The sequence below is a fragment of the Glandiceps talaboti genome, chromosome 5, assembly GCF_964340395.1.
Source record: "Glandiceps talaboti chromosome 5, keGlaTala1.1, whole genome shotgun sequence".
Taxonomy (NCBI): domain Eukaryota; kingdom Metazoa; phylum Hemichordata; class Enteropneusta; family Spengelidae; genus Glandiceps; species Glandiceps talaboti.
This window is the reverse complement of record NC_135553.1, coordinates 19,345,350-19,489,528: the sequence shown is the minus strand read 5'-3', so window position 1 is coordinate 19,489,528 and position 144,179 is coordinate 19,345,350. Positions and strand designations below refer to the sequence as shown.

The 144,179-nt window shown below is 36.8% G+C and overlaps 2 protein-coding genes across 2 annotated transcripts; both read left to right on the top strand.

Moving 5' to 3' along the window:
* Nucleotides 1-39,662: 39,662 nt before the first annotated feature.
* On the top strand, nt 39,663-48,101 carry LOC144435894 (serine protease 33-like). The gene is made up of 9 exons (XM_078124534.1): nt 39,663-39,818; nt 41,672-41,840; nt 42,498-42,760; nt 43,147-43,307; nt 43,968-44,145; nt 45,356-45,475; nt 46,336-46,581; nt 47,279-47,597; nt 47,967-48,101. Exons 1-9 carry the CDS (start codon nt 39,749-39,751, stop codon nt 47,971-47,973), a joined length of 1,533 nt encoding a protein of 510 aa, XP_077980660.1. The 5' UTR covers nt 39,663-39,748; the 3' UTR covers nt 47,974-48,101.
* A 6,454-nt stretch (nt 48,102-54,555) lies between these two features.
* Nucleotides 54,556-138,950, top strand: LOC144435455 (uncharacterized). Its single transcript, XM_078124049.1, has 70 exons — nt 54,556-54,692; nt 58,266-58,382; nt 59,430-59,783; nt 60,179-60,292; nt 61,075-61,188; nt 62,834-62,947; nt 63,121-63,234; nt 63,656-63,769; nt 64,105-64,215; nt 64,799-64,912; nt 65,207-65,320; nt 65,475-65,588; nt 66,850-66,963; nt 67,199-67,312; nt 67,926-68,039; nt 68,313-68,426; nt 69,291-69,404; nt 69,827-69,940; nt 70,511-70,624; nt 71,002-71,115; nt 72,495-72,608; nt 73,344-73,457; nt 75,289-75,408; nt 75,966-76,079; nt 76,639-76,770; nt 77,271-77,469; nt 79,318-79,377; nt 79,502-79,572; nt 81,221-81,331; nt 85,708-85,833; nt 86,415-86,774; nt 88,527-88,640; nt 89,515-89,628; nt 90,172-90,285; nt 90,893-91,006; nt 91,761-91,874; nt 92,439-92,552; nt 94,420-94,533; nt 95,122-95,235; nt 95,601-95,714; nt 98,320-98,433; nt 99,006-99,122; nt 101,347-101,460; nt 103,844-103,957; nt 105,369-105,482; nt 118,967-119,080; nt 121,468-121,581; nt 122,139-122,252; nt 122,766-122,876; nt 123,259-123,369; nt 125,066-125,179; nt 125,484-125,597; nt 125,753-125,866; nt 127,179-127,292; nt 127,611-127,724; nt 128,502-128,615; nt 128,880-128,993; nt 129,308-129,421; nt 129,604-129,717; nt 130,449-130,562; nt 131,052-131,165; nt 132,190-132,303; nt 132,565-132,678; nt 133,392-133,505; nt 133,957-134,070; nt 134,325-134,438; nt 135,426-135,542; nt 137,331-137,462; nt 137,932-138,130; nt 138,887-138,950. The coding sequence occupies exons 1-70, from the start codon at nt 54,617-54,619 to the stop codon at nt 138,948-138,950; spliced, it is 8,502 nt and encodes a 2,833-aa protein (XP_077980175.1). The 5' UTR covers nt 54,556-54,616.
* Nucleotides 138,951-144,179: the final 5,229 nt, after the last annotated feature.

Genomic DNA, 144,179 nt, shown 5'->3' with positions numbered 1-144,179 from the left:
TTTCTCAAGTTTCCTGGGCTTTCCTTAGTCTCTGAATGTCATCGCTACACCTTCTATTTCTTCACCTTTCTATTCCTTTTATTATTCATTTGTTTGGTAAAATAACGTGTTTAATCTTTCTAAACCATCTTCTCGAGAAAAAACATCTTGTGTCCGAACGACGCATGACACACTTTTTGAAAAATCGACAACGAGAGCAATTTGAGTTAACCCTCGTCATCTACTTGAAGCATACATTAGGTTTTCAAATTTAAACTTCATTTATCACATTACAAAACAAGACATTATAGCTACGTATGTATACAAACAAATAATTGTTCCCTTATTTCAGCTATACAGGGGGAATAATGTATGACATTTCTATTTTGAATTGAATGATAAAATATTGAATTGATGATCGATAACAAACGAGATTCATAATATTCTGAAGTTTTGGTATGCAAGTCGCTCATTACCATATCTCTAGTGACGTAACACTAAAATCTGTATTCAACAGCCTGTGGCTCTACATTATCCACCGAAGACGGCAAACTGGCCACGCCTAGATGGATTCCCGCTCAGGCTAACGGTGATTGTGATACACGAGTTGTCATCACAGCAACTGACGCCAAGATACGGGTTAATTTCAATGAAGTTGTCGTGCCCGTGGACAGTAACAGCTGCACTGTTACATACAGCCAGGTGACCCTTTACGATGGCATTATTGGCGGACCTCAAGGCACGATCATTGGTCAATACTGTCTGGAGACCCTCCCAGAATTCATCTCAACAGAAACAAACCTCGTACTCATAGAATATAGAGAAATCAACCCTCCTATCGGCACGGTTCAGGGATTCGTTGGGTCATATATAGTCGGTAAGTGTTTGTCAGTCTTGTTGTTAACAAGGTGTTACTCTGATATCTACGTAATCATTATGGAAGTGAAAGCATTAAAAAAATAATTGAGTGTGGATACATTAAAGGCAGAAACAATAGATACAGACATACTTGCTCTTGGTGACGTCAGCATAGATAACATTGGGCACCAATCCCAGAATTCCCTACTTCAGTGTACTTAGGTCAGGTCATAGCTAATGTGAATAATTGTATTTCTCTTTAGAGAAGTAACGAGGTGTTGAGTGGTGGACGTGACTTAATGATCAACAGGATATCAACTAACTAAAGCAGCTAGGACAAAATCGGTATCGCTTTTGTTCCCCTTTAAGAAACTTTCGAAATGGTTAGCGCATGATTCAGAAATCACAACGCTATACATTTTCCAATAAATTCCTATTCCTATCTTTCAGATTATCGCGACACTCAAAATTTCACAAGTGCACCTGGTGTTGTGACGTCACCAGCCTGGCCGTCGGACTACACACCCAATCGAGAGTACTTCTACTACATCGTGGCGGGAGAAAACCAATTCATACGTCTGAATTTCACCACTTTTAGTTTGGAACCAGACACACAAGGTTGTATACACGACTATGATATCCTCTCCATCTATGACGGTCAAGGTCCATTGTCACCGTTGATTGGTGTGTATTGTGGAAGTCAAATTGATGACGTCATTTACTCATCTGGCAGATATTTGCATATGAGATTCCTGTCAGATGGTACGAATGAATATCCTGGTTTTAGAGCTGAGTTTGATTTTGTTGAAGGTAAGATCTTGTGGTTAACATTAAATCAACAAGCGTGGCATCATAATACTAAAATTATGTTAACAAAATCCATTTCATCATTTCACATACTAATGACTTGATGAGTGGTTTTCTGAATAGGCCTTTCCAAAATATGCCATGTTGGCGCTCTACTTCCTGTCTGTGTGTACCTTGGGGTATACATGGTATGAGTAACTTGATCATACCAGCACTGCTGATTTCCTCGATGTCTGAGCAATACACAAAAACATCCCAGATTTACACTTCTACAGAATAACAAGGGATAAAGCTCTTAAGAAACGATACTATGAGGTGATGATACCCTCAATTTGAGCAAGGGTGCTAGTATTTTCAATTTCCTGTTTGCAGTCTGAAATGGCCTAGAGAGGAATGCCAAACTTAGTCATTAATTTGTAGTCAGTGGCGCCAAAAGTATCTCCATTTGCATATCTAATATCTTACAGTAAATATAGTTTCCACAACACTCGGATATTTCTTCAGCAAAATCTTTGTTAATACTTCGTGTGGAGCTATTCGTCGTGTGATACTAATCCTTAAGGTTCACATTCCAATATCCTCAGAACAGTTTTTATACAAATTGACATTTGATGGAACGTTATTTTTAGACCCTAGAATTTGCAGTTTGGATGAATTCCAATGTCGTGGTGTTAACAGTGGTTGTATAGATGAGAATCTGAGATGTGATGGTATTCCTCAGTGTCCACTCTCAGATGACGAGTCGGATTGCGGTAAGTACAGAATGATTATGCTAAAACTTGGGACAGACAGACAGACAGACAGACAGACAGACAGACAGACAGACAGACAGACAGACAGGCAGGCAGGCAGGCAGGCAGGCAGACAGACAGACAGACAGACAGACAGACAGACAGACAGACAGACAGACAGACAGACAGTTACACACACACCTACACACAGTACAGAGATGGAGACAGTAACAAAATGGAAGGAAAAAGGAATGGATAACAGAGAGATAGATAAACGTGAAGAAACAGAAAGCGAGGATGTAAGAAAGAGACTGAGATATACAAGGAGAATTCGACGGAGTGTTTATTTCTACGTTCTTGGAAAGTCGTTCTGTTATGTTATCATGGTTGTAGGAATAGAGATCATTATTCATGTCACATTTATATCTCACTGTTTATGACAGATACTAGCCTCATCTTCTTTGAACCTGTGTATAATGCAACTGTTCGATATGCAAGTGAGGTAGGCAGAGTCTTCGTCAACACAACTCGTGAGGAATGTGCAGATCTTTGTCTGAATGAAACCAGTTTTGTCTGTTTTGGATTCAACTACAATTCTAATGGTAGAACCTGTATACTCAGCAGTGCTACCCAATCTCCGATATCTGCTATACCTGATGACACTGGCTTAGAACACTGGGAACTGGTTGCCCTCTCAGGTATGTTATATTACCTTGTAATTCTCTTGCGTACCTCTTACAACATTCTCCAAATGAAATCAATATTTAGTGGGTTTTTGTTCAAGGCGCATAATCTTCTAGTCTAGTCATTGTAGATACAAGGGTCGGAAGATGATAATCTTGGAAGAATTGAGTAACGGTATATTATTAGTATTCCGAGTACCCCAAAACAAGCCTATACCTAAAATGCGTGCTGTACATATATATATCCATCATGATAGAATGATCAAGTCGTCATCCCGACCAAAGAACATGAAGAGGAGTAAGGCCTGTCAAGCCTTGGCTGAAGTGAGAACATTTGCTTCAATATAAAATCTAAATAATTTGCAATTTAACAAGACTTGTAACATTTGGTGCGTCAACGCTTCAATGTTGTCCGCATCTTCTAACAGTGCACTGAGAGAAAGGTTATTTCTATTTTGTTCCGTCATTGGCAGGTTGTGGAACAACAATAACATCTGAGTCTGGTTATTTTGCAACTTCTCGATGGCTGCCGTCAACAACGAGCGGCTGGTGTACGTTTGGACTATCACAAAGTAATGTCGATGCTACCATTACCGTGGATTTTGAAGTGGTTTCATCTTCTGCTGACACAACAACGTGTGATGATGATACCGAGAGGATTGTAATTCGTGACGGTCTTCTTGACACTTCCCCAATAATTGAGGTCTACTGTTTGGACACCCTTCCAGAAAGTGTTAAATCCCTGAGTAACGAACTGAGAATAGAATATGGTGAACCAAGTGACTCTGGAGAAGCAAACATTGGATTTCTGGCTCGCTTCTCGGCATGTAAGGATAGTCCTTCTTTTAAAATGCATGTTTGAATCTCTCTCTCTTGATCCTGTCCATTTAAATATTTAATGCGTCTGTTTGAATACTTCATTACGTTACCATGGTCGTCATCAAATCTCGGGAACCCTAAAACGAATACATGGACAATGTGAATTGTATAGAATACCTTCAGATTCAAAACAGAAGATTGGTGTCTTTACCAAATCTACAATGTAATACAGGAAGGCAGGCAGGCAGGCACACGTACTTACGTACGTACGTACGTACGTCGTACGTACGTACATACATACATACATACATACATACATACATACATACATACATACATACATACATACAACATACCTACATACATACATACATACATACATACATACATACATACATACATACATACATACATACATACATACATGCATACATACATACATACACACACACACACACATACATACATACATACATACATACATACATACATACATACATACATACATACATACATACGTACATACGTACGTACGTACATACGTACGTACGTACATACGTACGTACGTACGTACGTACAAGTCATATGTTTCAGTCAAAAACATTACAGAACAGCTAAAACAAAAGCTGCACAGAGGTGTCTAGACGTGCCTCTCACAATTTGAGTGTTCACATTTCTTTGATTTCTAGGTGAATGACATTCTCTCTGCTTTTATTACAGCCATACCTGTCATTACCAATCTGACGTCATCACCTGGTATAATATCATCACCAGGCTACCCATTCACCTACCCAGCAGACAGTGATTACACCTACAGTCTTGAAGCACCACTAGGTTTCATTGTAACATTACAGTTTTCAGAGTTTGATCTTGAAGATGATAATATTCAGTGCTCTAATGATTACGATACACTATCTATCTATGACGGTGACAGTGACACCTCATCACTGATTGGTCTTTATTGTGGTGACAACAGTCCAGGTGTGGTCACTAGTTCTGGTAGATATCTTCTGCTCAAATTCAAATCTAATGAAGTCAACAGCGGCAATGGATTTTACGCCAACTACACGTTTGTTGAAGGTATGGTAATTATTTTGAATACATGCTCTTTTTTCAAAATGTCAATTATTTCTTACCTTCCTCTGTTCCTGAAATCGTCCTTCCTGTTGGAAGTTTGATACGTCTTGGCTCTCATCAAAGTGTGTTATGATTGCAATGTTGACATCGATATTTTGATATGAATCCGTAATCAATGTATTTATTAGTCTATTTTGTTTTTCTTGATCTTATAGCCACACGACACAAATGTTGCATTCAGTGAGTCTATTGTATTCATGGGTCTTTATTTCTGAGTACAGTTATCAAAATGTATTCACCAACACAAACCGTCTTCATGTTGCTTCTAGATACTCTCTCCGGCCCAAGATGTCAAGATGGGTATTTCCAATGTGCTAATGGTCTGTGTATCCCAGAAGCCCTTCGTTGTGATGGAGATCCAAACTGTCCATTGCGAGAAGATGAACTTCTTTGCGGTATGTAAATTTCAAGTAGCATTATTGCATGTGATGTGTGTGTGTCGTTTGTTTCTTTTGCTCGTCACTCTTTCAATACAGAAACATGGAATGAATCGATTGGTGAACTTTTAGTCGAACGCAGACATCAAATGAACCCTGCAAAGGACATTTTACGCACTCTTCACCCAGTGTTTCATACCAAGAAAAACATTGGCGCCAGAATGTCTGCATGGACTTGCAATACATTGAAATTGTTTATTTCATTTAGACTATAAAATGTAGTTTCTTTCTGGTTTCTGCGTGGTTGTATCAAACAGAAAACCTGCACGGTATTGTGAAATTCACTGTACAATAAGACTTCAGTAAGTGAGAGCTACTTTCCCACGTACAGCTACTGATTACCACAAACTAGGAAATATAGCACCTCTCTGATAATAATCACCAGTGTTACATGCATTTCTTTACAGACACCAATTTGAACCTTTTCAAGCCAACCTACCAAGCTCAACTAAGCAGTGAAAGCGCTATTGGTCGTATGATCTTCAACAGTACCAGTAATATAGTGTGTGGGGATAGATGTCTACAAGAAACTGATTTCCTATGTCTATCATTTGACTTTGATAATGCTAACAGTATCTGTATGCTGAGTAATAGTACACAGTATCCTGTACCTATTGTAGCTACTAGCGACAACATTGAACACTGGGATATCATTGAATTTCCAGGTAAGGTTTGCTTTCTGTGAGCTTTTTGTTACTTTATTTTCCCCATACTGCAGGTAATTATCGAATTCTTTCAGGAAATCTGATGTGAAAGTTGATGAAGTAGAAGATCATATTGTGTGAAAATATTTGAATGTAATACTGTAACATATTCTAGACAAGTGAAATTGTTTAAGAAATTATTTACAATTCTGAATGCAATCTAAATCACCACTTTCACTAACTCTTGGCAGATTTGTACCTTTCGCCTAATAACGCTCACAGGAGACTATCCTGGAGAGATTGACGTGTTGAGTCGTGATTCTGTTGACTGCAATGTTCTTGGTATCTTCCATTTTGTCAAAATACCAAGACATACATAACTGTACTGCTGGAGACTAAATAACTACTGACTCCAAATACTAGCTGAATCAGACAGGCTGCATAAATTGTGATAATCACTGTAGTATGCTGCCCTCATACATTTTGATATTGGCTCGGTCAAAGCGAAAAGTGTTGTTTTTTTGTCAGGTGTTCAGGAACTTTGTAAATGCAATATGTAAGTACAGGTGATGTGTTAATGTTGTCGATGTTTGAGTATAACCTTTCAAGTTACTTATGATATTATTACGTCAACAGCTTGTGAATCCACTTTGACTGAAGAAGAAGGTAAGATATCGTCACCAAGATGGATCCTTAACCAACCAGACGGTGATTGCGAAACTCGGATTTTGCTGTCTGCGGAAGACGCAAAAGTAGTTCTCCAGTTTAGTGAAGTCGTTGTACCCGACGGTTCCAATGACTGTAGTAATACGTATAGTCCAATTACTATCTATGATAGTAAAACTGGTGGTCGACAGGATCCAATAATTGCTACTTACTGTTTAGAGACTTTACCTGAAAGTCTAGATACGGGAACCAATACTGTGCTGGTAGCTTACGAAGAAATCGGCAAACCTAGTGATGTTGTCCAGGGATTCGTTGGATCGTATGCAACTGGTAGGTAAAGTTGTTTGTTCAAGGATTTGTTAGATCACACATACAGTGGATTTCAAAATATCGTTCAACTGCTCTGTTTGACACAACCACACAGAAATCAATAAGAAACTAAACCTGCTACACTTTAAGATAACAAGATATAAATTTATTGCTACATTTTGTCTAAATGAAACACACGTCAACCATTTAAATCGAACGTACTGCAACAAGATGCAGACACGCGGGCCCCAATGTTTTGACGTCTGCATTTCATGTCTGATTAATGGTGGCAGTCGGTTCATTTCATTTAGACAAAATGTTGCAAGAAACTGTATTCATTTAATCTTGCTGTAGCATGTGTAGTTTGAAACTTTTTAGCATCTGCATGGTTGTATTAAACAAAGAAGCTGTACGGTATTTTGACATTCACTGTAACAGGTAGATATTAAATCTGTTCATAAAAGGAAATGAGATAATATATTGTTTCTATTACTACCTGAATGTAAAGTTGTGTCGGCCGCAGATGACCCCCCCCCCCCCAACAAAAAAAGCTACAATTTCTATACATGAGTTAAACTTTGATTATATACATCCATTTTTGAGCGATTGGATGTGTTATTTCCCCACACCCAAAGTGTCATTCATTGTGAATAAGGATACTAACTAACAGAACTGTTAGGATCCAGAACCTTGTTCGCTACAGCAAAACATATAATTACTGATTTAGTAAATAATAATCAACGATACATGTGGTATTTGAAACTTTTTTTGAATATTAAAGGTGATGAATCTCAAAATTTCAAATTTCAAAGCTATAGGTGACAAACTTCATTATCTAAGCTTCTGTTTTTGTTTTCAGAATATCGCGACACTCAAAATTTCACAAGTGCACCTGGTGTTGTGACGTCACCAGCCTGGCCGTCGGACTACACACCCAATCGAGAGTACTTCTACTACTTCGTGGCGGGAGAAAACCAATTCGTACGTCTGAATTTCACCACTTTTAGTTTGGAACCAGACACACAAGGTTGTATACACGACTATGATATCCTCTCCATCTATGACGGTCAAGGTCCATTGTCACCGTTGATTGGTGTATATTGTGGAAGTCAAATTGATGACGTCATTTACTCATCTGGTAGATATTTGCATATGAGATTCCTGTCAGATGATACTGAAGAATTTCCCGGTTTCAGAGCTGAATACGAATTTGTAGAAGGTGAGCTTTTGAGAATTGTTTTCAGTCATATTATTCCCAGTACATAGAATGGCGTGTTTGCATTGTTTCATATTTTTTACCTCTTCACAATGTTTGTGACAAGTTTATTTTCTGAGTACATCAACCTGCTCACATTATTTTTAATAGTGCATTTGATATTTTTGTAATCATTTTCAGATCCACGGGTTTGTGGTGAAGACGAATTTCAGTGCTCTGGTGGCAATAACGATGTCTGTTTGCCAGACTCACAGCGATGTGATGGTTTCCCACAGTGTCCTTCATTAGATGATGAAACTCAATGCGGTGAGTATACGTCACCTCATGTTTACTTCCAAGGGACAGAAACATCAGAATTTTATTGATTTGACATGTTTTACATAACTGTTTGTTCCTTGATGCGTCCTATGTTTTCTTTTATTTATAGTTTAAATGACTTGTTTATGTTTTGTGACTTATTGTTATCACTTTTTTAGATTGTCGTATCAATATCAAACGATATGTATAACTTGCTGTGTCGCAACAACATGGCCAACTTTGGTTTGCCTTCATTTGATAGCACAAGACTACTTTGACGTCAACACTACATAGACACACACAAAGTAACACATGTTCATATATAATTGAATGATGCTGATTGGCTGTAAGTTTTAGGGTATGATATAAATTTATGATAGCTTACAACCCTATCAATAACTTGTATAAATTGTAACATGTATTATTATCTTAAGACGTATACATAGTGCAAGGGGAATGTATGCCAGCGACATATACTAGCCGATGTATATTTTTCTGGTCAAAATTCAGATTTTTTTCCAAGCTTCTGATTTACGTTATTGTACTGTTTGCATAACAATTATATCTTTTTTTTCATTCTGAGTAACAATTAAAGTTAGGAAACAATATCCACCTCGGAGGTTTCGGCTTGACTCGCCTTGTAACTTTGAATTTGTCTTTCGTTTCGGGTTTAAAGCCTAAAACTCCAGACATATTACTAAATTTTGCCTATACCACTTATTATTAGCATCCTTGATATCCACATATACGATCCATACATACATACATACGATCCATACATACATACATACATACATACATACATACATACATACATACATACATACATACATACATACATACAGTGGTAATGGGACAATGAGTAACTCGAACTATATATCATTATATTCCAGACACCAATCTAGTTTTCTTCAAGCCAGTTTATAACTCCAGACTTCGCTACGAAACAGAGATTGACCGAGTCTTGGATAACATAAGCAGAGAAGACTGTGCAAACCTTTGTTTAAATGAAACCACTTTTGTCTGCTATGGTTTCAATTATAATCCAACACGTAATACTTGTGCAATCAGTAGTGCCACACAGTCTCCAATAGAGGTAATACCTGACGTAACTGGAACTGAACACTGGGAGCTGATTGTTTTTCCAGGTATGCTTGTAAACCACACTATTGACACTCATCTCAACCTTCACTTTTGTAAATTGGTATTTGTCCATAATAGGGGGTATAGTCATAAATATTTGGTAATGTTTTTGTACTATCGATCATGCCCACTCTAGGGTCTGTTATTCTATGTGAACTATCACAGCTCTGTAAATTTCATTAAAAAGTATTGTTAATACATATATGGCGGAAATAATTACATATTTATGGTTAACCTCACCAATACATTGCTTCCATGTTCAAAAGTTAACCTCAGTATTCATTGGATGGCCAATAAACATATAAAAAGCATGGCCTATGGTTAATCTCAACAATTAATTCCTTTCATGGTCAAAGTTAACCTCAGAAATGCATTGGGGATGGTATTAAAAATAAACACAGGAAAGCATCTATCATTCAAAGTAGCCCCTCACTAGTGCAATTAATTTTAATTATTCTGGGAGCAGGCAAGTCGTTGGAAGTGGGTTTCACACATGGCATGCGACTGACGTTCTTTTCTCGTACAATAACCTTTGAACTACATGTATCAAATTTCTTTTTTCATTGTGAATTACTCATATTTACCTTTTTTTATTCGTACTATTTAGAATGTGGTTCTTTGCTGACAACAGAGAATGGTGTCTTCTCCTCTCCTCGTTGGATTCAATCTCCATCCACTGGCTGGTGTGCCCTCGTCATATCACAAGAAGAGGAAGATGCTGCTATTACAGTCGAGTTTAAATTTCGTACTGCCTCCTCTGAGTCAGACGATACTCAAACATGTGAAGATAATGATGAAAAAATCATTATTCGCGATGGAATATTTGATACGTCGCCAATAATTGGTGCATACTGCTTTGACACGTTGCCAGCAAGGGTTAAATCTCAAAGTAACGAGATACGAATAGAGTATGGCGAGCAGACAGGATCAGATGATGCAGACATTGGTTATCTAGCAAGTTACTACACATGTAAGTTACTTACTTAAAGAAAAACAGACGTATAAAAACATTCATAATACCTAACTTATTACAACATTGTCGAATATATAGCATGATATACATCTATTCACTATATGTCCATACAAAAAGTGCATGCACCCTTCGATTCGGCCAATATATGATCTACTGCTATCATGACTCCATCAAACAGTGAGCGTTACATAACTCTTTCGTCCTCAATGCCTCTCCTCTCAGCACAGCTGACGTGTTATGAAAATACCAACCAATATAGTAGGGTATACATACGCCAATACTTAACTTATAAACGTGGGTTTGGACGTTCTGGTAATCGACTGTTGTATCAGCAAAACTCGCAGAATTTGTTACAAGACTTTCAAAGCCAAACACAATCAATCAATCAATCAATCAACCAACCAACCAACCAACCAAATCAATCAATCAATCAATCAGATCAAGTCATTTAAGAAGTGGCAGTATCCAATACTAAGTAAAGTTCAGAGGCACTGTCACAGTACAAATGCTTATACATATTGAAATCTCTGTTGAAAAGATATATGTGTGAAAGTTCTTCCTAAAAGAACAAGATGTGGGTTTTAGACGTATTTCCAGTGGCAAAGTGTACGTTCCAGAGGCGCAGCTCAGTTGATTTCGCGTCACCTTTACATGTGTTAAACAGTTTAGTATTTACTTTCCCTATAGAGCAGAAACATGTACTTACCAATTATAATATTGACACATCAACCATTTCAAATATTGTTGTTGTTCTATTTCAGCGATTCCTGTCGTTGACACAGTTACGGCGCTGTCCGGTAATATATCATCTCCAGGCTACCCATACACCTACCCAGTAGACAGTGATTACACCTATAGTCTTGAAGCACCACTAGGTTTCATTGTAACAATACAGTTTTCAGAGTTTGATCTTGAAGGTGATGATACCGAGTGCTCTAATGATTACGATACACTATCTATCTATGATGGTGACAGTGACACCTCATCACTGATTGGTGTTTATTGTGGTGATAACAGTCCAGATGTGGTCACTAGTTCTGGTAGATATCTTTTACTCAATTTCAAATCTAATGACGTCAATAGTGGCAATGGATTCTATGCTAATTATACATTTGAAGGTAAGCATCACAAAAAGGAAAGTAAGTGTCTTATGAAATATTTATCACAAGTATTGACTGCACTCACTCTCAGCTCAATGACTTTGCTGAAGCGACACCATTTCAGTTACATTAACTTGGACGAGGTGACTGTACCGTGGTTTCAGAAAATGCATCTGTAATTCCCTAATATATGAACAGACATAATGTCAACCTCAATGAGTACGCCAGGTTCCACCTGTCATGTTGAGCAGTTCCATGTTGAGCAGTTCATTTTTATGAAGGCAGATCATAAAAGGTTTTACAGCTATACTACAGTAACATTGTCCAAGCTAATGTAAAATAATGACAATTCAGTGAAGCCAGTGAGTGGCAATCTACTAATTGATTCAAAGTTGGTAAATCTGATAAGATAGTGATAACGGTAGGAAATAGGAAAAACATTCGAAGGAAACAATAATTATGATGGCAATATTGAACACTTTATTTGAAATATAGAGAAAATAAGAAAGTAATATTAATTAGAAATCTGGAAAATCGTGAGAAAAAAATAATTATTCGTTCTGTTATCTGTGAATGGACAATATTGTGTACAGTCGTAAACGTAATTTACCCAAGCCATACAGGCATACCCGCGTACGAAGGTACGGTTCTCAATGCTCTATAATTTTATTTTCAAAACAACCACTTATCCATATAATTTCAGCCGCCGATCCTAGATGTGCCGATGACCGCTATCAATGTAGTACGGGTCTTTGTGTACAAGAAAGACTTCGTTGTGATGGTGATCCTAACTGCCTATTCCAAGAAGACGAGACACTTTGTGGTATGTGTACACCAATAATATAATGAGAATACTCTAACTTTACTAATGCGATCATGAATTTTGTCGTTTAGGCCTCATCTCTCTCTCTCTCTCTCTCTCTCTCTCTCTCTCTCTCTCTCTCTCTCTCTCTCTCTCTCTCTCTCTCTCTCTCTCTCTCTCTCTCTCTCTCTCTCTCTCTCTCTCTCTCTCTCTCTCTCTCTCTTAAACTCTTAAACTCTGTCTCCTTCGAAACGATGGTATATATAAAAGATGCAGTTTATCAATGACTCTGTACATTTGCCTTTTTTCCAGATACCAACTTGTATTTATACGAACCAACTTACCAAGCTCGGCTGAGAAGTAGTTATGACGTCGGTAAAATGATCATGAATACTACCAATGTAGTATGTGGTGATAGATGTCTACAAGAAACTGATTTCGTATGTCTATCATTTGACTTTGATAATGCTAACAGTATCTGTATGCTGAGTAATAGTACACAGTATCCTGTCCCACTCATATCAACTGAAGACAACGTTGAACATTGGGATATCATTGAAATGCCAGGTAAGAGACAGTTCTAGTCACGTAATTCATTATTAGTGTACCCATGTGTATTATTACATATATGTGCTATAGAGGGGAAGCCTGGGAGAGATTTTGCCATCAAAAGTAATTTTTGAGACTACAGTGACCATCGACCCCATTCATAATTCACTTTAACCCCAACCCACTACAGAAACTCCTACTACACATATTCACGCTATAGAAACACTGTTTGTTATCGAAATTTATGAACGTCAAGATATATCAGTACTGTTCAACAATTTAAGATAGTGACATTCATCTCCGAAAGCGGTACGTTGATATCATTTGTATCAAACCCATTCAAACTTCAATGGGTTTTTTTCTAGTACATGTGTAGTTTTTCAGAGCAAACAGATGAGAGGACAAAAACCACACATGCTCAGAAAAGAAAGGTTGATAGCACCACCAAATGCTTTATTGTGACCACGTCATTATATTCATCCCGGCAACAAGTAGATCATTTTAAAGAAATAGCGTGGATCATCATCACATTTTACATACAGTACCTGTCTCATTCTTATTTTGCCCAACTTGACTTTGTTCATTTTAAACATATATTTAACCTGATATCGAGAGAAAAAATTAGTTGGAAAGGTGACTCAAAATGTAATATACACATAATTACGTAAAACAAACAGTACAAATTATTTGAACTTCGTTGATAAAATGATGTTATGACGCACATTTTTATATACTTTTTCATATCAAAAGCATGTGGGTCAGTTCTTGAGAACGAAAAGGGCGTACTCTCATCGCCTAGATGGATAGTGGGCCAACCAGATGGCAACTGCAATATACGGATTTCCAACCCCGCCGCTGATGCCAAGGTACGCCTGGATTTCACCGAAGTAGTCGTTCAGACAAGTGCAGACGACTGTACCAACTCGTTCAGCAAGATCACACTGTATGAAGGCATAGCACTAATTGGTGAATACTGCTTAGAAACACTCCCTGAATCCATAACAACTTCAACCAACTTTTTGTTGATAGTCTATGAGGAGATCAACAAACCTGCAGATGTTGTCCAAGGATTCTTTGGGTCGTACTTTATTGGTGAGTTGATATATAGTATTAGTTATGTCATATATTACAATAGAAGAACAAGAGGAACTGACTTTTCGTGTTAAAAGGACATTGTAAATTCTATTCAAACTATTTGTACGAGCCATTGGCACTGCATACACTCAGCCATTATACCATCCACATTAAAGTTGCACTAGCCGTAACAGGAGTATTATTTTTTTCAATCAGACAACTAACACTATGTTCACTGACAATTGTTAAAATACCAATAATTAGACAATTGTACATGCTAATTAGAGGTCCATTTTATCTAGATGAGTAGTACATCAGCAGTTTGAAATCATAATCGCATTAATTGGGCTACTGAATTTTGATGCGCACCTAATGAATCAATGTGATTGGATTCTTTGTATCATATTGTATATACAAATACATTTACCCAAATGTGATTTTAATACTGCTCAGGGTGTATGCTAATTATGAGTAGGTCATTATGTCCGACAAAATAGATAGTGCATAGCTCGTGCAGCTTTAATATTTGAATATCTACAGGTTACTAATGTTATAACACTATTATAAGTATAATAATAATATTATCATTGTTTCTTTCCTCCACCGTGTTTTCAGAATACAGAGACACCCAAAGTTATAGCACTGCACCCGGTGTTGTGACGTCACCTTCATGGCCATCACTTTACCCACCTAATCGAGAGTACTTCTACTCTTTTACGGCTCAAGAAAACCAATTTGTACGTCTTAATTTCACCACCTTCAACATAGAACCAGACAATAATGGTTGTTTCCATGACTACGATACACTGTCTATCTATGATGGTCAAGATCTATCATCCCCTCTGATTGGTCTCTATTGTACAAATATTATCGATGACGTCATTTACTCATCTGGTAGATATTTGTATATGAGATTCAAATCAGATGATAGTATAGAGTACCAGGGTTTCAGGACCGAATTCGACTTTGTTGATGGTAGGTGTTCTTATGTTTTCAACAGCTTTAGATGCTTTTATGTTCCGTGTTTTCAATTCTTTGCTTTCAGATTATGAAAATCAGGAGAAAAAATGGCAATTTAGAATGTTTGACTCATATTTCAAGGCCTGCAAATACAGTGACGTATACACGGCTTGTCGTGACGTAGAACGAAGAGGATATATAATCCATATTTTCTGTTCAAAGACAACAGCTTGGCTTGAGAATGGTATAGACATGATTACTAGTGTAACTGTAGAGAATAATTGTGTTATTGTATTCAATATTTCCCCGTGAAAGGAATATTTTTAAAAACTTTTTTGGCATTTTTATTGTTTACAACATAGACCCTAGATTCTGTACAGATGATCAATATCAGTGTCGTGATGGCGGAAGTGACGGGTGTATCCAAGATTCTTTGCGGTGTGACGGTATCCCACAATGCACATCGGAAGATGATGAATCCGGATGTGGTAAGTGTATTTGGCTTACGTTTACATAAAGCACTAGTACAGTGGGTCATGTTGTTGGCCAATGTGATGAAGTCGAAACTTTCAGATACAAATTTTACTTTTATACAACATCTCACCCACATATTATTATACCTTAACTTTCACTTATCAATTATGTTTAACATGATGTTAGTCGTTTTCATTTTCACTATACTTTCAGACTAGCTGAACTTTTCTCGACACTTCCTTCCATATTTGATGAATAATATTGATTATTTTCACAGATACCAACTTGGTTTTCTTCAAACCAATTTATAACGCCAGACTTCGTAATGAAACAGAGATAGACCGAATAGTTCCCGTTGCGACCAGGGAAGAATGTGCCTCCCTTTGTCTAAGTGAAACAAGTTTCGTCTGCTATGGTTTCAACTATGACCCCAAGGTCAACAACTGCAGTATTAGTCGTGCTACAGGATCACCTCTACCCTATGTACCTGATGAAAATGGAATTGAACTCTGGGAACTGGCTCTATTCCCAGGTAGGTTGCTCTCACCAACAACCAATATCAACCACTGGAAAAATGGAACTCGCTGACAATGCTGTATACGGTGATATTGAGTGATTTTTCACATTTAACATTTATATAATTTCTATAAAAGCGCTTTTTCTATTTTTCAAAATGTTCAAAAGAGCTGTACAATATGATAAAATAGGCAAAAAAGGCATACGAAGTCAAATTAAAAAAATACATGGTTAAATTTGCTGTGTTTAAAACAATTTCTAGAAAGAGCTTAGAACAACATAAATCACAGGGGAAAATCAATTGATTGAAAGAGTCTGTAATAAAATAATACACTAGAAGCCGGAGAACGATCAAGGACATAACGAACGACAGCTTTGAAACTTTGTTTCATTTATTTGAAATTATGGTGTCGGTAAGTGCATACATACATTGAAGCGAGAAATGTTGTAATTTCCACCAAGCTATGTTTAAACAACTCAACGGTATGGCGTTCGATTTGGGCTGTAATTAATAACTTCAATTTGTTGTAGTTAAAAGGGTGCCATCCCAATAAATAAATCTGTTTTCATAACCTCTGAGTTCTGAAGGATCATTTAATGATTTCCCATCACATAAATTTTGTGCGGTTGCCACGAAACACCAACTTGAAACTCTATTTCACCTGCGTTGTCATACTGGCCTCATGGGACTTTAATACCGTACCTATAGTTTATTATAATTAGATGCACACTCAATATTCATGACTCATAAGTGCTCATTTTCTTTGAATATTCAGTGCATATGTAATGCGTATGCATGCCTATTAAGTCTCATTAGTCAACTGTGAGTCAGTGTGAGAACGAAAGACCGAGGTGAAAGAAAATTGCAATTATGTGTTTCTTGGCAATCGCGCGAAAATTATGTGAGGTGAAATCATGAAATTACTCTTCAGACCCCAAAGTTTATGAAAATACATCGTAGTGTTCCCCTTTAATAACTTTGCTGTAGTTAATAACTACGAAAAGTTACGCTTGTGTTTACGTCAATCAATACTTCAGTTATTTTATTTTTTTAGACTGCGAAACTGTTGTGACAGAAGAACGTGGTGTGGTATCATCTCCACGTTGGATACAACCTACTACAAGTGGTTGGTGTGCATTGCTCTTCTCACAAACTGCAGAAGACGCGACCATTTTTGTCAACTTCGATTTCACTTTATCTTCTGGCGATACTGACTCGTGTGAGGATAATTTTGAACGTATCCTAGTCAAGGATGGCTTAGATGACCTATCTCCACTCATTGGTGCCTACTGTCTAGATACATTGCCACAACGAATCCAGTCTCAAAGTAATCAGTTGAGAATCGAATATGGTGAATCTGATGACATGGATATTGGATTTCTAGCCAGTTATTACGTCTGTAAGTGAGAGATAGTTTACAATTCAGCAGCGTTGTGGGTGTCTTGTTTTTACTGGTGATGCGGCGTGTCGAGTAAATACTGGTTGTGTTGTGTTGTGTTGTGTTGTGTTGTGTTGTGTTGTGTTGTGTGGTGTGGAATTGTGTGGTGTGCAGTGGTGTAAATGTGTTGTGTTGTGTTGTGCTGTATTGTATTGTGTTGTTATGTTGTGTTTTGTTTTGCTGTTTTGTGTTGCGTTGTGTTGTGTTGTGCTGTATTGCGTTGTGTTGCGCTGTGTTGTGCTAAGCTGTGTTGTGTTGTTGTGTTGTGTTGTGTTGTGTTGCTTTGTGCTGTGTTATGCTGTGTTGTGTTGTGTTATGCTGTGTTGTGTTGTGTTGTGCTGTGCTGTGTTGTGTTGTGTTGTGCTGTGTTGTGTTGAGCTGCACTGTGCTGTGTTGTGTTGTGTTATGTTGTGTTGTGTTGTGTTATGCTGTGTTATGTTGTGTTGTGTTGTGTTGTGCTGTGCTGTGTTGTATTGTGTTATGTTGTGTTGTGCTGTGTTGTGTTGTGTTGTGTTGTGTTGTGTTGTATTGTGCTGTGTTGTGTTGTGTTCTGCTTTGCTGTGCTGTGTTGTGTTGTGCTGTGCTGTGTTGTGTTGCACTGCGCTGTGTTGTGTTGTGTTATGCTGTGTTGTGTTGTGTTATGTTGTGTTGTGCTGCGCTGTGTTGTGTTGTGCTGTGCTGTGTTGTATTGTATTGTGCTGTGCTGTGCTGTGCTGTGTTGTGTTGTGTTGTGTTGTGTTGTGTTGTGTTGTGATGTGTTGTGTTGTGTTGTGTTGTGTTGTGTTGTGTTATGCTTAGTCTTGCTGCTAGACGTTCGGGCTTTCTTTCGATACTGTAAGCGAACGAATTTCGCAGAGTTCCATCCTCGATAACGATGTTCGGGCGTGTGTCGTATTCTATCGGAAGAACATCCGAGGTCTAGCAGATAGACTATGTTATGCTGTGCTGCGCTGTACTGTTTCTAAGTCAAATTGTCAGTCGTCAGATGGTTTCTTCGGTTGTTTTGTGTGTAATAATTTTGCTGTGACGTGTATAACATTCCAAGTTGTGTTAGTTTAGTTGCGTTAAACCATGGTGCTGTGTAGTACACTGTTTATTTTATATTGTATATGTGCTTCATCGTTATCATTTGGCTGTGTCATGTTATTTGTCGTGTTGGTTTCAGATTTGTGTCATTCTGTTTATCGTGCTCCGTCGACATAGTTACACAGTATGATATGTGTATAGCGTTTATATTACTTTCGTGTTCCTCTTGCAGCAATTCCCGTTACAACTACCCTGACGTCATCACCTGGTAACATCTCATCTCCAGGCTACCCATACACCTACCCAGCAGACAGTGATTACACCTATAGTCTTGAAGCACCACTAGGTTTCATTGTAAGATTACAGTTTTCAGAGTTTGATCTTGAAGATGATGACACCGAGTGTTCTAATGATTACGATACACTATCTATCTATGATGGTGACAGTGACACCTCATCACTGATTGGTGTTTATTGTGGTGACAACAGTCCAGGTGTGGTCTCTAGTTCTGGTAGAAATCTTCTGCTCAAATTCAAATCCAATGCCGTCAATAGTGGTAATGGATTCTATGCCAACTACACATTTGCAGGTAAGCATCATACAAGGAAATTAAATATATATTATGAAAATATTGCATCACTAGTCAAAATTATTGACAATGGTGTGAAAGAAAGAAAACGTTTTTCTCGCACTTGACATATGACTTTTGTTTTAGCTGAAGAATGATACTTCACATTGTCATTAAACGTCATCAAATCTTTTAAAACATTTACTGCAGGGAATGTTTATTGTATGTACACATTTTAAGCTAGATATTTGATGCTCAACGCATCGATTTTTAATTGAGACGTCATCGTTAACTGCGTGTAAACAACCCATATTATCTGAGAAAGGCTGTTAGTCAGAAGAACTTTGTGTCACATATCAATAAATTAGTCTAGTCCGACGTTCATTTTCTCTTGTAAGTGTATTTAAGCATCGCTACTGTGAAATGTAAAGAATTTACCAGGGTCATAGTTTAGATTCGTCGTTTTAGTCTTTCAGACAAGATTATGTGTTGCATGATCGTACAGATCCAATTTTCTGAATACTTTTATTTGGAAACAACCACTAACTAATACATGATCTATATCATTTTTAGCCGATGATCCTAGATGTGCTGATGACCGCTATCAATGTAGTACGGGTCTTTGTGTCCAAGAAAGACTTCGTTGTGATGGTGATCCCAACTGCCTGTTCCAGGAAGACGAGACACTGTGTGGTATGTATACACTAAATTATATATATCGCAGAACGTCAAACTAGCGTTCGTAGATAGATAGATAGATAGATGGATGGATGGATGGATGGATGGATGGATGGATGGATGGATGGATGGATGGATGGATGGATGGATGGATGGATGGATGGATGGATGGATGGATGGATGGATAGATAGATAGATAGATAGATAGATAGATAGATAGATAGATAGATAGATAGATAGATAGATAGATAGATAGATAGATAGATAGATAGATAGATGGATGGATGGATAAGCCCTCCCCTCCTATATACTTTTATTCTCTATCCCAACCTTACATAAACAACCTTTTATAAGCGACTGTGTGATTGATTTCAACATGTTTTCCATCTTCTCAGATACCAACTTATATTTGTACGAACCAGCTTATCAAGCTGGACTGAGAAGCAGCGATGACGTCGGTAAAATGATCATGAATACTACCAATGTAGTATGTGGTGATAGATGTCTACAAGAAACTGATTTCCTGTGTCTATCATTTGACTTTGACAATGCTAACAGTATCTGTATGCTGAGTAATAGTACACAGTATCCTGTCCCACTCCTATCAACTGAAGACAACGTTGAACATTGGGATATCATTAAAATGCCAGGTAAGACATAGTTGTAGTAAGGTATCTAGACTGGTACCAGCTCATTGGGAGATTTTTAAAGTGTTATATGCTGCAAATGGTTTGAGTTCATTAAGTTGTTCATTGTATTTTTGTAACTAAAACTGTCCTGAAGTGTATTTTTCCTAGTTACTAGTAATCTCCCAAGGGCTCTACGCGTTCACCCCACTGCGCAGTCACTCACTCAGGTCATTATTTCACACACTAGAACACAAATGAAAAAAGCCCAGATTCTTGGAGAATTTAGCAAGTCTATCACGTATCTTATTGTAACTTTGGTGTGCTGTAGAAGAGAAACTTGACAAGGATTGATTCGTCAAATGCCCTTTATAATTTCTTTAGATTACCGTGACTATCGACCACATTTACAAAACCCATACACGTTAAGGTAGGATCCTCACAGAAATCTCTACTACAAATAATAAATGAATATACTTGTAGTGGAATTAATGCAAATACCACCATTACTATAAAGTTTCAACGAAAAATGTTGACATTCATTACAGAGAGTGCAGTACATTTGTATATCTACCATTTCAATACAAGATAACGTTGAGACATACAAAATATTCTAACAACATTTTTTCTGAATACATGTGTAGTTTTGCAAGGTAAAGAATGGACAAAACATTTAACCACGCATGCCAAGAAAGCAAAAGTTAATATCTGTCAACTATCATTTACTCCATGTACTAAATATTTTGACCCGAGTTTAAGCGTCATCAGGTTTTATCTTGGAAACGTATGAAGTTCTGACCCTACATATATAGCTTACAAAACAAACCTGTTGCAATATACAAAACATTTTACATAATTGCTTGCCTTGCCTTGGTCTTATCATTCCTAACGTTTATCATTTCAAAATATCTAATAAACCTAATAAACCCAATGCCAATTAGAGCAAATACTTAGATGTTATTCCCAAATATTTGTTCTAAGGAAAATACGAGTAACCCAAGGGGTCTTTGTCATTTCGAATCGAAGACGAGTATTTTCCGGCTGAATGAAGAGAAATATTGGCGAATAATGTAATTATACCAGCGCCGGTAATATCAAAGAAAAATCGGGGAAAGTGATGGTAATTTTGAACGTATTGACTCATATTTCGAACACAGCAGAACCAGTGACGTAGACACGGGTTGTTGTGACGTAGAACGACCAGAGTATTTATTCCATATTTTTGGTTAAACTTGGCTCATGCATGGTATATGTTTTTTTTTTTTAGAAAGGCTGTTACAAAATATAACATACACGTATTTACATATAATCAACACTTGAATATATCTATCAATTAATTTATTTCGTGAGGAAGTGTTCTTTCAGTTACAACTGGAATTTTGTCTTATCAACAGCATGCGATTCAACTCTTGAGAACGAAAAGGGCGTACTCTCATCGCCAAGATGGATAGTGGGCCAACCAGATGGCAACTGCGATATACGGATTTCCAACTCCGCCGCTGATGCCAAGGTACGCCTGGATTTCACCGAAGTAGTCGTTCAGACAAGTGCAGACGACTGTACCAACTCGTTCAGCAAGATCACTCTGTATGAAGGTGTAGGATATGACCAACTAATCGGTGAATACTGCTTAGAAACACTCCCTGAGTCCATAACAACATTAACTAACCGTTTGTTGATAGTGTATGAGGAGATCAACAAACCTGCTGATGTTATCCAAGGATTTTTTGGATCGTACTTTATTGGTGAGTTGATATAGTATTATTTATATCATGTATTTACAAAGAGGCAAGTTGGCGTTGAAATAAAGTTTTAAACCCATCTACTATTCAATACGTATTATCTGATGAGGATCAATTATCAGTGGCATTGCAAAGATAGGTTAGATCACTCTGCTGCATTCTATTCAAATCGTGTTAGAGTCACCGTCTGCGCCTGTATTTATTCAGACACTACAAAACATCTACATGATAATAAACATGTTTAATATAATTCATTGTGTTATATATTTTGCCATATGTTGAATGGGTAAGATTGTCTAGCACCAGGCGAGTTCTCATTTTGATATTCAATATGAACGTATCAACCCAATTTTGTATGAACCCAATTTTGAAGTGTACACATGGATAAATATGCATCACAACTAATTAAAAAAAAATTTAAAACAGTAATAAATACAGACTACTACTTTTTAAAATTAACACTAAGTATCACAATTTGATTTATTTTAAATAACTTAACTTCTCATTTCTTTCCTCCAATGCCTTTCAGAATACAGAGACACTCAAAGTTATAGCACTGCACCAGGAGTCGTGACGTCACCTTCATGGCCATCGATTTACCCTCCTAATCGAGAGTACTTCTACTCATTTACGGCTCAAGAAAACCAATTTGTACGTCTTAACTTCACCACCTTCAACATAGAACCAGACAATAATGGATGTTTCCATGACTACGATACATTGTCTATCTATGATGGTCAAGATCTATCATCACCTCTGATTGGTCTCTATTGTACAAATATTATCGATGACGTCATTTACTCATCTGGTAGATATTTGTATATGAGATTCAAATCAGATGATAGTATAGAGTATCAGGGTTTTAGAGCCGAATTCGACTTTGTTGATGGTAAGTTGTGTCTGATAATATTGATTATTTACCAATATATCAATCAATCAATAAAACAATCATGAATGTAAAACGACAGAATCTAGTACATAGTAATGTTCGAAGGCTCTGAACAAGTAACTTAGCAAAGGTGTCTAAATACCCTTGCAAAAAAGAGGAGTTTTAATGTCTTTCCCGAATATATATCACAAGAGGGAGCTCAGTAATGACGAAGTTCAACTGGTGAACTGTTCCAAATTAGTGGGACAGTACGTCAAAATGCGCGTTCATCGTACGACTTAAGGTGGGATGTGCAGTAGGCATTTGTCAGGCTGTCGCGAAGTACAACAGACTTAGCACATATTGGAACCCGTATGTGTAACTAGGCACAGTATCGTTAATTGCCTTGTACGTGATTAGGAGTACTTTATAAATAACTATTTAAAAAGTAATTGGGTATTTTTATAGTCAAATAATACAACTTGCAGAATCGAAGTTACTATTTGACATTTCATGTTAATGTATTAATTTTAAATTAATTTAATTTATCTGTTAGACCCCAAGAAATGTGCAGATGATGAGTTCGAGTGTGGTGGTTCTGCAAGTATCTGTATACCTGATTCGTCACGGTGTGATGGCATTTTTGACTGTCAGCTGGAAGATGACGAGTCTGATTGTGGTAGGTCAAAGTTCAATATTCAGTAGCCATAGCAATAACAGATATAATCTAATATCATCTCTCTGAGCATTCTTCATTATTTCTGTATGCTAATTTATTTTTAAAAATGCCAGTGTTGATAGTGCATTGCACATCGTTTTGGTCTTCACAAGTTGCCCTGAGTGTCTAGCCTTGATCAACAAAATAGACTGTGAGAACGGTTCTCACATCATACTGCGCATTCTTATTTGTAACGTGCATGACTTTTGAATTTTATTTTTTTAGATACAAATTTATTGTTCTTCAAACCAACCTATGGGGCGAGAGTGAAAAACGCGGACGACATCAATCGGGTTGTTGAGAACACATCACGACAAGAGTGTGCCACTCTCTGTCTAGATGAGACCAGTTCCGTTTGCTATGGGTTCAACTACGATCCAAACAATAACATCTGCACGATTAGTAACTCTACTGAAGCACAGATACCCTATGTACCAGATGATACTGGCAGTGAACACTGGGTTGTAGCAGCCTTTCCGGGTACGTTTGTTCATTCAGTCTCCACCAAGTGTTCAGCTACTCAGAAACCAATAAGAAACTGTACATGCTACACTTTAAGATGGCAATATTACATGAATAGTTTCTTGAAACATTTTGTCTAAATGAAACAAAAGTAAATGTGCAACCATACATACATCAAATGCAGACTTCAAAGCATTGAAGTGTGTCTGCTTCTAGTAGCAGTAGGTTTAAAAGGTTTTATTTCATTTAGACAAGAGGTAGCAAGAAATTCCTATCTTGCCATCTCAAAAGTGTAGAATGTACAGTTTGGTTTTTGCATGATTGTATCAAATAAGCTGAGCCTGTGAACACTAACATGAAACGGGATGCAACAGTAATGGCTTTGGAAAGGTTTGGGGGGTTTGCGTTTGTGGTAAAAAAATGTCAAAAATGTGAACTCACTGGACAGATTCTTTCAGCTAATGGACATTGACAAATGTAGGGTAAACCCCTTGTACAAATTATAAATTCATTCCTCGCATAGTATAATATACAAATGTAGGTAAATCAGTTGTCTTCAATATTTAACATTTCAAAGAGTACATTTGGATTGTATTAATATTCTATAACTTGTATCACATGCTAGTTATCGCTTATTGACCAATAAGTGGACAGTGAATAACTTCCTACTTCACCACTCAGGCTAGACAACGAACACTCCATCATGCTTTCAATAACCTCGATATTTACAGATTGTGGCTCTCAGGTGACAGTGGAGCGAGGTGTCATAGCTTCTCCTCGATGGATACAGTCTGGTACAACTGGCTGGTGTTCTCTCATATTCTCGGCAGATGCTAATGATGCAACCGTAATCGTGGATTTTGATTACATTCTCCCTCCTGAGGGCGCGTCAACCTGTGATGATAACGTAGAAAGAATCATTATCAAGGATGGTGCAGCTGACACATCGCCCATCGTTGGTGCATATTGCTTAGACACACTGCCCTCTAGAGTCGTATCACAAAGTAACCAGCTGCGGATAGAATATGGAGACCCAAGCCAGGACCCGACCAGTGGATATTTGGCTAGCTACTTTGTTTGTAAGTATAAATGACGTCATTTTAATACCGATGCAACGACTATACTGTTTTAAGTTGAATTAAAATTGACTGGATACATGTCTGAAATTTCAGTCGTTTAATGATGCGATAGGTGTGTTGGAAAAGAAGGCGTGAAATAACAGTACTAGGCCTCTGTGAACTCAAAAATATATTTACGGAAAAAATGTTTTCGTTTATTCTGTCTCGTCGGTTTGCTGTACTTACCAAAACAAATAGTGAATATTGCTTAACTACGTATACTTTTCAACTATAGCTAGCAAACATATCGGTAGCTAATTAAGTACAGAAAAGTAATTGAATCTTGAACTAGTTTTGCACCTTAGCGGGTTTCTTCAAGAAGTTTGAAAACTAACAAATATTGGACATTTTGAAAACATTAGAAAATTTACAGAAGGGACAATGAAAATGATAACATTTGACAACGTGTACGTTCATACTTGTACTAGTATAGCACGTATGGCAAGATTTCAGTTCGCATCATATTGACACATGCAGTATATTTTTTTCCAGCCACTCCTGTTGTGACCATTTTAACCGAATCACCTAGCAACGTGACGTCACCAGGATACCCTTCTTTTTATCCACCCGACGTTGTGTATTCGTACAGTTTCCAAGCACCTGAAAGATTTGCGGTCAGAATTGAATTCCTGTCCTTCGATCTAGAAAATGACGACGACCAGTGTTCGAACGATTATGATGTAGTGTCAATCTACGATGGTCTAACTGAGACGTCGGCTCTCATTGGTCGTTACTGTGGCAACAACAATCCAGGGGTCGTGTATAGTTCAGGACGATATCTTTTGATAAATTTCAAATCAAATCAATTCAATAGTGGTACTGGATATTATATTACGTACAGGTTTGAAGAAGGTTAGTGAATTCACAACCACAGAACGTAATTACTGTTCAACTGCATTTCACTGATATTGTTCTCTTATATCGATTTCCAATTACTATATGTGCTATTTTTGCTTTCAATAGCACACACGGTTGTCTTTGTATTTAAGGTCATTATGCTAGAAGTAGTCTGAGATTGCATTACGATTCACTATCTGATGATGAATCGGAAGCTAGCTCTGGTTGAATGTATATTGTTAAATATATTTACAAATACAAAAAAGTGCAAAACAATCACAACCCTTAACAATCGTACGTTTACCTAAGCAGCCCACAAATTGTCCTTTGTTTGGCGTAGTTTTACTCCGAAACAATCACACCACTGATGGTCGACTCGACCTTTAAGTTACTACAGTGTCTTTTTTTACTGTTTTTTTTAACCCCGGTGTACAGATGACCCAGTCTTTCTTAACTCCGTGATTCTTTACTATTTTTTTTTTAGAACCTCGATGTGGAGATACATATTTCCAGTGCAGTACAGGTTTTTGTATCCCAGAAGTTCTTCGTTGCGATGGTGATACCAATTGTCGCAATTTCGGGGATGAGACGTATTGTGGTAAGTAACTTATTGTTGTGACATACTGTTTGGTTCCGGTTACCCGACCCTCCTAATTTTTTTTCACTGCTGACCCTAAGCTTTTTTCACGTATTCAATAAAATAAATGATAAAATCGCGAAACTTGTGAAGTCTCGCGAGAAATAGTGAATGTGGAAACTGACATCAACTTAAAGACAATATCAAACTTTTCTTCCAATCTGTAATGGTTGTGCATCTGATGGAAAGAAACCAATAACACAGAGACCATATGGAAAACAACGGAAAACATAACTACCTGAACTAGACACTCACACATGAAAAAAATCAAAAACAATCTACCTACCTACCCCACTTATTGTAAAATTGAGCGTAATCGGAACCATAAAATCTTTTTAAGCCTCAAGATGATGAGTTGCGTTAATTTGCACTGAGATATCGATTTATTGCCGTGAGAATAGTTTAACTTTAGTTGTTGTGATTAGCTGTGGTTTGTTATAAACCATTTCAGTTAATTAAAAAGAGTGTAAGCTTAAATAACATTAATGGTGAAAATTGATAGATTCACTGATACATCATTTATATGATGAATTACTGTGACACTACTGGACATCTCTTTTCAACGTCATTGTATTTATCTCCTTCTTTTCGTTAGCAACCGACCTCAACTTCTTTGAACCTGCTTACCAAGCGAGACTTCGTGACACAAACTCCATCGGGCGAATGTTAGGCAACACGACAAGAACAGACTGTGGCATCGCCTGTCTCCAAGAAACAAATTTCCTCTGTTTATCGTTTGACTTTAACAGTGATACCGCGGAATGTATGCTAAGTAACAGTGCCGAATACCCTGTGAAGATTATACGAACTGAAGACAATGTTGAACATTGGGATATTGTCGAATTTCCAGGTAAAAATCCAACAGTTATATCGAATGTTATGCTACATAGCTTGTAAGAATCAAACATTGTTGTACCGCTCATCATTCTAGTACTACCTGCAGTTTTGTAATCGGAGTTATCTGTTAAAGATTGAGGATAGGTGACATACTATGAATTGTGTAAAAGTTTCCCGCTAGCTCAGTGATGTAGAATCTTGTCTGGTAGATATACCTTCGTAAAAAAACAAGTAATAAATCAAGAATTTTGTATTGTACTTTACTTCTGAAATTTAGATCACGTTTTCCATTACATGTGACAGACACCTAATAAATTCGAAGCTTTCAAACCTCAAGAACAGGCAATCTGACGGTAGCCATCATAGAAAGACAATAATACTTAAAGTGTACTGGCAAACAAAATCGGAATAAATTTAGCAACGTTATTTTTTATTATTTCTTTTTCATTTTTCTTTTTCTTTTTTTTTCCTTTTTTGACAACTTTATTTTGGTTAGAAACACAATTAAAGTCTTGTTAGTATAATGTCACTCCTGTTACTTGTTATTTTCGATACAGCGTGTGACTCAACTTTGAGCGGCGAAGACGGCCGAGTAGCGTCACCAAGGTGGGTTTTAGGACAACAGGATGGCAACTGTGACATCACAGTATCATCAAACGAGGTGGACGCCAATATACGTATAAACTTTGGTGAAGTAGTTGTACCCGTTGTAACAGATGACTGCAGTAACAGTTACAGCCAGATCACCATTTATGATGCTTCGAGGAGCGGAACTCCGGTTATAGCACAATATTGTCTCGAGACGTTACCAGCATCCTTGAATACTGGCACTAACCAGGCAATCATATCTTATGTTGAAATCAACAAGCCGGCAACTGTTGTCCAAGGTTTCGTTTGGTCATATACTGTTGGTAAGTTGAGTCTTCTAGTAAACGCATAATCCCCGATGTGCCTGTTACATGTGTTTTGTAATGAACATCAAAGACAGTAGTCATTCCTTGACCACACCAGAACAATTGTCAAACATTCCATTTAGTGCATGTATATATGTGTGCATTGACGTTGCGACCCAGATTTGATAACTTTGTCACACTTTATACAATACCACTATATAGTAACTTTCATTTCACCGACCATAATATTTTAATGATTTCTGTGGTGAACAAACTTTTTCTTGAAAGTAAGGTCTAAGATTTTACAAACTTTAGAATATTATGTCAACCATTACACTGACCGTTTGTACACTGGTTATATCTTCTGTCGAAAAGAAGCCCTAAAATATATATTTACACTTTTACATGCGTCGAGATTGCATTATTTACTCAATAATTGTGACTTACTAACGACATATACTTGTATGTACATGTAAAAAGGTTAATCTCATTCCACTTATTTTCGTGTGTGTTTTTATTCAGAGTATACAAATACCCAAAACTACACGAGTGCACCTGGTGTTGCCACGTCACCTTTCTGGCCACTCAACTACGAACCAAATCGACGCTACACTTACGAGTTTATTGCCGGAGAAACCCAATTTGTTCGACTCACCTTTTCCACTTTTAATTTGGAACCGGACAACCCTGGATGTATTCATAACTACGATACTTTAACTATCTATGACGGTCGACTTCCCATCTCACCAGTAATCGGTGTCTACTGTGGAAGTGACATTGATGACGTCATTTATTCGTCAGACATATACCTCAACATGGTGTTCCAATCAGATGGTGCCATCAACTATCCTGGTTTTGAGGCCAACTACGAATTTGTTGATGGTGAGTTAGTGTACAGGATCAATCCTTATAGAGAATCAATGCCAGTTTTGCTATCTGCTTGCTTTTTGTTTGTTTGTTTGTTTGTATGTATGTATGTATACATGTATGTATGTATGTATGTATGTATGTATGTATGTATGTATGTATGACGGTATGTATGTATGTATGTATGTATGTATGTATGTATGTATGTATGTGTGCGTGCATGCATGCATGCATGCTTGTTTGTTTTGTTTGTTTGTTTGTTTGTTTGTTTGTTTGTTTGTAGAATACACCGTTTCACTTACACAGTTTTTGGTAGAACATTGGCATTTCCGATACTACTGAAACATTTGTATATCACTCTCACGCACTCATAATAAAATTCATCTTGATCTATATTAACATGATAACAAGGCTGTGAAATGTCTTCTTTTCCCCCCAGATCCTAGATTGTGTACGGAAGATGAATTCCAATGCCGTGATGACGGAGGATGTATTTCCGAGACTCTACGATGTGACGGCTACATACAATGTCCATCAGGAGATGATGAGTACCAATGCAGTAAGTATTTGTAAACAGTGAAATGTCATATCAAATGATGCTTCGATTGATTTATCACATTGCACGCAATACGTACCCATACACATGTAGCACACAATTATTATAGCAAATATACATATAGCAAACAATTTGTACCATATAAATATACCATACAATACGATAAAATACACATATGCCACATAATTCGTACAAATACATATACACATATATCACGCAATACCAATGCACACGTACCACACACGACTTGTTCCAATATACATATATCACACAAGACCTACCCATACACGTGTACCAAACAATATGTATACATTTGTACCAAAAAACATTTACCGCACAGTGTGTACCAATTCAATTGTACCGCACAAGACGTACCAATACACATGTACCGCACAATACCTAGCAATACACACGTAGCACTTACAATGCGTACAATACACATTTACCACACAACGCCTACCAATACACCTGTACTGCACAATCCCTAACAATACGCACAAGTACGTAACACTCAATGCGTACCAATACACATTTACCACACAACGCCTACCAATACACAATATGTAACAATACAAGGCAATCTACAGATATCTTAATATTTACAAGATTCGTGATGATATTTCGATATTATATATAGGCATGTCATTCAAAATCAATTTGCGATGCATGGAACATTGATATACACTCTATTCAAATTTGATTGCTCAAACTATCAAGTACGCTTTGCACTTGTCATATGCACCGTGAGTGAGTGAGTGAGTGAGTGAGTGAGTGAGTGAGTGAGTGAGTGAGTGAGTGAGTGAGTGAGTGAGTGAGTGAGTGTGTGAGTGAGTGAGTGAGTGAGTGAGTGAGTGAGTGAGTGAGTCAATGAAATCATACTGACACACTATTCACTTCCCATTGACGTACAAAATTACATATCTGGATATATTGATTCGCTCTCAAAAAAAAGAGATAGGGTTACACTAATATTAAATCGATGAGACAAGTCTTCGAATAGTCCTGTAGCTAGTCAGAATTTCCAACTGTGCTTTAACAGCAGCCATGATATGATATCTATCTTGATTTTTGTATATTACAGATTCCAATCTTGTCTTCTTCAAACCTGTCTATGGTGCAACTTTCCGATTCCAAGCAGACATAGATAGAGTTGTCGGCAACACAACCAGACAAGAGTGTGCCGAGTTATGTCTGAGCGAAGAAGCGTTTGTTTGCTACGGTTTCAATTACATTCCTGCTGGACGTGCAGGTGGTACTTGTACGATCAGTCAGGCCTCATCAACTCCCATAGCAATGATCCCAGATGACACAGGATTGGAAATTTGGCAACTGAGTACATTCCCTGGTAAGAATACCTTGGAAGTAGAGAACATATTAGATTTGTACATTAAGTTCAGAGAGCTAAATTCTTCCTCCAGAAATGCACACATGTCAAGTGTGCATTTTATGATTTATAGGACAGGCAATAGGGCGAACAATATATAGTAAACTTCAGAAGATACAACTTCGTCAGAAATATTGATAACACCTTATGCAATCTTCAAACTCTTTTGTACTATGCTGACAATTACGGATACATGTAGGCTGTGTATTGCTCAGATTTCTCTTCAGTTATTTGTCTTATATCATGAGAATTCCCAAGGTTAGGAGTACAGCCGAAAAAAACACTACCGCCATAATTATGTCTTGATAAGTTGATTTTTTGAAGATGTAACAATCATAGGCTACTTTGAATGAACGAAATGATAAGAAGCTCGGAGAAAATTGTTCAACTCAAACAACTACTGTTGTGTTGTGTTGTGTTGTGTTGTGTTGTGTTGTGTTGTCCATTACAGCACGACTACTTTAAAAGTAGTCATTGCCTAAATGTGCATGGTATGTCTGCTAGCTGTTCGTCCTCTTCCAACGCCACTAGTGTTTTACTAACAATTCAAATTGTTACGTCAATATTGTTTCTACAGTGTGTACTACTTGGTTTGGTATGCTGAGCTTGGTTGTTATATTCCAACCTGTTCGTTATAACATGGTTTAACATACAGTATATTTTACTTGCAGTGTCAACTCTGTCTCGTTCATAAATATTGCTTACCAACAACAGCAATATTATATTTTGAACATCTCTCTCTCTCTCTCTCTCTCTCTCTCTCTCTCTCTCTCTCTCTCTCTCTCTCTCTCTCTCTCTCTCTCTCTCTCTCTCTCTCTCTCTCTCTCTCTCTCTCTCTCTCTCTCTCTCTCTCTCTCTCTCTTTCTCTAAATTATTGGTTATACTTACGTGTGACATTTCTTACCTTACAGACTGCGGTTCACTATTGACAGCAGAACGCGGTGTCATAGCATCACCTCGGTGGATACAATCTGAATCGGATGGTTGGTGTACGTTGAGATTATCTCAAACAGCCGAAGATGCAATTCTAACAATGAACTTCCAGTACGTTCTGAGTGATAGCGGTGGGGCAAACTGTCGAGATAATTACGAACGAGTTATATTACGTGATGGTGTTAACCCTAATTCCCCCATCATCGACGTGTATTGCTTCGACACCCTACCTAGCAGTGTCCAGTCATCAGTAAACGGACTACAACTAGAATATGGAGAAAACAACAAACCCACCGATGTTGTTATTGGATTTTTAGCCAGATATTACGTTTGTAAGTTAGCACATTTCAAAGTTTATTTGATTTAATAGCACATTTCAAAGTGTATTTGATTTTACGATTATCATAGACCGAATTGTTGTTGTTGTTGTTGTTGTTGTTGTTGTTGTTGTTGTTGTTGTTGTTGTTGATGATGATGATGATGATGATGATGATGATGATGATGATGATGATGATGATGATGATGATGATGTTGACGAAGTACGACGACAACGATGAAGGTTTTGATCTTTCCGAAGTCGTAACTGCTGTGTTGTAAAACCAAGAAGATTAAGGGAGATCTGTTGATGAATGGTTTAATATGTTGTTAGTTTGTTCATGATTCGTTCATATATATGTTAAACGATAATCCGATACTCGCACATCATCTGCAAAAAAAATGTATACCGTTAAAAAACTGAGCATCCCCTCACTCACAGCTCCTCAGGCTAAAGTTTATGAAATTTGTTTGATGATGGGTGTATATTACAGTCTGCTGAGACAGTTCCCTCGATAACTCACTTATATAAATGCATGCATAGTGATGTAGCGCGGCGGCTGAAACGCTGATAATCGGAGTAAACTGAAATGTGTATACTATCAAGTCGATATAGAGTTACTAGTAGTATACTATCTCATTGATTGTGTGTTTTGCCTTACAGCATATGTGTCAGACACTGTAATTACAAACGGACCGGGTGTCATCACGTCACCAAACTGGCCAAGCAATTATCCTGCAGATCGTCTCTACACCTGGACGTTTGAGGGCGCCGCAGATCAAGTCATTCAGTTGAACTTCACAGATTTCTTTTTGGAGGAAGATGGTAACCTTTGTTCAAATGACTGGGATTTCGTGAGACTATACGACGGACCATCAGACCAATCTCCCCTTGTTGGAACGTACTGTGGTGCTAATGGCCCTGGCGTTGTAGTTTCAACTGGAAATTCGTATCACGTGGTCTTTAAGTCAGATTTATCAGTCGAAGAAATTGGATTCCGGTGCTCATACAACTTCCAAATTTAAACAGGTAAGTAAAGATTACGCACCTGAAAGTAAACTTATGAATTTCATTTCTCTAAGTGACTGATTTAGGCAGTCATCCGTTTTTAGAAGAAAAGCCAATTTTTAATTTTCCACTACTGATAAAACGACAATTCTTGTCACACAAGTATCTCAAAATAAATGTGGTATTTGTCAGTTTGTTAACTTTATTTATATTAGTCATTTTAAGTTATTTTAGCAGTTGATGTATCACGTGCCTTTACTGTGCTGTTTCAAATCTTGTTTGCTGATGGGTCTTTGTTTCCAAAAAATACGCTTTACATACACAAATAAACAACACGAATAATGGTGGTGGTGGTGGTGGTGGTGGTGGTGGTGGTGGTAGTGGTAGCGGTGGCGGTGGTGGTGGTAGTGATGGTGGTGGTGGTGGTGGTGGTGGTGGTGGTGTGGTGGTGGTGGTGATAACGATGATGACAACGAAAGTCCTTCATCAATTTCAGTATTGTACATTGTCAATCATTTTGCAATGCAACAGTTTGTTTTTTTACTGAAATATTTGATAATAACTTCAATCTTCTTTTCTCTTACAGTCGAAGGACAACAGCCAACTTCGAGTTCTACTATTATTGGTGAAAATGTGAAGAACTGATTTTGTGCAGCCACGATACCATTGTTAGAGTTTCTCAAATAGCAATGAGACAGAAACAATTTTTTTTAAATACATTAGTCTAATGAAATAAAATAAAATATGTGACAAAAAACCAGATTGCTTAAACTTTCACAAACGATTTACTGAAGTCCAGTCAAAGTTTGGGCAAAGTATTTACCTCTTTTTTAAAAAATTCATTTTGATAATATATGTATTTAGTTTTTGATGACGCATATCAACATAATAAGTATATTAAGGATGATGTTCAATATTGGTAACATCATAAATAAGCGTTGACGCACTACGGTATATGGACAATGAATAATGTTATTCAGTTATGACAAAATCTCATTTAAAATACAACCCATAAAACCAAAGTAAAGCGTTTTGTATATGTACCACAGTCGTTTATAGCATCCATATCAAATGTAAAAGTATACTGTTTCATTTGCTAATTGATAACATCAGTTAGGCCACATGCTAGGCTTGTAAATAAACCAATTGAAACAGTATACTTTTACACTTGATATGAATGCTATAAATTAGTGTAGCACATAGAGAAAGTGCTTTACTTCAGTGTTACTCGTTGTAAAAACACTGCATTCGATATATTTTCAATTTTTCGTGAGCATGGTGATGAAGATTAGGGTATCCAGATACAGTGTGTGCGTTTCAATTAATTGTAACTACAGGTATCCACCGACTAATTAAATAACCAGTAAGTTAGAGTTTACGAGTTTTGTTAATAGTCAGAAAAGTATTATTTTTTTGCATGCCTATTTTCATTCTATTCCAATTCAATGTTTTACGGTGAACATTGCTTTTAGAATGTCCGTACCAATTACATTACAGTCGGATCAAAACGTGACCGATTATAGACACAATACCACACCAAAAACCTCCAAATTGACACACATATACAAATATGTAGATGGTAAATACATGAACTAGTCGTAGATAAAGGCCTTGGATTTATTTAACAAGAACCTTGGAACGATGTGATAAATTCAAATTACAATAGGAATTTTAAAAATGTCAAACGGGGTCTTTATTCGATAAATTTCACTGTGGTTCAAGTTAGTACAGCAGCGGAAAATGAGCTTTCAACTGACCAAGATAGACATACACTAAAACTATACATCGAGTGGACGTTGATTTAATTGTACTAACAGTACGGTGGTGTTTCTGATGACTTCCATGGTCTTGCAGTGTACATTATGGGGGATTTCGAATGTTTACACTATCAATAACAACAAAGGCACCGTTATCACCCACTTTTTAAAAAAAATGTTCATGTTTGTGTATATTAGTAAGTTGAAACCTCGACTTCCGCAGTAATAATTAGTGAGAGTTCATGTTAACAATTAGAATTAGAAATTGGCATTAGTAAATACAAATAGCACGTTACTGATAAAACTAAAAGTAAGCTGCATGACTTGATATGTTAGTTAAAATTGAATATGTGCAAGTCTATTGGGTATTACTATTCTGTTACAGTATCGAATGTTTGAGTTGTTGCTAAACATGATGCTGTGTATTAAATCTGCTCAGATCAGACCTGCATGCGTCAAGTTCCAGGTCAAATATGCAGGCTGTATGATAATCAACACCAATATTGTGGCACTCTTGCAAAATGAAGAAGACTTTGACATTGGGTTAGGGATGTCAGAGTTCACGTAAAAAGTGAAAACGTGTCAATAGTTTTACTCAATGTCAAATTGTTATCGCTTGATAGACTGAACCTCGACCAAGATCAGTTGACAGTTGCCAAGGTGTTGATTGGTGCATATTAAAGTAAAGGCAATTAATCTACGGGTAGTCTGAAGTCGTGTATCATTATTTTTTCCATAATAAAAGTCAACTTATTGGGTTTGTTTCCTTTAACTATTTCATCATGCATGGCTCCGATTATTTAACTTTCAACCAGAACATTTAACAATTTCACACGGTCTACAAACTTTTAATTGTGTACAGCGAGCATGTACGGAATAGAACGTTTGATGTGTCTATACAACAGTGGTCTATAAAGTTATAGGTGACGTTTTCAGAATACGTATCAAAACGGAACAATGTATGATCAATTTGTACCATGTTTGAAGAAAGGTCAAAACGTATGTCTCCTTGGTCAGAAAATTCTGTAAACATGAAATTTGAATGCAGTGGGATAAAGCCTAACTTGGGCAAACTGACTATTATTTCACGTATTCTGTTGTTTGTATTACCATATAGTTATGATATGGTCTTTCTTAGTATTTTTGCAAAGATTAATATACGGACTCCAAACACTGATCGATGAAATTGTCGTTTGTAGCAAGAATTCGACACTAAGACATAGTTTGAATCAACAATAGTAGAAACGTTATCAAAGTCTGTCTGTCTGTCTGTCTGTCTGTCGGTCTCTCTGTCCTTTCACGTACACGTATTACCTTTTTGTCCAAACTTTAAACATGTACACTAACTTTATAATTGATCAGTAACACTTACTGATGTACACTGTAAATCTAATGTAAACATAAGTTTGTGTAAGTGTAATTAGAATACAGGCAATATCACCTGACCTCACCGATACAATAATCGTGATTACAGACAATTTTCACCTAACATCGAAACAATATGCGTCACAAATGTATTTTCTTGGTTCATGCAATACTAGTAGATAAGGACAAGGCTTCAGGCTTGCAACATAAAATTAAATGAAAACAAAATACATTATTCGACACTTTATCTGCTTCGACGACAATAGGTGAAACTGGCTGTAATTGAAATATTGTGATGTAAACATGATGATAAACGAGGAACTTAGCCGTTCACATACAGCCAAGCATACAGGCTAAAAACTTGTACGTATTTCAAAAAATGTTATTGAATTTTCACCTGGAAAAAATGGCCACAATCACAGCTAGTATCTCACTAGATGTTATTCTAATTTTCACTTTGTTTATTTAAAAATCCAAAACATTTAGTCAGTAGAAAGATGAATAATCGACAACAACAAAATCATCAACATGTTGTCGAGAGAAAGGTACTGGTTTTGAAGGTTTTTGAGATACCAAGCTGATATATGTCGAGATAACATAATTAAGATGTGTTTTCACTTTTCTAAACCCGCATTTTTTTTTCTGTTATGCATGATCAGTTCTCTAACAGCTCATTCATTATTCTGAAGTTAATAGGATGGTGTGTCGACATATACGTAACCGGCAGAATTTACACCAATTATGGTGTCAAACACTCATGATGGAATACCCCCCATTTTATACCGTCCTTACGGCAATCTAGTGTACAGAATAAAACCATTAATAATAATAAATTATGATAGGTTCGAACATTTAACGGTTTTCAATGTTTATTGTGTGTCGGAGTGGAAAATTGAACTGCCTACAGTCTCGTTTTCCGGGAAAAATAACTCCAAAAATATAAGGCAGAAGTATGGGTTACAGAAAGTAAGAGAACACATTGCTCAAATTAAATGCAATCTTGAAAGAAAAGAAAAAAATTGAAAATATAAACTGATTGTGTTTTTACTAATTACTTAACTTGTAATGTCATACCCTTTGTGCATTCTCCATGTAGGAATTTTGACATTTATAACTAATATTCTTTGGTTGTCGGCAACGTTACACTAGCCGTCGTCATGATTATGAACACTTAATAAGAATCAGAGGGAAAAGCATTGATAATTCCGTCATTTTTATGGAAAGCTCTCAATAAATTGTTATATCTACTTTAACTCATAGTTCAACAATATATCAAAGTGTCGACCAGTACAACCAATTGCAAATTCTATCAACCTAACACTGTGATTTGCTTGTCGCGAGCTGCGCTAAACCTTGTACGTACACTCATGGCAAGTTTTTAGCCCCAACGGGCACCGCCCAAAGAAGACTTTTACATTCGGTTTCGCTCATACGTTCGTCCGTTTTGTGTGTGCGTGAGTACGCGCACTCTCATATCTCTAGCAGGCACCAGCTGATTTCAACCAAAATTGGCACAAAAGTTACATACTGTGTTAAACGTATGCATGTCACCGGCGTTTTTTTTCAACCGAATTAAATATGGCCGAATGGCGACCATTTCACAATTTGTATAAATTATCCCTTGATTGGTATTACATAAAGACACCATAAAGCTATAACTATGCTATGTTTACAATCCAACATCCATATTGTCAAGATTAACTTTCTTTTCAGACATTGAACTTTGACCTTGAAAGCCTTCTTCAAAGTCAAAGATTCAAATTTGGTGTATCTTCACAGTTTCTTAAGTCAAACATTTGATATTGTAATCATCTCTTGGATTTTTACTAGGTATATGGGGCATATGCATACGTTATCTAATTTAGCGACCTTGACCTGGTTGCTTAAGCAAACTGGCCATAGTTTTGACAAAAAAGTACGGTTTGCCTCTCCAAAAGTTTTATACATACGGACACCACTCAAAGATTACTCCAACATTATCAAAATGTTAAGATTTATAATGACACGACCTTTGACCTTCAAAATGATTATTTTTAAAGGTGAAATAGCCGGAATTTGTCTTTCAATTTTATGGCTTCCTACTTGAAAAATCAATGTGAAACAACATATGTCAAGTCATTGTTTGCAACTCAATAAATTGCTAAAGATTAATAAAATGTGTAAAATGTTGGTTATTTTCACGTACAATAACAAACTTTTCTCACATTTTGTTTAGCATTTTGCGATGTATTAACTTACAAACACAGACTGGGTCAATGTTGTTTCACTTGATTTTTCACGAAGGGAGCCATGCTAAAATTGTTTTATAAATTTAAAAAAATCCAAAATAAATACCAAATAAGGCCACTTTAAATAATGTTGTCACATACAATAAAGTAACAAAACAATTTAAATAAAAAAAAACTGAAAAGCCTAAACATTGCAGAATCTCAACCCTATCGAGGCTGCTTCATCAACCTCCAGACGTGGATAAATGTACCTGCATATTTGGAAACATTTAATAGAAACGCCTAAATACTATCAGGGTATTTCGAAAATTCTCATTATGACATTGATTTATTTTTATGAAACTTACACATCATCAAGTTCATAAAAGATTGCAATCTGGAATTACATTTATCTTCAGTTATCAAATAGAACGCCTCATGCTTCGTCAAATTTCATTGCCACAATTTCCGTTCTATGACAAAACTGTCCATAGATTAATGTCAGCGCTCACGAACCCTTCCTATGAATTTATATCGATGTACTGCGCATGGCAACGCTGGGATATTCGTTTGATGATTGGTTCTGTTGCCTTGTTACTATTTCATATAATAACATTATTTCTCATTTGACACATCACTTAATACTCTTGCACACATGACTACTAGACTGTCATGTACTGCTGACTAGACTGGATTTCCTTGTCCGTAATTTTGTCGTTTTGACTTTCCAGGATGACGAGAAGTGTTTTGGTATGTGTGTCGTGTTTCTTGTTCATGTCACTATGTCCTAGCAACACGCAAGGTAAGACCATTTTTAGTATTCATTACTTACCGCCCGTTTCATGTTAGTGTTCACTGGCTGTCAGACACAACCAGGTGCAAAATCAATAAGAAACTACACTTTTGAAATAACAAGATTGCAATTTCTTGCTACATTTTATCTAAAATGAAATAAACTGCTGAAACATACTGCAACTCGACACAGACACGCGGGCGCCAATGTTTTGTTGATGTCTGCATTGGATATCTCCATGTGTTTAATAGTTCATTTCATTTTAACGAAATGTAGCAAGAAACTCTATTCATTCAATCTTGCTATCATAAAGTGTGGTACGAGCAGTTTCTTACAGATTTCTCGGTGTCTATTTGAATCAGGAGGCAGCGAACATTGATATGAAATGGGCTGTGCATTACCATTAGGGCCGAAATCAGTAGTTCAACGTATAAAAAACTAAATCCCTTTACTTTTTTTTTTTTTTTTTTTTTTTTGGGGGGGGGGGGGTCCTGCGATTTTAGCTCTCATCCTACAAAAACGTTTTTAATTTTAAAACATTTCTCAAAAATGACCTCAAATTGAGAAATAGAAGAATTTTCGCTATATATGGCACTAAATAAAATGTCAACAAAAGGAATATTTTCCTCATACATATTGGCTTTGTATTCATAGCACTACATACTACAATACTGATTTGAGGTCTGAGGCCTAACTAAAATAAAAGAATTTATTTTTTATCCTACATTGAACTTTTGATCTCGCCCCTTACTGCACTGTACGGTCGACAGCGAGGAAGTTGTAGCGTGTACACAATATGCGTATATATGAAATTACACGTCACGTCATTTCGCTCCAAATGGACTAATGTATTCAAATTTTTTTAGGATTGATTTGTGGTTATATTTCTCTAAAGCTAATATACTTCTATCATTACATTCAGTTTTTTACTGCCTGAAATGTCAGACAGGTAACTTTTAAAGTCTTAGCCATGCTTAGTAATTCAAAAATCTCCATCCCAATTTCTTCCTCCTTTATGCTTGGGACTGTTCTCTATTACTAGAGTCAAAAGATGTCCCAAAGATTTTGAGCTGTATTAGCTGATATCTGGAGTATTGGTTGGGGTGTTGACAACCAACAATATATTCACCGGAAATTGTTGAAATACCAATAATTAGACTAAGTGTGCATATGTTAATTAGACGTCGATTTTATCCATAAGGCCAAATTAAAAAAAAAACTTGTTTGGTTCCAGTTACCCGACCCCACCTAGTTTTTCACTGGCGACCCTAAACCTATTTTTACATTTTCGAGAAAAAAAATAAGAAAATCGCGAAAATTATGAAATAGTGGATGCAGAAACTGGCATCAACTGAAAAAGACAACATAAAACTGTTCTTCCAATCTATAATGGCTGTGCATCTGATGAGAAGAAACCAATAACACAGAGACCATATGGAAAACAACAGAAAAACATAACTACCTGAACTAGACACTCACATATGAAAAAAAAATTAAAAAAATAAAATTAAAAACCTACCTACCCCCACCTATTCTAAAATTGAATGTAATCGGAACCACACGTTGTTGTCGTTGATTTTTGGGTATAGACCCAAAATGAATTTCATTTAATATACTGCACCAGATTAGGCACACGGCTACACAATTATTTTTTTTCCCCACATGCGATTCAATAGGGTTCAGGATGCACGATAGTATACGTAAGTCATTACATTTAATAAATCAGTTTTGTTTGTTTTTTAAACGTTTCAGTTGCAGCTAGTGCGGCTGTAAGGTCCGCTATAAACTAGATAGGGCAGACGTATAGTATGGGAACAATAATTTGGGCCTTATATACTTATTCAATGACGATATAATTCCAGGACAATGCGGAACGAGACCGGGTTATATGAAAAAACGAGTTATCGGAGGTTCTGAAGTCCCCCAGGCGACAAAGTGGCCCTGGTCAGGGGCTTTGTTGGTGGATAATACCCACTACTGTGGGCTTACGTTAATTTCTGACCAGCATGTTTTAACAGCTGCTCAGTGTGTGTAAGTATCAACATTTAGTTTCTCACCGTACCAGTATGCGATATGTGAAAATCAGCAGAGAAATTAAAGGAGAAAAACGATGAATGCCAACTAGGCAAAATTGTCAGTAACATTCACTTTGCTAGATTATTGCACTCTCTTCCTAGACAAATAGCTTACTAACGTTTGCTGAACCTTATCAAGTGACTTGACAGAAACCTGTTAAATGTTATCTCCAATAAGACACGTACATCGATGTATACGTTTGTTCCAAATTATTTGAAATTTGAAACTTGCATATTACCTAAGTACTAAACCAAGCATTAGTCATGCATACTTCTCAAAAGTTAAGCATTTTAAGACATGTGTACGTTGTTATCATCAATGTATTTGCCAAATTATTTGAAATTTAAAGCTTACAAGAACGACCTTTATGGGACACATTACATTACATTACATTACGTTACATTACATTACATTACATTACATTACATTACATTACATTACATTACATTACATTACATTACATTACATTACGGATGTAAAGACTGTCAGAAATTAAACAGACAGATGATTGATATCACGCACGTGTAGTCGCTCATCAATATTTGAGAGAACGCTGTCCTAGAAAGTTGTAATCCTTTAGATATTACTCCTTTCCTTTATTCTTTTTGACAGAGTCTTTGTGAACGAACCTAGTCGTTACAAGGCGCAATTTAACAAAGGAACAACGCACGAACAAACCTTCGACGTCACGGCATTCTTTCTACATCCATCATACAACGCTAATACTCGAGAACATGACGGTATTATTTTGAAACTGACATCACCTGTCACGATAACCGATGAACTACGACCAGCATGTATACCTGAAGAAGGAACAGACTACAGTGTTTACACTGACTGTCATCTAACCGGTTTTGGAGTTTTCGACCTTAATGGTAAATATCCAACTATGCGCATACTGATATTGAGAGATCTACATACATACAAACACACACACACACACACACACACACACACACACACACACACACACACACACATACATACATACATACACACACACATACATACATACATACATACATACATACATACATACATACATACATACATGCATACATACATACAATACATACAATACATACATATTCATCTCTCTGTTTGTCTCTCTCTCTCATTCACTATTTTCCTCTTTCTTCGGATATTAAATCATATCAAAAATATAATTTTAGATAATTTAAGTAAATAAATATTGGCTTTGATAACTCCTACTATAATATAAAACACAATGTTACAAAAACACAACCATTCCCATTTACAGCTAACACATTACCACCAAAGATGCACGAAATTGAATTTCACCTGTTGACACTGGCTGATTGCAACAATATCTATGAGCTTGTGGTCAATGATGTGATATTAGGTAATTCGCAGACATGTGCCGGGTATCTTGGTCTACCTGCAAATAAAGGACCCTGCCTGGTGAGTTAAGTTTTCTGTCAGGATTTTGTGACTTTTAACTGGAAGGGTATGGTGAATGTTGCGATGGGAAAGGAGGGGGGGGGGGTTTTGTAAAACATAGTTATTTATTTTGGTAATTTGTATTTGAATCTAAAAAGTACGGCCACCGCCCACCATTCTATAATATGAGGTGTGAATAACAGAACTGACTGTTGGAACTTGCCATAAATCACAGGATGGAAACACTTCAAGTAATGCATTCATAACATTCAATTTTGCTATTTCTTTGTACAAATCGAAGTTTGTTAATCAGTATTACAATACACATTACTACTGCCAATAACATATTCATCAATGTATTACTGTCGACAGATTTGAATCTCGGATAACAACATTTAAGAATTTCCTATCGTCAAAAAAATAAGACTAAGGACCCAAGTAGCATTTACGGTGCAGAGAGGTGGGGGGGGGGAGATATTTAGTCATTTTTCGATCAGCCACCTTCCCAAGTTCTCTCAAACAATTTCACGACCGTTCAATTACTGTAAGAATAGAAACAGTTGACAACATCTTTAACGGAAGTTGCCCGACAAAATGTCCACCTGTGACTGCTAAACGTTTTGCAATCTAGCTACACCTGTAAATGTGACCACTTAGGCTAATCCTTATTTGTGATTACAGGGAGATGGCGGGTCACCTCTAAGCTGTGACCAAGGTGATGGTACTTGGGCAGCAGTCGGACTCGTCTCCTTCGGAGCTGGATGTGGGGTACAAGGTATTCCAATAGTCTTCGCCAAAACATCCGATATGTACGATGGCTTTATCATGAACGCAGTTAGTGGAATAGACCCAGATTCAAGTACGTTGTTGTCATTTATCTGAAATATTTCCAATTAAGGCTGTATTGGTCCTTTATATACAAATGTGTCAGTCATTTTATTAAATTCCTCTTTCATTTCATCATTTATTCATTTCATATCTCCGTCGTTTATTCATTTCATATTTCCGTCATTTATTCATTTCATATCTCCTTCATTTTATTCATTTATTCATTTCATATATGTCATTTATTCATTTCATATCTCCGTCATTTCATATCGCTGTCATTTATTCATTTCATATCTCCAACATTTATTCATTTCATATCTCCGTCATTTATTCATTTCATATTGCCGTCATTTATTCATTTCATATGTCCGTCATTTCATATCTCTGTCGTTTATTCATTTCATATCTCTGTCATTTATTCATTTCATATCTCCTTCATTTATTCATTTCATATCTCTGTCATTTATTCATTTCATATCTCCTTCATTTATTCATTTCATATCTCCGTCATTTATTCATTTCATATCTCCGTCATTTATTCATTGCATATCTCCGTCATTTATTTCATATCTCCAACATTTATTCATTTCATATCTTCGTCATTTATTCATTCCATATCTCTGCCATTTATTCATTTCATATCTCTGTCATTTATTCATTTCATATCTCTGTCATTTATTCATTTCATATCTCCGTCATTTATTCATTTCGCATGTCCAAGTCTGTTCCCGTTCTCTTTGTCTGTTCATACCCATCAGCGATTTGTACGGATAAATATGGATTTCTGCCCCACAGTTATCAGTCGGGTGATTTTGCTGTTTGATAGGCATGATGTCTTAGGTTTTCGCGGGTTTACGAAACGTTGATTACAAATTATAATATGACATTTTTAAATAATAATTTCGCCGGTCATGACACACTTGTTTTATCCCACATATTTGCCAATACACTTTTTACTATAGCCATTTGAACCTACATTTCATCCTTAAAAGTCAAGCAGTAGCGTTTTAACACTTATCTGAGAAAATGTTGATGTTTATTACTATAAATTTAAGATTGGTCGTTTTTACTCTCCTATGAAGAGGATTGTGCTGGGAAACGTTTTTATTTATGCATTCTTTGAACATTGACAAAACGTCGGTTTCCTACTGTCTCATTTGGGGGAATCTTATGTTGAAAAGTAGCGCTTTGAAAAAGAGTGTGGAGTGATAACAACTTTGATAATCTCTTGCTGACTACAGGAGATTTTGATTGCAAACTCGACGATGAATTTCCATGCCAAAGCGGATACTGTATTCCACATACTTACAGATGCGATCAATGGGACGATTGTCCAGGAGGCCATGATGAGCAATATTGCGGTAATCATTTATCTTCTCTAATATAATTATAATAATGACCTTTTACCGACGAGTTCAAAAAATTCACGACTCAAGAGATGAATATATACATAAATCATTGTACATCCTGGATATGTATTTTTTATAGAAGTAAAGCCGTTAATGGGATGTGCAATATTATTACTATATTATATATCCCGTGCTTTGTTAACACTGCACAGGGGTGACAGGGCAAAATTATCAGATACTCAGTAGAATGTCGTCACGGTCAGAAAGTGTAAAAAAAAATAGATAACATCATCGTAGCATCGGCTTGTGTGATTATGAGCACACTAGGATCCAATCCATTATTATAATTTAATCAGTTATCCTTATGTTATAATCTATTATCTTGATGTTATATTCAGTTATTTCACATACAATCAGTTATTTTTATCATACTCAGTTATTTCACATTATAATAAGTTTTTTCATTATAATCAGATATATGTTCATGTTATAATTAGTTATTTTCATTATAATGAGCTTATTATAATATCATTTTCATATTATATTAAGTTATTTCACATTATAATAAGGTATTTTCAAGTTATAACGAGTTATTTTCATTTCAATCAGTTACTTTCACGTTATAGACAGTCATTTTTATATTAAAGTCATATACTGTTATACTCAGTTATTTTTGTATTTTACTTCGTTATTTCTATGTTATAGTGAGGTAATTTTATGTTATAGTTAGTTAATTTTATGCTATAATCTGTTATTTATATATTTTATTTTATGTGTTACAATCATATTTGTCGAGTACTCTACTGTTTGAACGTTTGTTTGGTAGTTTGGTACACACAGTAAATTCACTGATTTCTGTTGATCTCCATTAGGTCCACATGTCAAATTCTTCGATCCTAAGTACGATACATCTTTCGACGACACGCCTGGTGATGTTATTACGACCGCTACCGTCGATGACTGTGCTGAGATGTGTCTGTTCTCGCTAGATTATCTTTGTAATCAATTCGACTATGATGCCACAACGTCAACATGTCGATTACGAATGGAAGACTATCAACCTGTCTCGCTTACGCAAACAGCGGACACCGTTTTCTTCACGATTGATAGATTCCCCGGTAAGGATGTTAGCGTACTCTACTCGTACTCACCCCTGCCTGTACTATTTAACCAGTCAGGTGTAAACAGAATATGTCTTTTGTAAGGACGTAAAATAAAACAAGACTGGCTATTGATCGCGTTATTTTAATCAAATATTGCTCCTACATGTCCATAAAATGTTAAATCCATTGAAGTGAGATGGAACTGTAGATAAGATTCTCAGCAACACTACATGTAGTCTGGATGCCAACATGATCGCTAAAGAAACCACGTCTGGTCAAAGTCCCCCAATCAGCAAAAAAGTTGTTCATCCAATCAGTGAACCCCAACTGCTATAGTGACGCAAACAGTGTACAAGTACCATCTTGAGCTGACAAATATACCATATTTGGATTATATAACCGCCCCAATTAACATCAGCAACATCAGACAGACAGACAGACAGACAGACAGACAGACAGACAGACAGACAGACGGACGGACGGACGGACGGACGGACGGACGGACGGACGGACGGACGGACGGACGGACGGACGGACGGACGGACAGACAGACAGACAGACAGACAGACAGACAGACAGACAGACAGACAGACAGACAGACAGACAGACAGACAGACAGACAGACAGACAGACAGACAGACAGGCAGCATTAGCAAAATAACAACTTAATAATGATTGAATCCTAGACTTATATAACCGATATATCTTACAGACTGTGGTGCTACGGTGGAAACAAATTACTTCGATTTACCAAGGTTTTCAGCTCCAAGGTACTTCATTGACGAATCAACAGTTCGTAGTTGTGAGATAACCGTACAAACACTGCCAGGTACCAAAGTAAAGATTACCTTTGACCACGTACTGGTTCATCCTGATAGCCCTTGCACCTGTAAAGCCAACATCATTCTAAATGAAAGCAACTACTGCATTGACGAGCTGCCGGGTACTTACACAGCGATTGGAAACCAGGTTGTCGTGAGATGGGAATCTCAACGACCAGAGCTAAGTGGGTTTATCGCTACTTTTGAGGGGTACGTTCACTTTCGATTCGATATCGCATATTTTCTTCAGTAACATTCATCAATAACATGTATTCCACTTTTTTTCAAGCAAGACTGGTTTGAATTTCTCTTTTAATTTAACAAGATTCTCCATGCTCTTTGCATTGTTTTAGACCGGAAAATTAAAAAAATTTATTAACACAGCAGCAGCAGTAGTACACCCCCCCCCCCCCACGTACCTCTGTAATTTTTGTCCAGTTCCTTACGACCGGCAAGACATACGAATATATGTAGCCACCCCTCTTCATTCCCTACCCCTTTCTTGTATCACGCGTACGTGTGATGAAGACGATCCACTGTCAGAATATTCTAATGAAAACCGTTATTTTTTAATTGCAGGTTATAAGGAGTTGTTATCTGTACGGGTTATATTGAATGGTTGATAACAATTGTCTAGGCTACCTTACATTGGTTAACCGATTGTTGATAGTCATGTGCTGATTATGGTGATTTTAACTCATGACACACGATACCTTAATAGTAGGTATTTATAATGCTACGCAGATCATAATATCGTAAAGTTGCTGAAAGGATTGGCAGTTTGGACATCATTTTAATGAATTAAAAAATTTTATAGTTGAGTATATATAAAATACCACGAACGGTGCACCTACAGTTATTATCTATTTTTTAAAAAATACGTTTTTATAGCCATGGCCGGGGGGTGTCTGCCATATTATGCCTTTCGTGGGCGTTACAACCCTTTTGTCCAGGGTTGTCTACGTTTGTCTACGTTAACGAGATGTCTTTCTGTACTCAGAGAGTCGAGGTACGTTAGTTTTTACAAAATTCTGAAAAAAATGTATTATACATAAAAACCATGGAGAGCAATTGACTGACCGTCTTCATGTGAATGATAATGTATTTAGGTATAAGTGTTATTATTCCTTTAAAATGTGAATAACCAAATGAGCTAATGTATAGAAAAAAAACCAAAGATATTCAGAACCTTATTTTTAGCCCTGACAAATCGGAAGGCTGTTAATATAGCTAGGTAAGCTGTAGTATTTTGGAATTCCATTTTAATATTTTCACTTTTGGTATTTCTACGTTCTTAATTGATGTATTAATCAGGTGTAATTTACTTATGTCTAAGATTTGATTACTTATTTGAAAATAGTTTGAATTATGTTAATATCTTTAGATAATTTTTCTGGTTTTATTTTCTACAATATATTCTCTTTAATAATGACACGTTTCTTATATAATTAAAGTAGAAATCAAATCTTATAGTGGATGAAATGTGAAATGTTAATACCCTCTTTACAATGGTTATCGGTCAAAGTACAAAATAAACGTGTAAATTCAAATGAAAAGAACCAAATATTGTATTGTGTTGTGTGTTGTTGTTTTTTGTAACATGTGGGATTAATGAAGTGGTTCAGTAACAAAATTAAACTTGGCGTTGGCACAGTCATAGTAAGAAATAAATAAAATAGACGTCCTTTGGTCCAAATGAATCATTTTAAATGGTGACTCGGGTACTTCAGGAGATACAAATTAAGTTGCTGAAGTTGGTCTATTCAAATGAACAACAATGGCATGAAGTTGAGGTCAGTTAAGGAAAACATAGAGGGAAGTTCTTTGATCATGTGTTTATACCCCCTAAGGTTAATACAGACTAATCTCCAACATCTACATTGACTATACACAAATCGCAGTCTACCATACCAACTTTGTCTTCTGAGAAAGTCTAAATGTCTTTGTCTTCATCTTGTAATTGGGACCCCATATGAACTATCGATTTACTAATAAATAGATTGCCCTTGGAAACACAATGTCATTTTTAGCTCTGTTCACCTTCAAACTTCCATTCATTCACTTCAGTCTTAGCATCGATAGAGTAAACTAAGGTCAAATTGAATTAAAGTCCAAAGAACTAAATCGACAATAGACTTTGCAAATACCATACATTCTTAAATACAAATACCTTTGAAACGTCGTATCTAAACACGAAGGAAATAGCGCCACGCCTTGAACTGAACAAAGCCTCCATGTTTTCACATATTTCTGACTTACGTAAATTTTAAATTTAACGAGATATCTGTCGCAAAGATTTCCATATTCTAATATATAAACAACACGGCAAGTACAAATACTAGTTTAGCGAACGTTTTTGAGGTATCTCCCTATTTTATTTATTAACGAATCTGGTATACTTGACGAGAAATCGCTTGACACACTTAGTATGCATACTATAGGAAAAAAATAGGACACTAGTTATAACACATGTTTGTAAGTGTTTGAATTTTCACCGAGAGACGTCGTGCTGTCTGTCCGTCTGTCTGTATGTTGGTCTTCTGTATGTCTGTCTGTCACTCATTCGATACACACCAGAATGGTCAAATTCATTCCATCCGTTCTCCCCTAAATCGCTGTCTGTCTGTCTGTCTGTCTGTCTGTCTGTCTCAGTATGTATGTATGTATGTATGTACAGTAAAACGTCGATTATCCGAACACTTACGGGGACATGCATTTAGTTCGGATATGCGGTCAGTTCGGATATGCGATCTGCATCAAGATATGGGACCGGGCGGGGTCAAAAGGTCGCACTCATACAGAATGAACGTACACCGTACGCTGCATATCACACTTACACATGTTACATGCACTCTCAGACAAATGAAATGCACCATATTACATATAAACTTTTTTAATGAACTGTATTTATTTAATACTAAAACTAAATAATGAGTTGAATATACAAGAAGAAATAAAAAAAACGTATTTACAAGAAAGACGACGAAGTGGTGGACAGCTGATGTATGTATGTATGTATGTATGTATGTATGTATGTATGTATGTATGTATGTATGTATGTATGTATGTATGTATGTATGTATGCCTGCCTGCCTGTGTACATGCATTATCTATCTATCTATCTATCTATCTATCTATCTATCTATCTATCTATCTATCTATCTATCTATCTATCTATCTATCTATCTATCTATCTATCTGTCTATCTATCTATCTATCTATCTGTCTGTCTGTCTATCTATCTATCTATCTATCTATCTATCTATCTATCTATCTATCTATCTATCTATCTATCTATCTATCTATCTATCTATCTATCTATCTATCTAGCTATCTATCTATATGTCTATGTGCAAAACGTATAGCCTTTAGCCTCGGGAAATAGCATGTGATTCTGGTAACTCACAGTCCCTCGGGTGTACGGGTGCTATAGCCCTCATGGCCAGGCAATATGTGTTCAATATATACCTTGGTGAGTATCAATCTGCTAAGACATTGCTCTATACCGCAGTGGCAGAGCGCAATAGTTTTGGTAGTACTGGAACTCTTTCTTGGTTGTAACTTGGAGTTACAACCAAGAAAGAGTTCCAGTACTACCATATATATATATATATATATATATATATATATATATATATATATATATATATATATATATATATATATATATATATATATATATATATATATATATATATATATATATATATATATATAGGAAGTCAGTGGTAAGATTTGTCCGTGTACATCAACATCTCCTGACGAGTGATTTACTCACGAAACAGGCTTGTAGAGACGAAAAACCCGACTTGATTTTCTTCTACCCTCAACATATATATATATATATATATATATATATATATATATATACATACATATATATATATATTACTATGTATGTGACGCGTGCGGCTGGAATGGATGGATGGATGGATTGATTTTGGTCAATGTCTATGTATTGAGACTTTACGCCTGGTACCGGTAACATAAGATTTCATTTTTTGACACTGCAGAACGAGATTTGAATTTCGATATTATTTTGACTTCTTTGCATACTATTCCAATGATCTCTGCACTAACCAACCAAAGTTAGTTTGTTTGTTTTATGTCTTGTGTAAGTGTTTATTATTTGTATTCTACCACATTCCGAGACACAATTACGTAATGTTATTTAGATGGCTTTTACTTTTAATAATACATTAGTTTTGTTCAGACAATGTAAAAGTCGCAAGCCACACACTTCTTGGTTTACGAATCCATTTGTAAGATAGATAACAAGTGTTTCCAATCCCTGCAGGATATTTTGTCGATCGATGAATACGGGAATTAGAAGTGCGCAATGGAAGTTTTAGCATATGGCAAATACATGGGTTTTTTTCTCTATGACCTTTGCAGCCTTTTAAGGACTTTGAGTGTATTTACAGTACCATCATGAGATCGTTGCCATATTCAAGTTTAAACACTTTTGAATATTTAACTTTCCTATCAGCAAACTTTGTTCATCGCCATCCGTCTTGGAGTTGAGAGCACTACTTTTACTGTTGAAAAGGTTTGGGTCAATACACATGCTCGTGATAGAAACGTTCCACCTCGTTAATATCGACATTCTAAGGTGTTTCCATACAGAAAGGCACGAATGTTTACTTTTTTTACTCTCGGAAAGCTGCCGTGGGAGTCAGTATTATTATAGTATAAACTACGCCACAAATGCCTTTTGGGTCAGTCGAGTCGGAGTCTACATGGCATTGGGTATTGTTTGTGTTCACTTTCCCCGTATTTGACTTCCCTTCTCTTGATGTTTGCTGTCACGCCTCGTAAGATGCCAATACTAAATCAGCAACGTTACTCCCTAGCTGTATGCATGGTGTATAGCAATGTAACATTCATTATGCTGTACCGCCACACGCTGTGTAATTCGTAAATTGAAATCCTAAGTTATTTAACCCAGGGTTGAATACACAATACAAGTCCTTGTTATAGAGTTTCAATGCAACTTGCTCCATTATATGTAAGATATGATGTCCTCGGATCGAATAGGTTAAACTACTACAAGGGGATTGTTCTGTCTGGTCAGGAGGGGCGACGGTGTTTACGAAACAAACTCGTCAGGGAGTACACATAAGTGAAACAGCGAAGGGAATGAGACAAAGGGAACGGCACTGTTCATGTTTACCTGTGGGAGCAAACTTTCACCCGTCTAACACTGCACATGCGTACTGACATCCTTCATGAAACAACTAATGAAATAGGTAAACCAGTCTAAAGTCATGAAAAATTATGTAGACTATACAAAATGACCCACCGTATTACAAACGTGACATGGATGACAAAAGACGAAACCGATATCCTTTGATGAATTCGAAGTGGGTGTCTGATACAGGAGAATTTAATAGGCGGACCTATTCACTTAGCAATATTTGAATACCTCCGGAAAATGTATTTTCAGTGTGATATGAACCCCTCTAACCCTACTGAGGTGTGTTCCCTCAAAATATAAAGGAATACCTGTGCATCGTCGCTCAAACAGCATTATACAAAAGCTCTCGACTACGTTAAGGTCATTCATCTCACCTTTTAAGTCAAAACAGTACGTCACCAAAGTTTTGTGAATGTAGCGTTTATGCACCCACCGGAAAATACGTACAGAAATAGTGAAGCACTTTAAGTTATTTTCTTTGGCACCAGTCTGATAATATTTGCACTGAATTACATAATTTTAAATTCTCTGTCATGGCGATGAATTGTGAGGGGTGGATTTCAACATGGCGGAACATTCAAGAACTTTTATAGGGATTCACGGAGAGAACATGGGCGCTTTCCTATCTGTTGTCTTTTCCATCCCCGTCTGTCTCTACCTACCTGCCTGTCTGCCTGACTGTCTGTCTGTCTCCCTGTCTCTCTGTCTTTCTCTGACTCCGTCTGTCTGTCTGTCTGCATGCATGTATGATTATGATCTATGATAGTATGTGTACCTGTGCTTAACATACATACATACATACATACATACATGTACATACATACATACATACATACATACATACATACATACAAATGTACATCTCTCCCTCCCTCTCAGCTCTCTCTCTTCCCCTCTGTCTCTATGTCTGTCTATATATATATATATATATATATATATATATATATATATATATATATATATATATATATATATATATATATATATATATATCCGAAACAACTTGATAAATTTCAATACCTAGGTTACCTGTACACAACACTAAAAATACCTCAGACCACATATAGTCGGGTCTGATAATAGACATACCACAACTACACTAAGTAAATATACACTATGTTAAATTGAGGAATACACATGAACCATAGTATTCCAGATATTCATTGTGGCACAGAATCTTATTTCTGTATAACTACTTGTTAACTCTACACGGTGTATAGGCTAATTATGGTTATAAGGCCTAAAACTTGTTTGGTTCCGGATACCTGGCCCCACCTAGTTTTTCACAGCTGACCCTAAACTTTGTTTACGTATTCGAGAAAAAATACATGAAATATAAAAGTTGTGAAGTCTCGCGAGGAATAGCGGATGTGGAAATTTACATCAGCTTGAAAAGACAATATAAAACTGTTCTTCCGATCTGTAATGGCTGTACATCTGATGAGAAGAAACCAATAACACAGAGACCATATGGAAAACAATGGAAATCATAACTAACCGAACTAGACACTCACACATGGGGAAAAAGATCAAAACAAAGAAGTCTACCTACCCCACCTTTTCTAAAATTGAGTGTAATCGGAACCACATAATGATTTTACGCCTAAAAGTAATCTCCCAGAGCTTGTTGTCTTTTGGCTAAATTTTAAAGGGGTTGGTCTCGATCAGTTGCTAATCAATTACCTCTAATTCCACTTTCCTAGTATCATGAAATCATTAATCATTTTATGTATACTTCTGTGAATAGATGAATGTTACATTATTTTCCATTCAAACATATATATTTTTTCTTAGTTTTATTTTTTTTTATCAACCGAAATGAATATTTGTCTATTTATGATAAATTGCTAGCTAACAGTGTGAGTCACCTGATGATCCCACCTTATGCATACGTCTGGAGACTTGCCCCACCTACTTGCAAAGGGAGTGGGTCGAATCAACAGAACAGCCACTTTCTCCTGAGTTAGTACGCGATTGTTGAGACTCACCTTAATACTTATCGTAACACTTTCATTGAGACGATCAGGTGAAAATGGTCACTAAGATGTTGCCCTTAACACTTCTGCTTGTAGTAGTCACCTTTGCTTCTGAAATTAACGCCGATGGAGGTAAGTTTCAACTTTCTTATATTTGTGAACTGTTAACTGTTTTATGGCGCGTTTAAAAACCTCATGACCCAAACACAGACAACAGTCATATTTTCATAATGTCATGGTTAGACTCTACAAGTGAACAAAACTGACGGTTATTAAACACACAGGTACAAATTTGACGTTGACCGTTATACCAAATCGGTATTTAGAAAGGCGTGCATAGCGGAATTGTTGAATGTCGATTTTATGTAAGCGTATACCCCCTCACTATACGAAATTCAAGAACTACCTTCACGCCTGTCAGCACACGGTAGTTCCACGGTGTCTGCACGGTAGAATAGTGTTGACAAATAGCGAAATCGGAATATGGGCGTACATGCTGGAGGGAAAATGTTTTGTTCTACACCCTGGCAAAACATACTTTGCATTGAAGTACATGTTAAGGCTGAGTTGATGTCTGTAGTTTGACAATGACAAATTGCGTTTATTTTTTCATGACATACATCAAGGTCTTCTCTCATTCGAGACCTGAACGACTTGGAACATTATTATACAACAGAATCGACAAAATAACCAAACATTAGACTATATCAAAGAACGAGTATAAGAGAAGTGTGCGTGCGATACCATTGTATGCTGAAGTTTCAACTATTCTTTGATGGTCACTGGTTGTCACTTCTTGTACAATACTCTCCAAAGAGACTTCTTAGGGGACTCAAAGTGGACGAAGACTTATTGATCTAAACACGTAGGGTTCGGCCTAGATATATACATGACACATATTGGCACACTGTACGTGCCAAAGACAGCTCTGCACTGTCTATGACTGTACCGTACAAAGAAACTATAAAGCTCTATAGAAAATTTGGTACAGCACCCATGTTCTATAACAAAGACATTTGTAAACCTATATATAGAGTATATCATGTCATAGGCACAAGACACCTCAGTGGAGTTGTAATATAAATACTAATAAGGTGAGTTCTTCCATCTCTGAACAGTTTTGGTATTTAAATATCCGTTACTCGCTAACCTGAATTTGTAATTAATGATACTTCTCTTTGCGATTACTTTCAAAATGAAAGACAAAGTTCCCGATTTCGCAGCCTAAAATAATCCCCATCAAAGTCTGCAATAGCAGAACTCTATTTGTGAGGTAAGATAACTGGTGATTTATCGTACAGGCGTAGAAATTCAATCATGTGTATTGCCTATGAAGTAATCATGAAGAATCAATCAGTACACCTCAACTGAGACGGGCGGATCTCTACTCCCATGCTTCTCTTCCCCTTGTTCTCTCGTTTCCTACTAAGGGTATTCAAATTTCAAAACTGTCGGAGTCGCTTTATCGGCCATACCTGGTCGAATTCTTGTGTGTCACAGACCGTGACATTTTATGTACATTCTGAAACATTTCGTTTTTAAATAAAAAAAATCGAACAATGAAACTTATTTGTCTTAGTAGTCCGATGGCGGTAGGTTAAACACTCCCTAGCGTTTGAAAAGGATAGGAGTGAATAGAAAAGGGATCACACCCATTCACATAGCTTCTCTTTATATGCGGGTATTAAACAAAGACTCGTAGTAGAGCAAGCAGTATAATTTAAGCACGCACAGCTGTACTTTAAACCGTCTTAAGAAGTGGTCAGACCAAAATGACATTTATTCAGTCATATGTTCCTACAGATGGGAAAATGTCTCATCAAATCATCGTCAGTAGAATTCACTTTGCGTGCACTGATTGATTGAAACGGGTTAGAATTTGATATAAAAAATTATCTGTGACACATTATTGCGTCTGATTTTAGCGGTGTCACTATCCGACTTTTTTTTATTGACATATAAGAATGTTTATCGCGATGACCTCAAGTGTTCAACTAGGGAAGAACAACTCGTAATTACAGGTAGTTAAAGAAAATTACTATTATGCACATTTGGGTAACAATCGCTTCTTTTTGAAGGAGACATTCCGATGTTGTCGGACATAAAAGAACGGGGAGACATCGCATGCAATTCAGTTTTTTTTGTCGGTATCGACACAAAGGAGACTCTGTTCTAGAGAGAAATGGTGTCAACTACTTGGCTATATAACAGATCATTGCTGTTTGCATTCACTTGTGTTTAAACATAGAATACATGTACATGAAAATGATGAGTTGTATCTCATTATTATGGAGTGCATACCAACTCTCACTTACACTGTATACCCACTTAAGTACCTACACATACCTACCAACCTTTCCTAGTAACTCTACTTACATGCAGAGTGTGAAATTTATTAAATGTACATATAGTAAATAAGCCCCGACATGAAATGCTAATGTTGTTCACGTGAACTTGTACGTACGAATTGACGAGATGCAAATATTGGTTGGTCATACATACATACATACATACATACATACATACATACATACATACATACATACATACATACATACATACATACATACATACACACATACACATACACATACACACATACACACATACATACATACATACATACATACATACATACATACATACATACATACATAAATACATACATACATACATACATACATACATACATACATACATAAGACAGACGGACAGACAGACAGACAGACAGACAGACAGACAGACAGACAGACAGACAGACAGACAGACAGACAGACATGTTTCTTTTTATAATAGACCTATTCCCTACCTGGAGTCAAGTTAAAAATGAACACCCCTTCGATTTATGATAAAATACACATGCAATAGCCTAACTATAGAAAGAACATTTCAATACCGTTTACAGGTGTCTTGGTTGGTTTCTGGTCTAATCAGACTGGTTGACCTCATGACCACAATAATTCAAAACAGGGTTTATATATTAACTGTGGTATTAGTATTCTCCTCGGTTTCCTATTAAAGAAGGTATATCTATATATTGGGTGCAATGAACCGTGGTTCATCGTCTTCTACTATATATTCGAATGGCGCCATGCTCCTTACAAAGAGCGAATGCCATGTTACAACCTGTACTGTAGTGACGTTCTCATCCTACATACTCAGGGTGCGTAATGCCTGCAGGCAAAAACCATAGAGGTACAAACACATTTATACTTGAGGGGAAAAAATGAATGATTTTTGTATTTGTACTTTGTACCTAGTTGTCCGTCTATCGGTATAGCAAATAATAGACCAGTGTCTCCTTAATAAACCAGCAGGCGGACATTGTCAGCATGGACGTAACCTGTACTGTTAAGGTATATATCAAAGGGCAAATGCTATTCTCAATGAACAAAAAAAACGTCGTATAAAAAAGCCTATAAAGATAGCAGGTTCAAACTTGATGGTAATGAAATGCAACTAAATTCCATATTGCAAAATAACCTATTTTATAGTAATTTTTGATAAATTTATTAATTAATACAAATATATTTTTTCACATTGTTTAAAATATGTACTTCATATGAGTATTATGTATAATATGTATTTTTTTTTCAATTTAAAGTTGTGTTCGCTTTGGTCCATAGTTTCAATTGAATTTAATACCTCGTCATCTCATTATTGTGTTGTTTTTATAAACCTAGTATGTCTCTGATCAACCAACAGAATGTGCCAGTAACCCCTGCAAGAATGATGCCACTTGTATAGATGGACTTGGAGTTAATAAATACACGTGTCTTTGTCCAATTGGTTTCGATGGTTACGATTGTGAAAACCCCACAGGTAAAGTTAATCTATACATTTCTACATGTTTTTATATTCTATCTTGTCGTAATTATGTCAGCACTTGTACCAAGTTTAACAATATGGTATGCAATATTCTGTGCGCACCGTATCCGACAAACACATGTATGGCATGGTGACCGTATGCAATGTTGAATGTCAGAAAATGGGGTCAAGTAGAACATGCATTTTATTCTCTTACAGGGTGTAAATGTTGAATTTCCCTTCGATCTCTTTGCTACCAAATTGATTTTGTTTTGCTTGTATTGTTTTACGGCCGATCAAAACCTGTATAAGATTCTGAGGTAGATCATATCGAGAATGGGGAAGGGGGGGGGGGGGAGTTGGTGGACGGCATTTGTATCTGTTGGGAGAATGGGTGTTACAAGTTTGATAATGTATGTTAGGAATTCTCTAGATCTTTACAGGTATATTGATATAATGTTACATTTTGTAATACAACAGGTGTGTCTGTCTTCAACGCCATTTAAATGATGTAAAAACGAACGCACCCAACTTACTGATCCACACGGGTGTATTTTTCCAAATGTTTTTTATTTTGAATTACCTGGACCAATTTTGAAACTGTTTTATTCGATATAGTGACTTACTAGTATGCCATGTACCCTGAAGAGTATTGAATCACATGTTGGTAACTGTACTTGTGTAGCTGTGCACATACAATAAATATGCTACAATCAATCCAATCAAATATAGTTTTTGGGTCCGCACCCTAAAATAAGCGTCCCATAACGATCACGTTTCATCACGTGTTCCTCCATCACTGCACTACTAATTGATATGTTTAGTCGTTTGTATTTTATCAAATTTGGGGTTAATATATTAATGGTTATCTGATCGAAAAAAAAAGCTAATACTTCAGTTGCAGCCAGTACAGGTTTAGCGGATTCTTACAATAACTCATCTTGACTTGTCAAGGAATACCTGGTCCGTGCTATCGAAGCCCGCCCCCTTGCGGTCGGAAGATGACGATAATTATGTACGTTTTTTTTTAAATATTTATGTTATTCACTATTTGTCTCACAGGTATCTCTAATTGCGGGGGTACATACTCAGACGCCGTTGGATCCATCCAATCACCAGGCTATCCCGGTCTATATGAAAATCGTCTTAACTGCATCTATCTCGTACGTGTCCACGGAGCCAATGAGATCACGTTCACGTTCAATGTTTTCAATACTGAGTTGCATAAAGATGTTCTCGAGTATGGGGATGGACCGACGGCTGACTTTACTTTAGCTTTAGGTTCATTTGAAGGTAACCTCACAGAACAGAATCAGTTACCAGCACCAGTCACCGTGAATACCGACCAGTTGTGGTTTCTTTTTTCCACTGATAGGAATATTTTGTACAACGGTTTTGACATATCGTACGAGACAGGTAAGATCAACTTTGGGTAAATAAGTTACAGGTAATCATGACCCTACGATAGTCATCAATAATCTTTATGAAAAAAACTAATTAGTAAAAAATTAGTAAAAATGAATACATACATACATACATACATACATACACACACACACACGCACGCACGCACGCACGCACGCACGCACGCACACACACACACACACACACACACACATACATACACACACACACACACACATACATACATACATACATACATACATACATACATACATACATACATACATACATACATTCCAACAGGGTATGTGATATTCATGTCCATTAAATTTATGTAAATCAAATTCTTCACAACTATGAGTAGTTGCTGTATACAACATGTAACACGACTTTATCGTATCACACAGATGGCGATGACTGCTGGTCGTCTCCTTGTCAAAACAATGGGCAATGTAATGACGGTGTCCGTTCCTACACTTGTTCCTGTCCTGCAGGATTTCTTGGTAACAACTGTGAAATAGGTATGTCACTCAGTCGATAATAGATTAATCAAAGTGTTTGTTTCTGATTATCATTATCATTATTATTATAATTATTTATCAGTTTTTATAATTGTCGACGGGGTTAATCTCTACACAAGATAATGTCTGAACCATTCCATTCCCGATCCCTGGGTACACTATTTGTAAATCTAATTGTACATATATACAACCTAAACTACCAATTGCAGGAGAACTCCTCTCCGGGAAATATATTTTGGATTCTAGAGAGTCATTTCGTGATGATTTCCCATCACATAAATGTCACGGGATTGCCGAGAAACCGTCAAATTGAAACTCTTGGTCACTTCCATTGTTCCAGCAATGGTCCACTGTTGCATTATTTGGGACTTAGCAGACATACATGTGTGGGGGTGGGGGTTGGGGTGGGTATGTGTACATGTGTATTAGATGGACAATAAGCTTTTTAAGTATACAGAATTATTTATCTGAAGGTAATTAACAGGAGTCATGAATATTAATTGTTCATCTAATGTATATACGTCAATGTCTGGTAAGTCCCATGAGACCACTGCCAGAACAAAAATAAAGGTAAACTAGAGTATAAATTTGGGACCTCTGATTTCGTGGAGGGCGTTCACGTTTTAAATCTTTTCTACATTTAAACAATCTTAAGACACGGAACATATTTGCCGCCTTGATCTAAAAAGGCATTCAATCGTGTATGAGTGTGATGCCAAGATCTTACTGTAATGAAATTGAAGAAAATGAACGTTCCTGTATTTGTTTTAACACGTATACAGATATCAACGAGTGCAACAGTCAGCCATGTTTGAATGGAGGAACGTGTGCAGATGGTGCCAATTCATATACGTGTCAGTGTCAGCCTGGTTTTATCGGCGCTAATTGCGAAATAAGTAAGTATTGAAGATCAAAATGTACAGAAAAGTGGCCAATATACCGTTACCATGGCAATAGGAAGATGGACGTTTGATCACTAGGCGGCGCTGTTCGGATGCAACAGCTTCTGGCTCGGACCGGAAATGAGAGTTGCCAAGGCGGGTTGCACTAAAAATGGGAAACTTTACACATTCGCCTCATATGTAACACGTGCACTAGCTTCACACGGTTACCTTAATTTTTCCATGACGTGTTTCAAGTGGTCGTGTAAAGCTGAAAGTTGTAGCCAACTTTCGAAATTACTCGCCCGACCGCAAACTTTGGTGAAATACTAAGAGTGAAATAAATCTACGAAGCGTTTTTATATTGGGGAATACTTTTTGTTGTCATGGCAACTTAGACTTTTACTTCATTCATATCAACCAGCACTGTCATCTTTACGAGTTCGACCGTTCCTTTTTATTCGCTTATTTCATTCTCGATCATTCTCTGGAACTTGAATTCGTCACGCACCTGGTCACGTTCTAAGGTCAATCTCGGCATTTCTTGACTATACCAATTAATTATAAATCTTTGAAGAAGCTTATCCGACAATTTCCTCGTTCCTCTTTTAATCATATACTCGCGGAAGTATTCTGCACTCACGTTATTGGCGTCTTCATGCACAGCGTGTACGAGGAACAAGTGACTGGCGCGGCGATAATGACAAATCTAAACCATCGCGTAAGCTTTCCTAACGTAGGGCGCCCTCACGCGATATTTTCTTTAATGGCTGCAAAGTGGGTATTGCCGGAATACAGCATGTATCCTGGTACTGGTAAGAAGGTGCAAATTACTTTTGGTGACAGACTCTAACCATATTCCTATTCTTATCAACCCAAACCTTAACCCTTGATTGCCCAACCTCAGTTTAATAATTTACGTGTGGTATATGTGTATACATTGTCATTTTATCACTATGGTCCTTTTCATTTGTAATTCACGAGTGAGTGGTTATTCAATCAGCTCTATGCAAGGGAATCTAACCCCACGTCCCCACCCTAACCCCGCCATAACCCCAATAACTCCCCAGCTTTAATATGTCAATGTGTCTACTTTATAATAAAAGTACACTGTTCTACATGCTTGTGCTATATCGGTGTTCACAATGGGACCGGTCATGCTATTAACATACAACAAACTTTTTTCAGTGAGCTCTTTAACGGCAGTACCGTGAATGAAATGCAATCGCAGAGACCATCATCATGCTATAACGATTTACCGCGAAGACTGACTGTAAGTTTTTCCTTTCACCGTAACGAATTCAAATCTCTCTGTCGGTTCAAACGTGACAATTTTCAATTTGACAAAAGCAGTGCAATAAAGCAGCAGTATTCTGCAGCTGCCAGAGCGTTACAATAACAGTTGTCGATGAAGCTTTGAGACGACCACACAACAGACCGGGGATAACAGGACGAGTATTTGCACTGATTGATACGTTTAATAAAGTTGGAAGGGTTGATAAATGTCACCATGAGTGTCCATCATTCAGAGTTTGTATTCTTAGACTTTTGTTATAACTGAATAGAAAGGGTATATACTTCGTACCACCCCCCCCCCTTTTCCTAACAATATATACTAGATTACCATACTTTACCGATGCCTTTATAACCTGTTTTGCAGATGTCAATGAATGTGCCAGTAACCCTTGTCAAAATGGAGCTACCTGTAACGACCTGGTCAATGGCTATGTATGTGTATGTTTACCAGGATACCAGGGACAGTTTTGTGAAGAAGGTGGGTGCTATTGCAAAATTAACTACATGAAGTTAGCATAATTCTTGAAGAGACCAATCAAGTCAATGGTACTCAGTAACAAATTTGATATTTGTCAATAGAAACAGTTGTTATAGGTTTCACGAACAAATCGTTACATTTGATATGTTGTATTTTCTATTTTCTGAAACTAGACATTGACGAGTGTGCCAGTTCTCCTTGTCTGAATGGCGCCACCTGCACTGATGATATCAATGGTTACACTTGTACGTGTGTACCGGGATATGTTGGCCTTAGGTGTGAAATTGGTAAGTGACATGATAATGATGATGATGATGATGATAATGATGATGATGATGATGATGATGATGATGATGATGATGATGATGATGATGATGATGATGATGATGATGATGGTGGTGGTGGTGGTGGTGGTGGTGGGGGGGGGGTGATGGGGGTGGTGGTGGTGGTGGTGGTGGTGGTGGTGGTGGTGGTGGTGGTGGTGGTGGTGGTGGTGGCGGCGGCGGCGGCGTTCGATTTAAAGTGACAGTGATAACAAAAGTGGTAATGAGAACGGTGGTGCATGCAGTGATGCACATGTTGGTGAAAGTGTTAGAAGTGTAATGACATTTCAACAAATGTTAAAGACAACATTTATATAAAGTAAATCAATCAGCTATCCTACGATCAAACCAAGTATGTTAACCTCATTCCCCTTTATTTCGCCAGATTTTGATGAATGTTCGAGTAGCCCATGTGTAAATGGAGGACAATGCATCGATGAGATCAACAAATTCGTCTGCTTCTGCCCTTCAGGATACTTTGGTACTCTCTGTGAAATAGGTAAGATTAAAATGTGTTGCAGCAATTCTCGATCGGTTTTGAACATTTACAAGTTCCAATCAGTTCTGAGCTATGTAAAGATATTATTTGACTGTTTTTCATCTCTTTGGTTTTGAGTTAGAAGAAAAATAGCATTTTGAATTCAGCTACTGAGTAAAATAAACCATTATTATTGATGATGATGATGATGATGATGATGATGATGATGATGATGATGATGATGATGATGATGATGATGATGATGATGATGATGATGACGTCATCATAGTGTTGGAGTTACAGTTCACAACACAAAGTTAACGACGTGATCCTTTCATTGTTTTGTTCACATGAAGATGTTGATGAGTGTAGCAGTAATCCATGTGTTAACGGACAGTGTGTGGATGGTGTTGATCAGTACACGTGTATATGTGACGACGGTTGGGAAGGAACTAATTGTAACATCGGTAAGACTTTCAGTGGACATTTATAGGTAGTACAGTAAGAATTTCTATAAATGAAGCACATTTTTAATGCTATGAAGTTTGTCCCAAGTATCAATTAACCAGATGCGGCATAAATCAGAACGTACACACCCCTGAGTTCAAATTAAAGTGACGACAACTTCTCGCCAACTTGTCGTTGCGGGCAGGCTATTAATCATACAGCGAGTAGGCCGGGCAACTTGAAGTCAATCCACTGTAACGAATCAGTTAAAGTTATAGAGACTACACTCCTTTACTGTATTTTCAGTGAGGAGGTGTAATCTAGAGACATTTGTGTATTTCGAAGTTGCCAAAGTTGTCTGGTAACCCCCCCCCCCCCCAACCAAACATTTCTTTCCATCATTTCATAGCTACGACATCATCAGTAGATATGACGTCATAACTTGTAAACTTCCCAAGAATTCTTTTGCACGGAATTTTTTTAAACGTTTTTCATACGACGGTGAATTTATCCTATCCGAAAGAACTGTAGATTCAATGATAGTGTTCACCGTACCCTGCAAGCAGTCTAACGAGTAATTTTGTATATACGTCTATCTTTCAGATACAAATGAATGTAATGGTGTCATTTGTCAAAATGGCGGCACTTGTGAGGATTTGCTGGCCGCATTCCAATGTAATTGTTTGCCAGGATGGACGGGTCAATTCTGTGAAACGAGTAAGTCTTTAAGCTATTAACCATTATTCTTCTTATAACTATAGGAGTCTATACTGACTGAAATCAGTGTCGGGAGAGAGAGAGAGAGAGAGAGAGAGAGAGAGAGAGAGAGAGAGAGAGAGAGAGAGAGAGAGAGAGAGAGAGAGAGAGAGAGAGAGAGAGAGAGAGAGAGAGAGAGAGAGAGAGAGAGAGAGGAGGGAGAGAGAGGGGGGAGAGAGAGGTGGATCATTCGGAGAAAGTCTAAGTTAACTAATCCATTCTTTCGTTTGTTTGTTTGTTTGTTCATTCCTACAGACATCAATGAATGCGTCAGCAATCCGTGTAGAAATGGGGGCATTTGCACAGACCTTGTGAATGGATATGTGTGCACCTGTGCTATTGGTTATAGTGGAACAAACTGCGACGTTGGTAAGAACATGTAGATTCGTTGGTTATCAAATAATCCAGAAATTGTGACATTTTAATGTGTCGAACGTCTTTACTCTATTTTACAATATACTTTGAAGATTACATATACATGTATGAATGTTTTCTAAGCAAGAAATTTCATAAATTTTATCAGATACTGACGAATGTGCCAGCAATCCTTGCAAGAACGGTGCTGTCTGTGTAAACGGTGTTGGTGGCTATACCTGTCAATGTGCGCCAGGTTATACTGGGACCAATTGTGACACAGGTTAGTAGGTGTACACAAGGCAACGTTTAACGCAAAAACTATATACCTTGTGACGTGTAATGCAGGTAAGTTAGTAACTGTTTCCTGCAGAATATAGTAAATGTTGAATGAAAATTGTACTAGAGCTTTGAATTCTGGTTACCCACTTTGCAACGCTTTTAATAGAGGCATCGCACGAGGGCGCCCACACGATCACGGTAGATAATCAATTGACTGACACGTTGATTTCGTCTTGGACTGCAATGATCGCATCGCGGTACACGATCTCGAAGTCAAAATAAAATCCGTGAAACACTAAAACAAGGCAATTTTATGAGCAGCTCAGGATATTCGTGACATTTTACAGGAAAGGATCGCGAGTTGGTGAACGTCGATCGACTAAGTATTGGACGATGGTGGCGCTACAACCCCCGCAATTGATACATCACCATGAATTATAATTATGCACTGACGACGAACTGCACGTCACGTCTTGCGTCTTTACATTTAGCGTTCACAACTATGCACTGCTGTAACTCCCCACACCCGATCAAATATCAGATTCTTTTAAGAGCTCTTCTCTTGGACAAACTGTACACTCAGTATGTCACGTTAAGGTGTCGGGTCCTTTGAAATCAGTCACACATGGTATAATGTGTCTGGAAGCCACGTGTACGTAAAAATATTGAATCATTTTAATCATGCATATATTTCACTAGTTTGATACTATTACATAACTAGCTACCTTGATAAGTCATTTACAAATTTAAATCTACCAAATGGTATTGTATGACATAGATCACTGTGTTAACAATATGTGTCTTTATATATATATATATATATATATATATATATATATATATATATATATATATATATATATATATATATATATATATATATATATATATATATAGTTTTGGTTGTACTACCAAAACTATTACGCTCTGCCACTGCGGTATAGAGCACTGTCTTAGCAGATTGATACTCACCGAGTTATATATATATATATATATATATATATATATATATATATATATATATATATATATATAAAGACACATATTGTTATAACAGTGATCTATAGTCGTATATATATGCAAAAGAAATCCGTGTCAAAATTCGTTAGCTTTTTCACCAGTATAAGTTTCTACATAATATGCTTTCATCATGAGTGAAATACTTGGCAAGAACTGCATCATCGCGATATTAAGAACATATCACACACTAGTAAGACCTGGTAGTATAAAAAGTTGAAGGGTACCCTGTCATTCTCTTCCAGACACCGACGAATGTGCCAGTGCACCATGTCGGAATGGTGGTGTATGTGTTAACCAGGTCAATGGCTTTGTCTGTAACTGCCCCGCTGGATATGCAGGAGTTTTCTGTGAAATAAGTGAGTAGTGTAACTGAATTAATTTGGTCAATAGTGTGAACTGGTCCAATTTTAGTGTAAATTAATACATTATTATAAAACTGCAATTTCGACTTCATCAAGATCAGATTACATAACTTGAAAGACTGTATTAAAACCGTAACTGATAAAAGTCCTAGATCCCCACTTTCCTGTCGACATGTCCCCGATAAGATTTGTACATGTAAAGACTTAATTCTTTATTTTATTCTAACAGACATCAATGAATGCGCTAGTAACCCATGTCGAAATGGTGGTTTATGTACAGATCTTATCAATGGATATATTTGTACTTGTCTCAATGGCTTTAGTGGCACAAACTGTGAAACTGGTGAGTCTAATGTCTTCAAGTATTCTTACAATTCCTGACAAAGCCAACAAAGCTGTATACCCACGGCAAATTTCACAATACCGTTCAGCTTTTCTGTTTGCTGCAACCACGCAGAAACCAATAAGAAACTTGAAATGCTACACTTTATAGATAGCAAGATTGAATGAGTACAGTTTCTTGCTACATTTTGTCTAAGTGAAATGAACTACACATGCCACTCTACAGACATCAAATGAACACCGCAAAGGACATTTTACGCGCCCTTCATTGGGTGTTTGATACTAAGAAAAAGATTGGCGCCCGAATGTCTGTATGGAGTTGCAATGCTTTATTTCCTTCAGACTATAAAATGTAGCAAAAAATGCCATCTTGCTATTGAAGTGTGACATAATTATGCAGTTTCTTGTTGGTTTCTGTGTGGTTGTATCAACAGTATTGTGAAATTAACTGTAGTAAGTACTATGAGAGCTTATGAGGTCCAGTGTCTGACAAAAAAGCTGGTCTACATAAATGTCGAAAACAAAAAAAAAATAGCATTTCATCAAATCGTACTATCAGATATTCCGATGACGCGCTTTCCCTGACATATGTCGATATTTATTTACCCACACAGATGATGATGAGTGTGCCAGCAATCCTTGTAAGAACGGAGCTGTCTGTGTGAACGGCGTTGGTGGCTATACCTGTCAATGTGCGCCAGGTTATACTGGAACCAATTGTGACACAAGTAAGTTAATTCGCTGATATATGTCCCTTTTTACTGTCTTCAAAAGACAAACTATGAAGTATAGATGTTAAATCATGTCTTGTATACTGCCATAGTAAACATTAGCCCACCCCTACACACACACACATACACACACACACTACGTCACATAGTTCTGGTGCAGTGAATGTAAGATATTCGTTCCCCTCTGCTGTCCAATCCAATGTCCACATAACCACACATCCATGTACAGTACAGAAAATATTTCAATTACACTCTTCTCTTCTCTTCCAGATACTAACGAATGTGCCAGTGCACCATGTCAGAATGGTGGTGTATGTGTTGACCAGGTCAATGGCTTTGTCTGTAACTGCCCCGCTGGATATACAGGAATTTTCTGTGAAATAAGTATGTACTTTCAAATATATAACCACGTCGATTTTCGAATGAACTTTAAGTATTCTAGGACTCTCGCAATTAGACACAGATTTACTATCAAAGTCCTTCATAACTACAATGTAGTGAGTTGAACATCACACCGGCGTGTTTCACACATGAACGTGTTGAATATGGCATTGCTTGCGTAGTGATATATAACAGAAGACGGTTAGCAGTTGCAAAACTATAATCCGTGACAAACTGCGTCCACCCCCTTCTCAAACCCCGAACACTGCACGAGACATAAGCAGTAACACAAAAAGTAAAAATAGTGTTACTGCTTATGTATTATGCAGTGTTTAGGGTTTGAGAAGGGGTGGACGAAATTTGTCACGGATTCAAAACAAAATTGGCTGCTAAAGTCTGAAAAACGACTGCATTTAACCAATAGATATAGTGACGTTGAAGAGAGTCTCTCCAAACTCTCTCTAACGTCCATGCGTTAACAATACAGTACAAATGTCAATGTCAACCGTGTATTGTCGCTCATTTTAGACGTGCTAGTTCGATGTCTAGACCAATCAGATCTCTCGATTTGCGCCATCAATATACTGGTATAATATAATTACAGATATATCATAATTCAAAATTTCGAGATAAATCTAGTTCTCGCGAGATAACAGTATCGCACATGGTATTTAAATGTTATACTATTTAATAAATTGAGGGAACTTCTTGAACATCCTTTAATTGTATAATAAACAAATATATTCATTATTCAAAAATTGATCTTTTTATCAAGAAAAATTGAGGGAATAAAACTTAAAGCCGGGATCCCCTTGTGCATTGGAATTTGAAGATAATTTGTTTGTGTATCTTTCTTCATGCAAACAGACATCAATGAATGTGCTAGCAACCCTTGCGAAAATGGCGGAGTATGTACAGACCTCATCGATGGATACTTCTGTTCGTGTCCTCTCGGCTTCAGTGGAGTAAACTGTGAAACAGGTGAGTTCAAATACGTTATACTTTCTAATTTCGCTTATGCAAATACATGTCAATTTTATCGATTTTTATGTAAATCGATTTCAACTTTGACCCCTCATGATGCTAACTTGCCAGTAAGGTCACGTGTTCTCAATTATGTACTGTGCCAATCTGTTGACACGGACGGATTTGTAAAATCGAAATTTCCAGGTAAGGATTTACGTAATGAATCTGAAATTTTAAAAATTTTGAAATTTTTTTGAATTTTTTTTAAAAAAATTTGAATTTTTTTTTTTAAAAACTCTGAAATTTTGAAAGTGAAATACAATGAATATCCTTTTCACATGTAAATGTAACATGTTATCTAAGGAGAGAATCTTTTATTTGTGTATGCAGGATTTACATATATATTACATGGATTCCATTACTTTGATTTTTAATAGATGATGATGAGTGTGCCAGCAATCCTTGTAAGAACGGAGCTGTCTGTGTGAACGGTGTTGGTGGCTATACCTGTGAATGTGTGCCAGGTTATACTGGAATCAATTGTGACACAGGTAAGCCAAGGCACAAAAAGTACCTATATGATGTCAATAGAGACATCGATCTCCTACATTGCACTGCAACTAAACATAAAACACCGTTATGATTGTAACCGACTGTAACGCTGAGAATAGTTATTGAACTTAGCAAGAAGTGCCAAAAATCAATCAGAAGAGCAACAAGTCGAGTTGTCAACCTTAAATTGCTTAAGTTTTGTTTTGCAAAACAGACATATAAAAATAACGATTCAAATGTCTTCGATTGCATTAAAACCCCGTCTTCCGGCGATGTTAGCGATATCCATCTTTGTAATCCTGGGGTTTTTTTTTTCAATTACACCGATGAAGCGAACCAGTTTGATTAGTCAGCCAGGTTTTCTTGTTAGTTTGCCTGCCATGGCCGTTGCTCACATTTGCATTGTATATACAAATAAAATACAGTAAATCTATATCGGAAAGATTGCCAACTTTTCTGAACGTATTGCCTGACCCACAATGCACCAGTGTTTTAATCGTATTAGCGATTGATATATTGATCGACGGAAAAATTAGAAATTCTAATGTACCTTACGTCATTTTTTCTAGATGTCAATGAATGTGCTAGTAACCCGTGTCTGAATGGTGGTGTATGCGCAGACCAGGTCAATGGCTTCATGTGTTTTTGCCCGGATGGGTATGAAGGAGTTGTCTGCCAAATTAGTAAGTATATAACAAAATTATTTCCACGCAAATTTTTTTCCTTGAGTGATTCCCTTGAGTTATTTCGCTGTCTGTGGATGACATTTTTTGCATAATAGATGAAGGTACCTACACAAGCGTAGTATGAGGGCGCACTTCAACCCCTCAAATCAACAATCTTCTATTCCTACCATTAACATTGTAAATGCCAACTTCAAATTTAAAGAATCGTCCGATCGATGAGGGCGTGATACGGTACATAAATTTTACCTGTTCCAACTCTAAGAATTTGAAACGACGAATCATTCCTTTGCATGTGTACATGTTGTAAAAATCAGATGTTTTGCAAATCTTCAGAATACTAATGTTAACATTTTTGGACGTTTTTTAACGTGCAGACACCGATGAATGTGCTAGTGGTCCTTGTCAGAATGGTGGATTGTGCGTCGACGATGTGAACGGTTACGTATGTCAATGTGTTGCAGGCTGGGACGGCGTTCACTGTGAAAATAGTGAGTGACTTAATAAGCGTGCACGTCCAATACGATAGTGTAGATTTTTATATAGTTACAATTAATTCATGTAATTGATGGTATCTACAACACATATTGGTACATCGGTTCACTGTGTACGTTTGTGACCTGAAGTGTTGGCGTGATGCCGCTTGAACATATGCGGTGAGTGATTTCAGCCGGGGATTTCAGTGAAATGGGTTGATGGGCTTTGATGTTTCGTACGATGGATAGACCTACTGGCGACACGTCAACATGCCAGTCGTAATCAGTGACATTTATCTGTCTCATATGATTGCATATGTATATCACAAATACTAGTGGTTGATCAACCATTGAACAACTCTGTGATATTCGAGTTTTGTCTACCACAATTTTACTGGCCATTCTTGAAGAAATGTTTATATGCCGTAATCCACATAAATCATGACGATCTTCGAAATCCCTATGATACATCCAAATAAACTGTGATTATGGGATATAACGGCTCTTCATTCAAGATGTAGGGTTTACCCACTGCGTTTGCACAACCTCGAATCAAAGGTCTGAATATGGTTATAATTCTAAAATGATTACTTTTGTTACCTCTGTGTTTGGTACATACACAGCTTGCTTGAAATTACACAAGCTTTAGAAAATGGAACAACGACAATAGGTGTTTGTACATGCATGGACGTATAACCCACAGTGGGTTATACTTCCATGGTGTTTGTCACCAGAAGAACAACAGCACTGTTCTGGTAAAACCAGCTATAACTAGTTAATACAACAATGACGTTGACTGTTCGTCAAGCTAACTGGGACATGTGGATCTTACAAAGTTGTATTATACAAATGAATTATAAAATATATAGCGACTGTTACATGTATGTTAACATACCTGACAAATATTACTATTAGAGTCTTAACCGTTATAGTGGCAACCGTTTCAGACAACTTACATATACATTGGTTATTTCAGTGTGGCATTTCTGACTTATACATTTTGTAATAAATTGTAAAAATAAATTGATAAATTGTACGAATTCGCAACAAGGCCAACGAAGACGTACTTCTGACATGTTTAACACTGATTTAAAACCGGTCACGTGTGAGCAAAAATGAACTTACAAAAGTAATCAATTGGAATAATCCATCCCTCGACCTTCTTCCCAACACCCCCTTTTAATATAGGTCGCTACACCCGGTACAGGAAAAAAGTTTTCAATGGACTAAAATATTCAACCAAATGCAATGTGGCTTACGTGAAGTAAACCCTTACAATAGTTTGCAAGAAAAAAAACTATTTAACTCATTTAGTAAATGATTTATAAAGTGTGTATTTATATATTAATTGTAATCAGTTGTGAATTAATTTGTACAATACGTCCTGTCCTTAGATATCAACGAATGTAGTAGTCAACCATGTCTGAATGGAGCTACTTGTATTGACGGCATTAATGGCTACACGTGTGTATGTACTGTTGGATTCGAAGGTTCAAACTGTCAAACCAGTAAGTACACGGCAGGATTTTTTTTATACAGTATTCCACTATTTGCATGCATGTTCTCGGTATAAACTTGAAGTATATTAATCGGTATCACTAATTCATGTCTGTGGACATTGTTAACGAGTTCAATGTTAAAGAGTCTCTCCAAGATTGTCAAAACATTGATTGAAGCAACTCGTTTATGGAGACCAGACCAAAGGGACCAGACACCCTAGCTAAACAAAAGTCTATAGCGATAGTAAAAGATACATGAACAGCGTGGTCTGTCGACTATGGTTGACACTTCACTACCCACTGAGAATGTGGGATAGGCAATACAAACGATCAAAAAATTCCAACCATTGTTTTCATATTTTTAATGAGATACTTTCAAATAGCTGTACCGAGTCAGAATCCAATCTGCGTCTAGTTTGCATAATTTTATTTTCAGGAGTTTTTTGTGACACCCTCGATATGAGTTTGAGAGAAATTGATTGTCGTGTATTGCAGCTTCAGGGAAGATTTTTGGGAGTTAGTTGCAATGCAAAAATAGACTTTAGTAATTAAAACAGACCCAACCCTTCCTTGAACGGACTCGAACGGATAGGATGTAACTTTCAGAATCTGCAACAATTCGAGTCCGAAACAGTTCCAAATCCCGTCGTTACCAGAAACACATACACCTTGACTTGTCAACGAACGAGTTCAGTACACTTGATAACGAACTGTAATAATAGTAAATTTGTGTCCGTGATTCAGATTCTGATGACTGTGTACCCAACCCATGTCAGAATGGTGGAATCTGTGTTGATGGTGTTAATGAATACACCTGTACGTGTGCTTCCCAATGGATAGGCGAGCACTGTGAAACAAGTAAGTTCAAGTTCGTGTGTGTAACACCGTACCATTGATCTATAATTGAGATAATAGATCAATAAATAAATCCATGGTAACATCAACAAAAAATATCCATTTAAACTTCACAACATATATCCTAGTGAAGGAATTGTTATAACAAGTATTGGTTTTCTTTGGAATAGCGCTGTACAAAATGTAGACATTACAACGGAGCTTCAGCGACACGAAGGCATGTTGACAATGTTTATGAAATTCACTAGATTAAGCTTATACACCTGTGTGATGAATGTTTCATGAAATTATATATAATTATAATACACGTGCACACTCACTTGGTGTAGATAAAGTGTTTATGCTTGAGTACACAGTGCTCAATTTGAGGTCAGTTTTGAGCTTGCGTTGAATTTAGGGGAACAACAAACTAACTTCAGTATATATAATATATATCATTAGGGTTTTATCATTCAGTGTTATTAATCACGTGTTTCAATGAGGGGGGGGGGGTGTGACAGCATCATTCCTGGGTCAACGTAACAACCCACCTATATAAACCCAATAACATGATCGCGCTTCAAACCGTATTCACGTGACCTAATTTTGTCGAGTCTTGACACACATTTAGTGTGACTGACTGTCTACTTGGGCAATTCCGTGAAAAATCAACGACTACATTTATTTACAGTTGGGTCTCCTTAAATGCGAAAAGAATCACGCAAATACAACTAACACGTCCAATATTGACATAACTTAGGGTCATCGATGTCTTTGAGTATACCGTTCGTTCAAAAGTGGATTTTAAAAAGCGATGAAGCAGAACTCTTTTCGAATCGCCATTCATGTCAGACAAAAGCTCTTGAAGAGGTCGGTTTGAATGATAATTGAAATCCACTTGACACGGTAGCAAACACTACATTTCAACATTCTATAAAATAGGGTGACATACATTTATATATCCACTTATTAAAAAGGTGCCTGGATAGAATAAAATCTTTAGCAAATTAAATGGAATACCTTTACCACTACTAATAACGGCACTATACTGGCAAACCATAGAAAGTGAAGAAACCACTGTCTATGGGCAAACGTATAAAAAGTCCACGACTCACATTCCATTTCACCGATCCACATAGTAACTGTACAGATATATTTTCACAAATATTTTTTTAATAAATATTTTTTTTTTACAAAATAGTTTAGTAGAATGGTTGTATTTTGTGGCGTTGTCAATTTTTAACGCCACCTACCCTACACGATCTGTGTATCATTTAACTAAAAATCACTCCTGGCAACACTCCTGCACAAGCAATATTACCGTGAACACATTAAATAAATAAGGACTGCACTTTTGAACAACCAGAAACACGTTATATATCAGGACCACAATTTTGACAAATCAGAAACATTAAATGAATAATAACCACAGTTTTGACCAATCAGAAACATGTTATATATTAGGACCGCAATTTTGACCAATCAGAAACATTAGTTAAGTAAGGACCACACTTTTGACCAATCAGACATATATCATTGAAATATATAAGGACCATAGTTTTGACCAATGGTCTCATTTGAATAGTTATTTTGGGATTCGGCAAAACATGGGGTAATTATCTTTCAACCTACGAACACGAAACTGTTGACAATAATTGCAATACTTAGTTTCCGTTCTAAATTATTTTGCCAACAAATAGAATCATAAGATATGAACATCGACTCCCCTGATCATTGGTGATCAAAGTAGTACTAACTAAGTTAAACTATAAATATGCAAACCTTGCAATAAAATGATGGAATGATACTTTGTAAGAAATGTACATTCATAGGAGGCAAATTTTCATTTGGACAGGTGCCGACCCTTGTGCCAGCAATCCGTGTCTTAATGGACAGTGCACTGTATCACAAACCATCCCTGGGGCTTTCGTTTGTCAATGTGATGCTGGATATACTGGTACATACTGCCAATCAGGTGAGACTTCTCAATTCAGACAAAGATACAGAGCTCGAATGGGGGTATAATTGATGAATGAGGAGAAGGGGATGACACGATAAGACTGTTCTGCTCAAACAAGGATACAGAGCTCGAATGGGGGTACAATTGATGAATGGGGAGAAGGGGAGGACACACGATAAAACTTCTCCGCTCAAACAAGAATACAGAGCTCGAATGGGGGTACAAGTCATGAGTGAGAAGTGAGGGAGGGGGGGCACACGATCGATAAGTCGAGGATACCGAGTTGGGTGGTGGTACAAGCGATGACTGAGGAGGAGGGGGCACAAAGTTAGACTTCTTGACTCGTTTTATGTTAATACATTACGTATTTTGTACCAAGAATTAAGGAAAACTGTTGCAATTTCAAAACCTGCAAAACTCGGTTTGATCATTCCAGGGTGTACATCATACAAATGGGATCCAGGTATATGTCTTTGTCTATGGGGGTGATCACAAATATCTATTGGATAGTTCAACTTTCTACTCTTCCATCGGTTGAAAGATTTGATTTCTTTGATATTATTTTCAAACAGAGATCAACGAATGTTCAAGTTTACCCTGTCGAAACGGTGGTACCTGTAATAACTTGAGGGCAATGTACACTTGCACTTGTCGACAGGGATACACAGGAGTCAATTGCGAAATAGGTAAACAAATATCTTTAGTTTTTATTTTAAAAATCTTTCTAATTAATATTTTCATGAAGTGGAAATAGTTTGTCATTCACCAGATACTATTTACAACGAACTCGGGTTTTGGCGAAATGATATATATTTTGTAACTTTTAAACGTACAGGAGACCGAAAAATACCACTTTCAGTGTCATTTTTGATGTTAGATGGCGTTTGATTATTATACCACAGGGTACAGGAGGAATATATGCGAAGACTTACACATGTGTTTGACTACATTTTTATGTTCAATAAAGATGTTGCTATGAATGTTGATTGTAATTTATTCCCAATTGATGTGTCTTCTGTAGCTGCTATCAGCCAATTCACTTCCGGTGCTGACAATAGCTCTAGACAAATATTGGCAATAAATTACACCAATGGGAGATAGTATCTTTATTCATGCTTTATTGAACATTAAAATAGTTAAAACAATTTGTAAATCGCAATCGCATGTATTCGTCCTGTACCCTGTGATTACACCAAAGTACGTGGACACTTTGCGATATTGATTTTTATTTGTCTTATTGCACAGTTGATTTCTGTGATTTGGCGGGAACATGGTACAATCAGCTTGGTGACCAAATAGTTCTACAGTCAACACCAACCGGTATGTTACTTGGTAGTTACACCTCGGCCGCAGAAAGAGCACTCGGGTACGATGCAGGTAAGTAACGTACACACATATGTCGTGACGTAATCACAGACAAACTGGAGTCTACCATAAACAGGTAGAGAAATTATTGGAAAAATCCGGAACGTACTACTCTTCCAAAAATATTGAATGTATTCATCGAGGAGAGACTGAGCTCGATAGATTTATGTTGGTCTTTTGGTGGTTTTTATATGGTCTTTTTATTGACAACTTTCAATAAATGGTCTTTCAGATAATTTAGTCAAAGATCTTCTGGCATATCATGTCAACTACTAAGATGTGTCTATATCGGTCTGCATCCATCATAGAATGGAATAAGCCACGCATCAGCAATTTTAGCCACTCTAGTAAAATTCATTATTTCACCATTAATTATTTCGTTTTGCAGCTGACTCACTAGAAACCGACAGTTGTTTATGGGAATAATCTATCTCTATATATTTAGACAGAATAATAACATTTTAATCATTGTGGAGTCACGTACGCTATATATTTTATCCACACACCTACAGGTCCAACATTAGTTTTAGGTTATTCAGCAACACAAAGTAAGTTACCAACATTTGGTTTCACCATTGTATTCAACGACGGAGATACAACAACAAGTTGGACAGGGCAATGTGAATTATGTGGCGGTGAAGAAGTCTTATTAACGACATGGGTGTCAACTGACAAATCTAGCAGTTGTAGAGAAAGTTACATCGTTAACAAGTGAGTATTATTGATGCATATTCCATGGGTAATTAAGAAAGGGAAGGATCGATGGCTACTAGTATAGTTTTGTATTTCAGCCCTCTTCGTTGCTCTGGTCTATACAGTTGTCTTTACATCACTTTGCCTAGGCGATGAGTTACATATCTTTAAAAAAAATCGCGTTTTCATTTGTCCATTTGATTGATATGAACTTAGGTCACATACGGAATGTCTTTCCTCAAATATTTGCATAAATTAACCAAGTTGTTGATAACTCAAGGTACATAAATCTTTTATGGTAGATTATCGTTTGATATACTTTTGTTGAAAGTAATATAGGTTGCGGTCTTTTGAGTTTGTGGACATTACCTTGACTATGTCAAACTTATAAATTCTGTTGACCTAAAATCTCCGTGTGCAATCAAGCAAGCATCACAATATACCTCTCAACAGCCATTGTCTCGCACCAAATAGAGTACTCCTGATAAAAGTACCCCCCAAATTGTCTGATTTCACCCCTAACGCATTTTCATCACGTGAAGATATGTTGCGTGGTCAGCACAAACTTTCGTTTTTGTCAAATCTTGTTAAAACAGCAACAGGTGTCCACTGGCCTTGGAGGTGTAGGTGTTGTATCCCCTGGGGCTTGGAATGTACCCGCGACACCTTGCTGTTAAGTACATCATCAGAAGACCTAGTGGCAGTGTTTAAAAGCTACCGAATAAAAATGTTTTGAACGTTACTACTCTAAAATCAAAAACACGTACACAAATTGTGATGCAAGTGATATACCAAACACCGATTATATATAAACACTTATTTTTTTCATATTTATGACGTGTCATATCAACACTCCCTAACAACATTATGTTTAACCCCGTGACCCCTCCTCTACATAATGTATCAATCGTTCTAACCTTCCACTTCTTGTCTTGTTGCACTCTTTAATGTCCATGACTTATTGACAATCTTTATAGCTACTTATACTGACAGTAAGAATCCTAGACAATTAGTGTATTATTCTTCTATAGAATATTAGGTGACAAAATAAATGCCGAATGTCCATTAAAAGCATCCAACCGTAAGAATGCTGATGGCAGGCATACATACATACATACATACATACATACATACATACATACATACATACATACATACATACATACACACATGCATTGATCTATTTAGTTAAAAGTACACACTGATCAAATTTAAGGTTAGCCCCATTTAACGCTATCATTGAAGTCTCCTTTGCTACGGCGGTCATGTCGTGATGAAGCTGGAAGTTCAAGGAGAACTACGATATAATGAAAATCAACGAAACGTGTCACTTACAAAAGAAAATAGCTTCGGTGATAATAATGTTTTACAACTGTATGCATGTCCATGACCACGCACGTATACAACACACACACACAGACACACACAGACACACACAGACACACACACACACACACACACACATACATACATACATACATACATACATACATACATACATACATACATACATACATACATACATACATACATACATACATACATAAAACCATAGACCCTCCAGGGTCTACGATAAAATACATGTACTTAATAATCACCTCCTAACAGACTTTATATCTCATTCGTATGCCTCAATGTTGAGAATCGTTTGTGTAAATACATATGAAAATATTTATAGTTATTTATGAATGGTATTAAAAGAAAAACGAAAAAAATACAATCTTGTTCACGAATTGTTCCCGTTGATTACGTTTGCAGCACTGACATGTATGTGAATGACCGTTGGATATATAATGGTGCACTTTATGTCATTTCGCACATCATTCTTAACTCTGGACGTACATGTGTTTTTGTTCTTTTTAACAGAATGGGAAGAGACCAATGGACTCGCTATGAACAAAGTCTTGCTCCCAGGAAAATTGAACTGTAGGAAACGATGTCAGTGGGTTGTGGCTCTCTTCCTACGTACTACCCGCGTGTAGTCAAAGTGTAACTCTCCGTCGGCAATAATGCACCCGCATCCTGATTAATTACAAATACCTATATGCAGTCACACAGTAGACGAGTTACAACTGCCGACATCAGACCGTGCACAAACAGAACCTGGTACAAACAAGGAAAGTACACACCATGGTTTAATAAGAACAGTTTTATGGCCTCCTTACATGTACATGATCGAAATGCTAGGGGAACTAGAAATGTGTTTGTGAAGTGAACTATTATGTAAAGTGGCCCTAAAATTAACTGTTCATATCAAATGATGGAATGTAATACAAGTTCCTGTACTTCCAACATGATGTGCCAAGTGTTATTAATCGAATTCAGTTCCTTCCCTGTTTGTAACAGGTTCCGTTCGTCCACTGTCTGATGTCGGCAGTTGTAGGTATTTACGTACATAAATAAGTTTTCTTGGTGGTGGTAAATTTCTTGTTGTTATCGAAGTAGACAATATATCATACGTAGATATTATTATATACAAGAAACTTGGTTACAAATACGGTCATTGTTTTGTAATATAATGAAAAATTGTTAAATGTAGGTTTCATTTGATTTGTCACTATTGCTAGCAATGTATTCTTTCCAGCGATGCCGGTTTTTCAGACTGAATACTAAAGCATTAAGTTAATACCGAGTCCAAGTATGTTATAAATACTTATCTGTGTAATAGCTGTGTGTCTCTTTCACACGGTCACCTGATTGTCTTAATAATATATGTTCAATAATGTGGTATTATTTTGTGTGTATAGTTAGGATAGCCAAACACTACTTCTTGTTCCATGATGCATTGCGAACCCACCCACCCTCACCGGTCACCCTCACCCTATCTATTGAATAGTTTAATCTAAACCAGCCAACCAACCGACCAACATGCATTGCTGTCGTATTCAGAAGAATGCTTAACTGACTGCAAAAAAAAAGTTACTGTTTTTTTCAGATTTGCTGTAATCGCTTGAAATATAACAAATGCTCCTGGGCTCAAATATAGCACTCGATAGCACAATGCATCATGGAACCGGAAATGAGTTTGAATAGATGACAATCTCATCATATTTACGCTGATTTTATACCACAGCATTAACTGATTACAATTTGTATACTATTATTTAATATCTGAAATTAAAATAAAAAAATACTGTAAACAAAATCTCACTCGCGTCTTCCTAGCATGTACTGAACTGTTTCAGTCATCAGCCACAGTGTGGGGAAATCTACAGTTAATTAAGAAATTAGTGTCACATTGGCCACTTTCTTATCTGGTGCTACGTATAAGAAAATTGATTCAATTCAACTTTATCAGTGTGGCATTTCATATATTTCTAAAGGCTCACAATGAAATGTTATTGCAACAATTAAACACACACAAAAAAAAAGATTCCATGTAGCAGATGAACCAAGATTTTATCAACCCTCTACAACAACTTGTCGAATTCCCCAGGCGTATGTTGAAAAATTTACCACCAAATTATATGAATGCACTGGTGACCCTGACACGTACAAAGAAACACTGTCCTTATTATTTCAAAAGGGCTTTAGCTTTGCACACACAGGAATTCGAAGACACAATAGGCAGACATTAAATTCCTGTGCTTGTCCTTATTTTTTGTGCACTTTATCTGTACGGTTCATCGCGCAGCAGCAAAAGAAGTCCCCAAATAGATTATACTAACTGCCCTCACACTGAAAACACAAGTGACACCAGGTATTCACCAATGATGCATTACCATAGGCCAAACTAACAAGCCTTCTTTTAAAGTGAAATACTTTTTAGCTTCATTGCATTCGACCAACCAGGCAGACACAATGGGCTCGCTCAACATATACATCCTGCATCTCTTCTGTTTGTTGGCACTTTTCGCTGCCGAAAGTCGTGCTCAAGGAGGTAAAAACACTTTCATTTGTATTTCTGATGTTATTTTGAACTTTTTGGGGGAGCGAAGGACGTGTATATCCATATGTATTCGAGATTAATAGGGTGATATGGTTTACAGCCAGTAGATATTTGTCAATACCAAGATACCAAAAGCCGACAAGATGCGCTCGAACATCCCACTTTACAAATGTTTGGATAGCTTAGCTACTCTTAAAGTGGGTAAAGACTGTTTTCATCGCAGTACAGTCATGTATTTGGCCTATATTTGCATAGTTTCTTAACCCCAGGCAATCAAGTATTTGAGTTTGATTTTCCATAACATCCAGATGAAAGATCTGGCGATACATGACGAAAGCATAACGTTAATAAGATGTTTTCTTTTCTCTTTCTAAAACATTCTTTTTTACATAAAAATTTCATTTTCTTCTGTTGTTCTATTCTACATGTCTGCACACATCTTACTTCTTTGTATTAATATATCAGCGCTATACTTTTTGGAATCCCTTCCCTTGGTGACTTTCTTGTCGAGGTGGTTCTAGTCAGTGGCCAACACCCCAAGTTTACTCAACCATGGCCTTCATAAATCTATGCATAATTAACCTGTTTTAGGTGAATCCTTGGTTAACAAGGTACAAAGCTGGAAAAAAGAATAATACAATGAACATGATTCTTTCTCTATCATATTATCACTAAAGTAGTACGAGGTAAACTTCTGTGTATGACCACCCTAATGGCAAGGTTAGAGTCAATGATGTCTCCATTATTCTTTCAACTGATTGCCAGTGCTCTTTGTGCGGATTAACAGTCTTGACCTGGCCTTCAGGGCGTAAAAGAAACCGCACAGAACATAAAAATTAATGTATCTATGATCTAAAATGTGACTCCCTCGATATCAGATACAGAACATTGAATCGATTTTCTTGTATGAGTAACCCCATCACGAGAATCAAATGATAAGACTTAAACTAGTAAATTTAACCTTGTGTGGTTTAAGAATGCAGTATACTACAGGTACATGTACTTTGACATATTGCAGGTATTTTCACCTCTGATCTGTGTAAAAGACCATTTTCGATTCTTTGTCTTGGCGACCTTCTAACAAAAAAAAAAGCAATGTCCCTTTGTTCAAAATCATCGACTGTGGCGCTTCCTCATTCACTTTAAAAGTGTGAATTTGGCGTCCAAGTTTGCATCAGGTTTAGATTTACTGCTTAGTTACCATGGTTTCAACAATATTGTAGAGAAGATGTCTGTCAGAATTGTAATAGCGTCAGAAAAAAATAGAACCGCACACAACTAGTTAGTCTCTTTAATTTGGAAGTCAGTCGAAGTCATGCATTTTGGTTTCTAGATGTGTGCGTTGGTGTTGAGTAAAGAGGCCCTCTGGTCACATGCTACCCACATGACAAGTTAGAGATATGCCACCCGCACAACTACACGTTCCACCGCACCCATTTTCCTCCCACATCAAAATATGTACACTGAATTTCATATAAGAACTCTAGAATAACCAAAGAAATAATATACTTCGTTATTATAACCGTAAATGTGAAAAGATCTAAAAGTGATAATTTTATTAATAGCATGCATAAAACGGAAAATACTCTTCGATAACACAAAAGACGCTGACCGCAAATTAAGATGGTCAACCAACTAAGTAGGTGTATCTATAGTAAATGAGTGTAACATCCATAACTCTTCTCACAGACTAGTTAGACCGCCATGAATAGTAGAACTATAGTACTGGAGAAGTTCACATACCTTTAAGTTTAAGTTAAAACAAACCGAAAATCGAAACAAAATCCAAAACTGTTACAACTTTCTCAATATGGTAGCACATGAATTTGCGTCCGGCCTGCAACATATATAGAACTATATCGCACGACAACTGATGGTCGTGAACAAAGTACTATTTAAAGCTTAGGAAATGTATAGGTTATATAACACGGAGACTAGGTCTATTAATTGAACTATACTATAATGAACATAACTGATGGCGCGAGCGTCAAAGAAAGTAGTTTGTCAAACCTTCCATGCTTGTCTGTAGCGATGATGTTGATTGGAGCATATTTGATATACGCTATATCTTCTTTAAAAAAAAGATTTCTAGCTCAAATGACATCAAAGTCTTCTCTATCAACATGTAAAAGTCCATGCTATATAGTGACCAAAACTAATCATTTAGCAGAAATATTGAATCTACATAATCGTCTACCTATCCACGTAGAGGAGCTCGAGGCTATACTAAATAGCAGATGACTGATCAGTTAGAAGGCTGTGCAAGTGTATAAGTAGTAAGCGATGAATTCTGCAATTTGTATACGGGTCGAAGTTGTGTCAGTTTATTACGAAGACAGTGTGACCCAGTATGTGTATATCAACGGAAAAGATAATCAAATGTAGACATCCGAATTAAACACCGTAACTAAGCGTCTGACGAAATGGTTTATGATCTCGTCAAAAAATGTTTTAGGTCGAATTCTTTACACTTACATAAATTTTCAAGCATAATGCGAGAGAGGGCGCGTGACGTGGCAAGCTTTCTTCGGCTTACAAATCGTCATTAAAAAATCGAACACTTTCGTACAAAGTTGTAACTTGTACTTAGTGGCATGGCCTAAATATCAAGTGGGGCGTGTAGTGGCATGATGCTGCCACGCCCTTGTACTGCATGATTTGATATATTCTACTACACAAAATTAAACTTCGTAGGTCTGTATTCTGCCTATCACGTATAGTATATATGTCATAATAAGCAAAATTGATGTACTTTCTGTACGTTGGACTCTACAAGTAATAGCTAATACAAATACGGGGGGTGGTGGCTCGTTAAAGAAATGTCCATGGAAGAACGGTGTGTTAGATACAGTAGCCTTTTGGCAGGTATTAATCATACAATAACTCACAAGACTGGTCATTGTGTAAGTTGTTAAAAACTATTGACCCTTAACAAATGACGCCCGGGTCCACGTAGACCAGTGAAACGAAGGTAATAATGAAGACGACACTAGAGGGCGGGTGTTTGTGGGGGCGAGAGGTTTCACTGTTGGGGAATATGATACAAACCCTCAAAAGGTAACTAAAACAAGACTGTGGTTTTCAGATGTAATGCAAATTTACGAGTAATTCTGTGCCTGAAAGCTGGTTCCGGTGGCGATGAAAGAAGTACATCTAGATGGTTTGTTTTTGCATTATCAAGGTACCAGTTACATTTTGGCTCAAAAAGTACTGTTTTCCAACTCTTGAACATTCAATTCACCTGTCAATCAAAATGTTTGGATAACTCACTTTTATAAAAAAAGGGTCATGTACCGATAAAGAACCTCCTCGACTACCATAATTGCACTCCATAACAACAACTTTTCATACTATCTTTTGGTGCCTGCGTTCTGTTTACTTTATCACTGTTTCTTCAATGACAATGTTTCTACTAATTTTATAAAAAGCTCAAATAAAAACAAAGTCTTGCTGACTAGCATTATGATGCGATAGAGGATTACTCTCTCCCCGGGCTTTTTCAACATATAATGTGCATTAAGAACGCTACGTTTCAAGTTGTTTTCTTATATCCAATGTATATGACACGAACTGACTAAAAAGAATAGTCCAAACTTTTTAATTCGTTGTCTTAGTTAGAGGCAATTTTTAATTAGCAGTACATGAAATACTGCAATCTACATCATACATGCTTTACTTCATTAGCGTGACGTGCAAAAAAAATGATTATCAACAGAATTCTAAATCGGTTTTAGAACTTCGATACGACTCTGATAATCGCGCGAGCCGTCGGTTTACTAAGCTTAAAGATAGACGCAAACTAAATCTGTAGTTCTTCAATGTGGTAGATTACACAAGTGGATGATAGCACTTCCTCTGTTGTGCGATTCTAATCACCCTGTGATCAACATAGTGTAGATATTGGAAGTCCCAAAACAGCACTGCAAGTTCACAAAACTCTCCTTTAACTGGCTTTCAGAGACACCTCCCTACTGAGACTATAATTAAACCAACGTCCATTCAATAGCTTATCACTGTTGTATCAACATGTTGCGATAATAATTTTAGTTTGTGTCTATCTTAGTAAACCGAAGGCTCAATTACCAGAGTAATATTTAAATGATTAGATGGCGAAGGTGGAGTAAACCGACGAAATGATTGAATGGTAAATTGTGAATTCTGTTTGATTGATTGACAGGAGGCAATCAGCCAATAGGTGATAGTGACTTAGAACTGTCCAGTAAGTAGAACATTTTAAGTGCATTTTACAAGCAAAATGAACTCAACTTCTAATTGATAATTGCTAAACTGATCAAGGAAACCCTATAATTCTATGAAAACCGGTGCATATGTAAATACCAACATTATGTTTACATTTTGTTCAACAGTTTGCGACAGCACTTCTGCAACTCAGTGTGTAAATGGAGACTGCGTAGATGGACTTGGTGCGAATTATTACACCTGTGTTTGCTCAACAACAGACTGGGAAGGTGAAGCCTGTGACGTGAGAACGGGTAAGAACGAACACATTTAAAGAAGTGACATTTTTACTGCTTCCAAATTCAAACGGGAAAGTAATAAGTTACAGATGTTTTTTTAAAAATTGAAAACAAGGGTCACAATGAACGTCTAGAGTAGTCTATAAGAAGGTACGCCCTCACACATCGGCCAATTGCACCACTCTCCTATAGGCCGGTGAGGGCGAAATGACACGACGTATAGAGTCTACTGTCTAGTTAGAGTTGATTTAGTGAACTTCAGTTACTATTAATCGAGAATGCTTTGCGGTCGGCCGTCTCGTTGCAGTAGTAGTGACGAAATTATTGTTATTGTTGAACCTAATGCTGTTATTGTTATTATTATTGTTGTTGTTGTTGTTGTTGTTTTTGTTGTTGTTTACACATTTCATCGTCATGTTGTCATGGTTTGAAGTAATATTTATAGCAGTCATGGACAGGTGTGGACAATGCAGAGTAAAATGCAATGATAAAATGAAAATATCTATCAGGGCAATGCATTTGTTAATACCTCTAAAATGTGTACGTCATTCAGATATGCAAATTACACTTGCTTGTAACTTCTCATATATTTACAGGTGCCCAGACGACGTGTGGTGGAGTCTTCTCGGAACCATCGGGATCATTCCAGTCCCAGAACTATCCAGACTATTACGAAAACAGGCAGTATTGTGTCTATCATATCAGAGTACACGGTGCTACAGAAATAACCTTTAATATCAATTATTTTGATACTGAATTAAACAAAGATGTCCTTGAATATGGCGTAGGATATATTGCTGACTTCAACGCGAAAAGCGGACAGTTCGAAGGAAATCTAACTGATCAGAATTCTCAGGCTCTCGAACCGTTCACACTTCAAGGACCTAACGTATGGTTTCTGTTTACTACTGATCGTAATATCGTAAAGACGGGATTCCAAATCGACTATGTTGCAGGTAGGCACATGTTATGCGTAATAGTGGAGTTATGGGATCTATAAATTTGATAGAAGAGCTTCAGAATCATGGAGGTCAAGGTTCAAATCATCATAATGTATCGTACCTATCCCAATCAAACTTTCGGAGAATGTGCATACATGTAATTGGGCCGCTTCAGTACCGTGATAGTCGTGTCACGTGACGTGAATGCTCCGGGGAAAGAATTTGGGGGTTCTGTAAGTTCAATACTGACTTGCTAGCAGTTAGGGACGAATACACATTACTGAGACTGCCAGTGAATAGGAAAGAGTTGCACCTTCACTGTACTAGAGAGGGTGAAAGCCTGGAACACACTCAGACTGTCACATAGTCCCAAAGCTCAAAAAATGCCTGTACAGAAAAATTGCGAAGACTAACTCCCACCACCACCACCACCATCGAGATAACTCCTAGCACAAAACACAGGAGTAACTCCCCCAAGATAACTCCCATCACATAACACGATATGAGTAACTCCCCCTACATAATTAACTCCTAGCACAACATACACGTCACTAATTCTTGACTATAACGTGTCAAAGGGTCGAGAGAAAGAACCGTTACGGTATTGGAAGACTTCATCACCGGATGACTTTCACGATTACGTCACTCTATAGCTCTTCTATCTCAGCTAATCGTTGCATTTCAATACAAAACAATCAAATTACAATTACACGAATTATTTATTGTATGTATCTATTGCTGTAGTAGCTGCAACTGGGACAGTGGGGTTTTTTTTTTATCAATTGGCCAACTTTAAGATATCTTTAATAAAAATTAGTCAATTACTTAGGAGAAAACCATTGTATCTGTTAATTAGTGGTCAATATTATCCGTAGGGGGTGTAGTGACAAATATAATCTTGGTTTTGAATCTGTCGCCATTTTAAAACTGTACTAGTTTGTAACTGTAGTATCGGTTTTCGATCAGACAACCACAATAATCTATTCACTAAAAGTTGTTGAAATACCAATAATTAGACATGGTGGATGTTTAATCGGTAATCGCTCTGATCCGTTTGAAATGGTGGTCACCGTTGAGGGCGCTGATTTTATATGCTGACCGAAAAATCATATTGTTTTGATTCATTGTCATATATACAGCTTCAAAATATACGTTCACCCACAGCTGATTCAATACTATTCAGGGTGTACGACATATTACGAGTAAAGTTATGTCATCTCACAAAACATTTTTTTTCAAATGTTTCAGTTGCGATTTTAAAGTTAAATTCAAAACAAAAACAATTGCTTTCAAACATGGTGTAAAGAGTCAAACTCTAACATTTTCGATTAAATCCTGCAATTTTTTTACTGTATGATATCAAGGGTAATTCTTAAACTACTGTACAGAAAATTAGGTAACTAATTCCACCTATGAAGTCTGGTCTCAGATGCTAACTTTCGAAGATCAGTTAAACATGTAATATTGTCAAACAAGATTTGCTCACGGACTTGTAAGTAATGTCTGTGAAAATGCTACCTGAAATCTCAGACACGGACGAAAGAGTAAACGAACTAATTCCAGACCGAAATAGTGAAAATTTCAATCTCAGGACCAGATTCTATGTTTATTGTTTCATTTTGTTCCCTGCGTGTTGTTTTTGTTCTGAATTACTGCTACTCATACAGACGATAGGCACTCTAATTAAGCCCTAATGCATGCTCTAGTGTCACTTAATGACACTTTAGTTTCACTTTCTTTAGACAATGTTTATGTTGTTTCTTGTAGATGGCGACGATTGCTGGGATTCTCCCTGTCTCAATGGAGGAGTGTGTGCGGATGCGATGCAGTCCTACCAGTGTTTTTGTACTGCGGGCTTTGCAGGCGTGAACTGTGAAATTAGTAGGTTACGTGTGCCATACCATCACACTTTTCTCTGATACCATCACACTTTTCTCTGTTTTCAGAAATATTTCAAAGCTGATTATACACTTGACACACGGAACACTGCACAAGTAGGATTGTGGGTTGTCGCCTTGACAACGACTTAGAGACCTGGTCATCCATCTAAGTGGCTTTATATGATATAAACGTTTTTTGATTCAAACCCTATTTGATTACACTAAGCTATTAAGTAATCAATTTATTAGAAAAAAAGAAGATGCAGAGAGAGAGAGAGAAACAGAGACAGACAGACAGACAGACAGAGACAGACAGAGACAGAGACAGAGATGAAATGTTTTGCTTCTTATACTATCATTCTGTGTTACGTTAAATAATTTTCTTATTTTCTCTTTATTTTTTTTTATTTTTCTCTGGGGGGGGGGGGGTTCGTTGATATCTATGTCTAAATAGTAGTATAGTAAGTGTCAACGTGATTGTTGCCTTTCTTACGATTATTACAGCTAGTCACGAGTTGGCGCTGTGACGTTGCCGAAGCTTCGAAAGAAGTAACTTGGTAACGTTGTATATCAACAAACATTAATTACTCCTGTTTTTAATATTATTATATATTTACTGCGTCTATTAACATCAGCATATACTAGTATATTAACTGTCATTTTGTTCGTTCAATATTTCAAAATTTATCTTTGATGGCAAGCGATAATTTGAGTCACATTGTCCTGTGGTTCTTCGTGTGCATGTATTATCCATTTTGTCAAAATTTTAAAAGCGGGCCTTCATTCCTATGAAATGAATGGAAAAAACCTTGCAAATATTGCGTTAACATCTATACCATATGTTGTAATGTTACCTTATCTGTTCTTAACCATAGATATCGACGAATGTCTCAGTCAGCCTTGCTTGAATGCTGGAACATGTGTAGATGGTATCAACCAATATGTATGTACTTGTGTCGATGGATATACCGGTAACAATTGTGAAATCAGTAAGTTAAATGTTATCTATATCTATCCATCTGTCTGCCTCCCTGCGTGCATGCATGCATATGTATGTATGTATGTATGTATGTATGTATGTATGTATGTATGTATGTATGTATGTATGTATGTATGTATGTATGTATGTATGTATGTATGTATGTACGTATGTACGTATGTATGTATGTATGTATGTATGTACGTATGTACGTATGTATGTATGTATGTATGTATGTATGTATGTATGTATGTACGTATGTATGTATGTATGTATGTATGTATGTATGTACGTATGTATGTATTTACGTATGTACGTATGTACGTATGTATGTATGTATGTATGTATGTATGTACGTATGTACGTATGTATGTATGTACGTATGTACGTATGTACGTATGTACGTATGTATGTATGTATGTATGTATGTATGTATGTCTATTTAATATCTAACTGTCTATTCATTTATCTGGATTTCATTTTTTTCCTTAAAAACTACCCCATGCTACTAGTATATTATTTGACTCCTTTGTTAACTCTATTCCATATTCAGATATTGATGAATGTGCAAGTATGCCGTGCCTGAATGGTGCTACGTGTACAGACCTTGTCAATTCTTACACGTGTACGTGTGCTGCTGGCTACGCAGGTGTCGACTGTGCAATAAGTAAGTGTCTTTCTCACGAGAGAGAGAGAGAGAGAGAGAGAGAGAGAGAGAGAGAGAGAGAGAGAGAGAGAGAGAGAGAGAGAGAGAGAGAGAGAGAGAGAGAGAGAGAGAGGGGGGAGGGAGAGAGAGAGAGAGGGGGGAGGGAGGGAGAGAGAGAAAGAGAGAGAGAGAGAGAGAGAGAGAGAGAGAGTTGACACTGCAAGTAAAAAATACTGTAACCTTGTTATAACGAACAAGTTGGAAAAACAGAACTAAGTAATACACGCACTGTAGATTGGCCCTATGCTCGTCAAGTACTGAATCAAAGTTTTCATTCAGTAACTGTCGGTAATTCAGAGAGGGAGAATGAATGAATGAATGAATGAATGAATGAATGAATGAATGAATGAATGAATGAATGAATGAATGAATGAATGAATGTTTTGCCTCAACTTCAGATTACTCTCCGTGCATGACTTTCACAAAAGTGCTAATAGACGTTGTCACAAACCGTATTGCGATCGTAAAGTAAAAAGTTTCAAATCGCCACAACGCTCTACTTACCATTTTGGTGACCTAAACAATACGATCAAATGTTAACCCCAAGTCGTTACTCTATTTCAAACAGATGTCAATGAATGTGCCAGTGTCCCTTGTCAAAATGGTGGTACGTGTTTTGACGGCATCAACGTTTACACCTGTCAATGTGTTCCTGGATGGGTTGGGTATAACTGTGAAATTAGTAAGTACATGTATATACAAAATGATTATATATGACCTTCGATGATAACAACTAATGACAGCTAGACAGATAGACAGATATATAGACAGACAGACAGACAGACAGACAGACAGACAGACAGACAGACAGACAGACAGACAGACAGACAGACAGATAGACAGATAGATAGATAGATAGATAGATAGATAGATAGATAGATAGATAGATAGACAGATATATATAATTTGATCAAGTCCTCTACGATAAAAAGCAATATGAAATCGAATAACTTACAATGCATTATCCTATTGACAATTACAAAAAAGGACCATAAGTTGAGTTTATACGTTTTAGGCGCGTCATTTATGATTTATATCTAAAATGTCGACGAAAATCCCATTATGAACTCAACTGTTCTAACATTGTAAGAAAACACTTTTTTATTGTCATAGACGGCATACATAGACATTAACATTATCCTAGAATACTTTAATTGAGATTTTATGTTAATACTTTAACTTGAGTAAAAAAAAAGTTTGTAATCTCAGCTTGTGCCACTCATCATACTATTATTATTTTTTTGTTGACGACAAGGGCCAAAATTAATCATAATCACAAGTTCGTCATATCAACGTGTGTATGTATGATTTGCACTGGAAATGTTCATAATGAGGTATTTTCGTTAGAATGTCTAATGTACTTGTGTTTGTTTGTCTGTTTGTTTGTGTGTTTGTTTTTTGTTTTTGTTTTGTTAATTTTTTTTCTCGCTCTCTAGACAATGATGAATGTGCAAGTGCACCTTGTGAAAATGGCGCCACGTGCGTTGATGGTATAAACATGTATACTTGTTTCTGTTTGGCCGGCTATAGTGGTGTTAACTGTGAAGTCAGTAAGTTACGACTAGTATCTTGGTCACTATATCTAGATGTTTTATCAACAGTCGATGGAATCCTACAAGTCTAAGATCATAATAACATGTATCTAAGATATGGAACCCTTCTGACTGAACTGTTTCAACTCAGTATTAAAGCCTGATCACGGAATTACAGCCAGTCTCACTGAACTAAAACACAGTAAATGGTCCAACCACAGAACTACAACCCTTCTCACTGAACTGTTACAAGTATGTGAATAGTCTAGTCCGACCACAGAATTACAACATTTCCCACAGAACTGTTACAACTTACTGAATGGTCCGCGTGTAATCAGATAAACTATACACATACTTGCTATTGTCTAAACTGGCAACCCTATACTGTAAACCAGTAAGAAAAACAGTCTATCATGTATATGTATGTTTTGAATTTGATACACAAACTTTGTAACACTTTATCGAAAATTCTTGAAAATACTCTCTGTATAATGCAACTGTAGTATGTTCTCAATATGACTGGCTCTCCCAGGGAGTCTTTACGTTTCATTGAGAGATTGTCATTTACCTTTTCCTTTACAGATGACGACGAATGTGCCAGCTCACCTTGTTTGAACGGTGGCACTTGTACTGACGGCGTCAATGGTTATACGTGTACGTGTGTGATTGGTTATACTGGAGTCAGATGTGAAATAGGTGAGCTTTTGGAGGCCTCTCCCCTAAGCCTTGATTGAAAATTCTTCAAAATACTCAGCCCCTTCCAAATCCCACGAAGAATATATACAACTTTAATGTAGCAAGAGTAGGGTTACCTTATTGGAATCTTGTTTCTGAAGCGACTACGTAGCATTAATCGAATTGAATTGAATTGAAATTTGATTCCACCAGAAAATGAAAACAAAATATACATTTCTTTGAAAGTAATACAAAAACAGAATTCTGGTGAGTCGAGGGCCATGGTAATAGTTCACCGAGGAACTAATCAAAGTCCATGGATCAAATTAAAATCGGATATTGGAATACGACTCGATTCATTTAATATAACCCTATTTTATTCGTATATTATCAATTGTTTTTTATTTGTCGTCCTCGAAGTGATCGTAGAAAGAGGCTGTCACTCCCACTAACAGGAATATATAACTAAAAGCAAATAATAATATACGAAGGTAAATAAAGGTATCGGGCCGTATTCCTACGTCAGATTTTAATAACATTTACATCATTTGATCTTAAACTTAATGTAAAATTTGGAGTCTAGGGATACAAACAATTTAAGCCTATGCGCCCTTTCGTTAAAATATCAAACTTTCACGTTATTTTATGCAATGGCCAAGCAAATTATGAAAGTTGTTAAACGGACAACCAAGGTCAACACTTTTGGTACGTAGGGTGATTTGTTTCGGTAGTACAATGATTGGACAGGGGTGAATGACGAATAAACGAGCCGGTCATAGATATTGAGAGAAATACATTAGAATCTATATAGTGCATTATTCATCAGTCATTATGATTTCATTAATTCTTTTGTTGATTTAGCTCTGTGACAACTTAAGAGCTTCCTTGCCATCAATTCTACAGTTAGTGCACTTTCTTTGCTGTCTTTGATACCATATCTTACGATTTTCATATGTAATTATTTGCACGCATTGTATTATTAGTATTAATGCATTGAAAATTAACAAGAGATACTCATAAATAATTTGTTTAAAGAACACAAGTTCTGCAGCTAGCTGCCATTTTGTTGACGTTTGAGGCTACACGAGGTCGTATGCCCATCACAAACGAGTAAAATAGCTTTGTTATGAGTAGGTTAGGTCTGTTGATCAGCTTTATTTTTTCTGGCCTAACTGAAACAACTTTTATTAAATAAAATGAAATACACCCCTTTTCGGTAGAGCGAGTCAAAGCTATTGAATAAACTGCCAAGATCAGTGAGCCTGATCACAAGGTTTCATGTTGAGATAGACACCGTGAAGATAACACACAAACAAACATCACTTACACTGTGTGGGCTCTGTATTTAGTTACTGATATAAACAGTAACAGTATGCACACTACTACACATGGTATTATCTGTTGAAGTTCAAACAAACTCCATGGTCAGTGCAGTGTAAGTGATGTATGTGTGTTATTTTTATGGTGTCTATCTCAACATGAAACCTTGTGATGACGATCACAGATCTTAATAGTTCATTTAATAGCTTTGACTCGCTCTACGGAAGAGGACTGTAATAACGACCATTCCAAACGAATGACAAAGATTCTAACTGTCCGTGACTTCGTAGATTCACACTATACGCAGTTGTATGAGATGTGATCTGAGGGACCATCGAAGTAGCAAGTAAGGTCCATACTTGTCAAACAGACTAGAATTAGCTCCACACGACTGCAGACGTCTGTTTCCATATTACCCGGCAAATCACAATTGTAGCAGCTCGTTTATCAAGTAAAGAGCGTTGTGACAGTCGAGATCTGCTAAAATTTTATCAAAGATAACATACATGTACTTCAATGATTAGCATTTAGTCGAATTATAACTTTTCGTGCTGTAATTTTTGTTTAGATATCGACGACTGTAGTCCAAATAACTGTGAAAATGGAGCCACGTGTGTTGATGGGGTGGCGTCTTTTGGTTGTCTGTGTACTGCTGGATGGACCGATAATCTCTGCTCAACTAGTGAGTAAATATAAAATTTTAGAATTATTCATTTCAAAACTCTCTACAAACATTCATTTGAAAATGCTTTTTTTTATCCATTCATGTCCATTTCGCGCCTACTATACACCCAAGAACAGCTTGAATGCTTGGTGGTGTTAATATTTCCAATGTATGCGTTTCTTTTAATGCATAGCTCGTCTTAATATTTGACAAAAAACTTGAGTAAACATCATCTTGACAAACTTATCATCACAATATTCAAAGCACCATTTTGAACAATCTGATTAAAATCTGATGTGGTGAAAGCGGCTAGATGTCTTTATTTACCTCTATTTCCATCGTTTTGAATTGTACATGTATAGTTTGTTTTGTTCTGGGTGATTGCCGCCTTGAAAACAAATGACACAAAACGATGGAAATAGAGATAAATAAAAGGCAGCTAGCCGCTTTCACCACATCAGATTTTAATCAGATTGCATTATGAATTGACGATCAAGATGTCTGGACTACTGTAGCATTAAATCTGACCGCTAGATGGCGCTGTAATTATTCGTGTAAAGATTTTTTTTTTTCGTTAAACTTTGTCAATACTTTTATTTTAATCAGATATCAATGAGTGTGACCCCAATCCATGCCAAAACGGAGGATTTTGCACGGATCTGTTAAACGCCTACATATGTACATGTATAGCCGGATACAGTGGGGCAGTCTGCGAGGAAAGTAAGTGGACTTACAAATAAACTACAGTTATGAGAAGTGACAATTACAGTAATGCCCCACAAAATATTAAACCTTCATATGCGCGCTCAATCTTAGCCACTCAGAATCGCAAATTATCTTAATTTGATACGCTTCCGTCTGAAAAGTCGTTTTAAATACTACCTGGTCGCTGGTCAAGTCATCGCAAGTTTCTTTCATTGCCATCGATCGCATCGATCGGGATAAACATGGCTATATTAGACCATGAGCCACGCCCTGATTTTTAGCCGATTTGTACCAAAATGAGGTACGAAATGAAACATCTAAAAGACAGTCTTTTTATGCAAACTGTATATTACTATTGATATTTTTTGGATAATCTGTAGATGTCAATGAATGTAGCAGTCAGCCATGTCAAAACGGTGGAACATGCGTCGATGGCATAAATGAGTACAGCTGCCAATGTACACCTGGTTACACTGGAAGTAACTGTGAGATAGGTAAGTGGTTCGTTGACTGCGAAGAAGTGCATAAGGAACTTAAGATCAGCAAAACTTGTAGTAAAACGATAATGAGACGATGTATGTGGTATAACTGGAACATAGACTTTATTTATCAAAGCCCTGGGTTCGGCCTCACGGGTTCGCTCCAAAGCCAGTCAGGAGTCGACAGATGCTCACAGCTCCGAGGTCAAAATCTAAGTCCTGAATCTGCGACGCCATGGTTGTTACAATAATTAAATCACAATAAGCCATGCATAGGAGATGAGCTACCTAAGATAACAATAAGTCATGCATATTAATGAGCGTCATGGAAATGAAACAAAGGATACTAAACTTGAATTTGAACGACATCTCCAGACATACGATATTAGTGTACCTATTGTCTTGACACCCACGTGAGCTACTGCAATAAAAGATATTCATTTCTCTAACTGGGTGTTTGGCGACATGCATAAACAGCGTCATGTCTGCACCCAAACGTAGTAAGGCCTAAAAAAAAAAAATTGCTTGTATTGGTTCCGGTTACCGGACCCCACCTAGCTTTTCACTGCCGACCCTAAACTTTTTTTACGTATTCGAGAAATAAATAATACAATCTTAAAGACAATCGGGATATTTTGAACAGCGTAGAGCACTTTATGGTAGAGCCAACTTTTTATTGAGAAAGTTTTCTGCATGTACTATATCGGTGAAACTGCGTCTCTTCACAGCGTTTTGCAATAACATTTTCGGAAACCATTTATGGTGTGACTTCAATGTAAGTAGTATGCAAAATATAATTGTCTGTCACAACAATGTGTTCCGGAGGCTGATAGGACTTCCAAGTTCTGCCAGTGCATCAAGCATGTTTGTTTCCAATTCAGTCAATTCTCTCTCTGTTTTGAGAAGAAAGGCCGCGGAATTTAGGTTTATGTTACATCTTTTTGACAGCCAAAATGTTCTGATTAATCATGTTGTTACATGTGATGTATGGTTTGGTGGGCTTCAGGGCCACAGGTTGAAGATTTTACATTGATTTTTTTTTCTTTTAAAATAATACCTTTTGTAATATTTTCTGTTTGTATTGTCTGTTATGTAAAAATCACGCTGTCTTGTGGTATGCTTTTGTTCTTCTCTGGACTATGGGTCTGTAATAAAGTTTAAATAATAAATAATAATAATAGAATAAAATAGAATAAAAAATCTATCTATCCCACCTATGCTAATATTGAGCGTAATCGGAACCACTCAAATTTTCTTAATGGACCTGATTACAAATTCATGACAAACGAATGAAACGGTCCTGATCAATAAATGCAATCTGATGTTTCGGATCAACATTCTTTATCAGAGGATATCACGGGAAGATATATAGCAGGTCATCACAACCTGACTATATCTAAATGTTATGGAATTCTCGCTACCTGCAATACAATTCTACACATCACTGTGGAGTCAAATGAAACGAAGTCGCGCGACAACGCGTTCTAATGTCGACAACTACACTTCCGGTCGGCTATGCTAATACACATTAATGTTTCTTTCCGATTTTCAGTTGTAGACATCTCTTGTAATTTTGCCCTGGAAAGATACTGTACATATTTAAATTTCCCACCTCCATAATTATATGAGCTTAAAACTTGCGTTTATCTGATTTGTTACAATTAAACTGTTTGGAAGAAACATTCAGCTGTATTGACATAGGCGACCGGAAATGTAGGTGTCGACAAATGCAAGCGCGGTCGCGAGACTGCGTTCCATTTGACTCCTTAGCGATGCATAGAATTGTATTGCAGATAGCGAGAATAGAACGACAAGCCCCAAGTTCAATTCTTTTAAACGGCGGAAAGATCTAAAAAGTCACACGCCCCAAAAGAACCCTACTTAGAACACGCCTGAAAGATAGCGTAGTTAGATATTAGGGAACTAAAGTATGTAAATAATCTATTAATTCAATGGGGTGCCAGCGTAAAATTATTTCCTCCTCCTTCAACCTCAATCGATCCTCATCACCAGAAACCTTATAAATTCCTGAAATTGACATATCTGCTACACTATGACCGTTAGTAATAAAATGCACAGATACTATAGTTACGATTTTTTTTAGAATTGACTGCGAGGTAGTTAAGTGACAGTTTGTAGAAGTACGGGATGTACCAACGACTCTTGCTGCAAGCTAGAGAAGTTACAGATTGTGTTCGTTTTATTATAGACATGTTTTACCCAATCATGTCAGTTCCTAAGTGAAAAAAATAATAAATGCGATATTGGGATGATGTCACTTAATGACGTTTATCTTATGAAACTATGTAGTGACGATATTCTGTGTGGCAATTTCTTTCATAAGAATAATATAGTTACTGTAGGTGATACGGAGAAGTGTTGACACGGCACTAGTATTACCGTTTATTGCTTATTCACTGTTCATTTATTTATATGTTTGTTTGTTTGTTTGTTTGTTTGTTTGTTTGTTTGTTTGTTTGTTTGTTTGTTTGATTGTGTATTTGTTTGTTTGTTTGTTTGAAATTTAGCTTAGTCTATTTATCTGTCCTTTCTCAAATACTTTCTTATACTACTAATATAATTTTATTTGACGCATGTGTTAACTCTATTCCATATTCAGATATTGACGAATGTGCAAGTATGCCGTGCATGAATGGTGCTTCGTGTACAGACCTTGTCAATTCGTACACGTGTACGTGTGCCATTGGTTTCACGGGTGTCAACTGCGAAATAAGTAAGTATCTGTCTAACGAGAGAGAGAGAGAGAGAGAGAGAGAGAGAGAGAGAGAGAGAGAGAGAGAGAGAGAGAGAGAGAGAGAGAGAGAGAGAGAGAGAGAGAGAGAGAGAGAGAAAGAGAAAGAAAGAGAGAGAGAGAGAGAGAGAGAGAGAGAGAGAGAGAGAGAGAGAGAGAGAGATTGTACTTGTTTTATTGTATAATCAACCAATTGTAAAGAAATGAACGGAAGTATCCTCAATATATTTAACCATTTGAATGGTGTTAGAGTCTAACGTCAGGTTATATACGGCGAATATGCTAATATATGGAGGTCTATAAAGTGTACTATGCTTTACTGTACTGTACTGTACTGTACTATACTGTACTGTACTGTACCGAACTATACTGTACTGTACTGTACTGTACTGTACTACTGTACTATACTGTACTATAATGTAATGTACGTTAATTTACTTTACTGTACTTTACTTTACTTTACTACACTTTACTTTACTTAACTTTACTTTACTTTACTTTACTACACTTTACTTTACTTTACTTTACTTTACTTTACTTTACTTTACTTTTAGACATCAACGAATGTGCGAGCAGTCCTTGTGAACATGGTGGAACCTGTACCCAGCGCATTGATCATGGATACACTTGTACTTGTGCGGCAGGCTACACGGGAATTCACTGCGAAATAGGTGAATGGGTTTACATAAAAATTCTTCACTCCACACTCTATGCTATCATTGTAGTGCACAAAACTACCATTGACATACACTATACTATCATTGACATGCACTTCACTATCATTGACATACACTATACTATCACTGACATACACTACACTATCACTGACATGCACTACTCTATCATTGACATGCACCATACTATCATTGACATACACTACACTATCACTGACACACACTACACTATCATTGACATACACTGTACTATCATTGACATACACTACACTATCACTGACACACACTTCACTATCATTGACATACACTGTACTATCAATGACATACACTACACTATCACTGACATGCACTACACTATCATTGACATGCACTACACTATCATTGAAATACACTACACTATCACTGACACACACTATACTATCAGTGACATGCACTACACTATCACTGACACGCACTACACTATCATTGACATGCACTACACTATCATTGACATACACTACACTATCACTGACACACACTATACTATCATTGACATACACTACACTATCATTGACATACACCATACTATCATTGACATGCACTACACTATCACCGACACACACTACACTATCACTGACATGCACTACACTATCACTGACACACACTATACTATCATTGACATGCACTACACTATCACTGACACGCACTACACTATCATTGACATGCACTACACTATCATTGACATACACTACACTATCACTGACACACACTATACTATCATTGACATACACTACACTATCATTGACATACACCATACTATCATTGACATGCACTACACTATCACCGACACACACTACACTATCACTGACATGCACTACACTATCATTGACATACACTATACTATCATTGACATGCACTACACTATCACTGACACACACTATACTATCATTGACATGCACTACACTATCATTGACATACACCATACTGTCACTGACATACACTACACTATCATTGACACGCACACTATACTAACATCGATATACCACATTCTACTATTGACTTATACTAATTACTATGCTATCACTGACGTAAGCTATGGTATCATCAATATAACTTTCTTAAACCCTTTTTAGACATCGACGAATGTGCCAGTGAGCCATGTCAGAATGGGGCTACTTGCATTGACGCTATTGATTACTACAGTTGTATCTGTATGATTGGATATACAGGAACCAATTGTGAAATCAGTAAGTTCTCATAATTCTTTCTTCAATTTAAGTCAAAGTTGGCAAAACAAACAATTCTTCTGATGGGGGGGGGGGGGTTACAACTCGATGAATCGTGGTCCAGTCAGTCCAATAGTATATTGTCCTAATAAATGGTTGCAGTTTTCCCAAGTCTTTTAAATATCTTCTTCAAGATTGATCCTCGGAAAATAGATAATTCTTGATAGCTATTTCTGTTTTCATTTGTGTGTGTGTGTGTGTGTGTGTGTGTGTGTCTGTCTGTCTGTCTGTCTGTCTGTCTGTCTGTCTGTATGTCTGCGTGTGTCTGTGTGTGTATCTGTGTCTGTCTGTATCTATGTCTGTCTGTGTCTATGTGTGTCTGTGTCTGTCTGCCTGTCTGTCTGTGTGTGTATGTCTATGTGTGCCTGTGTCTGTCTATGTATGTGTGTCTGTCGGATCTGTCTGTGTATGTGCCTGTATCTGTATATGTATATGTATCTGTGTTTATTTGTTTGTCTGTGTGTGTGTCTATATGTACGTCTACCTGTGTCTGTCTATGTAAGTGTGTGTCTGTCTGTGTATGTTCATGTATCTGTATATGTATATGTGTGTTTGTCTGTCTGTGTGTGTGTGTAAGTACGTCTGCCTGTGTGTGTCTTTGTGTCTTTGTGTCTGTCTGTCTGTCTGTCTGTCTGTCTGTGTATATATGTGCCTGTATCTATATCTGTATATGTATATGTATATGTGTATTTGTCTGTGTATGTGTGTGTGTGTGTGTGTGTGTGTGTGTCTGTCTTTCTGTCTGTCTGTATGTACGTCTGCTTGGGTGTATCTGTTTCTGTGTCTGTATCTGTAGGGCCACATAGTTAACTAACTGTTACATTTTACCTTGATAACAATCTGATCTGATCAACGTTAATACACCTATCAATATATTCAACATATATGGCAGCTTTGTCGACACAACGCGTCTTTTACTGTCTTTCATTGTGATTGTTCTCACTTTTAACTTCCAGACATCGATGATTGTGATCCCAACCCTTGCCTCAATGGAGGCGCATGCGTGGATGGTGTCAATGGTTATTCTTGTACTTGCGCACCAAATTGGACTGGCGAGAAGTGTGAAATAAGTATGTTATCTATTCCTTGTCCCCCTGTTTGAGTCAATAGCAACTGACTGCTAAACAATTTCGAGGGACATTTTATTTTCATTCTTGTTTTATTTTAGCATAGCAAATCTACTTCTATCTTATCCAATCATACCGTCACTAGACTGGCTGACTGACTGACTGACTGACTAACTGTGGACTGGGTGGCTGACTGGTCGGTTGGTTCAGTAGTGGTCGGTAGGCTAACTGCCTGACTGACTCACCAACTTCTTGTTGTTGTTTTGAAATTTTACCAAACTGGTTTATACTCAAAGGAAAATATTATGAATGATATACAACCAACCAAATACAGAGGTTGCTGACCAAAAATTTGCCTATCCTTCCAAATTGCTCGGGACACTGATTTTAAATCCAAACACAGTCCCTCTACTCATCACCGGTCTGGAAACGCCTATTGTTGAAAGTGTGAATCGGTGAGCATCGTGTTCTCATGTGCGTTCGGAAGAGCGTACTGTTTAAGTTCCCTTTTCTTCGAACAAATTTCTGGAATTTGCTTAATTATGTTCATTTCACAATTATTCTGATATTTGTAAAAAAAAATGGTTGTAGGGCCCTCGTGTGTCGTAACCATGTTGTATTTAAATGATAAATACGATGTGTGTTTGTTTTTTTAAATTGTCGGTGGTCATAGTATGTGATAGAGGGACTGTGATCAAAATATCTGTTAGGATAGCGGAATAGTGTAGTAGTGATAATCCTTCAAGTCTACAGCTAGGCTAGAACTCAATTCATTCAAACACAGACAAGTAAGAAACTTAATGGTTTGTGATTGAATAGTAGATTTATGACATAGAGCCAAACTTGTTAACTACATGTTTTCATGTTGTCAGTGACAAATTACACACCGTGGTGACTATGTGTTATTCAGATTTGGACATGCGTTGGAATGAAAGAACACAATACATTGTACATTCAAGACCATTATACTACTAAGCAGAAACGTCTAGTTACGTCACCAGTGTCAATGTTTACAGGACCGTCATAGAAAGTCATCACACCCTATTTCATTCGAACACATCACTATGTACTATATTGTCAAACTGGACTGTGTTCAAAGATTGATAAACTTTATAACGTAGTTCAAGTTTGTGGTTCTCCTATGACTTTTGAACGAGACAACAGCAGTCAATTAGAAGGACTGTGTGATGACTAATCAAACTTAATTACTTCACCTACAGACAATAGTCTGTGACATACACCTACATTGTTGGCTGCGATTTGGGACAAGATGCCAGGGCCATTACAAACCTAATAACAATGAGATTGACAAACAGATCTCATGTTTTACAATCTCATTTACGTGGCACGTTTGCTACAGATACTATATAATATATTTTTTTACCATGATTATATCCTTGGGTATTTGACATTTGCGTGTATTAACACCTCAATTTCCTTGAATACAGAAAATATCGATTGTATAAAGTATATACCATAGCTAACGTATATTTCCTTGCACATATAACGACAGTCACAAGCTTGAAATATTTCAGTATAAAGTTAAGTATGTATTAGTCACAAAACTAAATTTTCAGTACATCGTGGTCATGTGCATTGGTATGTACACAGAACGTGGGAGCCTGACGTCAGAGTAATGTGGCCATGTAGATGAGGATTTGGTTTGGAATTTAATTCATACAATTTGCAAAGAATTGTAAAACAATGCGTCCTACTTAAAAAAAATCAACGTGAAACAACATGTCAAGTCCTTGTTTGTAACACAATAAATTGTAAAAGATTAATAAAAATTTGTAAAATATTTTCGTTATTGTACGTACAATGACAAACATTTTACAAATTTTTTTAGCTTTTTTTTAATAATATAATGACTTACAAACACAGACTTAGTCAATGACAACGTTGTTTCACATTGATTTTTCAAGTAGGAAGCCATGATTAAATTGTTTTATAAATTAAAAAATCCAAAATACATACCAAATCTTCATCCATATGGCCACTTTAATTTGATGCGATATTAATTTAAAACAATCATTGAAATTTGAAAGATTATCATGAACATCGTGTGGGGTAATTTTTAAAAATAAATGCTTGTGTTGTTCATATTGTGTCAACCAAGTAATTTACTTGTCTGTGTGTCAACGTTGTTTGATATTTGCTATGTTACCGATCACAATAATCGCATAACATTTTCGCGCAATTCTGAAATTCAACCGCCTTCACACGATTTCTAATAAAAGCTAGCAAACCTGACGAAAATCTCGTTCAAAGTCGGAGCAACCTAGTTGTTGGTCTTTGGGTGATAGGTTCATATTAGAGGGCACACCCAATTTCTCGAATTCGCTCTAGATTAGATTCATGTATAAACGGTATGCTCTTATTTCAGATATCGACCCATGTGATCCTAACCCTTGTAAACACGGTGTTTGTGTTGATGAAGGACTTGGTAGTTACAGTTGTGAATGTGAACAGGGTTACACTGGCAAGCACTGCGATATAGGTGTGTAATATCTATAGACATTATGGTATTCGGGGTTCTTGATATAAATCTACTACGCTCCCATATAAGGTCACGTGAGGAGCGTTTCTAAGGTCATGTTCACATGTTTTCATATTTCCTACAACATACAACTGTGGAAATCAAGCTATCGGCAAACTAAAATAGGCACAAGTTGTTGGAATTGCATTGAGGTAGATTACACAAATAGGTGATAGCGATACCTTGGTCATAGTGTATAGATATAATCACATTGTCATGAAGAGAGAATAAACACAGAAGGAGGTTGAATGTGCAGCCAAAAAAAACTTGAAAGTGGAGACACCACCCTACTGGGTGTAATTAAATCAACATTTGTTGCTAGCTTTTATGAATACGTGTACAACAATAGTTTTATCTTAGTTTGTCTGTCCGTGGTATATCGTCCGTGGTATATCGCATGCTATCCCATAGACAGTAAAGATCTGCGAAAATACTTGAAATCGCACTGCTACCATGCATATCGAGCGCATTTGCACTTTTATCCAAAATGTCGTTATGCTCCCTTACACCTCATACATATGCTCACAGATTTTGAATTCTTGTGCAATGTGTCTGTATTTTGAAGGTCGAATTTAAATTCACTTGTCCTATAGTGGTCTGAGACTTGTCAAATGATTGTTAGTCTAATTAACACTCAACTGGTTATAACAACAAAACAGCCAGAAGCAACGAAACTGTTCTTGCAAAAAGCTGTTCTTACACAATTGTTCAGTGGTCGGGCATTTTTTTTCGATCGGTAGCAGGAAGGGAGCAAACAAGGACGACATGCGACGGGAGGTACTGATTTTGATACTGTGTGTGTGGGGGGGGGGACATGGAATTGCAATTGTGTGGGGAGGGGCGCATATTCTGTTCGTCAAAATGAGTTGTTGGTATAGTGGATAACACGAACGTTTTCCTGGTGGGGAGTAGGTAAATCACAGTATTAGGTAGGCAGTGGGTTGACGCGCCAAACCCAATGGGAGGGAGGGAGGGCAGATATTCTTTCACCACCAGTGGGAGGGCACATAAGACCAGCTAATAAAGACCCTCCTAACATTTTTTTTTTTTTGGGGGGGGGGGCGATAGTATTAAAGCCAACATTTTTGGTCTGAAACAATATATAATTAATGAAAACCACAAATGTGCCCGTTGGCTGCACCTCCAGAAGCAAAATGCGGTTTGCCAGGCTGTGTAATCAAAATGAGGTGTATATACTTGGTGCATGTGTACAAGCTTGCATACGAAAACAATAAACTGCTGAAAGTGATATCCTTTATAAGTTGACTAGACATACATAGGTTATTCGTAGATATTATACAACTGTCTCTTAGGCAACCATCATGACAGTAACTGTAAAAAACATATTTATTATGATTTCATCTTATTCCAGATATCAATGAATGTTCCAGTCTACCTTGTAAAAATGGCGGAAGTTGCACCGATGAGATTGGCTCATACTCCTGTACATGCAGAGAAGGGTTCATTGGTGTCAACTGCGAAATTGGTAAGACACTTCTCGTATTGTTATAGATGTATTCGAAATATTTTTCTATTTTTATTCCTCAGTATTTTCTCAGCAACCGATTGAATGTCTTAAACTGGAATATCTCTTGTCTTTTTTTTTCAAATTTACAGCAACATTCTGTGATTTGGCGGGAACTTGGTACAACCAGCTTGGAGACGAGATCAAATTAGACAAAACTCCAACAGGGATGCTCCTTGGTAGCTATCGGTCAGCCTACGAGAGGGCGCTAAATTACGATGCAGGTATTAAATGTTCACCAACTTTTCTGTCCATTTGAACACGTGATTATCGTTTCAATAATATTTTTAAAAAATGATTTAATAAGTAATTTTATGATGCTATACGGGAGTTCAAAGATTAGTCAGTGGGTAGGCTATTAATAAAACGTACTCTTTCTAAAAATTACAATGTTTATCATGTGGTTAGTTGTCGAGTAAATTCAATGTCGCGCGTCGAATTCAAGTCAAAGTACAGTAATTCGACGACACTTAACCTCATGCATTCATTTGATCAATTCACTGGTAATCGCAGACAATTTCATAAAGACCGGTGTCTTTTCAAGTTCATGATTAACAACAAACTGTTCAATGTTTGCCATCTCTAAAGAATTGTTCATGTCAATGTCCTGTTTGTTTGTCTAGGTCCTACACTTTGTGTAGGCTACTGTTCCTGCCAAAGCGAGGAATGTGGTTTCCCTACATTTGGCTTCACCGTGGTGTTCAACAACGGTGACCAGACCACCAGCTGGACTGGCCAATGCCATCTATGCGACAGCGAAGAAACCTTACTGACCACGTGGATATCCACAGAGAAAGTGAATGCGTGTAGAGACAGTTACTTGGTCAACAAGTAAGTTAAAATTCCATTGTGTAGATATATATAAGACTAATCTTGTGTTTAGCCAACAGTAAGGCTATTGGAATTATGTCAAATAAACCGAGTAATTTGTTAGATTGATTCACAAAAAACAGCGTCTTAGTGTTGGTCAAAACGAATTTGTTCCAATACATCAGATTGGATATATATGGTACATTGTTTTCTTAACAGACTATTAAAATATGTTAAACTAATCAATTGCTATTGAAAACACATTTTGTCTCGATCTACGTATTGTTGGAGTACACCTCGGTATATACAATCTCACCTACTCAATGTAAACATATGTGGCTACAGAATTGACCAATTATCCGTCATATTTTACAGGCTTGGACGTGACCGATGGACCCGTTACGAGCAAAGTTTGGCTCCAAAACGAAATACTGAACTGTAACGTTTGAAACATCATTTATGCAGGAAGTCTACGATACCTTAATCAGGACATATGACTTTTGTCTTCTTATTTTTTTTTAACCAGACCTAACTTATTTAACAGTTTTGTTTACTTAACCATTTCACACATATTTGTTAAATAAATACGCCTACGGGTATGTCATACTCTCTAAGAGATTTGTAGAATTTGATTCACGTCTTCGTATTTTTGTAATTTTCTTGATTTGGTGTTATTTTTTACATATACGACTTATTACTGCAGCTCATTCCCTTAACACTGACACTGACTTGTCATATAAATCTAGCTCATTTATGATTATTTTTGCCTGTTGCCCCTATTGCGTCACATTGTATGGACAGGCCAAGTAATAGATTTTAAACAGAAAATGTGGAATATATACAACACTATATCTACGTCACTGGTTCTGCGGTCTTCAGAAATATGACTCAGCGTCAAAACGTTCCAAATGAACATTATTTTTTCCGACTTTTCATAAAAATATACTTGGAAACGTACAATCATATTAGTCCACAATGTTTTACATCATCAACCAAAAAATACTCGTGGCCTAAGCGTTTTGTTAAAAACTCGTCTAGCGACTCGTAGTAACAAGGCCCCTTTGGTCACTCTATTTTCATTGGCCAAGCGAAGCAAAAGAAACATTGGAATGGTATCTAATTATATATTCAATATCAATATTTATATGTCTTTAAGTAGACTAGATTAACAGGGTGATATGTGGCATCTGTTGTAAAACCTCCACTTCAATTTTCAAATGTAGTAGTATTTAATTTTGTTTTATTTTCTACAGCACTTATGTTTTAAATTTCCTAACACTTCATCAAACAGTACCCCTATTTTCACTACCACGGTATTACTATATTGTGAAAGTAAAAATGTGTTTATTAAGAATTATCTGTTAGTTGATTTACGTTTGGTTGTGATTGAAAGATTGATTGAGATGGAAAAAAATATTACAATGACGATTAAAATTACAAATATTTGTACAAATGTTCTGTCTTTGTTGTGATAATTGTTTCTTACTTTCAAAAGTGTAGACTTGGGTTTTTTTTCTCTTCTGGTCAGTTATAATTGACTTACACCCAGTCGTCGGTGTCAGCATGTCGGATTTTCTTTGGACTAACACTTACGGTTGCTGATAATCGAATTTGCCATGATAATATTGAAATCATTCCCACTAGCAGTGGCGGTGAAACATCCCGGGGGCGTTGACAAACCTTTTGACACACCGTGAGACAGGCATACATACATACATACATACATACATACATACATACATACATACATACATACATACATACATACACACACACATACATACATACATACATACATACATACATACATACATACATACATACATACATACATACATACATACATACATACATACATGTATGTACGCATGCACGCGCGCGCACGCACACATACGCACACACATACATACATACATACATACATACATACATACATACATACATACATACATACATACATACATACATACATACATTCAAGTGGTGCCTCGCATGTACACCTATCTCTATTTCCATTGCTTCTCGAGGGAAGGCCACATTTCTGAAAATGAAATATAATTCACTGTAGTACTTAACCTTCACGCACTGTTTTCTTTGGCATTCTACCCTATGGTCACCCGGTTGTCACGCCCCATCGCTACTACATCCAACCAGGGCCAAAGTTGATTTGTCATATCAGAACAGATCAGTCAAATTGCTGTTGATAACTTTGCAAATTACAATGAATCACTTATTTAGTTGTGGTGTGTGTGGAGATGAGTGGGCATCACAGGAGAGACAGATGGTTGAATAATGTGGTAAAGAGAGTTGGAATATGATAATGTATGTGGAGTGTGGTGTTGACCTCTGTCCAGGTATTATCAGTAGCGCACACGTCAAGTCGTTGGGAGGTCTAGCCTTCAATTGTGCTAATTACATACAAAGACGTGGGGTTATAATGGTGCCTGTCGCATTCACATTCACTGTGGCGGTACCAGAGGGAAACAAGTGTCATCAACGCCATTAATGTGGTGGCAGCGGTGTGTAATAGTCCTTGCCAGTGAGTCTCAGACTCGGGTCCCTTTTCACATCCGATATCATTTTATTAAATCCGAGTTTTTGAAATATTTAAACATAGGGGAGGGCCATGGCCTAAAAAAAGGGGGGAATTGGGGAGGGGCACTTCTTTAAAAATGGAATTGGGAGAAGGCCACTTTTACGCAGCAGACCACAATTGACACCCCCTCCCCATGAGGCTGGTTTTGTCTTATCAACTCCCCCACGGAAATGAGCATGAAACAGTCTTAGCTTGGGCGGTTTCTTAGGTAGGAGAAAGTATTCCATCTCTTTGTTATTCCAGATCCGTTCTTGAATTCTTACCATTCCATAAATTATGTAATTGTGATTCATTCATAGTGAATGAAAGCCATTGATACCCGTGACCACTTTGTTACGCCCCGTTGAACCCCTTTCTTTCATTTAATTCACAATGAGATGCTTCGAACGTGTTTGATATTTTCGTTACAATCATAAAATATTCTAAATATTATGGCTAACTGTGAATTATAGAAATAAGGCTGTAAAAGTACTTGAATCAGGCTGTTATCATAAGTTTACTTACCCCCCCCCCCCTCAGCTTTTGCGTGAGTTCATCGCCACTATTGTAATTGTAATCACGACACGAACGCTTTTGTTGTTGTTTTTGATGTTCGAGTTTTTCTATGTCAATGAAAAGAAAAAAAGGTAAATTCATAAGTTATTCAACTCATAAATATAAATAGAAAGTTGATACAAAACTTAACTTTGTCACTTGCTCTCTTTTTTTGGTTCTCTATTTTTAAAAACAAAAAAGTGCTCTTACGTATATTGACATATTTTGTTCCTTACATGTTTCGAATTCCTAATAACTTACGCACGTGCATGCATTCATACACACATACATACATACATGCATACATACATACATACATACATACATACATACATACATACATACATGCATACATACATACATACATACATACATACATACATACATACATACATACATACATACATACATGAGACCAAGTGAAATGAAAAAAAGGAAAGGTTACAGAAAATTGTGCATATTTTGCATTACGTGTTCGTCAGTTCATTTCATATATGTATATATATATATATATATATATATATATATATATATATATATATATATATATATATATATATATATATATATATATATATATATATATATATATATATATATATATATATATAATATCATGAACCATACAGTTCTAACCCAAATATTTCGAAGAGGAGCTCAGTCTCTTCGAAATATTTGGGTTAGAACTGTATGGTTCATGATATTATTTATATATAGAAACTCAGTGTTAAGTTGTATATATATATATATATATATATATATATATATATATATATATATATATATTTGTGTGTGTGTGTGTGTGTGTGTGTGTGTGTGTGTGTGTGTGTGTGGGACTGTGACAAAACCTAATAGATCCAAGTTGTCCCTGGTAACCACCTGTTGGACGTTCGGCGGAGGCTGTGAAAATGGCTGCCGTTATGTTGCAGTTCCTTTAGCTCTTACTTAACATATTTGCTTTGGCACTTGATAGACCGAGTTTATTCATTGAAAAGTAAACTGGGTCAGAGGTCATAGGCGAATGGTTTCAAGTATTGCAGTACAAATATATACTCCTTTGTTTCTGACTTTACATTCAACACTAAACATCATTGATTTTTACTTTTACATGTCTTTGAGATAACTATAGTATAACGTCTTTTGATTGGTGGTATTCAATATCAAAGCCAATATTACTACTATACTTTACGGGATTAACGTGATCAGGTTTTTTTTCGTGTTTATCAGCAAAGCAATAACTTGACATTGATGCGACAATTGACAATACACATGTAGTTGACAATCAGTAGCTATTTTGATTCCAACATGTATGTGTACACTAGGCAAACATTTCCTTTACGTCTATCCGTTCACGTTACAAAACTGTGATATGCAGTAACCAGTCGGTGATATTTTTATAAACCTGTACAAACATGATGTAGGTCCTTTTTTGATAATAATTATGCACGCTCTCAGTAACCTGTTGTTGAATAGCAACTACGTGATTTTTTTTAGATAGACAAGTTGTGCAAATTCAATGTTCAGAAGGTCGATAACAGCGGTCAAAACCTGGTAATTGTTGTGTTTAAAGATGATCAAATCTGACCATGGTTGGTGTACTTTGTCTGGATATCGATCGTCTCGTTAAGACGACGCCCAATAAAAAAAAGCGGAGGTTGCTCGCCTTTAGTTTTGTCTTCGTGTAAATAGGTACAACATTTGCCTTTGTTTTATCTATGTAATGCCAGTTTTATAGCATAAATTCGATTCTATCAAGTTCTCAACAGAGATCGAAGCATCCAATTCCTTTTTCATTATGACGACTTCCAGCTCAGGAATCCACTCTTCATTATTAAATCCATGTTGTTAAATTTGTTTATCTATAGCCATTTTGTTATGCAAATAACTGTATTGTTCAGCTTTCTTCAAATCGTGCGTCTATCCTATTCGACCGGTTGTAGTCTACAGGGGACGCTGAAGATAACCACACCTTGACTGTGCTGCTCAACAACCTGGTCTACTTGCCATCATAGACGAACGCTAGCTACCGCAGAGAACACCACGATCATGATGCTGCAGTTACTGCTATTAGCAAGTTGTGTGGGTGCAATTGTTGTCAGCGCCGAGAATGGTACGTCATTTTCTGTTTCCTCACTAGACAAAACTTGTTAAATATTGGTTGTGTACTATCTATGGAGAATTCAATAGATATGTGGTTTTTTTAAACATTTGTTTTCACATTTGTGACAACTGTAACCAGTAGCATTTCCATTTTTAAGTCTCCCATATTGGTATATGCATTTAAAGATTCTCACTTTCGACCAGGCATGTTTATAATTATTGGGGTACGTTCCCGGACCACTTGCTACGTCTGTCTGTACAGACAGACATTTGTGTACAGTCATACGAGAAATAAAATGTGAAATTTGGGGTATTGAAGTTTATTTGAAACAGCTGATATTCTTAAATTTATCAAGACCCCCACTTAAGGTGTGGACCCGGACCCCACCCAATTTCGCCATTTGTATTTCTGGTTGTGTGCCGAGAGTCTGGTTATGTAAGAGCTATAGAATAGTGGTCTGAGGTAAGAGCCAGCAATGGAGAGGTCCCGAGAGCGGTACCAACGACCAGCTCTGGTAGGGGTGTGGGGCCAGTACTGGAAACCCCAGGCCCCATTTTAGACCCACTTTGACTAAAAACCAATACCCCATTTTAGACCATTTCAGAGTTCTAAAAGATGAAAGTTTAGACCTAAATACATTTTCCTTAGGAGGCAACATTTCGGGGTAGTTATGATTTGGTAAAGGACAATGGACCACATTTTAGACCAGCAATAAAATACTGCAAAGTAGACCCCGTTTTAGACTCTTCAGCTCGAAAAACACAGACCCATTTCGGTTCGGACCAAAGGGCGGCACTGAACGTACTATTACTCAAATAAGGGGAGTAACCTTAAAGGAGAGCTATTAATGACTAATGATGATAATATATCTAGTTGTTACGGTTAATTTGATTGGTGCCTTGAAGAAAGTCCCTTCGGGAAAGGTATTTCAATAGTCACATTAAATACCATACTTATTGGTAATAGTACTCAATCGCATTGATATTGATAGCTAGGGAATAAGGGGTGCGGTGAGCCATTGTACTCCAGTTGACAAGTTTAAACAGAAACGGTGACGTAACACCTGAAAGACATTACAATAACCTTACACGAATCTCAAAATTTGACTTCACCTTGCGATGCAAAACAAAGTTGTTCTCGCTCTTTGCGTTAAAGTTACTGTCAATTTTAGTACAGGCAAATGCAGGAAGTTGTAGGATGTTAACCCACCATCACCCATCGATATGACTGTTGTCTAGTATGTATCAAGAGAAATCACCATGTCAATTAAATATCTATGGATTACATGCAATCAAATGCTAACCCGGATAATTAATTTATACCTAAGTTGAGTTGAGTAGAAAAAACTACAAGATGTACAAAGCTGATCATTTGTTACAGTACATGAGTTGGTACGTGGAGAGTCTGTGGGCTGAATCGGCAGCCATTACTCTGTTCAAAACTATTTTGCATAACAAAAGATGAAGCATGTATATATTACTTATTTAGTGAGAACACGAAGTTGTATTGGCTGATAGATAATTATTCACCACCCAAGCGGAAACTCTGCCAACTTTTCTACACTGCAACCTACTGTTGGGCGGTCAGAGCAAAACTCTCGTATTCGACAACTTTAATCAGCAATGCTATCATTCCACAATAATCTTTAATTTCATATAGGGACGTGTCTAAATTTATGAACGACACTTCAGGGGAAATCTGGTTGTGACGCCCTAGACATTTTAAAATCATACATGCTATGCCTGTCGTACACAATCTATGCTTCAGGAGGATAGTCAGTGGTGACGCCCCTCAAGTATTTTAAATCATGCATCCTACACCTTTCGCATGAATATTCAGAAGGTAAATCTACAGGATCATAGAAAATAACAAACAATTGAAGTTTTACAAAAAAAGAACCTTTTCAAAGACACTTAACAATTAACTCGGCTCAGTAGTATATCGGTGGAAAGACAATGAGGTGACTCACGTGTTGATGTGTAACAATTAGGTGTGGATTGCATGACAATCAATCAATTGTTGGCGACTGTCATTTGAAAGACGGTACTGCCACCACACCTATCATTGTACCCTGTCTCAGGCATTCAGGCAATGTTTCGAAAGTATCTACTAGTATTTCTACATCACAATGAAACTTAACACTTTCCTTTACACAAGCTCAAACTTGAACTGTTTAGAAATGTGTCTTTGTGTGTCATCGAAAGTGAAACTGTGGCAACTACAGTTTCTTTAGGCACACGAAAATCGCAATAAAAATCTGCTACATCGACATCCATGCTGTCACTATCATGTTTGAAAGGAGGCTGTACAGAGTTTGCAATACTTTCATATGTCTTTTGACATTATGATTAATCGCCACCAACGATCGAAGTAGTATGTTTGTTGACGGCTTTTGTTTTCAGAATTTAAAATTTAGATACAGTCGTTTCCAAGTAACACAGGACGACCATTAGGCCTTAGATTCAACCATTAACCGGGAGATTTAACTACGTTATACTTGTTACGAGGAGGGTATGTGAACCATTGCTAGAAAAAACACAAGTAGTGGACAATCAAACAAATATGTATTTTTGGATTAAATTAATACATTCGCGCCATTCGTTACCCCCAAGTGAGTCTATAGTACAAATTATGCTGTAAGGAAGTGTTTCAAATCGAATTATTTATTATTTATTTATCTATTCATTAAGCCTTCACAAGCATAGAAACAAAAAACAACACAATTCATGAAAATCTTACAATGCAATGTTAAAATGGCATCAACAATATGCTAAGAATTTGACAACTCTGTCGACCTTTCGCATTTAAAAGCTGTTGGACACGGTCTGTCAACTCATCTGACATACGAGATGTTTTCATATTTCTTAAAACATATTTAGAATGTTGCATGTCAACATTATTTTTGACACAAATTGCCTGACGTATGAGACAGTAAATCAGCGTGTCCCTTCAGCTTACCACAATAATGCATATTTAAAAAGAATGCATGTAAAACAACATGCACGAGAATTATTACTAAAAATCGATTTCTTCAGTTCAAGGGAACTGATTTCCACTGACTTTTCAATTCTTATTACATCTATTGCTTTAATCTCGTCTCCGTGATTGTATAAAAATTTAAACCCCCCCCCCTTTACATGTCCCTAGTAATATTGCATTTCTCATATCATCTTATAATGTGGTGTACTACAGTGTTACTATGGGTTGAAACTTTGTTGCGTTTGTTAGTTACATAAACTTTGTAGTTTTGCTGTTAACTGTATGCTGATATTGTTCGATGTGCAAGATAGTGTGGAAAAACTTAGATTCCGTATTACAAACTTAGTAATGAATTGTGACAACGTGAACAGGGAATTTAGAGACGGTGTCATCACCATTACGTCGTCGTTGCCTCCATTTTTTTTCAAACACTCCAAAGAGGTTACCTAGATTTCTGAATGGGTAATAGGCGTGGCAGGTACAATGGACACGTTGCACAGAAACAGTGAGGTTCCACTACACTGCCCATGGTTGAAATAGTGAATGGGTTGGTGGCAAATTTGTTACGTAATCTTGGAGAGTTGCCCAACAGAAAATCATATAGACAATGGCATATTAGTATTGTTGCCCTTGCAAAGTCGATACAACAGATCTCAGACCACTAAAGAATTCGTTTACTGGTCTGAGAGTAGATCGGCCATTCATTGACTCAAGGACCACTTTGGCAATTCAGGATAATGCAGATCACTGATCAGGAACACAGGGAACGTCCAGTGTGCTGACAGACAATATTGTTCATGATGTTCACTTCAGTTCTGTCGAGGGATAAGGTATCCGTGGATAATACATAACACCCCTCCTATTAGTTCATATGTGTCAACAGATCGTCATACTCATTTTTGCAGGGGTTTACTGTTTTTTCATTGATTAGGTTTACTGGCAGACTGTACCAGTCTGTACCATGTATTTCTTGATGCACAGAAGTTATTTCCTGGTATATTGGGCATCATAGTTCGTTTACGTAGCATAGCGTTGTGCCCACCTGTAATAGATGATGCCCGTTAAAATGAAAGTTTACAATACATGAATCATATACATTTAGTATACTCCATGTTCTGGGTTAACTTTTCTAGAGCTCTGTCAGACAACTAGTTTCCACATCAGGTCCTAGTTTTTAGAACTGGACGGATACAGACAACACAAGTAAACATATTATTTTATTTTTCGTGAACTAGAACTTGCCTGTTGGAAAGGGTCACTCCCGAAACGTCACTTGATATTTTCTAACGTTTTGGACCGAGAATATGATTTTATAACAATTTATCAAAATAAAGCTACATTCTATTCATGAGGGTGGTTTAATTATGAATTCTACGACGAGAGGGACATGGTAAAATGAAAATATCCACAGCTCTTGAAGATTACTGTGAAAAGTCGCAACTATGATTTTCACATTATATCTCAAAATTTTGAGTATTATTAAGATTAAAAGAAAGCACATGTAAATCATTAATAAGTGTATTGCATTTAAAACATTGGCCAATATGAAAAGATCATAAACAGCTAGTGAAAATTACATTTCTGTCGTACACATCCTTTGCAAAAGTGAGATTTTTTTTATATTGTTTGTCAAAAACATTACCATAACCAAGTACAAAATGTACATGTAAATCAATGAGTATGAGTGGTCATGTTGACTCTTCTTTTTTTTGTTTGCAGAATGTGACAGCAACCCCTGTCAGAACGATGCCCCGTGTGTCGACGGTGAGGGCGTAGACCGCTTTACATGTCTCTGTCCAGAAGGTTTTCACGGACCAACATGTGGAGAATTCACAGGTAATTTTTTCAAAATATATTATTTCTATCGTACTATATATAGGATTCCGTTTCTATGGAGTTTCCACTGTATACGCGAGTAGTGATCCCATATTGCATCAGGTGAATGCCCTGCATTGCATTGGTTTATTTGTTAGTGTATGAGTAAAATGTGTCAATACACCGTGCTGTGTTTAGAGACATTTACTAAATATTTTCAAACTGTTCGAAGTATAGGAACTGTGATGGTACTGGGCATGAGATGTTTACTCTCTATTGCCTTGACAGAAATCACGATAACGTGACACTCTTCATACCACATAGTTACTCTTTTTTTTCACAAAATATAACCAATAATAATTCACATAATTTTTATTTCCAAAATTGCTTTGAAACTTTATGAATCAACAATGACCAATTTTGTGCCAATTTTAATCTCTGTTTGACACCTGCGTTGCTATTTACAGCTCAGAACTGTGGTTCAAACAATTATGGAGAGAGCGGCATAATCACATCACCGAACTACCCAGACAGCTATGGTAACAGACTGAACTGTTATTACTTGATCCGTGTCCATGGAGCCAACTACATTCAGCTGACATTCGAGGACTTTATAACTGAAGAGTTCAAAGATGTACTGGAATATGGTTCCGGCCCTACTGCAGATTTTACACAGGCAGAAGGCTCGTTTATGGGAAACTTGACACTTTTGAACCAACTACCAGCACCTGTATTCATCAACTCCGATGAAGTTTGGTTGCTGTTCTCTACTGATCGTAACATCGCCCTCAGAGGTTTCCGGATCCAGTATACATCAGGTGATTATATTTATGAGGGTTACACTATTTTGTGGTGGTGGTGGTGGTGGTGGTGGTGGTGGTGGTGGTGGTGGTGGTGGTGGTAGTGGTGGTGACAATGGCTACAGTGATAACGACAATAGCTGTGAACCGGGTGTTGGTATTGTTCTATCTTCATTTTCAATTTGTTTATTCACGAGTATTAAAACATAAATGAAAATCTTTCGCTCCTATTGATAGTTAACAAGCAAACCCTAGGGGTTTAAAATCTGCCTTAGGTCACAACTAACTAGTGACATCAAGTTTCATTAAAATGGCACAAGCTAAGTTTGTGAACATATTACTCAAGTGAAAATACTTTTAAACAAAACCTCATTCAAATATATTGTTGACGTCAATGCACGAGTGTCTTCTATATCACTATAATTGTCTTCTGGCATGGTTAGAACAGCTGATTGCATAATACGGATTTCGTGAACTTTTTCTATACGTATAATAAATTACGTCACCGGATCGTTCGATACCATTTTTGAGTTCAGCGAGTGGTGGTTTAATAAGTGTGCTTCAGTTAGTACAATACTGTGAATACTTTTTAAATATGCAGCAAAAACTATGCCCAAATATGTATACAAAAATCAGCTTGTGCCCCTTTAAGCCAATTACTACAAGTCACGTGATCAACACGGCAATAGCTGGGGGTCTTAAATACACTTTGGTACTTTTTGTAGATTATTTAGTTTGACATCGTACATTCTACCTGGATCTGTTTACATAAACATGTCAGTGCGTTAAAGGTCAAGCAAAAACGAAACATTCAGCACAGTACCATTCAATCCTCGTGAGTAGATGATTATGAGTGATTCAAAAAAAACCCATTAATCTCGAACTCTTCCTTGTGTAACCCTCTCTACCTGTTATACAACCCTCAAATAATAGAATGTTGTGCAATGTGGTAATCCACCCGGGGCAATGACCACGTGCAAAGAGATTGTTTCAATACCGTAACCAGTTCTGTAAGCCACACCCAGTGTAAAATGTCGACACACAGTGACACATAGTTACCACACTCAGGGATGCTTTTAACAGGGGAATTAAAGATGGCTTAATAAACTCCTGGTATTGTTAGGCTTGTTCTGTGACGGCCACATCGATGTGTCATGATTCACATGGCGGAGATTTATGAGTATTTCAGTTGAACTTGATGTACACAGAAATTGTTGCGTTATCTACAGACGAGTTGTTCTCTACTGTAAAAGACTTTGCATCACCCCTCCATCCTCATTCCCTTGACATTCTGAACATACCGTCAGTTGACTACTACAACTGAAAATGGAGTGAATGAAGGGCCAGGATGGCCAACTAAGTAAATGGCGCGCTGATATGACTAAGCGAACTTAAATCATAGGCTAGGCCCTCTTTTATCTAAGTTCAAAATCAGGACTTTTTTTTTCTTCGTCAAATTCTCAACAAACCTGTCACTCATCTACTATTTATGGCAGTTACTGCTCTTTTTTATGTAGTACTTTAGAGTAAGTGTGTATGTGGGGAACATGTCAATTGCTTGTTCATATGTTTGGCTCTGCAATTGTCCACGCTGAAGTAGGGATGGTGGTTATTTTTGTGTGGATTTGCAGACTGCATGGGGCTGGACAAACACACAAAAGAGACCGACCGATGCGAGCGCTGACCAGAAACAATTATTTTTTCTTTGACCTAACACAAATTGACTACGGTAACCAAACTTATTAGGATAAATTACATGATATATCTGGCGCTTTTTTTTGACCAATTTATTGTCTGTATCTATTCACAGATGGTGATGATTGCTGGTCATCTCCCTGTCTTAATGGAGGTACATGTATTGATGGACTCAACGAATTTACTTGCCAATGTCCCGATGGCTATGCCGGTGAACTCTGTGAACAAAGTATGTGATACCGAGTGTTTGATTTTTTTTCATTGAACTATTTTTCCTTGTAAGATTTTAAAGATATTTTGATGGTACTGATATCATGTAAATGAACAAGGTGTCCCCCTTTCACCTGTTTTGTATATCCACGTCGGGAATGTGTACTGTCATCTCCTGAGAGTTAAATGTTGTCATACCGTACGGTTTGGTCCGACTGGTGACGGCTTTGCTGTACTTTTTTTTTACTTTTACTAGTAACCCAGCCTTCGTCCAACAAAAAATTCGCATAAGAAATGGGCTGAGTAGATTAGGTTTCGATCAATAGGAGTACAATCTCCTTTTCGCATGTATGATGCATTACTATACTAATACAGTGTAGTGATACATCACCCCGAGTTTCTGTCCTAGGGTTAAAAGAGCGCCTCCAACGACGGTATCGTGTTGCGCATTTGTTTCTTGTCACCAAAAGCTAATAGTGGCGAGATAAATTGTTCCATGTAGGCTAAAACACGAACAATTGATTCTCATCCGACATAAACGATTTTACTTAAAGAAATATGTTTTGTACACTTTAATGCGAGTGTTTCTTTTTTTTAATGCCAATATTGGAAAATGGAAGAATTTTCGCCACAATAGTGTGAATGACACTAAAGTACTTTAGTGTCAACAAAAGAGTTTTCTTTTCTCCATGTATGCTGGTTCTGTGTTCTTAGCACTACACTCCTACTACATACAATTGTTGTGTGAAAAAAATATCAATTTTGACCATGTAGGTTGGAATGAGTGGAGCCTGAGAACTAACCATAGAGATTTAATTTTTTTGATCGTACACTATACTGGTGATCTCGCCTCTAAATGAACACAATGGAAACACTAACTTTATGACATATACCTCGATAACTAGAAAGCCCTGTTATACTGAAATATGTTACGCTAAGGACCATTATTACTGTGTCAGTCCACGGACAAGGACGATTCTTGATTGTTTGTGATCGGTCTAAACTATATCACAGACAAGGAAGCAAAACAGATGTTTCTTCCTTATCTGTGACTGTCACATTTTTGCAACATTTTTATTTGGCAGTTTAAGAGGGAAAAGATTTGAAATGTTTGTTAAATCTTTCTTTTTTTTCAGCTTTTTTTAGTTTCTTAGTTTGATAAGATTGATACGAGGTATGAAAAAGTTTAGATTTGAGTTATTACCAGTAACCTTTTTTTCAAGGTTAAAGTCTTAATTTCGTTTTCAGCGAGCAATTGCAAGTTTCTTTAATTTCATTTGTTGTATAAAAACCCAGTGTTTCTGAAGTCAGTGTTCAATGTCACTCCCATGATTCTCATCCCTTAGACACAAACGAGTGCTCGAGCGACCCATGTCAAAATGGAGCCACCTGTATCGACGGTGTCGATTCCTACACTTGTGTGTGCCCTGCTGGGTTCACTGGTGTTTTGTGTGAGATTGGTAAGGGGTATTTGCAAACATATGCATCTGCACGAAGTAATATGTAACGTAATGTAACGTATATGTAACATAAACAACGTAACTATTAAAACGTAAAGGTAAAGGGTAAGATTGGTAAATGTAAATTGTGGTATTACTAATGTAAAAATCTGACTAAAACGATAAACGTAAACGATAAATAACGCATGCATGCATTTATGCTTGCATTTATGCATGTATTAATGAAATAGTATGAGTGACGTTCAGGCGTTGCATTCACGCTTTAACAGAGAGTGGCGATATAGGATATGTATGTGTATATACGCCAACAATGCTACTTAGCAATACAATTGCACTGAACAACGGTTTGATCTCAGACCACTATATTTGTGGTCTGAGGTTTGATGAAATGCTAACGAATTGAATGAAACTCTCGTGAACAAAGATTTTAAATTGAACACCTAATTAAAGGGACACAATCTGTACAATATCTACATCCGTAGATGTTACTATAAGGTACTCTTAATTGGATCACAGACGCTATGTCGATTAGAGTCAATGGTTTGATTATTTACTCTCAAATATATGTTATTGAATCTTCTATACGTTATGCCAGACTACTAGTTTGGAGTACGTGTGTATGCAAACTTTATTATGTCAAGTTATTAAAGTCATAAGAATAATGATATATAATAACGATATGAGAAGAGAAAAAAAATGTACTTAAAAAATTATTATCTGTTTATCTTGAAAGTAACCCAATATTTGGAACGCATATTTTATCAGCCGTTTTAGGATAATTTTGCATTTTTCATTGTAACCACAACTGTTGTTCGAAAAGTAGCCTTGTCTGTTAAAGCGTAAATACAATGTGTTCGCTAAATGTAAATCATTCGTACTGTAAATCTGGAGGTAATATTCTCCACAATTGTATTTGTCTGATTCTAAAAATATACTTATGTTACAGACATCAATGAATGTGCCAGCACGCCCTGTCAGAACGGAGGTACCTGCACCGAGGGCGTCGATTTCTACGAGTGTGCTTGCGTGCCTGGTTACGCCGGAACTAACTGCGAAATCGGTAAGTATAATGGCTGCCTTGTGACGTCATCACATAAGCAAACCCCGCAATACTTCGTATTTAGTCACAACCCTACTCATTCTAATTTTAACTCCCATGACGTCATTTCTCGAACACTTATGTTGTTATTTCTCAAATTGTCACATATTGTACGAAGTTTGTCAGTCGACAGTATGTCTCAACGAGTGAAATTTCCCTATGCAACATTTTACTATTACCCGGCGTTTGGATCTAGAAGTGGGTGGAGGCATGTAGGCCAAATCTAAATTTGTAAAGATTTTCACTGGTTTTACAAAAAAAAATATAACAGCTCAACAAAAAAACAAAAACATTATCACGATAGTTCAAACCATGCCCCTAACAACGTTTCATTGAAAAAAATTGCATAAGCAATACTTTGTCAAATGAAATGTCACGTCTGTGCGATACAACAAACATCTAGATTTTATTCACATAATGCTAGCCAATTTTCACTACTTTTCCCCTTCGGTGAATAAACTATGACATTGTTCAGAGAAAATACGATGTTGTACAAATAATTGTCTTTGTTCTATCAGATATCCAGGAATGTGCCAGTTCCCCTTGCCAGAATGGAGCAACATGTATTGATGGTGTTAACCAATATCTGTGTATTTGTGTAGACGGCTTCTCAGGAATCAACTGTGAAATCGGTAGGTATAGCATAGGGGAACCTCCGACGAAGTTCTTTTTTTTTTCTCTGGTGTTTTGAATAAAACAATGTGTTAAGTTATATCTCAAAGAATTGTATTGGCACCACTATCTCGAGAATCTCTCTACATCAAGCTTCATGCGAACATACTTGTCGTGGTGTAATTACTATGTCAACAAACTCTCTACGCCAAGCTTCTTGAGATAATAACACCACTGACGAACAAGTCTCTGGGCTTGTTAATTAACCCAAGGGGCTAGTTATCCCTAGCCGCGCAATAATTAATGTGAGAATCTTCAGTCAACCGGGAGTTTTTTCCTCTAAATGCTAAGACACTTTCCCGCGGGCACTTGCCAGTCTAGTGTGAATTATTCAGGATTTTGACCTGTCGCTGTTCAAAAAATAAGTTGTATGCCCCCCCCCCCCCTTTGTTTTTTGAAAAAATACATATGCTCGATTTTTCATTTGAGTAAGTTTGTTGACTCATAATGAGTTATTTCTTAATTTACCATAGATGATGACGAATGTGCCAGCAATCCTTGTCAGAATGGTCAATGTATTGATGCCGTAAATTCTTACTCGTGTATCTGTGAGCCTGGCTGGACAGGAACCAACTGTGATGTGGGTAAGTCGACAAAATCGTCCAATTGACATTGTCTATGTATATCAGACTTGATTTCAATGTTCCATTATTATAATGTCGATGCCAGTGTATACGCTAATTCCGCAATAATAGACCCTTCGCACAGTTGTACTGGATATGACACGAGCGCGCGTGCGTCGCACTTGTAAGTGAAAACGAGACTGACTTCTTTGGCGCACGAGGTCACCTGCCTCGTTTTCACTTTGACATAGGACCACGTTTTCATTGCAGTCCGCATCAATTTGACTACAACGTCGATGTATGTAGGTATGATGCAGTGGTCAAAAACCTGCGATACTAAACTCTCGCCGCGATTTCGCCTAGAACTTTAACCTATCACGATTTTTATATCAAATTGTTGCAGACATTAACGAGTGCAGTAGCTCTCCCTGCGTTTTTGGCGACTGTGTTGACAATGTGAATTCATACACATGTATCTGTAACCCAGGATTTGCTGGCATCAATTGTGACATCAGTAAGTCATTACAATTGTGTGTTACGTGTGCTGTGATGTGTTTGCCGTGTATGTGTTACTTACAATAAACTTTTCCGACCCCACCCCTTCCTTATTCTCATAATAATTGCCCATTCCACTAGACGTCTCTATTCGATTAAATATTACTTAAACATCATGGTAAGCATTCAAGGGTTAGGTGTAGTGGTAAGTTACACCGACTAGCTTGTCTACCGACCAGTTCAACGATGTCATCTCCAGTGGATAGAAGCTGCCATGGTAACATCCATGTTTATGAGGTAAGCACCCAACACCTAATTTACAGTCAATCATAACATATCTCAATGTACCTTATGGTCTAAATGATAACATGTAAAAAAAACATCATTCAAATAAACACTACTAATGTCAAATCATATATTAAAAACTAAAATAAAATGGAGTACCTAAATGACAAATATGGAAGTTCCAAAGATGTGAAAACGAATAAACTATTTAGGAGATATCCAAATTGTACTCTCCTTTCTTTCGAAAACGTATCTTTTGAAAACTATGTTGTATTTACCAGTCATAAGTGCACGAAAAAAGATGAAACTATTTTGTATAATATACATTGAAACATTTCTGCTATCTATTTTATCCTAATAGTTGTAGTTATTGTTCTACCCCGGATCTTAAACTATCAAGCGTTACCGAACAGTCAGTTACGCAGGGAGTGACGACAAATCTCAAAGCATGCAGCACAGCACAGCACAACAGTTTTTACACTGGATGGAGACTTGATTTATTATTCCACATGAACTTAAAATCAAATCTAATATTTCACATGAAACACGTGTATTTCAACCTAGTACGAATCCCTAACACCTCCCCAAAGAGTTGGCATGCTACTCATTGGATATTTCATCATCACACGATTACTCTAAATATTATAATGATTGGATCAGCATATTAAATTATGGAAATCTGACCCAATATTAATATCTAATATCACTATCATTTTGGATGTTTTGATGAGGTCACCCCAAGGTTCATTCACGGTCAAGTACACTTCCTATGTACCAAGGGATTACAACTACTTAACTCTATAAACACCAATTAACTTCAAATATTTTGTAACAACTTTTAAATACTTTGTAAAATGCCATTCAAATTCCTCTGTAACTAAGAACGCTCGTCACAATTACTGAAAATAATTAATTATGCAAACGAGTCATTAAAACCACAAAGCCCTTTCATCCCAAATATATAACCTTCCTTATGATCAAAATTCATTTTTACATAACTCAGTTTCAAAAAGGTTTTACTCAATGTTGATTTGAGTTCACATTCTGACAGCTAACACTGAGAGTTTGTATGGGCTTACAATAACCGTACTACCTCACTAAGATAAAATCATGATTCATATATAACTATAACTATTTTTTTTCTCCTAAATTCCAACACTTTCCCTGTAATCTATTTTCTTCCGAGTTACGTACATTCAATTGAACAAATGTAACTGCGCAAAAAAAAATATCCATGCGCAGCACTACACCGTGTCATGTGCACTATGATTGGGTAAAGCGTGTCAAATATGGTATATAAAAAGAGCGCTTTTAGTGTGCTGCTCATGTGGCGATGAAGATGACGCACGCGCGACTCGTCTATCCATTTGGTACAAATGTGTAGTGATAGGTTTGTCATAATAACTCAAATGTGCTTATTTTATATGCAGATATCGACGAGTGTGCCAGCCAACCATGTCTAAACGGTGGCGATTGTGAAGACTATATCAACTTTTTCATATGTACATGTCCGGCCGGATACCTTGGTACCCTTTGTGAATTAGGTAAGGTTTTTTTGGTAGACTGAACTTTCTGTCTTTAACAAGACATATCCACACTTATCCATACCTCGTCATTACGGTTCATCAAGCAACCAAAGAAGTATTCAATTGTTCAAGTACCTATAATAGGACACTAAATTAGGTCGATACCACCAGGTTTGAATCTAGAGCGATATAGCTTGGTTTTGAATCCGCCTCGTGTTAGTTTGACTTGCCTCTTTACGTATAAACAGCTGTGCTCATTTAGATCTTAAAATATCGAGGCATATTGGTGATATTTAGAAATGTTCTCTCTTTTGTCTTACAGAAAGAGATGAATGCCTTAGTAACCCATGTCAAAACGGAGGTACATGCTTAGACTTCGTGAACAGATACGAATGCGTATGTGAGCCAGGTTACACAGGAACAAACTGCGAAATAGGTAAGAACTCGATGACGTTTCACACATACATCATATACAGCAATAAAATTGCATACGTATTTCGCAAAGACCTCAAGCAAAATGTCTTCCCGCTCCGAAAGCGAGCCATAAGGGTAAAAAAAATCATGACGAACTGTTATGTTAATGTCTTACAGAAATCAATGAATGTGAAAGTGATCCATGCCAGAACGGAGCCACGTGTGTTGATCAAGTGAACGGATTTGAGTGTACATGCCAGCCAGGATACACGGGTACTCTATGTGAAACAGGTAATGGAATATGTCATGATTGGTTCATGTAAAGCCATTACTTATACATTCACATGTTGAAACGACACAAATGCCAAACTGCATATTATATCAATATCGCGGAGTCTGATTTCCCGAGGGAAATATTTGATTTGTGCCAGCATGTAGAGTGAGCGTGAACATGTTTCGAAAGACAGATAGACTGAACTAAAATTTTAACTGCAGTGATAAATTCCTAATTATTTTCATTGATTAAAGTTGTGTAACAGCATACGTCACGAAACACACAATGTCACAATTCGCTAATTATCTGACGAGTACAGACATCAGGTCCGTAGTATTCTTCATATCAGGTAATCTATTCGATTTAACATACTGACTACTCTGTATTTAAACGTTTTAATCTCTGACAGATTTATAGTGTATACTCTAGCGCCAACACAAGAGTTTAGATGTAACGGATGATCAGTAACCCACTGAAATAAATCGAGTAAAGTAAAGAGTGAATCAGATGTTTGCACCATACTTTCTCGTGTGCCACGAGATATGTCAGCGGTCCAAACGAGACGTCTCGTGGATTTTACCCCTCTCTGTAAACCCTTTCCACCTCTTTGTAATGATACTGCTATATCCATCCCTTCCTCTCTCACCTTTTAAAATCCACTCTCTAATTCTGGAATGCACGTTTTGTATTCACATACTTTGTGTGAATGTATCGTGTGTACGTGTCTGCTCTGACATGTAATGTTTTGTCTTCGTTAAGTTTTATTAAAACCGGAACATAAAAACGGGAAAAACATGCATTTTCGTCAACTATGGTTACTGGAGAGTAATTTCATTATTTCGCATCACCTAAATTTCGTGTAATTGCCAAGAAACTACCAAATTGAAACTTGTTCTACATTCTGTAACTCTCTTAGCATAGGAGTCAGCCGACATGCATATGCATTAGAGGAATAATGAATATTTACCTGAAAGTGATAAGCACTAAGGAGTCATGAATATTTAGTGTTCATCTAATATTCATGCATGTCTCCAAAGGACCTCTTCTAGGATAATGAATGTGAGGCAAGTTTCAATTTGGCCTTTCTTGCCAATCACATCAAATTCTTGTCATGTGAAATCATGAAATGACTCTCCAGAACCCAAAGTTTACTTGTGATTATAAATTTATGTTTTACCTATTTCCTGGAGTGGAGTTTCCCTTTTGTAAGCAGCAAATAATGCAATATAATACAGTGAAAATAATCAAAGATGGCGTTTTGGATTGACTGAAACCATTTCAACACAAGTCTAAATTTTGTATTTGATTAACCGGGGTTTTTTGTTTCAGATATTGATGAGTGTGCCAGTGACCCATGTCAAAATGGAGGAAACTGTGTTGACCAAGTTAATGGATACGTTTGTGTATGTGTACCAGGGTACACAGGAACATTCTGTGAAACAGGTTGGTTTTACACTGTCTGTTAAAATGTGCCATTTTTTTTATTAGTTCACTTTCAATATAATTATAATACAACCATAGGGGAAAGAAGGCATGTGATTGACTGATCGATCGATCGATTGATTACATGCCGGCATTCCCCTGTAATAAACCTGCTAAAGATGACCGAACAAAAACACCTGTGAATATGATACAACACGAAAGATTGGATGATACATGGACAGGAAATGTGGCTATCAAAGACATTCTTCATATACAAAACAAAGGACAGAAAGATCTTAATATATGTGACTAACCTTTAACCTGTAACCTTTGTTGCAGATATTGATGAATGTGCAAGCTCGCCATGTTTGAACGGTGGCACATGCGTAGATGCTGTGAATGGCTACACTTGTATATGTGTCCCTGGTTACTATGGCGTTCACTGTGAAACAGGTAGTTATTTAACCTTTTATTGATAATTGTGTGAACTATTGTGTTAATACATGTACAGTGCAGGAAAAAGGATTGCCTCTGCTAATATTTCCATGTGGCAAAAGATTATTTGAATATAACACTCACTATGGTATGATCCCGATTTCTAATTGACAGATGACCATAGTGATTCCATATATATTATTATTTCTGGGCACATAAGTGATTAATATAGCCTACTTACTAAAAACCATCAATTATGCAAATGAATAATTGTTGTTCATTATACATACATACATACATACATACATACATACATACATACATACATACATACATACAGACAGACAGACAGACAGACATACATACATACATACATATGGACAGACAGACAGACAGACAGACAGACAGACAGACAGACAGAATCATAACATAACGTCCCCTTGTGGGAGATAAAAACATGCAAACGAGTGATTGACCACATATGTATTTGCTTTGTAGACAGAGATGAATGTTCCAGTGATCCATGCCAGAACGGAGCCACATGTGTCGATAATGTCAATGGTTACGTATGTCAATGTGCACCAGGATACACAGGAACTCTGTGCGAGACAGGTGAGATATATTGGTATGATTGTCAATTGTCCCGGATAACGTTGAAACAACCTGATGATATTTGATCAAAAATATATGGCACAGTCTTCGAGTACCGGCTAGTTGTACAATTGTGTGACTTTTTGACAAATAATAGTACTATTTAACTTATTAAATTTCTTGTTCTGTACCTTCTTTCATTAGACATCGACGAGTGTGCTAGTGACCCCTGTCAGAATGGTGGTGCGTGTGTTGATAATGTCAACGGCTATACATGTAACTGTGTACCCGGATATACAGGAGTACATTGTGGAATAGGTTGGTAACGATTTCATTGTTTGTTGTTGTTGTTGTTGTTGTTGTTGTTGTTGTTGTTGTTGTTGTTGTCGTTGCTGCTGCTGCTTGGGGGGTTTGGAGGGGGAATACTAAAAGGGCATATTTGAAACAAACAACTCGTTATTAGGTCAATGGTATGTTCTAAGGTGTGTAACAAGAGGAGTAAATAGTGAAGTCATATTGAATAATTCCACCATTCACGTGTCCCTAAATCAAAGTACTGAAAAATTTCGTTTTTTGTTTCAGATATTGATGAGTGTGCCAGTGACCCATGTCAAAATGGAGGAAACTGTGTTGACCAAGTTAATGGATACGTTTGTGTATGTGTACCAGGGTACACAGGAACATTCTGTGAAACAGGTTGGTTTTACACTGTCTGCCATTTTGATGTTTTTATTTTTTTATTTTATTAGTTCACTTTCAATATAATTGCAATAAAACCATAGGGGCAAGAAGGCATGTAATTGACTGATCGATCGATCGATTACATGCCTGCTTTCCCCTGTAATAGATCTGCTAAAAATGACCGAACAAAAAACACATGTGAATATGATACAACACGACATATTTGATGTCATAGACAGGAAGAGTGGCCATCAAAAACATTCTTCATATACAAAACAAAGGATAGAAAGATCTTCATATATGTGACTAACCTTTAACCTTTGTTGCAGATATTAATGAATGTGGGAGCGCGCCATGTTTGAACGGTGGCACATGCGTAGATGCTGTGAATGGCTACTCTTGTATATGTGTCCCTGGTTACTATGGTGTTCATTGTGAAACAGGTAAAAATTATTATTATAGCCCAAATATTATCATTTCATACTACTACAACTACACCAGGACCTTAAAACTCAAAACAGCTTTGAATCTGAACATATTCATTAATTAATTCATTCTTTTTCTTTCTTTCTTATGTTTGTTTGTTCATTCATTCATTTTTTCCTATTTTTTCTGTATTTCATAGATAGAGATGAATGTTCGAGCGATCCATGCCTGAACGGAGCCGCATGTATTGACAATGTCAACGGTTTCGAATGCCAATGTATACCAGGATACACAGGAGTTCTGTGCGAAACAGGTGATAATAATTTTACACTATTTATTCCCATAAGTCTTAAAGTTGTCATATGGATGAGGATTGAGTATTTACTTTTGATTTTTAATTTACAAAACAGTTTTATCATGGCTTCCTACTTGAAAATCAATGTGAAACAACATAGACTAAGTCTGTGTTTGTAACTCAATTTCAGTGCATAAAGCTCAAACGTGTGTGAAAAGTATGTTATTGTACGTACAATAACAAAGAAGTTACATATTTATCAATCTTCTGCAATTTATTGAGTTACAAAAAAGTGTTTGGGGTATGTTGTTTCATATTGATTTTCCAAGTAAGAAGGCGTGGTAAAATTGATTTATAAATTAAAAATCCAAAGTAGATATCCATTCCTCATCCATATGGTCACTTTAACATAAACAAGGCATTTTTAATTTCCCGAGGTCTTCAATCTATTTATGCGGTTCACACTACAATATTGGTGACATTTTCGCTCATAGATAGTTATTGTTCTTGGAAAACACGGAAAACACACAGTCTGATTAAAATCTGGTTTTCGATTTTGTTTGTTGGGAAGAGAATGGAATCACTTCCTGAAGAACAAAATCTTAAACAGACGATTATAAAGGAATGGAATTGAGGTAATTAAAGTCATATTCACCACATCAGATTGGAAAAACAGAGTGTAAAGAACATATCTGGTTCCAATGAAATAGAGAGACGTTAATTGTCTAATATGTTTTATAATTTGACAGATATCAACGAGTGTGTTAGCGCCCCCTGTCAGAATGGTGGCAGTTGTGTCGATGAAGTCAACGGCTATACATGTGAATGTTCACCAGGTTTTAGAGGAGTTCACTGCGAAATAGGTAACAATGCAACTACACTTTATTTGGAATTGTCATCCTTTTTATACCAATGTATTCTGAATGATTGCAAGAGGCGACTTTATCACTGCGTCGGCGTGAGATGGGACCTGATGGAATAGCGACGGAAAATTATCAATTTAAGTTAAAGGATGATGGCATGATCGATCGATTCTGTTGGGTGTTACACACACGAACTTATTACACAAACTCGCTCTCTGGTACCAAATTTGCAATGCAAACGTGAGCATGCAGCACTACACCATTATTAATAGAGAGTAACCAACCACACAATGCACGACGGTCTCTAATAACTAAATCATCTTAAAGCTTGCCACTTAACAGTATTTACCATACCGTGATTGCCATGACAACCAGTAATATCTATCAAATCATGCTAATGAATGAATGAATGATACAACTGTATTTCAAACTCATAATTATGACAATTTATCTTTTTAAAAAAACATCTCTAATCTTTCTTCGCTTTAGAAATTGATGAATGTGACAGTAGCCCGTGTCAAAATGACGGTACATGCGTTGATGAAGTCAATGGCTACACATGTGTATGCCAAGCAGGATACGAAGGAGTTCATTGTGAAGAAAGTGAGCAAAACAATGTCAAAAATGTCCAGTTGAAAAAAAAAAACTAATCCTGAATTGTCTGTTCTAATTGTATATTGATAAGTTCTAATTAATTTGACCAGTCTATTTTATGTTTGAACATATTTATTGTTTGTAAACGTCCTTTTGTCATGTTATCACGTTATGTTTCATGAACGTCTGAATGATGCTGACAACAACATACTACCAAATATCATTACATTGGGACCACACTATGCTCTTTAACTTGGAAAATAAGACATTTCCATCAAGTGTGCCAACGAAAAAACAAAGTCATTTTGATTTTTGAACTCTAGGGTTTAGTTTATAACATTCCTGTAAACTTATCTACATATTTTAATATATAAATCAATGTTGAATAATACACAACTTCTAATAAGCCACATGCACGTGGGTAAAACAGTGGTGCTGATAAGATTCTTTCCCTCACTAAATTTATTGCATGACTGGTGTTCCGTTGAATAAGGTTGTTTTTGTATGTTGTGTGTGCATTTGACCTTTTTCATCCATTGATTATTGATTGCCTCATGATCACTTGTTTTGTTCTCTTTACGTCACTAGGCCCAGGCTTTCAGAATATATCTGCACAGACCCCGTGATTCTTTTACAGGTTGACAAACTGGATAAATATCTCCTGGGTTAAGTCCTGTCATTTATCACAGAAAGGGTCGTAGGAATAGAGGCGTCTAGGGAATCTTGTGTGTTGTTTGTTTGTTTGTTTGTTTGTTTGTTTGTTTGCTTGCTTGCTTGCTTGCTTGCTTGCTTGCTTTTTATATATGTGCGTTTGTCAAACTTTGCGTGACAGAAATCTTCCCCCCCCCCTCCCACCTGGTGTGCCGTAGAACGTAGTTCCAATGTAACCCCACCTGGTTTGCCCTGGAACGTTCTATGTTGATATTAACATGTTGGTTGCTTCTGTTGTGCAGTGTTACTCATTAACTTTTTCATATTACCATACACACGAGTTGTCTTTGTATCTTAAACTGTGTTTTTTTCCCAACCTTAGATATCGATGAATGTGCCAGTAGCCCTTGTCTAAATGGTGGTACGTGCCAGGATGCAGTCAACGGCTACATTTGCATCTGCAGAGCTGGATATTTCGGCCAGAACTGTGAAATAGGTAACTTAGTCTCATTCTCATGTGTCTGATTCAATAAACCCTTTCTTGCAACTTGCACTTATTAGTTATCCCCCACCCCCCTTGAAGGCCACCTGTATAAGTAAATCAGACTCCAGTAAACGACCAAATTTGAAAACATACATCCTTCTCTGCCTAGGACTTTTCTTCCGAATGTGTTTGTGCTATAAATCTCACATGCTACAGATGAAGAAATCATTGACCACACTTCTTAACTCGTTACCTTGCTTTTACACGTTTCAGATATCGACGAGTGTGCTAGCGACCCATGTCAGAATGGCGCCCAATGTCAGGATCAAGTGAATGGCTTCGTTTGTATTTGTCTTCCTGGGTATACCAGCACGCTCTGTGAAATTGGTAAGTTACTGCACTATGGACATTATATATATATCAAAGCATCAGACAGGTGTAATGGAAGATAAATAGCATATAGAAACGATGATAGCCCGGCCCTGAGTTCTGGCTTACGGTCTCACTCAAAACCGGAGCCAGGTGAGACAGATGCTCACAGCCCCTCGACTAAAAACTTAGTCTCTCAAATCTCCAACACTTTGGTCATTACAATAATTAAATTACGACAAGTCACGCATGGTAAATGAGCTTCCTGAGATAACGATAGGTTATGCATAATTATGAGCGTCCTGGAACATGAACCAATGGAAGCTAAAATTTGAATAAGGTCTCTAGAGATGTGAGATAGTACCTTATTTGTCTTGACACCTATGTGGACTATTGCAGTAGATATTCATTTCTCTAACTAGATGTTTGAAGACGTGTGTAAACAGCGTCATGTCTGAACACAAACACAGTAATTACATATTCATGACGGACATGTGCTGCAGTTACAGTGTGGGTCGTTGTATATGTTGTGTTTTCAGATTAGATCTGTCTTTCCTTCATATGGGAGAACACATTACCGCAGATCTCTGTTTAAAATGAAATACTTATTTTCTCTGTTGTTATACTGCTTTTGTTGATGTATTGCTTGAATGTTTGTTTTATCACGTTTTTTTGCCCCTTTGTAGACAACCTTTGGCAACCCCTATATAATGTTGTGCATTATTTTGCAGAAATCAACGAATGTGCTAGCCTTCCCTGTCAGAACGGAGCCACTTGTACCGACAATGTCAATGGATTTTCATGTGAATGTCTTCCTGGTTACGAAGGCACTCTTTGCGAAAGAGGTAAAATCATCATTTGTACTATTTAATGTATAAAATGTACCATACAGTACATGTTGATGTAAACATGGATTTCTGTAGAAAGTGTGCTTATGATGATGTACACGTGTATTCGTCTGCATAAAACGACATTTGCGGGGAGAAATTCCCAGCGCAAGAATTTTTAAATCAAAATTGATAGTTAAAATCATAGACCCTAAAGTTGGTGTAGGGTCTATGTTAAAATCAAAGTACACTGAAAATGTGTGCCTTACCAATAACAAATGCAAATGTACATGTAAATGATATACAAATTTAATATTGCCTTCTGGGTAACAAGCTATGCTCTAGTCTACATCATTGTGTTGGCAGAATTGAAAATTATGTCAGACTTCTTCCGGTTGAACTCGTACTTGGCCCGAGAATCGAACTACTAGTATATGTAGTAGTGATAATTTGTATTTTACTGTCTTAGACATCAACGAATGTAGCAGTGCACCTTGTCAGAATGGCGGAACCTGTGTCAATGGTATCAACCAATATAGTTGTATCTGCCCAGCTGGTTATACCGGTGTTAACTGTCAAATAGGTAAGTTTTTTAAATCTGTTAAGAAATTACATTTGTACATATAAAAATCGACAATATCATCACTACAGAATGAAAATATAAAACATGAAAAAATAGTATCACCTTGAACCACGTGTCTACTATCATGCCGCGAGAAGTGAGCAACCTGCTTAGATGCAAAATAACTTAAGCCTAAAACCCTAACATACACTCGATTGAAAAAATTCAATTTTTTCATGTCTAACACTTTACCAAATACGTATTTTTACTTGTAGATATTAATGAATGTGCAAGTAATCCTTGTCAAAACGGAGGATATTGTAGCAACCTTATCAATGGCTACTTGTGTACCTGTAAATTGGGATTCGCCGGTACTAATTGTGAAATCAGTAAGTAGTCTTTCCCCCCTCCCTCCCTCTCACTATCCATCCCTCTCTATATCCTTTCTTCCCTTCCATCGTCCTTCCTTCTATAGGTACAAGATCAGCGGAAGTTCTACCTGACATATACACTTCGGGAGCAAGACTCATCAGGAACTGCTTGTCTGCGTGTTTTTCATCGTGGCGCGATGCTCCGCATGATAACTCGCGTGGCATATGCGTAGAGGTTATAAAACCTTTGTTTCAGCTTTGAAATGTTAAATGCTATTGGCGCAAATCTGCATGTCATTACTGGTGCGACTGTGTAAAGGGTGGTTAAGGTATTTGGTGATATCATAGACCCTTCCACCCACTGGGTGGAGAGTCTATGGTGATATATTATAAATAGTTTGCCAGATAACCAAATGATGACCTCACAACTCTATTAATGAGATATTTACCATTCTATACAGACATCGATGATTGTGCCAGCGGTCCCTGTCTGAATGGCGGAACTTGCAATGACGGAGTCAACTTCTACACCTGCACATGCGCACCTGGATGGTCTGGCATTCACTGTGAAATCGGTACGTATGTCCATATGATCAAAATGACCAGCAAGGAGGCTTAACAAGAGACAGCTTGTCATGACCAATATCATCGTTAAGTTTTGTACCCGGCCCCCGTCGGGTATAATATATATAGACTTATTTCAAAAGAATAAGGATGTAATAAGTCATTACTCAGAGTTTCACGTTTGGTCTTCAAAGTAAAATGTGTGACAACAACTTTTGGCACATTTTGAAAACGCAAGAGAAACGTCTCTGATAATTTGTTTTACTGTCTCGATTAATGAACGAATTGTATTCTGACAGCAAGTGGGGGTATTTTTTGTTCAAGTTTTCTCCACTCGATGTAAGCTTAACCATCTTGATGTTCCGTGGCTTGCCAGGTGATTATTGTATCAAACAGACTCACAGCTTACTTATACTAATGAACTGCCCTTTACATCAACAGACATGAACCCATGCACTAGTGACCCCTGCCGAAATGCAGGAGTGTGTTCTAACCGAGGTGATGGTACCTATTACTGCATATGTCAACCGGGTTACGGTGGAATCAACTGTGAAATCGGTAAGTCTTTTGACTGAGACAAAAGCATCTTATATAGAACCTAAATAGTGATTTTCAGTCACATACTATCATCGGAAATAAAATGTTCAAACTTTCTCTGTTACTTTGATCAAGAAAACTCAAAACCATTCTCACTTCAAAACAAGAAAGAGAATGATGAGTCACCTTACAACTTTTTTTAATAAACGTCAAAATTGAGTCCAAATTTAGCCATTTTAGAATCCAATATGGCCGCCGACTAGTAATTGTGCTTTAACACTACGGGGGAAGTGAAATATTACTGGGGTCAGTGAAAATAAGACGGTGGCGCCCCGACTTATATTTAATGTTTCAAAAGCACCGGGAGCAGGCTTTCATATGGCAAGTTGAAAACTTACGATTCTGAGAACGTTGATTTACAGGAACGTTTGTCCCAGAAGCATTATTTTGTCATAGATAGCCTTTGTCAATAATGCCGTTTGGAAATTGAAGATGGTCGTGAAATAAAAATGTATTTAACAGTTAATAAGTTGGGAATCACTGATTCAGAAAATAAAATCACGAACATGATAACAATGTTTATCTCGAAGCAAAACTAGTGTAAATCCTTACCTCATTGCACTGAAGTATACGTAAAAGCCCCATAAATAAATTACATGACTAGGAACAGAGTTCCGTGTTTACTCAAGTTCTGCCTCGTTCTCTAGTGGATGCTGATACAAATCAGAAGGTACTTAGTAAAGCCCTACTGTTTCCCTTTGAGGTGATATGATTTACTCATGGTTCGACTCGTTTTAGTGATGTAATTTCAGTGACCTTTGACACCATGCTCACCGCTGCTGTTTTTTTTAAACATCTTTTCGTGTTGGTTTTTTATCACTATCACTCATTGAATTTTGTTTTTCATTCTGATAGAATATCACCATCAATGTGAAACATTGACTAAATATGTCCACTTCTCTCTCTTACTTTTAAACTTTCAGACATCAACGAATGCGCAAGTTTACCATGTCAAAATGGAGGATCATGCGAAGACCGACCAAATGGCTTCGTTTGTGTGTGCACCCCAGAATTCACTGGAACCCTATGTGAAACAAGTAAGATGAACCTTACAGAATAGCTTCAGAATCAAAATTGTATCAGATTAGAAAAAAAAATTAGTTACTTTGGAACCTGAAATTAGAATCGAACGCGACGTTTAGACCTAACCTTGATTGAGCAATGATATCATATTCACGCCTGAAAAAGCGTATAATTCTAATACCCCGATAATGAACTTGGTGAGAGATTCAATTGTGTATTTCAGAGTTAGTACATAACGGCTTTAAACTTCAGATAGTTTCGCACCTCTGCCGGGCATTTCAAGAAGTTTTATTTGAATTAATGAAACCGTAAAATGTCTACAGAATTTATACGAGATCTGTTATATCACCACCACCACCACCACTACTACTACTATGTACATTACTAGACACTGCTTGGGCCATCAGGCATTCAAATCTAAGCATTTGAGATATATATAGAGAAAACGGTTTAAACCGTTTTTTCAGGTGATTTGAAACTAGTGCCCGAGAATGACATATTTTCATTTTCCGTGTAGTATTTTAGAAGCAGATCCACATGAAATTTATTTGTATAGTTAGAAGGGAAAACATGTCAGATTTCAAAGAAGGAACAGCCAGCAAATATTTAAACCAGCCACCGAAGTCAAAATATAACATTAAAAAAAAGCGTTCAGCCATTCAATTGCGAGTTGCATGTATTTGTTGTACTTATTCAATATTTTGTATGTTTTTTTGTCATTTCTAGAACTGTATTGTGATATTGTGGGTACTTGGTACAATGCTTTGGGTAATCAAATCAAACTGGAAAAGACCTCGAATGGAATGATCCTCGGAGAATACCACACCGCTTTTGAACGTTTCATTGGCTACAACGTGGGTTAGTATACATGCCTTAGTGTTACTATATGAAAGTACTCCAGTTGCAAATATTAAATATGCTGTCAGAGAAATTCTGACGGTAATTTTTGTCATCTTTAAAGTCAAAACCACTATCCGGTGAGATTCCCTTTAGTTTGTAAGAGTTCATAATCTTTGCGGATTCGTTTCGTCGTGATAACCTTCAGGTCACGAGTATTTTCCGGCTGAATGAATACAAATATTGGAGAACAACATAATTATACCAGCGCCAGTAATATCAAAGAAAAATCGGAGAAAGTAATGGCCATTTTGAACGTTTGGAGTCATATTTTCTGAACACAACCAAACCAGCTACGTGAACACGCGTTGTCGTGACGTGGACGCGCGTTGTCGTGACGTAGAAGGACCAGAGTATATACTCCATATTTTTGGCTTGTGCATGGTATAATCACTCTAATATAATCTGATGTCTTTATTCTTTTACACAGATCTGGTCATGCTAGTCGGATACCATGACATTACCGCGTTGTTCCCAACCTTCGGTTTCTCCGTTGTTCGTAACCATGGTGAAGAAACAACAAGTTGGACTGGCCAATGCCATCTATGCGACGGTGAAGAAGTCCTTCTAACTAACTGGATATCAACCGAACAGACAAATGTGTGTATGGAAAATTCCCAGGCCAACAAGTAAGAACAATTTTCTTTACTCTTTTCTCCACTGCATAAAGTGTTAAAACAGGCTTCAAGAAAATAAGTGATGATTCTGATTGATACGGGGGTGGGGGGGGGGTGTTAAAAAAACAAATTAACAAAAAACGCCAGTAGCATCATCATTGAATGCAGTACAGCTGAAATACGAGTAGTTACACATATGATACATGTATGAGCGCGTCAAGCGCCACACCTAACTTAGTCTAGTTCCTATACGATACACATATAGGGAAATTCATTATTCTAGCACACAAAAAATGTGCCACCCCCGACTGCGTTCATAAACACGTGATACTGTATGAACGCGTCAAGTGCCATACATAACTTAGTCTAGTTCCTATACAGCGCGTTACGATTACTACAATCATCTTCACTCACGAATAGGGAAAGTCATTATTATAGCACAAAAATCTGTGCTACCCCTCCCCCCCCCAACTGCGTTCATATAAACATGATGACGATATCGCGTCCCCACGTGATTTTAGTTTCAGACTGGAGAGGAGATGATCGTGCGTCGTATAAGAACTAGACGAAACATAATTAAAACAGTGTTTGCTAAATAAGTTGAACCATATATATTAAGAATGTATCTCTTACTAAAAGTTAATTAATTATGTATTAAACTGAGCTCGACTTCTTCAAAATCGGAAACGCAAGTAAATACTGCATAAGATGATACAGAAGTCCTAAATTAACAACCACGATGTCTTGTTTTTTATCTCTTCTCCATAGGATTGGACGTGACAAGTGGACTAGATACACACAAAGTTTAGCCCCCAAACACTCAGATTTGTAAGACCAGGATGATACGACCATACCTTCCATGGCACCTACCGGCCGTTCAGCAAGGCGAGACATGATCATGTCTAATTTCTAATCGTACCACATCCCACGATATTATATTTATGTTGAAGTGGTACTTCTCTTTTGTATATTCTTTTAATCAATGTGAATTAACCTTTTCGACATTATTTTGTTATAGTATAATATAACCCCTTTTGGTTTTTAAAAGGTTTGTTAAGTATGGTATGAGTAAAAAATGAAACGAAGCAAAATTTAAAATAGTAATTACTGATATAAATATTGTCGGTCTTATTTTTTCTTCTATAGTTAGATCTACGGGGTTTTTTTATTTTGTCAATTTTGTGTTTACAAATACCATGTCACATAAATTGACCAAATATACTACATTTATCGGCTTATTTTTTTCCCCTTTTAAACTCTTTTATTTGAAATGGTTTACAATTATTATTTGACCAAATTTCCAAACCAATAGCTACAATGTATATTGTCCCATTCTGTACATTCATAAACTTTGTACTATTTCAACAGTTCATGCCTTCAAGGTATTTGTATATCTTCCCCTCTTCTATTTATCAGTCCATTTGGAGAGTAAATCTTATTTTGAAAACGATAGACGCTTGTATTTATGTGAATCAGATACATAAACATCATTGTACATGAATTTGAAATACTAACTGTGTTGGTTTTGTTTTTGTTGTTGATGTTTTGATGTCCGTTTTCGTATGAGTGTAACTAATGACGCTCGGGTACGGGTTTCAATAGTCACCCATCAATAAGAGAGAAAGAGAGAGAGAGAGAGAGAGAGAGAGAGAGAGAGAGAGAGAGAGAGAGAGAGAGAGAGAGAGAGAGTGTGTGTGTGTGTGTGTGTGTGTGTGTGTGTGTGTGAGAGAGAGAGAGAGAGAGAGAGAGAGAGAGAGAGAGAGAGAGAGAGAGGGAGAGATTAATAGCAGCGACCACAATTTTACGACTCGATACGATTAATGGGACGATGGTGTGCTTGCATAAAGCTGTCTATTTTACGTGGCCAATCTACATTTACATGTTGTACATGTAAGTGGTACACTGGCACCATTTTTTCAATTCAATTTAATTTAATACAATTCAGTGCAATTCAATTCAATCAATACAATACAATACAATACAATTCAATTCATCCCAACTCAACCCAACTCAACTCAACTCAACTCAACTCAACTCAACTGGACTGAGCTGAACCGAACTCAACTCAATTCAACTCAACTCAACTCAACTCAACTCAAAGCAATTCAACTCAAAGCAATTCAAGTCAACTCAACTCAATTCAGTTCAACTCATCAATTCAACTCAGTTTAACTCAACTCAACTCAACACAACCCAACTCAACTCAACTCAACTCAACTCAACTCAACTCAACTCAAAGCAATTCAACTCAACTCAACTCAACTCAACTCAATTCAACTCAATATACAAGGACGAATGTATTATGGGTTGTCCATTCCCTTCATTATTCTCGTCACTAAACTATACTGCCAATCTATTCCTTATCTTGTTTTTTTAACGTATTCCCACCTTCAAATTTTCTGAATCAATTCCATCAATATTATTATTAACAGTGCAGAAAGATAAATTAAACACCCTTTTCATCACTGATGTGGTTTGAAAGTATCATTTCAGTCAATAACTTGTGTGTGTCAATTTACCACAATGACACGACAATGTAATTGTTTTTTCAATCCAATATGGCCCACAATCAAACATTTATACAGTGAATAAAATAATTAATTATTGGTATCCCCAAAGGACAATACAAAAAGGAAAATTTGTTTTGGAGTGATCTATTATTGCCAGGGTCAGACCAACACAGGTCAATGCACAGACATATACATAGGGGAGACAGAGAGATCACTCAAAACTAGATTTTTAGAATATAGAAGACCAAGTTCCAGCACAGCTGAAGTCTCCCAGCATATCCACATCGAATCACCAGGACATTCAGTCAACATAAACAGTGTAAATATTCTTGACACCGAAACTAGACAATTTGAACGGGGAGTGAAGGAAGCCATCTACATCCGGGCACTTAAAACCATCATTAAACAGAGACGGAGGGCGATATAAACTTCCAGGCACCTATGACCCCTTATTAGGCTCACGTGTCCATAAGGTCACGTGTACTGAATAGTGGGTCCGACAATCTCTCGACAAAGACTGAAGTGTACAGTCGAAAGTTTCAGGTGAAAATTTTGAGTTGTGTTGGGAACAAAAGTTAAATTGAACATTCCTAGTGTATTGTTGTACATGTTAATTATATTAATTAAGACTTGATTAAATTAACAGGCATATGGTTATCTAACATGTTAATTACACTAATTAACACTTGTTTAACATATTCATATTCATATTCATATATTCATTTATTGACTTATTCTTAAAATAGAGAACATTGTCATAAAATAAAAAATACCTGCAAAACACACACATGATACAAGTACACATATTACATATAATTTAAAGTAAAAATATGGGATTAAATTCAAAGGATCAGTTCTCTTGTGTTTAAAGTATTCCTGGGATGTAGTGTTTCAGCAAAATAAGCTCCAAGTAGTGTAAAAGTGTAATAATTACTCATAATATAGTAGAATTTTGTGGTATGATCCATGGTCTGGAATTCTGCATTTAAATTTGATACTCGTGAAAGAAAGAAATTGTCTCTACTTTGTGTATAAAAAGGTTATTTCATCTTCAACTGTATTGGTATCATATTTTCTACATATTCTCTCCTCTATTGCTAGTTTATTAAGTCTAATATGCCTCCCTTTTCAATTATTAGGTTGTGATAACTGATTTTCAATTTACAAATAAGTTTCCTGTGGGAATTATTTGTAACATTATGCAAATTTTCTTCCATTTTGAATTTAGTTTAAATTTACAGTAGGTGTGCAATTTTTTGCCTCCCCGAATAGAAGTCCTATCAGCATTAATATCCTGTTCCCATTGAGAAATATCTTGTTTATCTATCCTCTCTATTATGTTATTCATGTTAATATATCCGTTTCCATTATTCCAGTAATTTTCTATGTTCTCAGATCCATTTATGGTTTGTAGAGCAGTAGCCAGGCTGTTTTGTTATATTTGATGGCCTCATCAATAAGGTTGTTTTCTTTTTTCGGACACACCTTATGCCAGTATTTCACCATCCTGTTATTAACAAAATTTTAGAGTGGTTGCCTGCCTAGTTCTCCCTTACTGCTAAGCTTGCAGCCCATGCATTGAGTTAACTTGGAGTAACATTTTGGATAATTTGATGTTTAGTTTCTCTATTGGTGTTTTATCAGTGTATTTCTCTACTCCCCAAATTTCACAACCATATGTTAGTATGGGTCTAATAGCGAGATCAAAATGTAGATCCATGTTGGAATGTTTATATTAGTGGACGAAGTGATTAATTTTCTAATGGAGTAGAACGCCTTTGTTGCCTTTTTATAAAGTTTGTCTTTTGCTAGATCAAACTTACCATTGGGTTGCAATTCTATCCCTAGATGCTTATAGCTATATACGATCTCGATATCCAATTGATGTTTTAATAATCTATTATTTCTATAAAATATTGTTAATACCTTTGTTTTCTCTATATTGTTTAACATGCATAGTTATCTAACAAATTTAAGGAGGTATTTGATGATGAAAGGGATGTATTCAAGTACTCCAATACCTATTAATAGACATACTACTCACAGTGGTATTCAAAAAATGTATACTTATTATACATTACATGTAATCTGCATTACTATTGTTTTAGCTTAATTTGGAGTGGTTTGATGATTGACAAGTTCACTCAAAATCAATGTTTATGAACTATTTATGAGCAGAAAATATGTAGGCTTACTTACATAGTTTTACATGTTAATTTCACTAATTAACACTTGTTTAACATGCATGTTTATCTAACAAGGGAAATATTTAATGATGAAAGGAAGGTATTCAAGTACTCCAATATCTAATGACAGACATACTACTCACATGGGCTTTCATAAAAATGTATACTTATTGTACGTTACATGTAATCTGTAACCTTAACTAAAGTGATTAAATTACACACATTAAGTCTGTTTAAATTCAATAGGAATGTTTGTACAATCATACAGTGACTCAAAACTAATTCATGACCTTCAGCCCTACCCATAGACATGTTACTTGTATTGTTTTTTGAACAAATGATATTTCACGAATATTATTTTTTTCACTAATTATGCTAGTTAAGAAACGTCATTTTTCCCCCATGTTCCACCACTTAAATTTCTCTAAACTTTTGATATGTTATTCGGCATACTTCTGTTGCAATTATGTCCTAGTTCGGCCTAAATTTCCGGTAGACTGATTTTTACTAAACAAGCTATTATCATGATTCTATACATGTATAATACACAAATGTATTCTATAATATATAAATGTATAAAGTATTACTTGTTACATTTTGCACTCCTACAAATGCATATGCATTCCATTTTCGCAAACCAGAGTTGTTATTTCTTCCGCGACATTGGCGATGCGTCACGTCTTGGACGGTGCCGTAAAAGAGACTGTGGTTTACGACGATGATGTATTCGAACCATACATGTACTGTGTAACTGATGACGACCCCTACCTGTTGGTGGCGCACCAGTCCTCACGCTTATTACCTTGTATTGTTCCCGCATATCGACTTAAACTGGGACGACATACCCAGTACCCAACAATTGTTAGTAACTAGCCCCGAGCTGACTGTATAAATGTTCGGAAGCTCATCAAACGACAGCATATTGTCGTGAATACCAAACATTTGGGCTAGAACATTTCAATAAAGAGCAGGATAAACTTTAACACATCGTATCTGGACTCAACATGCACTACAATTGTAGCTGTATTTATCCGGACCGGATTTATGGATTTGTTATGCATAAATCCAAAGTGGATTTATTTATCGTGTTGTGGGGAAACAAAACGAAAACTTGAACAAGCTTTACTAGTAAGTTATATAGCCATGACTCTCACATATTACTAGTACATGCAGCTAAGTACCTTCGTTGATCCCAACTATGTCCCTTTAACTCGTCGTTAGTAAACGTATAGTAGTCGATGCTTACCACGGTAATAGTCGATTCAAATCAACCACGCGAAGGTTCTGAGACACTAGCCTATTTGACTACTGAAATACCATGACCCCGATATTGTACTATTTCATGACCCCCCTATATTATGCACA

Coding starts and splice junctions, on each gene's coding strand:
- LOC144435894 (XM_078124534.1), top strand. CDS start 39,749: ATGACGAGAAGTGTTTTGGTATGTGTGTCGTGTTTCTTGTTCATGTCA. Junction 45,476..46,335: donor CCATGATGAGCAATATTGCG/GTAATCATTTAT, acceptor GATCTCCATTAG/GTCCACATGTCAAATTCTTC. Junction 46,582..47,278: donor CACGATTGATAGATTCCCCG/GTAAGGATGTTA, acceptor TATATCTTACAG/ACTGTGGTGCTACGGTGGAA.
- LOC144435455 (XM_078124049.1), top strand. CDS start 54,617: ATGGTCACTAAGATGTTGCCCTTAACACTTCTGCTTGTAGTAGTCACC. Junction 67,313..67,925: donor TGGCACAAACTGTGAAACTG/GTGAGTCTAATG, acceptor TTACCCACACAG/ATGATGATGAGTGTGCCAGC. Junction 138,131..138,886: donor GAAAATTCCCAGGCCAACAA/GTAAGAACAATT, acceptor TCTTCTCCATAG/GATTGGACGTGACAAGTGGA.